At 41.2% G+C, this 118,243-nt stretch overlaps 1 protein-coding gene across 3 annotated transcripts; it reads left to right on the forward strand.

The window, feature by feature from the left end:
- Positions 1-55,542: 55,542 nt before the first annotated feature.
- Positions 55,543-117,080, forward strand: LOC139468348 (netrin-1-like). 3 transcript variants are annotated; one of them, XM_071250256.1, is made up of 7 exons: positions 55,543-57,231; positions 86,145-86,333; positions 95,090-95,239; positions 97,499-97,573; positions 100,739-100,780; positions 107,220-107,303; positions 114,677-117,080. In XM_071250256.1, exons 1-7 carry the CDS (start codon positions 56,199-56,201, stop codon positions 115,003-115,005), a joined length of 1,902 nt encoding a protein of 633 aa, XP_071106357.1. In that variant the 5' UTR covers positions 55,543-56,198; the 3' UTR covers positions 115,006-117,080. The 3 variants fall into 3 exon arrangements, with proteins under 3 accessions (XP_071106357.1, XP_071106356.1, XP_071106359.1); XM_071250255.1 differs by lacking the exon at positions 86,145-86,333 and adding an exon at positions 85,889-86,077 and having other exon boundaries at positions 55,544-57,231; XM_071250258.1 differs by lacking the exons at positions 86,145-86,333; positions 97,499-97,573 and adding an exon at positions 85,889-86,077 and having other exon boundaries at positions 55,545-57,231; positions 114,677-117,079.
- Positions 117,081-118,243: the final 1,163 nt, after the last annotated feature.

The raw sequence follows: 118,243 nt of genomic DNA on the forward strand, positions 1-118,243 counted from the left end.
TGTGCCACATATAGTTGCCCGGGTACACGACCATACATTCAAATAATCTTGCATATTTAGCAGGTGTTATCGCGGGTGCTTCAACTCAGGTGAAACGGGTATATCGTCAGCCCGACGGTTAGCTGTACCATTCATCGATGGATTTTTACCATTTTGCTTTCCCTTCCCTTTCCTGGAACGAAAACAATTATGTTTTTTTTAAAGATATGCCATCAGAATGCATCCATGACGCTTAATTAACAAAAGAAAAAGAACGTTTTGGTTCACAAATAGAACGTTTCACAATCAGGTCTTATTGAAGTTCCGAAAAAGACATTTTAGTAATTGTTAATTGGAAAAAGAATTTGGACAACAGTTTTCATATGTGTATGTAAAATATGAGTGGTAACGTTTATTTGTATCTGTTTGAAATCAGTTGGACAATTGGGTCAGATGAAGTTGGTTACAGGTCGTTTTAAAAATCCGCGGAATAATCCAATCCTAGAGCAGTCCTTTCAACACAAACATCAGTAATGGTTGCTTGTTGGTTTCAGTATCATGTTCTAAATATTGCTTCTGTATAACGTTGTTAACTTTGTTTGTTTGTTTGTTTGTGTTTAACGCCGCAAGTACTAATATTTCAGCTTTATGACGGCGGCCGTAAAATAATCGAGGCTTGACCAGACAAACCAATGATTGATAGCATGAACAATGTTGTCATGACACCGAACCTAACCACCCGATCCTTCAAGCCGTCTCTCCTTGTACAACAAGCAAGGTTTCGGGGGACATAATCTGATACGGACTCCCCATGGGTTAGATCTTTAGTGGGTATTAATGGGTATCATGTATATAATGTATATGCACACATATACAATTCATGCTATATTTATGCCAAGGATCGTAAGGACGCGGTTCTACAACAGCAAATACACAGTTACCTCCGCAACGTTTCATTCTTTGATTTAAATGCAGAAAAATGGGGTTATTGATTATGATAAAAAAAAGAAACAGCGAAAGTCAAACCATGTGTGTGTGTGTGTATGTGTGTGTGTGTGTGTGTGTGTGTGTGTGTTTGTATGTGTGAGAGAGTGAGTGAGTGTATGTGTGTGTGTGAGTGTGTGTGTTGGTGTGTTACAAAGTGTTTAAAATGACAGATTTTTTTTATAGTCATTGCTTTTTATATGCATTCTTCTCGTTCTCTGTTCATTGAATTACATTTTTTCATGTGCATTCATGCATATAATAGTTCATTACTAGTTCTATTTTACTTGTTTGTGTCTGTTGTTGTTTTTTGTTTTTTGGGTGTGTTTTTAATTATGATGTATCTCACATGGTTATAAAATGTAGATGTGTCCCTGTGATCATACTGTTCGTAAAACCGAGGAGATACAGTAGATGTACTTCGCGAACCCGACACTCGCCGGTTTATCGCGAGAACAACCGAGCATGTGATTGGTTTGTTTGACGAATCGGCCGTAAAATGTGCCAACAATTGCCCATTTGAATAGGCCATAGTAAAATATACATTTCCCATCCATTAACGGCCTTAGAACCGACTTGACAGCGTTGTGACAGCTATATTTGTATTTACCGTTTCTGTTCCATAGTTGTAAGCAGCCTAGGAATGTGCCCGTGCTCACTTATGAGGATTTGATTCAGATTTTCTCACTTACTCAGTGTCATGTCCGTATCAGGGCGAATGTGGAAAATGTGCGTGAAATGAAACGAAACTCTGTTTTGTGACAATTGTGCGTTCAGCCATGTTTCATTTGTAAACATACCAGACTGGGCGATCATATTTCTGTATATGGCAAAATCCATTGAATGTAGTCTGACATTAGTTGAACGGCTAGGATTTCTGGTATTCTTTTGATTGGTGTTTATTGGTTGCTTTTTCTTCGTTTTAAGTATGGTCATAAGTTGGGAGTTTTTACTTCGACGAGCAACATCGCCACAGGACAACAGTTATACGCCCTTGTTTATATTTGGTTGAGAAATGAGCATAACGTATGTATAAAGGTTAAAGCTGAGTATTATTTCGATATGATTTTGAATGTACACTGCATCATGGGCATATATTTCATAATTAACACATTTTAGTAAAAAATGGATCGTGAGGTTTGGATGTGTGCTTCCCGCAAATCAAAATCTCGATATATTATTATCAAGTAATTATTATTCTCATTATCAATAAAGTATATATTTTTATGTTTGTAAAATATTGCTATATAAACCGCCGGGCAGTATACACCCATGTTTGATGGTGGTTCAAAATGAAACAACAAATAGTTATTCAATAGTAATGTACATGTATTTGATACGGGTATCATAGCTGAGTTATGGACATTTTGTTTGCAGTATTACGGCGACTGTTTTCAGCCTAGTAACGTTGTGATAAAGTTTGTAAATTTAGAGTCAAATCCAATTTTCAAGTGTATACTTTCCTTGCCCTGCAGTTTAGTGAAAGACCCAAATATTGTATATGGACACGAGTAGTATTTGCGTGAACTTGTCTAATGTTTTGTCTCAATACATGTGTGATAATATTTTCAATACATTGAAGGATGGGTTCGGTATACCTAGCCCTGACACAATGAAGAGTCAGATCAGAAATCTAAAGGTGCGCAGTAGTTAGTCAGCGGCGTGATGTGTCACATCTGAACCGTCAATAATTCCTTCGTTTGATGTTAAATAAAACCAAACACCTTTTCAAATCTCTTTTCAATTGGTCAGTAATTACTTGTCGATGTTCTTAACGCGAGGCTTTGTGGTGGAGGAAGTCATCAAATAAGCGATTCCGACCGTAGGTCCCAAGAGGTCCTCAGGCTTTTGAGGAAGCAAATTGGTGATATTGGTAACTTGCATTTAACAGGCATGTGTCAGGGCCTGGCCGTGTGTCACTTATGTAAGCTCATGGATCAGGTAGCTAGGCATGTAATCTCGTTGTTGTTAACTATTCATCCTGGCAGGATCCCGGGGATTTCGTGACAGATAGATGGCGAAATGAGATATGACGTCAGGATGCGTTGTCCATTGTAGTTCCGGTGAAGCTTCTCGCGACTGCATGTATGAGTAAATGTTTCACTTTCCCCACACTATCAATCGTAATGAACATTCATTTTATAAAACGTAATTAATGACTTTTTAAAACGGTTTTAAAATATGAAACATGAAATTAAAGGTAACATTTTGACAAAACGACAAAACCAGGCAACACGTTCATGGATACTACGGCAGAAAGAGTTTACCCCAATCATACCTTTCCTTAACTACCAATATTTTCTGTATTATGGGTAACATCTGATACACAACTGGACCTGTCTGCTGAATGCGCATACTACCAGTGTGTAATGTAAGTATGAAATAAGACAACGCGTTTGTGTCCAATGCGCACACCTACATCATCATTATATAATATGAAACTTCATCACCATAGTATAAAATGAAACTTCATCATCATAGTACATAATGAAACTTTATCACCATGGTATAATAGAAATTATATCATCATGGTATAATATGAAACTTCATCATCATAGTACATAATGAAACTTTATCACCATGGTATAATAGAAATTATATCATCATGGTATAATATGAAACTTCATCATCATAGTACATAATGAAACTTTACCACCATGGTATAATAGAAATTATATCATCATGGTATAATATGAAACTTCATCATCATGGTATAATAGGAAACCTCATCATCATGGTATAATATGAAACTTCATCATCATGGTATAATAGGAAACCTCATCATCTTGGTGTCGTATGAAACGTTATCACCATTGTATAATTTGAAACTTCATCACTATGTTATAATTTGAAACTCCATCATCATTGTATAATACGAAACATCATCACCATAGTATAACATGAAACTTGATCACCATGGTATAATAGAAATTTCCTCAACATGGCATAATTTGAAACCTCATTACCATGGTGTAATATGAAACTTCGTCATCATAGTATTATATGAAACTCATGGATAGATCACGACGAAACGTGCGTCACTGCTAATCCTAAGGACGAAAAACATACATATTTGTAAAAACACAAACCTATTAACACAAGCTAACCGCCCCGTAAGGGAAAGCAATGTGTTCAACACATGTTTTGTACCCGATATAATCAACTACACACGTGGGATTAATTAATAAGCAAACGATTAAGTATTATCTGAGTGTACAGGATTACTACTGAAAAGAAGCAGGTAGCATACGCTGTCCACATGTGAGAATGTGTGTTGTAAATTATGCCCATTATGAAGAAGCACCTTGTATTGATAACAGCAGTGTAGGGTTACACTTCAATAACATCAGTTTCGTTTCATGGATAATGAAAACGTGAACGATATTACATAACATTACTGCATCATCTACAAAGCAACCATCCTAACCCCAACAACATCCACTACGACATAGCGACTACGTCAATGTCTACTGACAGCGAGTCCAGACAGGGGATATATATGCTATATGCCATCGTTATCTCTGAATAACACACACAGTTGGAAGTGTCGGTCCTAGCTGTATGGTGTTGGGAGTGCAGGGATAAATATATTTGTCCATACGTCTAGCACTGCACATAACTAGCACTGGTGAGTGTGATGGCGTTACACCTTCTGGGCATAAGAGGTGAAATGGGGTTTAACGTCGCATCCAAAATTATTGCACTTATAAAGCGACGTGCATGCACGTGTGTGTGGCTGCTTGTACTAGTCCGGACTGATGCCGATTTATAGTGCCAGCCCACGAAGATACCATGCCGCAGTTTAACATGAATACCCCACTCAGACACAGTATACTGAATCGAGCCTTCTTTTAGCCCCTTAATGCCGAGCGCCAGACAGGGTAACAACAAGTACCATATTTTAACGTCTTTTGGTATGACGCGGCCGGGGATCAAACCCCGGACCTTCCGCTCTCCGGACGGACGCTCTACCACTCTGGGCAATGGGAATGAAGCTGATTTCTAATAACAGTTTCATTGGCGGTAAACAATGAAACTGTTATTAGAAATGTTGCAACTTTTATATACCATGCTATGAATGTTAGACTCCAAACACTAAGCCTATAAATGTTAATGATGGACCAAATATTGTACCATGGGCCACTGGCCTACACATGTACATGAATAAAGAACTGAAAAAGAATTGAATTGAATGAAGCTGATTTAAGTTCCAGTGACGTCAACCACAATGGCCTTGTATTAGTTGGTGGTTGTTAATTACCTTATAATTAAAATGTAATAGGATTATTTAAATGTTATCGATTTAAACTTATTAGTTTTAAATTACAATCCGTGATGTGTATTATTTTACTGTCCAACTTTGAGGTATATAATAAACAGCATGAGAAGTTGTCTCTACAGCTACAGATGGGAGGTAACGCTTTAACCCACCGAATTACTCCTTGTCTATATATCTCTGGTCTTGATATTCAATGTAAACTACGGTTATAACGAACACGCTTATAACGAACTGACGGATATAACGAACTTACTTTTTAGTCCCGACTATTTGCTGTGGTTATGCTGTATATATGCTTATAACGAACTACGGTTATAACGAACTAAAAATAGTAGTCCCTTTGAGTTCGTTATAACCGTAGTTTACTGTACTTCATATCACCTCATTGCATCAAGCATATGGTATGAAACATAGCACTGAAATCGATTTCAATTTCTAATTTACTCAAAAGAATCGCATCAAGTAATGGCACATCGTCATGTATGATTAATAGGTACTTCAAGTATTCCATGTGAACTAGATAGTGTCCGTGTGGGTGATGCAATAAACATTCATCACTGTATCGATATGATGATTACTTCATATATGTCTGCACTTATCACTGACTGAAATACACACCCAGGGACGGGAAGGAGCTTTTAATGAACATGTTAAATATTCAACACGTGCCCCATGCTATAGTGCTAAGTGTACCCTATGTCCTAGGTGACACATTACATGAAATTGGCATCCCTTGTGCAGATAGCAATGTATTATCTGTCAAAACTGCCTGAACCCTACCCCCGGAGATTTCTATTGTCATTCCACCCTGAAAGCTGGGGGTAATGTGGTGATCATCACAGGACTAGTTTACTACTACTAGACACAGGGGCTTTGGGAATTAATGAGCGGAAAACGACTAGAGAAATACGACCCCTGGGCTTAATCAAAGATCAACTACTCTAGTGACTAAGCAAGGATTCTGACACCTATCTGAAAATAAATTGTGTGTCACAACTTTGCCAGGAATCGGTTATTGCTGCTGTGCCTTCGCAAATCCTGGGTGATGAGAGTTGTGTATAAATTAGTGCTGTGTAAAGGATGGTTTTAGTTTGAATAATTTAAGAAGGCCCTCAAGGTAGGATGTGTGAAAAAGAATAGTGTTGTTGTTGTTGTTGTTGTTGTTAGTGCTGGTACTGAAATATCTACTACTACTGCTATTTCTACTGCTGCTAATATTGCTACTACTACTACTACTGCTACTACGACTACGACTACGACTACTACTACTACAACTATTGCCCCTGCTTCTACTACTATTGCAACTGCTACTACTACTATTGTCACTACTACTACTACTCCAGTGGTCAAAGCGTTGGTTCGTCACGCCGAAGGCCCGGTTTCAATTCCCCACATGACTACAGTGTGTGCATCCCATTTCTGGAGTCCCCAAACCAGCAAATGTTTTATAATCATAATCTGAATGACTTCAGGAACGGACATTGTATACTGGTATGTACTGTCGTGGGGTAGTCTAGTGGTTAAGGCGTTCGCTGAGCATGCCGGTAAGTCGGGGTCGATTCCCACATGAGCCATTATATGAGTTTTAATTGTCATAGTGCTGTGACTGTTGTGACAGAATACATGTATTTGTATACATTCTTCTGTCACTCCCAAAACCCGTGTTTTAAGCAGATACAATGATGATATTATTTATGTAGAGTTGAGACAAGTATAAAATGGAACAATATTTTTTACTCAAACAAACACACATCCCACCCCACCCCACCCCGCCCCACCACAACCCACCACAACCCACCACAACCCAACCCAACCCAGCACACCCCATATACCAATCACCAAACTTCTCCGGGATGTCAAACGCTCGGCCTGTACTAATCATGCAAACGTGTGTATGTTCTGTCCGGGCTTGTTCGGGGAGGGGTAATGTAGCGTCATAATACTTAAAATACATAAACGAATTGTGTTAAGTGTACATCCGCTAACTCCATGTACTATCCACAATCCACCGCCACCCATCACACTCCATACCCCACACCCCTTTCTCATCTCAGCTATCGGCAGTGTTACTCTTAAGGAAATATAAAAACAACAGAAAGGCTTCATTGACAGATTGGAAACAACCATAGCACAAAAGTTCGCACAAGTTTGATTTGTTCCAATATAAATGATGCAACTGGATTATTTATTTCCATACCCTTCTATGACTTGCTTTGCTGGGAGTAACTTTGTTTGTCTTGAGAAGCATTCCGTCCTCTAACACAACTAGGCCAGTCCACAAAGCAACAATAGCAGCTAGGGGCGAACACATCGTTACTATATAATACAACATTGTGTACATCTAATTTGAGTCACCTTTGATGTGTAAAGCAATACAAATACCAATATATCCCACAATACCCCTCTTATCTGTCAGTTAATCTCGTACATTCTCGAACATCACGAGATTACACTATCTTCATTGTATGTTTAATCACCAGCTATGTAAAAATGATTATGTATACGTCTAACCTCGTCAAACCTTGCTGTTAGATGTACAGTGCTATTGAAATGTGGAAGTGAGTGCTTGTGAGATGTAGCTTTACGGGTAGATTGACAGAGCGGCTGACAGTTCGTTGTCTAGATAACAGATGTTATATGCACCCGAGATTAAAAAGATACAATTTTCAATTGTCATTCACAAAAAAATTAAATACTGAAATACCTGTTGAAGGAAAGTCTTGTGTTAGATAATATCTAAATTCTCATTACTCTTTTTGGTGTAAATATTTATTTTCTAAACACAGAAGGTTTACACTCATTTGATCATAGCATCAGTAAAATAGCCGTAAAGCAATCTTAGGAAACTGGTTGATTGGAGGGTCAAGATTGGAGGGTCAATCTTGACTTTTAGTTCTCCATTTCTATCAACAAAATTGCTATTCATCATCTTCCCTCATCCCAGTCATGGTAATAAATCACTTGTTCCTGTCAAACATCTCTCATTCTCACCTGAGAGGCAGAACGCTACAGGTAAACTGGGAGCAGAGAGGACTATACCACAACCTGTGTGGCCAGGGCTGGTAGCGGCATCTTCTCCGCGCTTGTTATCAGTTTTTAGCGGGGCGGTTTACATTGTGTCAACGTGAAAAACGGGAATCTTTGAGAGTTTGACAAAACATGGATTATAAAGGCCACGTTATTGTGCCTGGTTAGCGATAGTCCGAGAAGAGGCAGGTAAAACCTACTCCTCTCCCATACAAATCATATTCTAGGGTGGATTGCATTGAATACTACAGACCACACCTTGCTGTCCTCGAGTCGCTGGGCGGGTGACGTCCCATGTTAAAGGCCGCCTATTCTCAGTATTGTTTGCAAGAGCTTTCACCAGCTGAGTCTTTCAGTTATTTCTCTGCCGAGTTCTATGCATCGTTCTGTCGATGTTAGGGTGAACAGGGAGGCATAGAAATGTATTTCCAGGTTGTTCAAAAGTAGCCTTTGGGAGGCAGTGGGGTGTGAAAGCATTGTTGGCCATAGGGTGACTCGCTCGTGTTTGTACGTGAACCCCTTGCTTGTTTCAGAGCAAAAAAACTTCAATTTGAACCCACGATCAAAGGCAGAAAAATCAGAGGTGCAAATTGCCTTTACAAAGCGTTTCGTTGACAGCTGAATCAGAGAACCAAAGGAGGGCTGTGCTTTGCGATGTTGAAATATCCAGTCAAATGCAAGGCACTTTCAAAAGATATTCATTTTAAAAGGAGCAGAATGCCTATAGACATTTCACGCAAGTTAAACTTTCTCTGAATAAAACGATTGATGGTTCAACGCGGCAATTAAACGTGGCTTCATTGAAGCCGCGCTCCCGGTAACGCCACCTATGGGCGTCCTATATGAAAATATCATACAGTAAATCTGGGGGACGCTGTATAATATAGGCCGCAATTATTACACGTAACAATTTCACATTTGCATCGATTACTTCTTAAGCATCAAAGATATCTGCGAAGGCTGAATGCAAGACCGTTTTGTGTAGAGGTGAGATTTACAATGATCAAGATAAAGCCGTATGAGCTATGGGCTAGACCATATACATTCTCCCTCTCTCTAGCAGTCAGTGTTTAGTGTCTGTATCTTCTTTCTTCATCTCACTGGTGGAGAATAGGAAATACTTTCAAGACTTATACACCAATAAAATGTCTCCCAGGAACAATGTCGATGGAAAGCAAGCCCTAGAGGGAGGGACCTTTAGAGACCCAGCCTGCGAAACAATACACTCTCACACCTTAACATTCTATTCATCTACACGAAGTATTCGAGGTTCGAGACCACATACAGGTGACTGCGGATATCAGGGATCGTTGACATGTAGTGGTGGTTTATAGCCGTTTCTTTTCATGGTGATGTTTATAAAGATGCTGCAACCTATTGTGCCATGTAGAATGGAATTGATAAACGATCATCGGGATACAAAACCCTGAATCTGCACTTAGAATTGGTGATTTGTCTTTTTAAGTGAGATGCAATGTTGAATGTGTGGTTTGGGGAGTTGGTCATTCGTACGTGGTACATTTGACTTCAATTATATAAACTGAATGTGTTTAGCAGGGTTTTGCGTGTGTAGAAATGTGCATCCAGTACCCACAAATGTCAAAAATTGACGTAGAAAAAATATTGCATCCCGATGGACTCATTTACTATTCATTGTACCAAATTCTCGTCAAGAATATACAGTTCCTGTAATTTACGTAATTATCAAATTGTACCGTACCCTACACCACGCCATTTAATTTGCTCACTTTACAGGAGTCCCGTGAAGATTCCGGGTTAGAATTGGTCTTCAGCAACCTATGCTTGCGGCTAACGGTTTGGGTGGTCAGGCTCGCTGACTTGGTTGATTCATGTCATCGTATCCCAATTGTGTAGATTGATGCTCATGATGTCAATCACTGGATTGTTTGGTCCAGATTATTCACAGATCGCCGTCACATGGCTGAAACATTAAACAACAAACAAACTTCACAGGACGCTCCTATGTCTTGTAAGGACCCTTGAAATACATTTTGGGGGGTCTCCGAGACTCTTGGTGGTGCAGATCAAGGCAACCCCTATTTCAGGATTCTGGTTCCAGTATAATCATTTGGATACAGGTAACACGTTTGTCGATTTCGTTTCGCATAGGACTGGCACAATCGTGATAACAATTAAGCATGCCTTTTCTTAGTTTAATTATATAAGAGCCGCTATGATCCTCAGTCGGGGCTAATCTTCATCCCAGGCAATGACTTTCTAACTTTAGTCGAGACATAATCACGATGTAAATAAAAACGACACAACCCTTTCTTTATCTATAGTGAGTGAGTGAGTTGGGTTTAACGCCGCTGTAACAGAATTCCAGTTATATCGCGGCGTGTCAGCTTAATGTGGGAGGAAAGCCCGAAGTGATGCAGGTCTCAGACGTTTACCACTTCGGTGAAACCCACGAGAACGGGTATGGTGCTGACAACATAATCGGGGCGAACCAGGATTCGAACCCACAATCATAGGTTTTCCTGGCGTGCCCAAGGGACGCAACTCTGCACAGCGAATTGCGGTGCCTCAGACGACTGGGCCACCCGTGGCCCCTTTATATATCTATAAGAAATCTCTGTCACAAACACACACTCCTTTGTACGATTCCGACTATATCACGAGCATATGTTTATGAATCACTATCAAATAGTGATGATTCCAGGTGTTCGCGACAAATGTGATCTTATCCTGCCCCGTCACAAACACATGCAAAGGCACGTTCATTTTTCACCTGAAAAATCACGGGAACATGTGGTACAATTCAAAATAAGGAATTGCATCGGACATAATTTTTGTCACTGATGCGTCAGATTTGGAAATGTCCTCCATATGTCGGCCATTGAAAGCTGTAAGCAAGGTAATCAATAACTGTTCAATGTTTCGCCATACTAGTGCTAGTGTTTGGACGATTTGAATCCAGTTCGTGCTATAAAGCCAATACCTTCTACATCTACTACTTGGTCATCATACCCGTGAAAATCCGGGGAAGACTAGGTCTTCAGCAACCCATGCTTGCCGTAAAAGGCGACTATGCTTGTCGTAAGAAGCAACTAACGGAATCGGGTGGTCGGGCTCGCTGACTTGGTTGATGCATGTCATCGTATCCCAAACGCGTAGATCGATGCTCGTGATGACAATAACTGGATTGTCTCGTCCAGATTCGATTATTTACAGGGGCGGTCGGGTAGCCTAGCGGTTAAAGCGTTCGCTCGTCACGCCGAAGACCCGGGTTCGATTCCCGACAAGGGTACAATGTGTGAAGCCCATTTGTGGTGTCCAACGCCGTGATATTGCTGGAATATTGCTAAAGGCGGCGTAAAACCATACTCACTCACTCACTCACTCGATTATTTACAGACCGCTGTCATATAGCTGGAGTATTGCTGAGTGCGGCGTTAAACAACAAACAAAAAAACAAACTTCGTCACAAGAACACTCACAATAGGCACCTTCGAAAAGCCTCCGCGCATCTGCAGCGAATGCGGTCGTGATGTATGTTTAGTAACAGATTACTTAATGACAAGAACTCAAAACTAATTATTACCGTCATCATCCGCCTGTTTGACATATTCTGATATACATGAGAAACACATAGCTCAAAACACTTCTAATTTGAATATTTAAGGTGTACTGGTTTTAAATTGAGCTTAAGATAAACCATTCGATGTTCGAAATATCAATCACTTGGTTGTCGAAAATTTACAGCCCGCTGTCAAATGGCTGAGGTGGCGATAAAGAACAAAGAAACTTTTAATTACCAGTTGTAAAAAGATTGTAATGTCATCAGAGTACCTTTTCCATGTAAGTTTGCCTGTGAATAAGAGGAGATGGCTGACAAGCATGAAAAGCATGGTCAAAGTATTATCTCTTTTGATATAAATAATAAAGTGATTATTCAGTCTTAAAAAATCAAGCAGTCACTTTAGAAAAAAAATCCATCCTACTTCTCCTGACTTAAATTTAACAGACTAAACAAAGGATAAATAAGTGGTGGTCATATGTTAGCACCTGGATTCCGTTTCACAAAGTGATCGTAGCGTTAAGACCGTCTTATATGCGTGGGGGTTACGACATACGTAGCACTTGGAAAGCACAGCACATGTGAGGCTGAACTGTGTGGGAGTCTCTGGCCTGTATACAGCACACACAGATGTTCGTTATTCAATTAACTAAACCAACGTCCCAGCTCCGTGTTCAAATACTGACACAGTGTCAAGCACCTTTGACATACCTGTCACATTACATAATTATAGTATTGAACAATAGCTCTCTAACATTGGGCCAAATACTTACCACTTCTCTTGCTAAACTGTTTACATAGAAAAGTATATTTTGCCAACTGGGACGTTATTTCTAAAGGCCGCGCCTAGAACCGAGCGTCTTCATGGAACTCAGCCGACGTGTTGCCATCTTGTAGAGCACATCTAGAGAGTATTGTTACCATATCATTAAGTGCCTCACGAGGCAAACAAAGAAGGTAAAGAATAGGCCTGTGTTGTTACTGCGGGGACACTGTACATATACTTATGCCTTGTTTTCACTTTCAAACAAACACGGTCCTTTTCGGAGCAAGATGTGAATTAGCGTTAAGCAAAGGTTCCTAATTGCTTCCAGAACCATCGAGTCACATCGGGTTCGCTAACGATGTACAAGGACCGGATCCCTATTCATAGGCCACAAGGAAGAGTCAACATGGGGGACATGTAAAATATGCAGGAGGGTTAATTATAGTTGAAGCTGCAAAAGGTTTCTCTATTGTTGAAATACCATCAACACAAGACACGGTGTTTGAAGACAAAACCAATTTGTGTTGTAGTTGTTTCTGAAGGCAATCAAATTCGACTACAGTGAAACAGCGTCAATCCGAATTCCAGATAGTATCGTCCAGTTTAACAAATCCCAGATTAACACCTTTGGTAAGGAGTGCTGTAAAATGCGGGCAAAAAAGGTATACACTTGAAAATTGGATTTGGTTAAAAACGTTATCAAAACGATACAGGGCTGAAAACAGTCGCCGAAAGACTTCTAACTTTAGGCCCAAAACACAACTGTGATTCCCGTATCAAATACACCACCATTATTACCATGTGTTGTTTGTTTCATATTTAGACACCTTCATATATTTTCTTTTGCCCGGCAGAACATATATTTCGACGTTCACAACAGTTCTCTACAGGGTTCCACTATGTAGCCTAGAGATCCTAAGGTTCTGTTTCAAGTGGATCGTGGATTTCGGATATAACGATTCCAACGGTTTGGAACAACATTTCTTTGTTTGATAGGAAGTATGACACTGACATATTATTGTTATATTCAATATGGAAGTAAGTGTAAAGAATCAGCAGAAGTGTATTAACAATAGTTCACCTACAATATATTTTGTGTTCGTTTCGCCGGAATTGTCTTCACGAAACACGAAGCCTTACGAAATGCACCTAACCAATCATAGCGCGATCACTCTTGGTATGAAGAGTCAAGACTGGCCTGATCTGACAGATTGCTGGGGCCTATTCTTTAAACCTATGGCCTATTGTTTGATTAATACAGGCAACGTTGTTTTTTAAGGTTCAACCACGCCACGGTGGCAATGCCAACACGGCGGACCATAGCCATCCTTGACGTCATCCTTGATGTCATATTGACGTTTACTGGACACGGGTTTTAAGATAGAGCTCTTGAAATAACCTGACACTTTTTCGTAAACTCGCACACACAGGTAATCATGTCTACCACCAACATAGCCGACAACCTGTTCTTATTAGTATCAGACGCCAAGTCCTATGCAACCCCAAATAACAAAACAATACAAACGCTAGGTAGCATGCTGTTTCTAATAACGCTAAGCATGATTGATTATCCGGGAAATGTTCCTGTATACAATCCTTAACCCAGAACCAACAATCCATCGCCGCCACATGCTGTTCCACAGTAAACCCTTGAAGATTTCAGATGTGTTCTGTTATTTCAAGTTCATATTTTTAATTTCCTCTCACTTTGTAGTTATGTTGGAGACGGAGGAACGCTTGCTCAGATCAGCAGCCTATCGTTAGTCGTACGTCAACCCCACTGCGTGACTTACCATTGAAAACGTCACATATTTCACCTGAGAATAAGTCATCAATTATAATCGGAACAATTCTTGCATGTTTTCACGTAAGCCAAATCTCTCCGTAATGCCTTGATACCCAATCTGTGCGGTATCTTGCAGAGAGAGATCACGAATGCTCAGTCAGACTTAGGGTATCGGGGCAATATCTAGCCCAGCAGGATAACCACGGGGAGCTCGGAGTGACTTTTCACCTCCTATCAGTGTATCACTCCGCGGGGTTTCCCCGTGCCCCCGTCCTGTCAAAGAGAAGACATTACTGAGACAGTCAGTTGATTATGGATCAGACTGAGGTCTTCAATAAACACAGTCGGTGTGCAGATAAGGCTATCATAGGCGGGTTATTGGCAGACTTTATTTAACATTGACAACCGAGTTCACCATTGTTTTACACATGTCAATCCTCATTCGTCACAGCTCGTCATTTTCCGTAAACATGTAAAAACAGTCGGCTCGTTACGGAATGAGGCAACTTGTCAATCTTGATAGTACAATGAAGCCTCGGTAAACGCTCGAAAATTATCGAATTATACATAGTTCGAGACAAGCGGAATACCGATGTTAGACCATACTGTCAATTTCATTGGGACCATAAATTGAAGTTAACTGGTGATTAATGACTGTGTACCGCTGTTTGAGTGGCACTCTAACAGGGGAGACAACCCAGGTTTGCTCTGCATCTGGATCCAGGTTGTGTAAAACTGTAAAGTACAGGTGCCCCCCTTTGAAACTGACCTTTAGACTGCTCCATTTAAATAATGATATATATTTCTGTTAACCACTTTCCCGAATTGTATAACTCGGGATTTGCGTCATCCGGTAATCATTCATTTCGATAAACGAGGATAGGGCCTTATGTTTTCAACTCGATACCACCATGTTTGTGTTTGGTATTCTTAATTTTATCATTTTCAGGTGACAAATGAAAGAAATGATGCGGTTACGTTTCACGTAACAGATACGTAGTAATGCAGATATTGCAGAAGCGTCGTCAACAGCAGTCGTGGAATACGGTCGGACGAGTCTTGATGTACAGGGCTTATGGTCGTTTTGAGTCCCAAATAATGTCTGTGGTGAAACTCATCTACCGCAGTCAGTCTCTACGGGAAATTTTGGCATCGTCCGTTCACCACACTGAACACCAGGGTTCGTTTCCACTTGTGTTACAATGTGCCATTCCCATGCGTTGTATTCCCAATGGAGGCCCAGTCGTCTAAGGCGCCACGATTCGCTGTGTAGAGTTGCGTTCCTTGTGGGTTCGCCCCGATTATGTTTCTAGGTTTGTCAGCACCATACCTGTGCTCGTGGGTTTCACCGAAGTGGTAAACGTCTGAGACCTGCATCACATCGGGCTTTCCTTCCACATTAAGCTGACACGCCGTGATATAACTGGAATACTGTTAAAAAGCGGCGTTAAACTCAACTCACTCACTCACTATAGATAAAGAAAGGGTTGTGTCGCTTTTATTTACATCGTGATTATGTCTCGACTAAAGTTAGAAAGTCATTGCCTGGGATGAAGATTAGCCCCGACTGAGGATCATAGCGGCTCTTATATAATTAAACTAAGAAAAGGCATGCTTAATTGTTATCACGATTGTGCCGAAGTGGTAAACGTCTGAGACCTGCATCACATAGGGCTTTCCTTCCACATTAAGCTGACACGCCGTGATATAACTGGAATACTGTTAAAAGCGGCGTTAAACCCAACTCACTCACTCACTGTATCCCTAGTCATCACTGACACATTCCGCAAAGTGGTGGCACGTGGTCCTGTATACAGCGCACATGTCACAAATCAGGTGAAGTTAAGCAACGACGGTCGCGGAGAGTCCAACGATGGGTGACCGCGTTTCGGCAATTTGGCTCCTGAGAGTTTCTAGGGCTTCGGTCCTGCCCCACACTGAATCACATGTAACACATGTGGCGTCTCCTTGGGCAAGTGACTTTGTTCGAAATGTGCTTCTGTTCACCCAGCAGTGAATGGGTGCCCGGTAGGATGAGATGGCCATGTGGTTGTTAACCTTCTAGCACCTAACAAACAGCTTGAGTTGTATACTCCCCAGGGAGCTGAGAATGATTGTTGAGTGCACACTGATCCAGTGGCCGGGGAAATAATGCCCCTGAGTGGTATGGAAATATCCGCAATATAAATGGCCTATTATTATTTCCACTATGACATCCACTCATTCACCCTTCGAGAACAGCTTATAAATACTCAAGAAACGAAACAACTCACCGTTTAACTAGCTTCAGTTCAAATTTGAATCATATAAGGTTACCTAAAGCATCTCGTATTATTTGATTTCCGGTATCTTTTACCGATGACATGTTTATACTGTCGATCAGGCGGATTAATGAGAAGTGTTTTTAATGACAAATCGAAGGATTACCCTCTCCCCCTCCCCATAGTTGAAAATAGTTAACGGATCCGGTGGGAATACAAAAATAAATTCTATAAATTGTTCCACATTTGTGAAATGTTGGATCGGCTGATCCGGAAACCAAGTAATTAAAACTCAAAGTCAGAAACTGGCGTCGACTCTTGTTTGACCTTGGTAGAACTCTGGACCTAAACTGCTTGTTGACATGAGACCCCTGTTTGGGAAGAGATTATCAATGAAATTCAACCCTGACTATTTACAGCATTTGAATCAATCCAAGCCTTCAGACTTGAACATTTTTTTTACTTAATATTCCGAAGTCAACTTTAACAGGGTATTATTTTCTACCATATCATATTGTGATTTCAACCCTAAACCTTTTATGTCGCCGATAATAACAACCAGCTGTTGATAGAATACCAAATGACCTTGACCTCGTAATTCCAAGCATGACCTTTGACATCTTAAGCGAATCGGTTTCGACTTTAGTTTCACAGCGCCGCGGGGCGGTACCCGGATGAGCGGAAGTGGGTTATTAGAAAACAATAATCGGTTATCACGCTGAAATCGGACATAAGTCTGCGGTAATACGGTGCACAGTGGGTAGTCATGCCACTTCCGTTTATCAGAATCCCACCACCCCGTATTGTGTTTGTTTTCTAACATAACATTGACAAACGCTCAACATCGTCTCGAGGATATTATCAAAACTGATGCATCTGTAAGCGCCATGGGGTATTGATACATATATATCACGTTATGGCAAAACAACCGACCGTGTTTGCGCGACCGTTTATTGACCTGGAATCGCTTAATAGAAACAAGTATTTGCTTGGAAGAACATGTGATCAAATAAAGACCGATCAGTTTGTTTTTTTTCTCGGAGAACGGAATGTTTTAAGAAAAATGTTTGCTTTCCTTCGAAGACCGCCTCCGTGGTTTTGCGCTGGAGCGCTGCCCGGAGAGGGGAAGGTCCGGGGATGATACCAAAAGACGTTAAAAGATGGTACTTGTTGTTACCCTGTCTCGCACTCGGCATTAAGGGGTTAAAACAAGGACTGGTCGGCTCGGAGTCAGTATACTGTAGCTGAGTGGGGGATTCATGTTTAAACTGCGGCATGGTATCTCAGTGAGCTAGCACTATAAATCGGCATCAGTCCGGACTAGTACAAGCAGCCACACACATACATACGCGTGCATGCACGTCGCTATATAAGTGCAATATTCTTTGACGCGACGTTAAACCTAATTTCACCTCACTGCTTTACCTAGGCGAGAGAAACATGTTCTTGATGTACTGTGGATGTAAATATGAGTGTAAACATGATATGGAAACTCGACTGCCTGTGCCAGAAACAATATCCTGTATGCCAATATGCTGATCAGATGAAGTTCGATGCGTATCATATAGATAATAAGAGTATTTGCATTTGGTATGTTTGGTTAAACACCGATATGATGATATCAGCGTATAATACTCTGTAATAATACATTGTTAGAGTACACTTCTGAATATTAAGTAAAAACACGTTCATGTCTTAGACTGATTCAAATGTTCTTCCCAAACAGGGGTCTCATGTCAACAAGCAGGTTAGGCCCAGAGCTCTACCAAGGTGAAACACGAGTCGACGCCCCCTTCTGACTTAAAGTTTAAATGACTTGGTTTCCGGATCTTGTGATTATTCAGTGAAAATTAATAATGGCAAAGTAAAACTAGTGGTTGATAACACGAGAACGACCCACATTGTCCGTGTACGATGGCACACAAACAGCAAGTTCAATCACTGTTAGCAACTGATTCTCAATCAGGACGACTCTTGCGACAAGTTTTTTGGGACTGTTTTTATCAGTATTTATATATATATATTTTTCTACTGGGCATCATATGTATATGGTCTCACGCCAATGTATACGCTGGGATAAGACGGTGGATTACATTCGATCGTTATTCAATAACATTCATATGTTTTTGGGGGGCACGGGTGGCCCAGTCGTCTAAGGCGCCGCGATTCGCTGTGCAGAGTTGCGTCCCTAGGGCACGCCAGAAACCTATGATTGTGGGTTCGAATCCCGGTTCGCCCCGATTATGTTTCTAGGTTTGTCAGCACCATACCCGTGCTCGTGGGTTTCACCGAAGTGGTAAACGTCTAAGACCTGCATCACTTCGGACTTTCCTCCCACATTAAGCTGACACGCCGCGATATAACTGGAATACTGTTAAAAGCGGCGTTAAACCCAACTCACTCACTCACTCATATGTTTTTGGTAGCAAGCATTAGAACTTTGGTGTCGCTCGCCGTGACAATGCATATGCGGCGTAAAACTATATTCACTCCCTTATTTTGGTTAACGAAGACCTGTCATACATGAACTTAGGGTATTCTGTTAAATGAGTTATAGATATATGTACTGTTATATTGCATGCTATTTACATACAAGTAAGTATATTATAGGTTACTAGCTTGGTGTGCCGTGGAAACAAGAAAAGTTGAATGGTATATGATAGAAACAACATAAGATGAATCGCATGGGACACTCCGCAGAATTTCTTTCGAAAGATGTGCAGCACATTATGTAATTGGATATGCCACGTTTTTTTGTATTATATACATGTAGCGTTTCTTGAAAACATTTACGTTGGGGCTTATTTTGAAAGAAGTACCCACTGAAGACACGACCAATTAATACACAACAAAACTGATTTATAACGATAAGAGACACATTAATTGAGCATGCGGTGAGAGAGTTATTAACCCCGTGTTTGAAGGGTTTTCTCTAATATAAGAGGCACACATCTGATTTAGCTCATCCATCCATACATCAAAGAGCGCTTCACACTGCGTACTGAATTGGTGAAATGCTTCTGTAACAGCACCCGACTCCACCACCCCGTTCACCAGACCACCAACACCGTTACGAACATCGCCGACTGAACCATGACGAGCCGTCTCGCGTGTGGATATTTGTTGACATTATGGTGCCATTATTGCTTCCATTATGCGCTTTATCGATAATTTAGGAGTGTTCTACAACCGATCACGCCTAGCGTGTTGTGGAGGTAAATGGCAAATTACAGGGGCCCCTACCCCCGGGCTAAAGCCCCAGTTGCCCAATTGCCCGGGCTTTAAGGAATGCCGGGACAACCCCTATCGGCGTCAGATCAAGTTTCCGGATGGGGGTGGACAAAGGGATTTCGGGGGTTGTTACGATTGTGGGTATCGCCTTCAGATCATCTCCCCATGTTGGGTGCTTAAGGTGCCTATACCCCTAATTACAATCTCAACTGTCTGCAAAACACTCCAGCCTCCTATATTAGCCTAGAAGAACGACATGGCCAAATTTTATTTTATACCATAATAAAACTTTAAATCGATTAATGGCTTCAATATGCAAAGCGCTATTACAACAGACAGGATGACGTTAGTCTGTCTGCGAGTCCGACCTGGGATAACCCTAATTCAGCGTGATTTAAGTATCCTTCAACATAGGCCCACTGTCACTATAGCCTTACCGTGTGCAACATGATAACTGGCTATTAGCACAAGTGTATTTTATATCGTATTGACTTGATTAAAAGGGGGAATGGGGATATGGAATTTTAGAAGCCAGGTTGATGTAATTTATCTGTTAATTTCCGGATGTGTGACCACATCACGCTTTGGCTTTACTGATGTTGAGCTACCATCTTGGACAATAACCATATTTCACATCCCCGGTCATTGACATGTCTCCCTCTGGACGTGTTGAACCCTGCAACCCTGTTTGTTTGTTTGCTTGATGATTAATGCCGCTCTCAGCAATATTCCAGCTAAATGGCGACGGCATGTCAATAATCGATTCTGTATCTGACAATCCAGTGATTGATATTATGAGCAACGAGGACGCGCTGAGCGAGCCTGATCCCCAGATCCATTTGGTCGCCTCTTCCGATCGGCATAGGACTCAAGGGTCCAATTCTAACCCAGATCCCATACGGGATGATGATATCATAAGACTCTAGGGGCCAATTCTAACCCGGATCCCTCACGGGGAGATGGCGCCAGACCACTCTTGGGACCAATTCTAACCCAGATCCCATACGGGATGATGATATCATAAGACTCAAGGGGCCAATTCTTACCCAAATCCCTCACGGGGAGATGATGCCACAAGTGACTGAACGAATGTTGTTTTGCATGACAGTCAGCAACATTTCGGATCAATGACGTTTTTTCTGTAAATAATCAGGTCTGGACCGGGCAGTGGTTGACAGCACATATACACCACTTGGGGCATGGTGACACACAACCAGTTTAACACAACAAGATCCTCATCCGTCAGCCACTCCAACGCTTATATGGCTACCACATCTGCTCCGGAATCCCGTGATGTCGACGGGATATCAACGTAAAGGACATTGAGGAAGTCGTACAGCATCTACCTTTTTGCATGTTTTGACTTTAAAGCGACAAAACCCTTTCCATAATCATAAGAGACTCTGCTAAATCGGAGTCGACGGTGCGATTCTGACTCTATCATGATCATGTTTATGAATTTCTATCAAATAGTGATGATACCAGTGATGATAGTGATGACTAAACAACATTCTCAGTTTCCTAAAGTTTAGACAGTTCCATTCTACAGTCTTCATCCCCAAAGACTATCCAGACACGAATGGCCCAGTGGTCTGAGGCTCGACGAGATCGAAGTCGTTATAGAATCCGCTGGTGTTGGCATAGAATTTCATACTCGATTATTAATTTAATTAAGAATTGATTTCTATATTTTTTGCGTATTTGAAGGAATGCAATCTGTGGAAGTAAAGTATAGATAACAATTGGAAATCAGTGACAACGGACAGTGCAGTAATGGAACTCAAGTACCACCATTCTATTTCCAGCCAATCAGGAAACAGTACCTCTTTAATAGGCAAATAAGGAAACATCAGTGCGATCGAATTGCTTCATTATCCCTCCCTATGTCTGTCCTCTCTGTATCCCTCTCGGTGCCTGTCCTCTTTGTATCCATCCCTACGTCTGTCTTCTCTGTATCCCTCCCTGTGTCTGTCTCTTTGTATCCCTCCCCGTGTCTGTCTCTTTGTATCCCTCCCTGTGTCTGTCTCTTTGTATCCCTCCCTATTCCTCTACTCACTGTATCCCTCCCTGTGTCTGTCTTCGCTGTATCCCTCCCTGTGTCTGTCTCTTTGTATCCCTACCTGTGTCTGTCTCTTTGTATCCCTCCCTGTGTCTGTCTCTTTGTATCCCTCCCTATTCCTCTACTCACTGTATCCCTCCCCGTGTCTGTCTTCGCTGTATACCTCCCTGTGTCTGTCTCTCTGTATCCCTCCTAATTCATCAACTCACTGTACCCCTCCCCGTGTCTGTCTTATCTGTATCCCTCCCAGTGTCTATCTCTTTGTATCCCTCCCTGTGTCTGTCTCTTTGTATACCTCCCAATTCATCAACTCACTGTACCCCTCCCCGTGTCTGTCTTATGTGTATCCCTCCCTGTGTCTGTCTCTTTTTATCCCTCCCTATGTCTGTCTCTTTGTATCCCTCCCTATTCCTCTACTCACCGTATCCCTCCCTGTGTCTGTCTCTTTGTATCCCTCCCTGTGTCTGTTTTCTCTGTATCCCTCCCTGTGTCTGTCTCTCTGTACCCCTCCCTGTGTCTGTCCTCTCTGTATCCCTCCCTGTGTCTGTCTTCTCTGTATCCTTCCCTGTGTCTGTCTCTTTTTATCCCTCCTAATTCCTCTACTCACTGTATCCCTCCACGTGTCTGTCCTCTCTGTATCCCTCCCCGTGTCTGTCTTCTCTGTATCCCTCCCTGTGTCTGTCTCTTTGTATCCCTCCCTATTCCTCTACTCACTGTATCCCTCCCCGTGTCTGTCTTCTCTGTACCCCTCCCTGTGTCTGTCTCTTTGTATCCCTACCTGTGTCTGTCTCTTTGTATCCCTCCTAATTCCTCTACTCACTGTATCCCTCCCTGTGTCTGTCTCTTTGTATCCCTCCCTATTCCTCTACTCACTGTATCCCTCCCCGTGTCTGTCTCTTTGTATCCCTCCTAATTCCTCTACTCACTGTATCCCTCCCAGTGTCTGTCTTCTCTGTACCCCTCCCTGTGTCTTTCTCTTTGTATCCCTCCCTGTGTCTGTCTCTTTGTGTCCTTCCTAATTCCTCTACTCACTGTACCCCTCCCTGTGTCTGTCTTCTCTGTATCCCTCCCTGTGTCTGTCTCTTTGTATCCCTCCCTGTGTCTGTCTCTTTGTGTCCCTCCTAATTCCTCTACTCACTGTACCCCTCCCTGTGTCTGTCTTCTCTGTATCCCTCCCTGTGTCTGTCTCTTTGTATCCCTCCCTGTGTCTGTCTCTTTGTATCCCTCTCTGTGTCTGTCCTCTCTGTATCCCTCCCTGTGTCTGTCTCTTTGTATCCCTCCCTGTGTCTGTCTCTTTGTATCCCTCCCTGTATCTGTCTTCTCTGTATCCCTCCCTGTGTCTGTCTCTTTGTATCCCTCCCTGTGTCTGTCCTCTCTGTATCCCTCCCTGTGTCTGTCTCTTTGTATCCCTCCCTGTGTCTGTCTCTTTGTATCCCTCCCTGTGTCTGTCCTCTCTGTATCCCTCCCTGTGTCTGTCTCTCTGTATCCCTCCCTGTGTCTGTCTCTTTGTATCCCTCCCTGTGTCTGTCCTCTCTGTATCCCTCCCTGTGTCTTTCTCTTTGTATCCCTCCCTGTGTCTGTCTCTTTGTGTCCCTCCTAATTCCTCTACTCACTGTATCCCTCCCTGTGTCTGTCTTCTCTGTATCCCTCCCTGTGTCTGTCTCTTTGTATCCCTCCCTGTGTCTGTCTCTTTGTGTCCCTCCTAATTCCTCTACTCACTGTACCCCTCCCTGTGTCTGTCTTCTCTGTATCCCTCCCTGTGTCTGTCTTCTCTGTATCCCTCCCTGTGTCTGTCTCTTTGTATCCCTCCCTGTGTCTGTCTCTTTGTATCCCTCCCTGTGTCTGTCTCTTTGTATCCCTCTCTGTGTCTGTCCTCTCTGTATCCCTCCCTGTGTCTGTCTCTTTGTATCCCTCCCTGTGTCTGTCTCTTTGTATCCCTCCCTGTATCTGTCTTCTCTGTATCCCTCCCTGTGTCTGTCTCTTTGTATCCCTCCCTGTGTCTGTCTTCTCTGTATTCCTCCCTGTGTCTGTCTTCTCTGTATCCCTCCCTGTGTCTGTCTCTCTGTACCCCTCCCCGTGTCTGTCTTCTCTGTGTATCCCTCCCCGTGTCTGTCTTCTCTGTACCCCTCCCTGTGTCTGTCTCTTTGTATCCCTCCCTGTGTCTGTCTCTTTGTGTCCCTCCCTATTCCTCTACTCACTGTACCCCTCCCTGTGTCTGTCTTCTCTGTATCCCTCCCCGTGTCTGTCTCTTTGTATGCCTCCCTGTGTCTGTCTCTTTGTATCCCTCCCTGTGTCTGTCTCTTTGTACCCCTCCCTGTGTCTGTCTTCTCTGTATCCCTCCCTGTGTCTGTCTCTTTGTATCCCTCCCTATTCCTCTACTCACTGTATCCCTCCCCGTGTCTGTCTTCTCTGTACCCCTCCCTGTGTCTGTCTTCTCTGTATCCCTCCCTGTGTCTGTCTCTTTGTATCCCTCCTAATTCCTCTACTCACTGTATCCCGCCCCGTGTCTGTCTTCTCTGTACCCCTCCCTGTGTCTGTCTCTTTGTATCCCTCCCTGTGTCTGCCTCTTTGTATCCCTCCCTATTCCTCTACTCACTGTATCCCTCCCTGTGTCTGTCTCTTTGTATCCCTCCCTATTCCTCTACTCACTGTATCCCTCCCCGTGTCTGTCTTCTCTGTACCCCTCCCTGTGTCTGTCTCTTTGTATCCCTCCCTGTGTCTGTCTCTTTGTGTCCCTCCCTATTCCTCTACTCACTGTACCCCTCCCTGTGTCTCTCTTCTCTGTATCCCTCCCCGTGTCTGTCCTCTCTGTATCCCTCCCCGTGTCTGTCTTCTCTGTACCCCTCCCTGTGTCTGTCTCTTTGTATCCCTCCCTGTATCTGTCTCTTTGTATCCCTCCTAATTCCTCTACTCACTGTACCCCTCCCTGTGTCTGTCTTCTCTGTATCCCTCCCTGTGTCTGTCTTCTCTGTACCCCTCCCTGTGTCTGTCTCTTTGTATCCCTCCCTGTGTCTGTCTCTTTGTGTCCCTCCCTATTCCTCTACTCACTGTACCCCTCCCTGTGTCTCTCTTCTCTGTATCCCTCCCCGTGTCTGTCTCTTTGTATCCCTCCCTGTGTCCGTCTCTTTGTATCCCTCCCTGTGTCTATCTCTTTGTATCCCTCCCTGTGTCTGTCCTCTCTGTATCCCTCCCTGTGTCTGTCTTCTCTGTATCCCTCCCTGTGTCTGTCCTCTCTGTATCCCTCCCTGTGTCTGTCTCTTTGTATCCCTCCCTGTGTCTGTCTCTTTGTATCCCTCCCTGTGTCTGTCTTCTCTGTATCCCTCCCTGTGTCTGTCTTCTCTGTATCCCTCACTGTGTCTCTCTTTTTATCCCTCCCTATGTCTGTCCTCTCTGTATCCCTCCCTGTGTCTGTCCTCTCTGTATCCCTCCCTGTGTCTGTCTCTTTGTATCCCTCCCTGTGTCTGTCTCTTTGTATCCCTCCCTGTGTCTGTCTCTCTGTACCCCTCCCTGTGTCTGTCTTCTCTGTACCCCTCCCTGTGTCTGTCTCTTTGTATCCCTCCCTGTATCTGTCTCTTTGTATCCCTCCTAATTCCTCTACTCACTGTACCCCTCCCTGTGTCTGTCTTCTCTGTATCCCTCCCTGTGTCTGTCTTCTCTGTATCCCTCACTGTGTCTCTCTTTTTATCCCTCCCTATTCCTTTACTCACTGTATCCCTCCCTGTGTCTGTCCTCTCTGTATCCCTCCCCGTGTCTGTCTTCTCTGTACCCCTCCCTGTGTCTGTCTCTTTGTATCCCTCCCTGTATCTGTCTCTTTGTGTCCCTCCTAATTCCTCTACTCACTGTACCCCTCCCTGTGTCTGTCTTCTCTGTATCCCTCCCTGTGTCTGTCTCTTTGTATCCCTTCCTGTGTCTGCCTCTTTGTATCCCTCCCTATTCCTCTACTCACTGTATCCCTCCCCGTGTTTGTCTTCTCTGTATCCCTCCCTGTGTCTGTCTCTTTGTATCCCTCCCTATTCCTCTACTCACTGTATCCCTCCCCGTGTTTGTCTTCTCTGTATCCCTCCCTGTGTCTGTCTCTTTGTATCCCTCCCCGTGTCTGTCTCTTTGTATCCCTCCCTATTCCTCTACTCACTGTAACCCTCCCTGTTCCTGTACTTCCTGTGTCAAGCCCTTTGTATGTTCTCTCCGTACCCCTTTACGAAATATGATACATATGTACAGACATCAATCTTATTTTTATTGCATCCGTGAAACATACATGTGAATAAATCTCAATATGTGTTTAATTGAAACAAACAACCAAGTCTGCTATCGCCCCAACAATGGGCCCCATCATGATTTAACTTTCTTCAACCGTCCAAAATAACACGTGCTCTTACATAAACAAAGTTTTACCTACATATACAAGCACTTGTTAGCCTGGGACACCCGACAGTGACAGTTCATTGTCACATTTGCGTGCCAGTAGACGTTAGTTTCTCGCCAGGGGGCGCTATCGTCAACCTTTTACATAGGTCAGTGCAGGGGGATGGTATTCACTTTGTTTTTGTAATTGGGGTCACGGCCGTTCATGCCACTGCTTTACACTGTATATGTGTGTATGTGGTCGTCTGCGGCACAGTTGACACAATCATTACCTAACTTCAACGCTGTGCCTCTTTAGACCACCAGCCCGCCGACGTGGACTTTTACACCTTCCCAAATCCCTCCAGTCGCCATATCGGCTTCTAGGTACAAATTTACGGTCACAAAATAGCGAACAATATCCTATAATTACTAGGTGTCTTTAAGGCGCGGAAGTACAGGTTTCAAGCCAAGGGATTGCTGACAAACTAGTAGATGAAGATGTCACCCCTACCCCGTCCTCCAAGTCCCCCACAATGCGGAATGTAATTTACCACGAATCACCCACATACGATATGCCCCGATTTAATAAAAATGGGAAAAGACTGAAGCATACAATGCTGTTTACTGGGGAGCGAAATGCGTTGTTACACGCACAGCAGATCACAACGAGGCCTGCTAACCGTGCCTGTCTTGGTTTACCTTTTATATCGGTCTCAACTAACGCAGAGGGATACCCAGCAGGCGACACTATCTCACCCCGACGACAATAAATAAAGTATTTAATTTACTCTAAGTCGATCAGAGCTAAAAACCTCAGTTCGTAGAATAACGTGAAAAACGAGGGCCGAATTTGAATTCAGCTACGTGCGGAGGGATTCCTGGGTGACGCAGGTGTCACACGTGCTGACCTCTGACCTTGACCTTGTCAACCTCCCAGCAGGGGAGACCACTCTGTCAAGACAAGGGTGCTCGTGTGCGTAGGGTAAAAGGTCCTCGTGATTACAGATTGCCGCTCGCCTGTCTGACTGTTACGATGCATTGAGTACAATGTAGCCGCGAGACGCAGGAGAGGTTGAGGAGGAAAGACGATAGAGATTTCCTCAGGTTTTGTTGTACACTATTTACAAGCGCACAATGGCCAGGGAAATGGGTTTCAAGTGTTAAATATATCTCTACCTCAAAAGAAATGAATTACATGCGTTTCCCTGCCGTATGTTGCTTGGGAAGAAGCCATGTTTGAATTATCAAGATATCCAGATTAGAATTTAGAACACTGAAAAAATGTCATAGTAGCGCATCCATTAGATGCTTTACAAATGATAATTTACACGTCACAGTGAGACATAAATTAGTCACCTTCTAACGAATTGTACCGCGTTGAAATATCCTACGTGGGACTGATTCTTACTGCCGTCTAAATCAGCTATATTGTAATATTTTCATTAGTAAAAAATGAAGTGTACTGGTGCTAAGTCAGCACTCAAAGAATACTTCTATATAGTTTGTATACTTTATTTTTTATCCCCTCGGTATAAAGTTTAACAATGCAAAAATGGTAGGGGTCATGTGGTCGCAAACTCCTTTCTTACCCCAGTTTTGATTGAACCAATTAATTTTTACACAAAATTACTTAGTTATCGGTTACTTCGTACAAATTATTGCAGAAATGAGTGATGGTTAAATGGACATTCAAAATAGTTCTTTCAATTTTTAATTTAAAAATAAATAAATCAGTATACTTTCTTTTGCCTCTAAATTTAGTTTCTGTGATATAAAGTAATCAAGCAGACACTTAAATTTTTCAATTTAAGCATTTTTTCGGCAGTGAAGCCAATGAAATAAATGGTCCGGGATTATTTTCGTAAGCATTCATCTGTAACATATTGAAGTATTGTTGAAAAGAGACATTATCAAACATAATATGGTTTGCATTTCATGATAGACAAGTCGAATTAATGATAGGAAGATGCAGCAATTATTCTGTTTTTCTCTCTTAAACAACAATGTCAGTACTTTCTGAAAAACATTATTATAAAATTGTAAGAAAATGACGCATATACCCTTTTGGATTGTTTGTTGTTTTTTACAAATACTTTACAGTGAAATGCGGGTAGAAACAATTGTTATAGGCTTGAGTAACGTTCGCGTTCGTATGAATAGCAATGTAACAACACACCTCGACTAGTGTTTCGCTGGATGATAGAGTGAGCCATGAGATCTATTTAGAGATTTAAAGAAAGAAAACAAATTCAAATTGAATGTTTAAATGTGTATGCTGTCAAACACATTAGGCGTGTTCTACGTACAATATGTTTAACGTTCTGATTATCCAGAACCGTCATCTGTTTCCAGGATATATATGTTTATATTTGTTCCCCCAGTAGTCATGGCAACAGTTTCAAAGGGTGACAAGTTTTATGACCAATGATATATCGCGTACACAGTTGAAGGATTGACCAATCTATAAGACTATGTAGCCAATATCAACATTATCATTAATACCTCAATAGATGAATATATAACAGTTACTATGGTCCATACAGCAACAACAGTATCCGTGTGACTATGCATATCATACAGCGTATGCAAGGGGAGGTTTGCGAAACAGCAACCCACCAGGTCCCCTGACCATCTCGCTGGTATAGGTAATGTATGCAACGGCATGTAGCCATGTTTACTTTAAACCTAAGGCTCTAAGCTTACGATCTTGTCTCTGACATTCTCAATGAAAAGAGACAAATTACTCGGTGATTGTGAAAAGCGACATGTGAATAGATGTGCCTAGATGTGGCACAGGAAGGTGAAAAGATCTCTGATTTACAAAACTGACATAGTTGCCGGTTGTCGCCTTTGAAAACTTACACTGTCAGTGTATGAGCTTCGTGTATTATGTAGGACATACTGGCTCTGACTCGGGTGGCGTTGGTATGGTGTAAAGTATAGCGCCAACTCTATCTGTAACGACGAGACGTCGTGTGGTATGGCAGATTCTGGACGACACTTTAATATACCAAAAGAAGAGACAGCCCGGCTTGTATACTTCCCAGTAAGCTGAAAATTGATCCATTGACCGGCATTATAACGCGTAGTGTCAAACGGGTATATTTTGAAGCCCATGGGCCTCATGATTTAAAATTTGAGTCTATTTATTTTATTTTCATTTGATCTTTGTACGTGTACGATCATTTCACAAGGTTGGTTGGTTGGTTTGTTGTTTAACGCCACACTCAGCAATATTCCAGTTATATAACGGCGGTCTGTAAATAATCGAGTCTGGACCAGACAATCTAGTGATTGATATCATGAGCATCGGCCCACGCAATTGGGATCGATGACGTGCATCAACCACGTCAGCGAGTCTGACCACCCGATCCCGTCAGTCGCCTCTTACGACAAGCATAGTCGCCTTTTACGGTAAGTATGGGTTGCTGAAGACCTATTCTACCCCGGATCTTCACCATTTAAAATCTCAATTAGCAGTAAAAATGGAATTTTTAGAGCGACTGTCGACCTATTGTCTGCTTAACAATTTAAGGCACTATTCTACTCCCACCAAATGAGAAAGTTTAGTCATTTTTTATTCATTTCAAAAGTCTCAACTATTTCCATGACACATTTTAAATATAACAAATAACCATTTAAAGTCAGGGTAATATGAATTTTGAGGGAATGTCTTATTATGGTGCCATAGGTCTGTGTGTCTTATATTCAACCCTTGCAAGAGTTCACTGTTGCACAATTACAATTATATTAGAAAAATGATTCTTTTGGGGTACAATTGTACCTTAAAGAATTGTGATCCGATCAACCTTCCATACATACGGATGTTCACTCCCTATCTTTGAACGTGTTCGATTCGCCTTATGGGATTGTGTGAACATATTCATGCCACTCGCCGTGACAGGACAGTTTAACCTACAACCATCTAGTTACACAGTCGGTCCTCCGTTGTCTCGGAATCGGACCCCGGGGCATTCGGCACAGTCTTGGTAACCACTGAGGATTGGTTGGTTACACTTGTGACTGTATCTCTGTGTCATCGCGCCGAGCTTTGCCCCTCATCCTGCCGCATCCTCATCCTGCCACATCCTCATCCTGCCACTTCCTCATCCTGCCACTTTTATGACTAGTATGACTAGTCCAGTTTCGATGACAGTGACACCTCGTTAATCCGGACGGTATAGTTCTTCGTGTAATCGTTTCGGTTAGCAAATGTCCGCATTTACAAAATCATTGTTGCCTTCAATATATATATATATATATATATATATATATATATATATATATATATATATATATATATATATATATATATATATATACTCAAAAGAAAACAGACAGACTTCTAGTTGTGGTGTTCCTTAACTTCTTTTGAGTAGTATATTTAGACGTCACTAACACGTCCTGATTGCGGGGTTACCAAATCAGGGTCCAAAGTAGCCAAGTTTCACTGTTACATAGTTACAGGCCGGCGTGGTACAACACTACAACAGTGTGATTCAACATTCGCTGTGTCTGTTTGTGGTTAAACGCCGCACAATTCCAAATATATCTGTAATTAATAGATTCTGGACCAGACAATCCAGTGATTGACACCATGGCCATCGATCAAGGCAATTGGGATATGATGACATGCATCAACAAAGTCAGCGAGCCAAACCACCCGAGCACTTAAGGCATCCTCGAACGACAAGCATGGGTTGCTGAAGACCAATTCCAACCCCGAATTTCATATATATCGCGATATAACGCCTGGACTCAGGATAGCATTTAAGTATAATAAAGATTATTATAGAAATCTGAAATCACCTATAATACGGATTATTATAGAAATCTGCATTTACGTAGTGGCATCGTTGTTATTAAAGCTGCGAACTATCTCTGTAAAGTTTAACTAACTATTCGTACTATTGGCTAGAATACCATGTCAGCGATATTTTATTAGTTTACCCACAGGGGGAATTCGTTAATGAAGGCTACCAGCAACGTGAGATAAGCACTGACAGAACCCATGGTCTCCATAACATATCATTACAGACCCACAATCAGCGCTGGTGGTATTAGGGGGATGGGAGTCAGATTCCTGTAAAATTATCCAGAAATGTTTAATTGTGTTAACTCGGGGAAACTAAATACAAATATAAGCCAGTACAGTTTGTAGGTGGCATTTACCATAGCCACAATTTATTGTCGTTTTGGGCGGACAGCTGGTTCATCCTGATACCGTTCAGACACTATACCCTGCCCACTATATCCTAGGACAGCCGGGGGTTGTGGAAAGAAAATGTAAATTATGGTCGTATCGGAAGTACCCAGATGAATCCCTTGAAATACAGTAAACTACGGTTATAACGAACACGCTTATAACGAACTGACCGATATAACGAACTTATACTTTAGTCCCGGCCATTTGTTGTACATATGTTGTATATAGCCTTATACCGAACTACGGTTATAACGAACTAAAATTAGTGGTCCCTTTGAGTTCGTTATATCCGTAGTTTAATTTACTAGGTAAAATTACTAGTTTCTAGTATATAGTAGCAGGTAATACCCTAAGGATCTAAAAAATGTAATTACACCGTGCGGAAACGGTTTGCGCACACTTCGGCTTTTTTCTATTTAACTCTTTAACTTCCACGTTTTCCCATCCCTTTCTTGTCTGTATTGAGATAACTGTCCAGGATCTTCTCTTTCCGCAGATGCCATACTGTTGGGTTGGTTGGTTGGTTTGATGTTTTACGCCGCGCTCAGCAATATTCCAGCTATATGACGGCGGTCTTTAAATAGTCGAGTCTGGACCAGACAATCCAGTGATTGACATCATGAACATCGATCCACGCAATTGGGATACGATGACATGCATCAACCAAGTCAGCGGGCCTGACCACCCGATCCCTTTAGTTGCCTCTCACGACAAGCATAGTCGCTTCTTACTGCAAGCATGGACTGCTGAAGACCTATACTACTGCGGATCATCACGATTTTTTTTACGTTTAAACCCTGTTTTACAGCGTCAAGGACCCATTCCACGAATCGATCAAAGCGCTAAAACTATCGTTTTTCGTGTATTAACATAGGCTTACGATAGTCATAGCGTTCATGTCGTTGACGTAGATTTAAACGTAGATGACTGTTGATCATAGCAATAAGCTTTTGAGGTTTGCGTTGTGGCTCATTCCAAAAAAAATATCTTTGCGTTAAGACCATCGGAAATCCTTGCGTCTACATGAATTTACGGCAGTCATAGCGCTTCTGGAACGAGACCCAGTTGGTAGCAATCTGAATGCTAGAGACACTTCATGCACACACTAAAGCGTCCAGTTGAAGGCACAATGCATGATGCTGGTCATTCCGCTCAAAGCATCTGCCCACAATGTCCTGGAATGGAATTAGTGTGGAGATGTCTGTTGCTTCCAGTCACAGTTCGAGATGGGCATCCTCCACACCCCCGGGGACACAATAAACTCATCTCTTTCCAACAAGCCCCGCCCTAGGGGATACATAATAGAATGTTCTATATGAAATACTTACTTCACGATCAGAATTAGGTGTAATAAAGCAGAATCGCCGAGTCTTTTATTTCCAAAAATAAAATATATCCTCTGGATAGAATGTGGGTTACTTTGATGTGTTTTGGTGTCTGGGGTTGTGTAATAATTCACAGACAAATGAATTCTGCCGATATCAACACTACCTTGCCATCACTTTGATCCAACATGCATACTATTCTAGTGAGTGAGTTTGGTTTAACGCCGCTTTTAACAGTATTCCAGTTATATCACGGCGTGTCAGCTTAATGTGGGAGGAAAGCCCGATGTGATGCAGGTCTCAGACGTTTACCACTTCGGTGAAACTTCACTTCACCATTCAACATTGTAAAAAATAATGCTTATACATTGCATGTTAATAAATAAGAGCGACAAATATTGTCCATATTCATAACATATCTCTGGTAAAAGCAGACTCGTATATTGTTGAGTTTATAGAATAATAACTATCAAATAATGATGATAACAGGTGTTAGCGAAAAGGTGAGCGTATCCTGTCCCTCAGAAACACATGCAAAGGCAAGTCAATTGTTCATCTGAAAAGGCCATATGGTACAAGTGAAAAAAGCAATGCTTTGCCGAGGCATTGAATGTTGGTTGTAACCTTGAACAAACAACTTCTGAACACGAGTCGTATGGCGCTCTTTGAAATCCTCTTCGAAAGAGCAACTCGATTGTATCTCACAGGTATATTGTTGAGTTTATAGAATAATAACCCCCAATGCCATTATTGGGGGTATTGTACAGTTGTTGTTTGTTTGTTTGTTTGTTTAATGTTGTTTAACGCCGCACTCAGCAATAGTCCAGTTATATGACGGCGGTCTGTAAATAATCGAGTCTGGAACAGAGAATCCAGTGATTGACATCATGAGCATCGATCAAGGCAACTTGTATACGATGACGTGCATCAACCAAGTCAGCGAGCCTGACCACTGATCCCGTTAGTCGCGTCTTACAAACAAACAAACAAACAATAACTGTACAATACCCAAAATAATGGCATTAGAGTTCTTATTCTATAAACTGAACAATATACCCGTACAATGCCTTTAACAAATGTATAATCTTAACAGATATATTTAAGGAAAGATTGTAATATCAAGTTACTATTTCTGTAATGTATATATATATTAATAGACAATAAACCTGTCAGATAACACACTGTAAAGAATTATGATTTGTACTGGAAAGTCTTATTATCTATAAATATATATACACTAAACAAATAGTAAATTGATAATACAATCTTCGCTGCAATAGATCTGTTAAGATTATACACTTGTTAAAGGTATTGTACAGTAACTGTTGTCGATCTATAGGAATGGATTATCTATATAGTCAGCAATATTTGAGCAAAATTAATGCATCTTTCAGAGCAAAGTCGATGCCGAATCGAATTCCCCGTATTTTTCAGGTGAAAAATTGACTTGGTTTTGCATGTGTTTGTGACGGGTGCCACCAGTGAGGACCCGCTCACATTTTTCGTGAACACCTGGTATCATCCCTATTTGATAGTGATTCATTAACACATGCTTACGATATAGTCGGAATCGTACAGTGGACTTCTTATTTTCATGAAAAGGGTTTTGACACTTTTGAATTACTACAAATCGAATAGATTGCTGACGTTTTCCAGATTATATTCACCTGCTAAATAAAATACTAGCGCTGAATTAGAAGGCTTTAACTGAATACAGGCTGGAGCTTACAGGCTTCAGAAAGCATGGTAATAGAAATACATCTATACTATACTCTATCGACACGTCAGGGTAAAAGAAGTGATATATATATATATATATATATATATATATATATATATATATATATATATATATATATATATATATATATTATAATAACACAGTCTACCCTGGTTTGCGTTTCTTCGATTCGATATATACAGACTATAGTGATGTATACTACTAAAAACGATTAAGTATCACCCGATTCTTTCATATTACTATAGTTAATCTGTCATGCCAAAGCATCGAATGATGCTTAACATATTTTGAGGAGCATAATTGAAATATTGATCCATTCACCCAAATATAACATGAACAAGAGTCATCACAAGAGGACAGTTCCCCCGTACCCCAGCAATAGCAAAAGGCGCCGCTTCAGCACCTGGTAAATACATGCACCAAATTTGGGTGAAAAATCGGTTTTCAAGTTTTGCTAAATTTTGAACCCCCCTCGCCCAAAAGTATATATTGATTTTCAAAAATAAGTTGTCTAAGACACCAATCGGAAGTTTTCATTATTATGCGAAAGGTTGTTTAATTTTTGAAAGTTTTAAATCAAATAATATTGTAAACAAGAGTCATCAGATGATGACAAATTCCACCGGCCCCCACAATAGAAAAAGGCACCATTTCAGCCACTGGTCAATAAATGTACCAGTTTAGGATGAAAAATCTTTGCTTCGGAAACAAAATACAAACTGGCGTAAAAAGGACAGACAGACCAAAGGAATACTATGTCCCCCGCCTTATATGTCTGAGGGATAAAAATACCGAGGTTATATACTTCTGTCACGATTGTTTAAAATCAGTGAATTTGTGAAAACATGAAACTTTTTATGGACAACAACTTTATTGTACTGCCCATTCACCAGGTCAATATTCGCTTTTTATGGATAACATCATTAACAGCAAAGAACAAACTTTTTCACGTCTTCATATTCTTCGAACTTCTCAATGCCTATCAGTGCCTCAGTGCAGATGGAATTGAAAAGGTTGGTATAAAGTCCACCATAAAGTTCGCGTCTAAAAGGAGCACTAGGCTGTGGCTTCCACACCGCTGTCTGACACTGTCCGTTAGTGTTCATCATTAATGTGGATATTGACGAACACATTCCTCAAACAAGGTAAATGTCTAGCACTATACAAATACAATTTTTTGGTTGTAATAACGATATTTGCTTTTTTCTTTCATTCATTTGCTGTAGCATTGAGCAGAAACTTCTTCTAAATGTCCTCTGTGGGAGACAGACAACACAGAGTCATTGTTTTACAAGCCTTTTCGTTTGTACGCGTGTAAAAACGCCATGTGATGAGTAATGCTCAAATGAAATCATTGGTTTGTGTTACAAATCGAAATATCATAAACGGAAATCGCAGAATCCCTAGAAAATGGTTGGGACCCCGCAAAGATGTCTACTTTTCGTGATTAATTCAATACAAAGTATAATTCATATTTGTTAAACAATGTTCACGAATTACTTCCTCATCCCACCATATCGTAAACACAAACATTGGCAGTGGTATCATGCTACATCGTGTTTATAATACTGGGAGCCGACCGATCAACACGGAAAAAACAGTCAGGAAAATGCCAACAACTTCCGGCTGACGTCACTATTCGAAACAAACTAATAAGCCAGTCGATCCCGAAAGCTTCAGCCTAGTGTTCCTTTAAGTTTTTGCCCACAATAACTTGACTGTTAGCTACAATTTAGGGACACGCTAGAGAAGTATACACTCACCCTACTAAACTATCATTAACATACCATTGCTATTTGGAAATATTCTTGAAATCCAGCATCGTTCGCATTCCAAACGCTCTACTTTCTATGTCAAGTTTAACGCCAAAATTGCCTGTTTCAGGCATATGGGTAATATCGCTTCTTGTAAAGACTCCGCTTAATGCCTTCGCAAATCTTAGTACAGCTCCTCCATTGTGCAAACAACAAAACCTATGTATTATGGCGCGACATTAGGTCAGTTGTAACAACCGAGAAATTGTTGTGGTGTGCGAGGTTGTTTGCTGTTGTCACTGTCTCGTCCACCGACACGTAGAACGTCATTATGCAATTGTCCCTTCATTCACAACCCCGGGACGAGAAGAAAGCACCTGTCAAGCGAAAACCAGACTCGGCCAGTTGTTGATTCAGACTTTTGTCCACCATATCTTTGACGATGATAATTAAAATCTTCAAGTCGGGGTTGTGTGCGTAATCTTTTAACAAATCTTAAGCGAGTGCGTTCGCACACGTAGAGGGGATTAGAATGGGTACGGTTAAGAATACCCGCTCTCTCTTCTATGTAGCATGTTTGTTACAGGAGTGTCAACCACTTCTTGAAAGTGTGATAGTTTCACAACAAAGCGCCCTAGCTAACGATGTATTACGAAGACTCGAGTTGGTAAGACAGGAACAACGTCATCACCGTCATGGCGATTATCTCCCTTTGTATGTTGACAAGCGTTACGGGTGGTGTGAAACAAGACGTTTGGATACGGTGGGTATCTCGAGTCGCCAATCTATCGATTCAACAAAGGTTGACAAGAAATAGCAGTGAAGCGATCCTACTGAGTAGGAGAAAGACTTGTGTTCCTACCAAGACTGGAGCGGACAAACCTTTTGTTTTGTAGGAAAACGCCCGCGGGACAAATCCTCTTGGGGCAATTGAGTCGTAGTTGAAAGGTTCCATTCCGGTTTGAGAGGCACTGGGATAGTTGTAAGAGGGAAGTCAATTGAAGGAAGGGATCAACCTTTGTTTTATTCTCTGGCTAATCCGTCACAACAGGATGCAGGTGGTCGTGACTCGCTGGACGACATCAAGGGTTGGCAATCTGTTCTGTTCTCAGTAGTCGTCAAGAGATGGTAATGTGTGAGTGTCTGAGTGAGCGTCAAAACGGGTACTTGATCTTTAACAAACTTTAGTAATTTATGCTTTGGTTGAACATGGAAACAGCGTTGAAATATCTATTTATCAACGTTGGGCCCGGTTAGAATGCATGGAGGAAGTTAAAGGGGCACTGATCTAACGCAATTCCCCGGGACTGGTTGTTGCCTTTGTTATTGTTTTTTCCAGTGAGTACCCGGATGTAGAGCAGAAATCTAGACTAGCTCGCGACCTCTGTTGCGCCATTCGTAAGCGCATTAGTCACTTTTATGGATACCGGTAGTAATAAGAGCGTATGGTCACATTGATCAACAAAATGAAATACAGTTTTCGAGATAATAAGGAAATGTAGGTATTTTTGTGGGTAGCATCGGTAATGGTGACGAAGTTTTGATAAGTCACTTGCTTGGTAATTTTGCGATTTTCGTTTACACTATTTTGACTTGCAACACAAAGTAAATATTTCATCTGAGCATTGCTTTTTTTATAGTGTGTATATTTTTTTACTGTCAAAATGTGTAACATATTTATTAAACGTATAAATATTCAGTTATTTTACAAAGTGACTGAAAAACATTTCCATCTGTATTATTATGATAACGAATTCCAAACATTTTGATGTTTAATGTCATCACCAAGAGACTGAAAATGTTACGTTGAAAAGTACATTTCTATGTTGTTTGGCTTCTAATCCTACATAATAATCTGTTGTGATGTTTGTAGGCCCTTTTGATCGTCTTAATCAATCTGGACAGATCTTTTAGTCAAAATGACTGAAATATTTACACATTTTATAAATTGCCTGAGAGAATCACATTTTACAAATTGACGGTAATCTATACACGCTTACAAAGGAAATGACCTGTGAAAACAATGTCTATCGAGCATTGAAGAATTTCCCAACCAAGACGTAGAGAAACAAGAACGAATCGGTTCAAATGAAGGAAAACAAAATGCAAATACCATAATTACAACTTACCAAATTTATGTGTATAAATAGGCAGCTTCCTTGTTCGAGGAATGTATCCGTGAATATCCACACAAAGGAATAATGTCCCACTCATCTGCAGCTATACAAAATAACTTATTCGATGTCACGTGTCTCTGTAACTATCAAATATTCTAAAAGATATATATCGTTTCGGGATATTATAACCAGTGTTCGTTTCTCAACTGATCACTTGGATTGTTTCCAAGGGTTGGCTGAGAAAGGCCACGTGACAACTATTTTCATAACGTCCACGGTTCCTAAAACATCCACTGAGTTTGATAACAATGAGCAACCAATCAACGTATTATCAGTTAACCCTTTGAACAAAGTATGTTGTTTTTACATCGGCACTTCACGCCATGATATGAGTGTATTCCCTTTGTTTTAGTAAACCTAGACATGTAAACACTCACTTTTGACATATCCACTGTGCAAGATAACAGTGATTAATCAATCAACATATTTTCTGTTAATCCTTTGATGACTAGGAACGATCCGTTGATTTACAAAAAAAGTAAATCAAGTGATCATTCATCTCTTGCTGGGCTGCCACGTGCATATTACATAACGCACATTTCACCTCACTTCAAACCTGGATATAGATTGAATAATTACCACAGACACAATAAATGCCAAATGGGAACCTTTGTCAGGTAATCTAAGTGGTGCTACCACTAATTGTACCTGTAATAAATTCATTAACTGAGCATCAAGTGAATGACGACAAATACACAAGTGTAGGGTTATACGAGAAAACGTTGATGACAACAAGGGAGTAGTAATCGCTTCCGATGAGCTCCGCCCTTCTTTTTGTCTGTTTGTTTAGGCTGAAAAAATTAATTAACATGCGCCCTTTGTCGAATCTTTATAGATCACAGTTAACTAATCAGTGTTTATTCAAAAATGCGTAAAACAAATATTGCCTCCAGCCTCCAAGTTTATTTAGCTGTCTTTGCAGACGGTAGCCCAGTCTCTGGTCACGCTCAGTTGCGTTGCGTATCATCCGGGTACTCACAGGGGAAAAAACAATAACAAAGGCAACAACCAATCCGGGAAATGGCGTTAGATCAGTGCCCCTTTAACCCTGTAACGACCCGTTAGAATTGGTCTTCAGCAACCCATCCTTGTCATACGAGACTACTAACGGGATCAGATGCTCAAGTACGTCATCGTATCCCATTTGCGGAGATCGGTGCTCAGGATGTCAGGAACTGGATTGTCTGTCCAAGACAAATCAACAGGGGCATGTAGGTCCCGAGCGCCTGATGTATTTCTTTAGAGGGACTGAAAGGGATCGGGTGTTCAGACACGACTACCTGAATGAGTGTGTGTCATCGGACCCCGACAATTTGAAGTTTTGCTCTCAATATCAACCATTGATTTGTCTGATCCTGACACTTTTATTTGCAGGCCGCTATGAGAAACCTGGAATACTAGTGACTGCGACGTTAAACAACATACCTGTTAAACAACATTAATATGTAGTGAAATGAAAACACTGCACATTTTTTCGATCTGAAAACGTAAATACTTAGTGATCATTTTCCAATGTGGCCATGGTGTAGATGTTCTCTTGGACGTTGTGTCCTTCTGATAGCAACGTCTATGGTTTGGTTTGGTTTGTAGTTTTACGCCGCTCAGCAATATTACAGCTATATGACGGCGGTCTGTAGATAATCGAGTCTGGACCAGACAATCCAGTGATTGTCATCATGAACATCGATCCACGCAATTGGGATACGGTGACATGCATCAACCAAGTCAGCGAGCCTGACCAACCGATCCCGTTAGTCGCCTTTTAGGACAAGCATAGTCGCCTTTTACGGCAAGCATGGGTTGCTGTAGACCTATTCTACCCCGGAATCTTCACTGGTCTCAACGTCTATGTGACAACGTTGTGATGCTAAGGAATGGTGCGCAGTCCGGGAAACAATGACGACAATGGGATAAATGAGATGTTTGATGTTGTCGACGATAATGTCGACTTCGGAAATATAACGAACTTCTGTTAACTTCTGTTAACTTCAGTTAAGCTAGATTAACGTTAAGGTGAGTGATTTCATGGCCCGCTCGCTAAAGGTAACCACAGCGGCTTGTAAAATACACGAGACTCATCTCTGGCATTTCATTTATCTGTATAATGCTTAAGTTAGTAACTAGCTTTTCAAATTCAGATGGATACTTCGGTTTGTAAAATACAAGACGAGCCTTAGGTATACATATTTTGTTCCTGTAAGGGGGAGTACCGTACATCCAGTGAAGAATTTATTTATTTTTAAATTGTAAATCACGAGGCCAAATGTGTGTAGGTCTACCTCTTGTTTATATGGCCCAGACTCGATGAATTACACAGGACGCTTTCATATGGATGGAAAATTATAGCGTGCAACGCCTTTTTCTTATTCTTTTACTCACCCACTCTGCAGTTGGACAGCAGCATTGTACATTTATACCAAGCAGTGTCCGGCTACACTATATTAGAATATCGAGTCGCATTAACGATTGCCTTTTATTCTACACTGGCCAGAATGACAAGGACAATGTGTGGTATTTGCTGATTGTGGTACCCAAATGAGTGTACATCACTTAGAGTCAGAGTACTAGAACACTGTGGCTCAATAATTACTGCGCACATTTAAGTCTACACTGGACAGAATGTAAATGACAATGGGTGGTATTGCTGTTTGAGATTTTCACACCACTTAATATTTAACTACTATAATAAATATTTAAACACATATGTGACAATCAAAGCTTACGCTGACACGAATAGCAGATAACAATGGACAGCATTGCTGTTTTATCACCACATTATTGTTCCACAGTTAGTAACGGTGTACAAAGATGGAGAGACGCATCTAAGACTAACCAAGTGTTAAATGGCTTGCCCTCGGGCATTGCCTTCACGAACAGTTTGAAGCGTAATGTTGTTACGCCAACAAATTGCCATTCCCTCGAGCAATGATCTAAAACAATCACAGAGCTGTCGTGTTATAAGCCAAGAATGAAATTGTTTGCAGTGTTTAATCTTTACTGTGTCTTTGTTAGCCACTGCGCTCTGTAATTCGCGTATTCCTATCATATATCTGTGTTTGTAATTTGTTTGTCGGAGGAGAAGAAGGGATGTACATGTGTTCTGCGCGGAAATGAAACAATAGACTGTGATAAAAGATGAAGCCCACTTTTTAATTGACTGCTACTTCTATTCTGATCTGATCTATTTTACAAGCTGTTTCTACTTATTGGACAGAACAGCGAAGCTTGTATCAATTTTATCTCATAATCCTTTACAACCACTTTCAGCTTCTACGTTACACTAAATGTAGAAAAGGAGGCTTGTAAATATTTGATTCTAATGTTTATATATGTGTGTGTGTCTGTGTGCGCGTCGGCGAGTGTGTGTGTCTGTTTGCGCGTCGACGAGTGTGTGTGTGTGTGTCTGTGTGTGTGTCTGTGTGTGCGTCGGCGAGTGTGTGTGTGTGTGTGTGCGTCGGCGAGTGTGCGTGTGTGTGTGCGTCGGCATGTGTGTGTGCGTCGGCGTGTGTGTGTGTGTGTTCGGCATTACTCTCTTATTCGTATGTAACATTGTAAACTGTTGTGTGTTTATATGCGAGAATCAGAAATGAACTATTTACCTCTTTTTTATCTCTGTGTCTGCTATGAACAAGTCTCATACTCACCAAGCATATATTCCGTTCCTCTTTCTGCCATTTCACTTCATTTATATTCCATGGAGAATTATATCTCGGTGGATGATATCAAGCCCAATTGGTACATATATTCTGATATTACAGTTCCTTTGATGTTGAACCTTAAATGTACCACCTAAAGAGTAGGTGTTGAAGCACACCACGCCATACATCACCCAACTCAATGACCAGTGTCAGATTCACAGGATCACTAAACACTGTCGTTTAGTTTGTCTCGTAACTTCTCTAACAGGAAATCTAAACAACGATCGAAAGGAATTATTTTCAGTTTACTAAAAGCCTCCAGCATTTCTATTAGCCCTGAAAAGGCGGGGCTGTCACCCAGCTGTCATCCAGCCTTGTTTACAAGAAAATAGCCAGGTTTATGGCCAAGTGGTTTGGAAAGTAGTCATCTTCGTGGAAGACCCTGTGAGGTAATTAGTAGCCAGAGACAGTCGCTGATTGAAAAAAGAGGCCCACAATGGCTGCGAGGGGAGAACGATTGATCGCAACAAGACTGAAGCTACCTTGCTTGGCTGTTTAACGAGAATAATTACTTTCTGGGGTTAAGGACCATATACTTGGCGTTCTTTCAGATGGTTATGTTCTTCGGTGTAACTGGCCGATCAGAGAGTGATCTATCATGGAAAGCAGTGTTTAAAGGTTTAGCTGCTGGTTATCCGTCTGCATTCCCACAAAGTCTTGACCAACAAAGTCCAGTCTTGACCTCAGTCGTAGCAGTGATCGTTTATCTCTTTGTAATGAAAGTATCGTGTAGGAAAGATCACTCTGAGCATTTTATCAATATAAAAGTAGTTTCTGTCATATAAGATGCCGTTCTATCGCTGACGGTGTGTGTCAGTGTGTTTGTACTTCAGTACATCAGTGGCACTACCATCTGTCTCAAACGATTTATTGGTCGGTGATTGGTTGGCTACGCACTACCAAAGCTAATCTTTATAGGTTATGTTTCTGAAAATGCTTTTAAAAATAATTAACATATTTTAAAGCATTTTAGGAAGTATTTAATATCGTTATGTAGGGAACAATCTTTCTGCATTTTAGGAAGTATTTAATGTCGTTATGTAGGGAACAATCTTTATGTATTTTAGGAAGTATTCAATGTCATTATATAGTAAACTATTTTTATCATTAAATTTATTTTTGGGGAACACAGTTTATAGAAAGTAGTTCACACAAAAATCAATGCACGTATATTTATTATCATACTCCTCTTAAATTATTATGAAGAATAATGCGCGTTCTATGAAAGTATCATTCCTGAAATAATACCATCAAAACAGAATATTTCTTTTCTTACATATCAATAATCGTTAAATGTACTAACTGCATTAGTACTGAAATAATTTTCATGATGAAATGGTAAAAATAGAAACCGTTATGTATTCCCATCCGTTTCGAGCCTCAGTTTAAATATTTGCTAATGATGTGAGATCAAATATTGTTGTTGGAACAAAAACACTTTGGTCATTTATGACAAATAAGACGTCATGGTTTGGAAATAATTCCTTCGACACAAAGCCAGAAATTGTCTCTTATTATCAACTGACAGGGATCGACCCCTGGAACAGAGCGACATGGTGCTCTTTGAAGTGTTTACTTTTGCCCATTGTCGTTGAAATCGCCAGCTTCCAATGAGGCGAGGTGGAGATTAATATTAGCTCTATTCCTCAATACACCAGTATTCATTCCCAGCCAGGAGATTAGCCTTAGGCGGAAACATCATCTTGTTCGCTGTGTCGTCTGCCTGTGTTTCACATTGTCGTCTGCTCGGTCATTCTTTTCCCGATTTCCATGGATTTCGCGGCAAATCGACCACAGAAAATCGCGATCACACAGATGGGGGACCTTGAGGCCAAATACTATGATAGACTCTCCAAAGAAGAAAATGTCTTGTGCCTAATACTAGAACTCTCACAACATCGTTATGGCGATTTGCGATAATGGACAACTGTAGCAAAAATCAATTTAAGAAAGCGATGGTTGGGCTCAATTGGCAGGGGTAAAGAGCTCTTCCAGCTCCAGGAACCGTCATCCACCTCAGACGCTGCCTAAGGCCAACTCCGATTTGCATTTCTCCAATATAATGTGGTAGAAATGTGTCTGAGATGCTTGTTACTACACCCTGAGTGCAAGGGCATCTACTGGAGTAAAGGCTCCCGAGGCACGGGATCAAAGAACAGGTTTGTGGCTGGGGGTGCTTCCATACCCCCGTCACCCTAGTCTCCGTAGCGCGTCCTGTGGCGCGACAGATCAATTGGGGCCGGGGTCACTGCCTCGAATGATGGGCCAAGGTACTAATTATGGATCAGGTTTCATCAAAGATATGGCAATTTCCAGAAATCTAATAGAAACTCCAACGGTATAATTGGGATTTGTAACCTCTTTTCGTGTTTGGTGTGAAACAATCTATTAATATCTGTGTAAATAAATTGTGAGCTTTTAAAGAAGGATTGATGTAATTTGCCAAACCTAACTATTTACATAATATGAAGTCATGCTAAAGCAAATAAAGTTTGTCAAGTAAATAGCGGTCTATCCAGTTCAAAGCACGTGGCCCGATGTCAGATTGCATGGTGGAAATTGATCTTAGGGTTATTATTCCCTAAAGGATTTGGTCGCTCCAGACAGTACGTACTTTACTTCTGTAACAGGTGATACTAGAGAAAAGAGAGAAATGCAAATTAATAAGATGTTAAACCTTCTCTTTTAAATATAAAACGTCAATGTCAGAGAATCCTCTCGCTTATCCGATGAAACAGATTCCAGTGAGTGTCACAGGCAAAATAGCGGGATGCTATGTGAATGGGTCACAGAAAAGAAGTGATGACACCAGGTGTTCGCGAAAAGGTCCTTAAAACACTTTGTTTGAGCACACAAACTTTAGTTTGTACAGTACGACATTGAATCGCCTCTGATAATTTGTAAGTTGATCCTGTCATGCAATAAAGGTAATGTGTACACCGTCAACGGGTTAATTAATTATCATTACATGTAATTCAGAAAATTCAAAACATCCTTTGAAACTTCCCCATTCACTACTTTGGAGTGATCGGCTTAAAAAATTCAACTTCCACACATTTACTTTATCAATTCTGATTAAGTTTCTACGAACATGTTTGATTAGAATGAAAAGGATATCTTACTTTGCTGGCTTCGTGTTCTTGTCATCATCCCACGCACGTAGTTCCGACCAGCACTGTTGGCGAGGTGCAAAGTTTATATATTCCTTAGTCAATTAAAACCTGAATTCCACAGCCTAAGCAGAGTAAATTCATTCCAGGTTAGTGCACTTCGTCCACACTTATGTAGGCTACTGTGATTCTACCTACAGTCTTAATTAATGCCCGCCAGGTGGAAGTGAACGTAAATCTTCTCCAGTAGAACATATCCAATGGGCTTCTTTCCTTCTATCGCTCTCCTCGAAAAGAAATGTTTGAGATTTGATCTTGCAGTAGGAGGTACAAAGTACCTGATATATTTGGGGGTATTAATTATTTATATTTTCATATTGTGATACCAATAAGGAGATTTATGTTTACATATATATTTAAAAGAATGTATTTTAATGAAGGTCCTTTCTAACCAAGTGACCTTGGTGTGGTATTTTCAATGTCCTCACAGCAAAGGTCATGAATCTGATCTGTAAGGCCATAAGTCACTGATATTTGGAGGTTTCTCTTTTTTGATAAAGCTATAAAATTAGTAAAACAGGTGAAGGTTCGTGGTGTCCATTGGGGGTTATCATATTTCTCATTTTTCTGTCTGTATCACACTTTTGCAGCACACAATGTGGTAACTTGAAGCTCTCTGGACTTTCCCGTAATATTTAGCTTCTGTGTGATATAACTGAATTAACGTTCAAAGTGGTGTTCAGACAAACTCACACTTATTTTGGTTGTAATTCATTTGTCTGCTTTATTCTTTGTCCGTGGGGGTACGATGCCAGTGATGGAGCAAGGACAAGAGCGGTCAAGATACGAACCCACCATGTCCAGACTAGACGCTATCATGTTCATTCTGATCCTAGACCTTGAATCCTCAGGAGGAACTCTTGGTATTTTGCTCCGACATATTAGTTTGAATCTATCGAAAATGTTTTTCATTATTGAGTAAACATTGTTCAAATATAAATGATCATTTCCCCTCGATAAGATAATTGTTATGACACAACCCAAGCCCTTTTTCGTCAACATGTACAGATGGGTATGAGTTAACATTAACCCTATACAGCTTGACCTTTCAATAATCAGTATTAGTCAATACAAGTCCAGCTCAGTGAGAGATATTTGAATTTCAGGGTAAAGCTATCCTTGGTTACAGGACTGCCTAGTGTGGGTGCGCTATCGGTTCAGATAGTTCCAGGTGTAGGTTCATGCTACCACCTCTTAGGGGTATTTATGTGAATTCTAGAAAGAACCAGTTTATTCTGGAATATCATTTTCAGTCTGCCTCAATGACACTATGTGGTAGTAAGAAAATACATAATCTTAATAAAGTATTTGCTTTTTCTTGTCAAGTGTTTTACGTCTTTACGTGAACAAAACACAATTGGCAATTCCACTAATGACAATATCATCTGTTTCAGGTCATGCTATGAAATAAAATGTCTCACTCAAACAAGGATGGCAACGGTATGAGGATCTACACTGAAAGGATTATGTATTCTTCTGAAAGGGTTTTAATCAAAGGAAATGAATTTATGAATGTCAACTTCCTTGTTATGAGGAACACAACGTTTCGGAATATATACTTACTTTTTCATCAGGTGAATAAATGTTATGAGGCAGAGAACATATATATGTACCTGTACGAACAACAAACGTAATAAGATAACAAAGGTGAAAACTCAACAAGGGAAGTCAACAGATAATTTGTCACCCCTCATAGCGTTCATTCACCTGATGAAGGAGAAAGTATATACTCCGAAACGTTGTGTTCCTCACAAAACGAAGTTGACATCCATTGATTCTCTTCCTTATGTGTATCGGGGGCACGGGTGGCCCAGTCGTCTAAGGCGCCGCGATTCGCTGTGCAGAGTTGCGTCCCTTGGGCACGCCAGAAACCTATGATTGTGGGTTCGAATCCCGGTTCGCCCCGATTATGTTTCTAGGTTTGTCAGCACCATACCCGTACTCGTGGGTTTCACCGAAGTGGTAAACGTCGGAGACCTGCATCACTTCGGACTTTCCTCCTACATTAAGCTGACACGGCGCGATATAACTGGAATACTGTTAAAAGCGGCGTTAAACCCAACTCACTCACTCCTTATGTGTATCACTTGGGTTTTAAAACTGCATATTATCTTCAATGAAAATGTTTCAAACATATTTCCAGTCATCTCATCTTTTTACTACTCGTTGCTTAAACGGGGAACTGAAATTAGTTGGAAGCTCCTATGAACACTGCGCAAATAGGTTCTGAATATCCTTTTTCTATTGTCATGAATGGGTTTGTATTGTTGGTTTACATCAAACAAACCTTTGTATGACACAAACGTTCAAACATCACAACTTTTTTATTTGAAATATTGTTCATCAGACATATTGAAGTAGTGTGTTATATGTGTTTTCTGTTATCCATTCATATTATTATCACCGCTATTTTGCATTTTACGCCTAATAGAATCTGATTCATGGGAGAATCGAGACTGGTTATTCTCTGGCGCTGACGTTATGATTTTCTATGGTTATTTTGCCATAAGAGTGTGAATATTTCAACAGAGAAATAACGACCTGATGTAAATATTTCCCCTTATTCCTGCCACACATGTTGGCGGATAGAACTCTAGCCACTGCGGAAGGAAGGAAGTAAAGAGACAACATGTCCTCATCTGTGCCTGCGTCTACATTGTTCTCAACATAAAAAACATTCCAAACGTTTAATCTACCTCGACTTGACTTTCAATATATGTTACTGGTCTTACTCTTTCTCCAACCAAGGTATATGCATGCTAGCTTCTGACAACTGTTTCTACAAAACAAAGTGGACTGCTATAACAGGACAAATACAGGAATTATCTCTTGAATGTTGTTTCCAACAAACCACAGCATATAAAAAGGTAAAATAAACCTTGCATCATTTTTCAAGAAAAAACACGTTAACTGCTGTTAGAACACATGTACATGCATCAGCTTTAGGACTTTAACCGCCGTAAGAAACAAATATACATGTGTCACCGTTTGAATATAGTTTCGAGAAAACACAGTTCCATATGCTATAATGGACGATAAAACATAGCCAACGGTTATATATTAAAACAACTTACCTCTTTTGAATATGTGTGTTATGGTTACCCATATCAATTGTTGCCAATATAAAAACTGCTTCCTTTTGAACGCGGTTTCTATAAAATCATTAGAATACAAAACTTTTAAATGCGGTTTCTTCAAGATTTAAGCGCAAAATTTGATTCCATAATCATAACAAGTATATGTTAAAAGTAGAGTGGATTGAACGAATCGGACTGTATCATAAGCATGTGTTTATGAATCACTGTCAAATAGTGATAATACCAGGTGTTCGCGAGCGTGTCCTGCACCACCGGTGACACAAACACATGCAAAGGCAAGTCACTTGTTCACCCGAGGAAACATATGAACATATGGTACAAATCAAAATAGGGAATTCATCGCGCATCATTTTTGCCACTGATGCGTCCTCCATATGTTTTGAAAGTTTTACTAAGACATTGAATGGCGTAACCCTGTTCAAAAAACTTTTTGAGCAAGAGCCAAAGTTAACTGCTATATAAGAAAATAAATACATCTTTTAAAGTAATTGCTACAAAGCTAAGCTAGTAGCAATTGCAAACACAATGTTCAATCTGTTGGATGTGGTATCTTCAAAACCACCCTTCTTGGTGAGCGTAGTGTCTTTGCAATGTGGTAGGGTAAATAAGCAATATAAAAAGAACAAAAAACAAAATGCCATATCCAAGTTACATATTTAATGATTCATAACGTGTTGTTTCGTTTTACACATTTCCTTCCAAATGAATGTCCGATGTCAATCTCAATAGGGATGTAAACACAAAGAGAAGCAAAAACCTACAAACATTCGGCTATCTTCCGTTATATCCGCAATATATCTACATGGCCATGTCATACGGGCTGGCTGTAAATAACATCTACAATGCAGGATTGCATCATTCATTCTTCTTTTTTATGTAACAACTCTACTCTGGTGTATGCAAGCCAGCTAGGAAGTGGAGATCACCCGGATGTAGAGGAACGTGTTTTCAGTACATGTTTTGCTAATAATTCCCACATGTTTGAAGAACAGAATGCGTACCGTGTAAGAGGGGCAGATGCTGGTAAATGAAGATTGCCCAAATGTGAGAATCGCTTCTTTCTTTCGAGTAATAGGATGCATGATTTGCAAACATTCATGAGCTGAGAGGCTTCAGAATTGGGTCTGAAACACATAACGAGGTCTTTAATTATTGGACTAAACAGGTGGGACCCCTAGCTCCCTACAGCTCAAGCTATCCTCCCTCTCATAGATATAACTTCGAGGACACCTTGTTGAATGTTTTTTACCATTCCAAAAATGAGCCTTGATGCTTATGTACAGAAAACCTTTTTGTTTTGTTGCAAATTAAATTTCGAAATGTGTGCTTAGTTATTGAATGTTTTTTAACGTAAGTTAAAGGTTTGAAATGAGTGCATGAGTTATAACTTCAAAGCTAGCTTCTTCACGTACGAAACATATGCACTTTAATGTTAAACGTCAGTACACCACCTCAACACTTTGGAAAGTGTACCAAAGGTACTAAGAGCTCGCGACTCATGATTATAGTTTTGTTTGCAAACTGGAAATTCTACTGGGTTCAATGCACATTTAAACAGTGGGTGAGTAAGTGAATGAGTTGAACATTAACACCCCTTTGAACAGTTACAATACGTTGTTTCAGATTAAGTTTACAGGAGATTCGAACGTCGTGAACAGTTACAATACGTTGTTTCAGATTAAGTTTACAGGAGATTCGAACGTCGTGAACATTTACAATACGTTGTTTCAGATTAAATTTATAGGATATTCGAACGTCGTGACGTAGATCGTATGCGTGTTCCACAATGCCTACAAGGACGGGTATATTGCTCACAAACCTAGAACCGCAATCAGGATTCGAAACCACGATGAGTACAACCAAACGATAGAACAACTGCACAACGAAATGTGGCGCTTTAACCACCAGGCACCATCAGACACCATCGGGCACCATCAGACACCACCAGGCACCATCAGACACCATCAGACACCATCAGGCATCATCAGACACCACCAGACACCATCAGGCATCATCAGACACCATTAGACCAGACACCCTCAGGCATCATCAGACACCATTAGGCACCATCAGCCACCATCAGACCAGACACCCTCAGGCATCATAAGACACCATTAGGCACCATCAGCCACCATCAGACCAGACACCCTCAGGCATCATCAGACACCATTAGGCACCATCAGCCACCATCAGACCAGACACCCTCAGGCATCATCACACACTATTAGTCACCATCAGACACCATCAGGCATCATCAGACACCATTAGGCACCATCAGACACCATCGGGCACCATCAGGCACCATCAGGCATCATCAGACACCACCAGACACCATCAGGCATCATCAGACACCATTAGACCAGACACCCTCAGGCATCATCAGACACCATTAGGCACCATCAGCCACCATCAGACCAGACACCCTCAGGCATCATAAGACACCATTAGGCACCATCAGCCACCATCAGACCAGACACCCTCAGGCATCATCAGACACCATTAGGCACCATCAGCCACCATCAGACCAGACACCCTCAGGCATCATCACACACTATTAGTCACCATCAGACACCATCAGGCATCATCAGACACCATTAGGCACCATCAGACACCATCGGGCACCATCAGGCACCATCAGGCACCATCAGACACCACCAGGCACCATCAGACACCATCAGACACCCTCAGACACCCTCAGGCATCATCAGACACCATTAGGCACCACGAGGCACCATCAGACTCCATCAGACACCATCAGGCACCATCAGGCGCCTGGAAACGTGAGCACACCATGTCGTATTTTATTTAAACATATTTTATTGTCCAAAAAGACAAAGGGACTGGGCACAAGTGCACCACTTAATGCCGCATTTTCTCTGTCGTCTTGTGAATGGTACTATAGCTCTCCGTAGTGCTGATTAGATTTGGGTTTTTTAACGAAATTCGTCTTGTCACGATATTTTTTAATTGTGTTTTTTTATAAGATGCGTTATCCCCCAATATGGTGATTGGCTGTTTTATTCATTTGTATAGACAGTTATCGCGATAGATAAATCTTTGAAATGATACGAACATGATGTATTAGGTTTCAAAGCTCATGATGTAGTGACGAGGCTTGTAGTCACACAACCACAAGTTCACTCTGACACAGAAAATCCTGTGGGGTTCATTGCATTAATAAGTCTGATGAAAATCTCACTCCTTTTCACCCTAAACACTTAACAGATGGGAAAACATATTATGTAAAATTACCCCAAACACCGTAAAACACCACACACATACTCCCGAACGCTTTTATATATACCCAGTCTTCAGTCCGCGGATATTCTGAAAACCATATATCTAATGTTCCTGATTAATTTATCTTTTATATCATGTAATTAACTCCACTAAGAGAACTGTAGCAGCCGCTCACTTCAGGCGCGTGTATCGTATCAATCTTAATTTGCAAACCTTAAGATTGTGGTCTTAATTTGATAAAAGTAATGTCGCGGAAAACTAACCGCAACCATATCTATTTCATTTACACACACATACATATACAAAGATGAGTTGTATAATTTACTTAACCGGTTTCACGAATGTGATTTTGAAGAGGCAATATTTCAACAACGGACTATATTGAAAGCGCTAGCCAATTAAAAACTGTGTTCAATCTTACTCCACTTATCTAATTATTACTATATCTATATCTATATATATCTATATATCTATATATATCTATATATATCTATCTATCTAGATATATATATATATATATATATATATATATATATATATATATATATATATATATATATATATATATATATATATATATCGTTTGGCACTATATTAACATTGGTTTACACATCCGCCGAATGCTATATGATATGTATAGAATTGATCAATTAAACGTTTCGTCTAGCCACGAAGAGTTCATTTAAATATGTCATGTATTTAGTACCCCACGTGTTTCTCCAATCTTCTGAATGAGGGTGGCATTGTGGTGGGCATTCGTCACCACTCGCCCGTTTCCGTAACTTGTCCCGGAATAACACGAGGTGGTCACGAATAAACACTGTAACATTTCATTTTCACACAAAGTCAATCAAGAAGTAAAACAGGGCTGTTTGTTGTCACCGCTATTGTTGTCTAAGCGCTAAGAGCATGCTTAAGCATGGAGTACAGCGCCATGTAAATGGACTATTATTATTATTATTATTATTATCATTATTATTCAGCTTGTTCTTTAATGACCTGATAATGAAGATAAGTTTCATGTGATGAAGGGTGGGTGTGGACAGCGAATCTATTAACATTTTATCTCATGAAGACGACATAGTTCTACTGGCGCTACTGGAGAGGAGCTCAACCTACTTATAGCTATTGTCAACACATGGAGCCTTAAGAATAATATGAATATAAACTGTGATAAAACGAAAAAAATACATTTCAGAACACCATCAAAAGCAAAAACAAACTTTAAATTAAAATATAGAGATGTCATCACAGAAACAGCTATACATACCTCGGACTTCTAATGAACGAGGACTTGAACCATCAAACCATGGCAAAATCGGTCACTGAGTCCGTAAGAAGAGCATTGGGTGGCATGCCTCTGAATGTTTTTAGAAAACTATATGATGGTGTGGTAGGTGTTTGGATACGGAGCTTATACATGCGGGACCACAACATATTCCTGCGTTAACGCGGTGCATCACTGAGCATCAGATTTTGTCTTGGAGTAGGAAAATATTACCAAATATGGCAATAAATGGAGAGACATGGTGGACACACCCAATAATTAGACAGTGACTCGGCGTATCTCGGCACTGGGTAGGATTAACTAACATGAATAAGCGAGGATTAAACAGGAGACTACAGATAAGGAAGAACATGTTTTAATTTCAGTTGCATCGACGATGAAATGCATGTTTTATTGTCATATCCTTTATGTACGCATATTAGTGATAAACTTATACAATCATGTGTTCTATTATCACCAAATTTTATTCTTATGACTTTAAAAAAAAGATGTGCTATATTTTTACAAACCCAGATCTCACCTTTTATTTTGTATCCTCACCAGCTATTTTTTTTATGAATATGAACTTTGTTTTTATTATGTATGTATATGTTTTCATTAGTAGTATGTCATAATCTCTGTGCGATTAGCATGATCAACCTGTAAATATAGATATTTTAGAAACTTTATATTATATATCTGTTGTATCATGAGCGAGACGTTTATACAATGATCAGACTGTATGTCTGTAACGTTTACAGTCAGATCGACATTATTAACAAGATCAACCAGGGTGTTATATCGTCTGAGCTTTACACACTATCATTGCTACTCTCAAAATGACACTGTAAAGGAATGAACCATAACTTTGACACCGACGTAATTCATATGTTATACATGTTCCACGATAAAATATCCAGTTAAAACATGTATATAATGTTCCATTTCACATCTATCGGAAAACACATTTAAAATACGTATAAAACCGAATACCCATTTTCTGTACATTTGTAAATAAAAAATACTATACGATTGGCATAAACTAAAAAAACAAATCATTAATCACTGTCAGATTTCAAACACTGCCTGGGTGGTTTACAAAGTATATATAAACAACAAAGAATACAAATATAACCGCATCTAAAACCAATTCATTAACACTCGAGACATAACTAGTTTTCAGTTCTGGAAAATTAGATCCACACACCCAATCTGCTACAGATTTACAATACAAACTCTTATAGCTAAAATCCACCCCTTCTCTCAGTCACCACAGAAGTCAATTCACTTCCACAGTATCGCTCCGCATTGATAGCCATGTCTGTCCCCACGACTCAAAGCTCGGAGTGATTTAAAGGCTTTGATAAACCAGGTGGCAATCTACAAGTCTGTATTGCCGATACCCAATACCCGACTAACACTTCAAGTATTCCTACGCTTTGTCGTCTATTTCTTATCTCACACTCTTATCGGATTGTAAGATAAGTGTAAACATATTTTCACGCTTGTAGTGACCCTAGAGGCGCGATACGGACGCGAGGTGTGGAGCCTTCTCTGCAGGTGTTAGTTGGACAAATACACCGGCGGGTCTGTCACTTTCAAAGTGTAAAAGTATTGGAAACACGGCCCAGTACTAGTATAAACACCTATAGAAATGAGATGGCTTCTTGCACCTGGTAGGGGTGAAATAATAGTGAATAAACGGCTATTAGTTAAACATCTAACAATATGTATGTAGATGCAGCTATCAGATGGAAGCCGGCGTTATGGGTGATTGGATTTGTATGAGGCAACGGCTTTGCTCTTAGCCAGTCGGGGGAGAAATGTATTTCAGCGATATGCGCCAAGAAGAGTGGAAATTGCGATAACATTGAAATTTTATATCCCCTGAGAGGAAAATGTTCATGTATCGCGGAGGCTTATCCCCTATATTCCTGTTTCAGGGGTTAGCGTGTTTTGAAGATGCTGTGTTCCGCTCCGCGAGATATCTCTATAAATACCAGAAGCACGGATGGAAACAGTTGAAGTGTATTCAAGCTCTGTTTGTTTTAGTTACGGTCAAAGATATCCCAGCTGCTCTGGAGATCTGCGCGTTAAATTTCACAGGTAACCGACTAATTTTTCACCCAGTTGCAAGCTACCTGGAAGTGTAAACATTGGACGATATAGATCTGTATTCACTTGAGACTTGTAGTATTTCGCTGTGGGTTTGTCACAGCGTGTGAAATCGGGAGGGGGACGAGCTGTTGTGGGTCAAGCTTCGGGTGGAGTCTCAAGACGTGGGTCGGGGGGTTTGGAAGGGGTGGGCGTCGGTGGGGTGGGGTGTGTGTGTCAATCACATAGCTATCAACCTTGAGCTGTCGGTTACACTGTAATCTGAACCAGCGCACAAGATACCCCATTCGACAACCACTATCAAATCTCATTTCGGATTAAAACACACCGTGCGGACCCATCACATTTCTTTCGACATGTTAGTCAATGGTTGGTAAAAGAATGAAGGCCCAGCGGTGAATGGACCCTAGTAATTAGACTTGAATGACACACAGCTTGAATAGTAGGGGGCGGAGCCAATGTGTGGCCTAGCTGTAGGGCCAACCCCCTGTTCTCCGCATACAGCTACCCAGGATCAAGGTATAGTCAGTGAGTCGTGCCAATCACTGCGCTCTTCCTCGTTCATACAGCCACAAATTAATAGAGTATCGGTCGAGGCATTTGGCTACTACGCGCCGAAGCGGTGAACACCTATATACGACTATCTATCACCACGTTAGACTACGGGCGTGAAGGTCCAGCCTCCGAGAATTACGATCGAGCTTTGAAATAATCAACAGTGTCACAGTGTCTGAGGCCACAACATCGCATAGAGCGCGTGGGGATCACAGTTTAGCCGACTCACGCGCGTGGTGTCAGATCCTTCGGCGCTTGTGTCGGTGGCATTATTTCTCTCTCCCCCGTCGGTGTAGGAAGGGTTGACACGTGCCCCCTCAATGTAGAGCTGAGGGAGAGAACATCACAAGGATACGATCACTGACCGCGTTGGGGTTGATACAAGTAACTCCCGCCCAATGTGAACCGGGGCATTGCCGTAACAGAGGCACCGCAGGAAGAGTGGAAGGAACAGTCGAGGATTATAGCAGCTCTGGGATTCTTAACCGAGCCAAACAGGGATACGGTGAATGCTCTACACGACTAACTCTCCCGATCGTGGAGCGAGAGTGGGATTTTGTTTGTGAAACACAACCCTGGTGTACCAAACACCATGCGTGTGTACATTAGGACTTGTCGTAGCACTTGGCTACTCCGGGTACACTTACTGTTAATATTCTACCTGGGGTACGTGTGTTCGGCTGGTTATATCAAAATGTTTGCGGGTCAACAAACGCCACCTGATCCTTGCTATGATGAGAATGAGAAGCCCAAGAGGTGCGTTCCAGACTTTGAGAATGCTGCTTTTAGTAAAGAAGTGGTAGCGTCGAGTACCTGTGGTTCTCCGCCGAGCAGGTACTGCAAGTCCACAACGGACAACGATGCTAAGGTTATCAGGAACTGTTTTATTTGTGACGCGAATCACCTCAAACGCAGACACCCGCCGTCATACCTGACGGACCTCAATAACCCCAACAACCTCACCTGCTGGATGTCCGAGCCGTTTGTCCAGTACCCTCAGAATGTCACGTTAAACTTGTCCTTGCACAAAAAATACGAGCTCACGTACATCAGCTTACAGTTCTGCTCTGCCCGGCCGGATTCAATGGCAATCTTTAAGAGTATGGACTATGGTAAAACATGGATACCTTTTCAGTACTACTCCAGCGACTGCAAAAAGATGTACAGCAAAGATGCCGTTGCTGTCGTCACCAAAGCTAACGAACAGAAAGCTTTGTGCACGGAGGCCTACAGCAACATCGATCCCCTGGGCGGGGCCAGGGTGGGGTTCAGTACCCTTGAGGGACGACCATCGGCTCTGGATTTCGACAACAGCCCCGTTCTTCAGGACTGGGTAACCGCCACGGATATTATGATTGTGTTTAATAAATTAAATACCTACGGTGATGAAGCGAAGGATGACGAAGGGGCAAGGGAGAGTTACTACTACGCTCTGAGCGACTTCGCCGTCGGTGGCCGTTGCAAATGTAACGGTCATGCTTCTCAATGCATTCCAAATCGCGATGGGAGATTGGCCTGTGACTGCAAACATAACACTGCTGGGTATGACTGTGAGAAGTGTAAGCCATTCCATTACGACCGCCCATGGGCCCGGGCCACCCCGGGGGAGACTAATGAGTGTGTTGGTAAGTTCAATATTAATACTTTGTTTTCATCTAACCTTTTTGGTAGTGACTACACGCACATGAACCATTTATTAAAACTAAACATAGCTGAGCGTATTTATGAAAAACGGAGCACATGTAACGATATGTTTATTTGTATGAATGAATGCCCACAAACTTAGCGTTACTAGTTGTTTATATGTAAACATAAAAAATATATGAATAAATAAATATATATAAATATATAAACATGTATATTAAAATAGATATGAGTAAAAATAAATACGGTAAATAAAATAGTTTTAACCAGGGTGTGCATAAGTGTCTTGTGTAAAGCGAGCTTATCACTTAAAAAAAATAGGCGAAGGAAATTAGAATATAAACAAAACCTAACTTGAATTCAGATCATCTTATCAAGTGATAAATATAAATAAACAAAACGGCCCTGCTCTGACTATTTCCATTTGAATACGTCATACTTCCAATGTAAAGGAAGGGCGTTTGAAGAAAAACCTCTAAAAAAAATCTCCAAAAATGAAGCATTTTCATATTTAATGATATCGAGAACCTTGTATTCTCTCTATATTACGCCATAGTCATATATTAATCAAATGTTTGACGTGGGGTTTTATATAACAGCGATAATATATGAGAAAAAGCGTACAGAATTTGTGTTACATACGGAACTAGAACATAAGTTATTAAGTCGGTTTTACTGCGAAAATGTAGATAGGTTCTCGGATGTCTCAGCGCACAACTTTCCGATAACACCTGTTTTCGGCTTCTCGCGTTTCTAACACATAAATCTTTCACGGGACGTGTTTCACTGGAACGAGTTGTGTCTTCAAGTTTTTAACCCATACAATGTGCTCATGTATAGTGTACAAAATCATGAAATCACAATGACAGTTTTTTTTAAAAACTGCGTCTACATTTTCAGAATTTGACTAGTTCGTTTCAGGATTTTGATGTATTGAGCGACATGTATATGTATATTTTGTGAGCTGGAACTGACGTTAAGAGAATCAATGTCGACTGGCACTTTGACCCGATGGCGAACTATGAAGCACGTGGTACTGACATCATTATGAGAGTGTTAATGTTGTTTTTTTCTGGAAGAAAGTCTTATATTCATTTTTCGGGGAGGGTTTGCTCTATATCGCATTCTTTCGCCATTTGCAGAAATAATTCTGAATGGGTATACCACGTTGCTATTGTCGAATCTCCTCCACGACAGCTTAGAAAGAGATTCCAGTCATAAACCGTTTGAAATGGGACCATTTGAACTATTAACCAAGTTGCAAGGTTTACGTATTCCGAAGCTTAGGTATTTACTGTCTTAAAAATGCACTAAAACACAAGTTTCCGCAAACAATGGAAAGTTTGATGGCGGCGATGCACGTGTTGTTTAGAGCGAGCTCCAGGCTTCCCGTATCAGCATCTGCTTCGCCAGTAACCCGCACATCTGCTCGGGGAGCCACATGCATACACAAAGTGTAAATTTTAACAAGCAAACATTTCATATTTTTTGTACCGGAAACAGCAAAGGCCCTTGGAGGCCAGAGGATGACTTGTATTGCATTAAGGAAACGTGACCCCACCCTCATCCACTACACCCCACCCCCACCCCCTCACACACACACACCTTTCTCTTACCCTCACTCCGTGTTCACTTACTCACTGCACCTAAAGTTTCTATAATCTCAACATTTGAATCTCCAAGTGTTAGATATATATTTATCATTGAATCACTAAATGTTAGGTGTATGTTTATCATTACAAGATCTAAGCAATCATGTCTTCCTAATTTGTCAGTTAGGCGGGGTTATGTTTAATCGTTTAACTGTAAACATATAAATGGAAGTTATTATCATCGTGATTAATTTGAAATCCTAATAAGAAAATAATTTTATTACTGCAATAAACCAGAGTTTGTAACATAAGCTGGGTGAACACATTCCCCCTGAGATACTGATGCCAATATTTCAATACGCCAAACTAATTACACGGATTATGTCACCCATCTTTCTCACATTACCCCCACCCACAGCTAATACCCGCACCCCCAACCCTGACCCTTGTAACGATCTTGCTACTGTACCGTGATAGAATCACACGTGCGTGATAAGCTCCCCCGGGACAGAATATCATGTGGTGACGTGAATGTCATTCATTGACCCCCGTGCGCTGTGCCCGGGGGTCGGGGGAGTGTCACAGCTGGGGTGGGGATCAGTGCAGGAAGGGGTCGGGGTTGGTACCCAGGGGGTTAGGAAGGTGTGATCTGGGGCTTGATAATATGTAAATTAAAGACAGTTTAAGAATGTAATGTCAACGTGATGGGATTTTAATCTCTGAAACACATGTGAAATTAATTCGCCTTCAGCTCAAGAAAACGACGGGAGAGTAATTTATCTTTTAATTATTTGGATAAAAGATTGCCTCTAAATTATTTCGACAAATATTAAATGCTAAATGATTTCTTATTTTTTATGTCCCCCTGTTTTTGCAATAGATTTAACTTTAAATCGAATTGAAATGACAGTTAAACTAGTGTTATGTTAAACAGAATAAAATAAATTTCACAACGTGTTTTTGAGCAAACACACATTTGTTTTTATCGAATATTCAAAATCCTCGATGCACAGCCTTTATTTACAATCAGATGAATGTTGGTTTTTTTGTCAAATGAAGGTACGGAAGTCAAGGGAACAAAGATGAAAGTTCACATGTCACCTATGATGTCATGAAAATGGTTTTAAGTTGTTTACAGTTACAAAGGTGGGGCGTAAACAATACAACAAATAAAGTTATTTGGCTGTCATGAAATTTAGCCCGAGGTTACACACAACGGGGCCAAAAAAGTTTGTAACTAACACCCCTACTTCCACAGTTTAAACACTGTGAACAATTTGTACGAATTTTAGCGACATTAGAGCATATCATGTCCCCACCACTCGAGACCGCACGAGGTTTATAACAGATTAACCGGATACCGGGCGTAATTTGAGTGTGTGATCATTATAATCCCGCATAAACGTTGTAACTCCGAGAGGCGAGAGTGGATGGCCCCGTCATACACTGGTGTTATTTTATTAATGGCCATCTTGTATTTCCTATCAACACTGCTAGGGTATGCACATGCTCGTTTGCTATGCTAGATTATCAGCGGAGGTGTTAAGTTCACGGCTCCAACCTTAGCAATTCGCCATCATTACTCGTATCTGGCGCGGGTGCGACAAGGGCTCGTCGCTTGCCGAGTGAACAGGCGATAAAACTGCGCGGAGGTGAAAGTAGCGAGTGTGTCTCAAGCTAAAACAAACAGGGCTGTCTGATGGACTAATTTGTTAAACACGGGGAATTAAATAATCAGCTGTGACAGCTGGCTAGTTTAGCAATCGCTGAAATGGCGACCTAAGTTTCCTCGCGGCGAGATAATCGCCTTGTGGTTGATGCGGTCATTCGGAAGATTCTATCGACTTTCGCGGATTTGTTCACTTTGAAAATTATGCGATTCTTCCGCCGGTTTCCCAGCTGTTAAATCACACATTCACGGGAAGCAATCACATGTTACAGATAGCAAAGTTTATTCAGAAACTAGTCATGTGCAGTAATTGATTTTAGAAAATTAAGTCTTTCAATAGACTCCGATTTGTTGATGTTAAGCCAAATGAGAAATGTCTGCATTGTCATAGTATTGAATGCTGTGGATGGACATTGGATTGCGTTGACAGGCTTCACAGATGGGGCGGACAAAACTCTTCACCGAAGACGGATGAAAATAAATAGAGGATAGACAAAGTAATTAGAGTTCTGTTAAATCACCACGTTTCCAGTTCCGAGACCGGGATTATCCTTGATTTAATTCTACAATTACGTAATAGTCATGCGTGTAATTATAGCCCTACTTGGCGATTACCAAGTTTCAGAATTGTCTGCATTAAGTTCGACTCAAGCATAATTACTTCACTTCAATGAAGCGGATTTGACTTAATTACGCAAGGTATTGACAAATGTTTAATATCGCGATCTGTTTAATTTACTTCCAAATTGAATAATTGAAAAATAAAAAAATACTTTTTAATATTTCCCATCATGTAAATCATGAATTTATCAAATAATCGCAACAACTACAATACAATGTCGATACATGTATTTATTCGAATCTTCGTATTTATTGGTCAAATAACCCTAACCATGAATAATACTATATATTATGATATACTTTATTAGTGTTAATGTCGATACGAATTATGTGCGAAATTAAAACTTTGATGAATAAGTAGCTAAAGCGCTTATAATTCTTGATTTAAACTCCGAGCAGAGTAGGAAGGAATACACGCGTTTAAAACTGTACATTTTGGAACTAAAAACAAATCGGCAAATGATTGTGAGTAGAAATACCCTATTCCTCGGTTATATAATATCATCCCTACCATACCAGACCATACACGTGCGTATTAACTGTCACAAGTGAGTTTTCCTTCAATCTAATTTGTTGGGGGAAAAAGTCAGAAAAAGGTAGGTTTCTGTTACGTTTTGCCGAGGGAGTTTTCTGTTTTGTGCATTCCACGTGAAGCCGGCGTATCACCCGCCACAGAAATCACTCTTGTTCGTTAAACTTGAGAAGAAAGATAACGAAAAGCAAGCAAGTCTATGTCGTAACAATGCAGGGAGCGAAATCCGAGATCTTCGATAGTTGGTGGACTTTCTCCCATTGCCCCGGAACAAATGCCTTTCCCCAGACCCAGGGAGACCCCCGCCCCCCTAGGAAGGGTGGGGATTCAGAGTGTGACCCTCGTGACCCCTCCTTCCCATCCCTGCTTATTTGTCTTTCGTAATATCTGAACCATTTTGTCAACAATGCGGGACTAATTTAGCAAACAGTGTACAGAGATTCTCCGTGAGTTACAGTGAAGGTCATTATTCTATTAAAGGAATGCTACGGAAATTGTATCAATTTTACTCCTGTTAAAGAGATTCAAGCAAATGGTAAAATAGATTTTTAACGCATTTTATACATCTTACATGTATTAAAATGATTTCTTCACATTTAGAACTGTTCAAAAGCAAGTGTTTACGCTGAGATAGTTTTAAGCTTTCGATTCCTTCAAAATAAAACGTTTCAAGGAAGTGTTTACGCTAAGATAGTTTTAAGATAGTTTTAAGCTTTCCAATAAAACGTTTCTTCAAGGCAGAAAAAATCAGTTTGTTCAGGGAAACACATATCTAGTGCATAAAACACGTGAGAACGTACTGAATAACATGTAAAAACTATATTATGTTTCTTAGCTTATCCTCCACGTCCCAAGGAACGGCTTGGCCTCACAGGTCCAATACAAGTCCGTTCAAAATGTTTTACTATACAAACTCCATCATTTACTTCTTCTAATACCTTTGATGGCTATTTTGAGAATGTTTCTTTTAATGGGCGTAGTATAAAATACTCAACCGTTCAGTCCTTCTAGTTCATAGCGTTCGAGGACCAGCGGCAAACCAAAAACACAACGCAGAACGAAATGTCTCGCTTTTGTAACTGTCGTATAATGAGTTCAAATGACTTTAGGAAGTCGGTTTCCTTCCTCAATGCGTAGTAATACTCTTATGATTTCACATTTCACACCCAACGTTTATTCCATAGCATATAAATCCACATGCCTTGTTGTCGGTATTTATTTAAACCGCAAGTACTCTTAATGTAACTCTGCGATTTTGGAGGATGTATAAAACATACCTTTAAGTTTTTGCATTCCTTCAAAAGTTAGGTTAGGTGTTAGTGTAAACATATACACTATGGAGTCGTGTACTCTTTAACCTGGGATTAACTATCTGTAAAGATTATGTGTTTGCGGGTAAACTATACACGTAGATAACATCTTTCACCAGTATATGGCGACCGTATTTTGTGTCTTGTACAGCGTGGCAGTAACATTCGTGTCCGTCATACAGTTTTTGTTTGTTGAAAATTTATCATTCGGATAAATTTACAATTAAAGACATTCTTAGCGGGCTCCCCATTTTTTATTTGCACAGAAGGGTTATATGCGGACGAGAGCCGTGAAAACAGAATCCAAATACAGTTATTTAGCTTAGCTCTTTCTAAACACCAATGGCTCAGGTCGTACCAGGGATATTAGCAAAGTTCAAGACAGATTTTTGTAGTATGGAAGTCAAAACGGAAACTTGAATGTTCCGTGTATTTTCCCCTCTTGTTCGGCCATCGCCGTACTTTTTCACACAACCACGACAATCCCCGATAATTTGCACCTGGATGTCGGAAACTGCCGAAAACACTTACGGGAAAAACCGATGTGGGCGGATTACAACCCAAACTCTCCCAACAAATATCTATACTTGCGGTGTAATTCAATTAATTCCCGTGCCTGAAAAGAACGCTTTAGTCGTTACTGGCACCGGGGGATGCTTAGATTTTTAAACACGTTTTCGACACATTCTTCAAATGTACTGACAATTGAATGCACACACCATAACATAGTTTAAATGGTCTCAGAGAAAACCTAATATCCATGTCCTGTTGGTAGCTATAAGGAAGTGCCTTAGTTCCTAGCTTAACATTTAATTATTTTTTTAACTCTAACAACAACGATATCACAATATAATAGATACATATAAACGTCAACGCCAGAGAGTAACCAGTCTCGATTATTAACCGAAACAGATTCCATTGGTCGTAAAAGGCAAAACACTCGTAAAAAAATCAGTGATGACACCAGGTGTTCGCGAAAAGAGTAAGCATGCCCTGTCCTATCGGTAGCAGTCAGGACATTCCTTATCCTTGCATACAGCATTCAGACATAGTAGTACCATGCGATACACCGTCCCTTTCTGGTTTTGTTTTCCGGGCTTCAGTGGAATTAGAAAGTTTAGTTCGCTGTACTCGTTTGAATTATGCAGTAATTTCAGTGATTAATAGAATTTCGCGTTCATTCAAACACCAGTGTGAATATGACGTTGGTTAGATATGCCTATCTCTTTATTAAAACTTTTTTTCGAGCATGACTTGCTTACGTTTGAAAGTGAAAACTCAGTTATGGCAGTGCCTGCATTGTTGGTGTCTGCTTGTGTTTGGTATGCAAGTGTGTCCCATTGAAGAATTGTATAGAAAAGACGTCAACATATATTGTACACTGACTACTATAGCATGAACCGTTGAAACCAATATCGGTACGTGCCACCATTACATACGTTATGAAGACTGGGTTCAGTCTGTTGGTGCTTTATAGTAGGCCCTCAGCGTGTGTTGCTGCAGGGAGTCTTTGCGTTTCATCAGGATAATGGGGAAATTAATACTGATATAACATAAACTCTGGATCAGCGCCTGCTACAAATAGGTTCTGACTGGTTTCGTTAGTTTACAACGATGCGGGAATCCTGATGGCACGATAGCAGCTTCCACTCGCGTCACAGGTTGAGAATATTTGTGTAACTTTTAATAAATCTAATATCTTATTTATTTTAGCCGTTCAGAAATGACTTTCCCTCAGCACCCAAACCTATTACGACGCGAACAATTCAAGATTAGAGATTTATGACAAAAACTCTTGACCCCATAAGAAGAAAACAGTATGGTGTAGCACAGCATTGCGTTCAGGTGTTTAAGTAGACAGTATACGCCCCTTGAAAACTATCTTAATAAATCTTGCTCTCTTGATACGTCTGTACCGACAGACATGGGAATTGCCTTAACCCCGTCTCCCTCTACACACAGGTTACAGGTCTACTCGGAACCAGGCACGAAACGGCTTTGAACTTCACTCGGTAGCGTTAGATTTGGCTGCAACATTCGTTGGGCCAGTGTTTACCTGGAGGACAATCCCGACTCAATCTTAGCTTGTTGTGATAGGGAAGAGTTATATGGCTTTCAATTCTGTCAAATCAGTATACTTTCTAGGGGGGATTTGGCCGTGTGTTGGCCACATTGCCGTGCTTTATCACCTACAGCGTATCGCTAGGATAAATACCCTGTTGACAACAGCGGACTTGATGTAACGACATTGCGTTACGAACTACGCGCATGCGGGGAGAGGAAAACACGTGGCAAATGGTTGCTGTTTGGACGACACTGATCGTTATATGGGTGAATGTTGTGAGTTCAATACCTCGCGTCTTTTAGCATTTACCCAGTCATACAACGATGAGACAAGTTTTGAATCTCTCATTTACCGCGTGGAAAGCTTCTAAATGGTTGTCTTACAAAGTTACAAGAACTGTGTGTGTGTGTGTGTGTGTGTGTGTGTGTGTTGTGTGTGTGTGTGTGTGTGTGCTTGTAACTTAAATAGATGAATATTTTGTAAGGCAACCATATATATATATATGTGTGTGTGTGTGTGTGTGTGTGTGTGTGTGTGTGTGTGTGTGTGTATATTTGTGTGTGTTCTCGTAACTTAAATAGATGAATATTTTGTAAGGCAACCATGAAGGAAATGTGATTAATGGTTACCGTGTCATGATTCCAAGGTAAAATATATCTGGGTTCTCATCATTGTTAAAATTGAAACGATGGTTGGCAAAACATGTTACATTACGCGGCGTACCGTACACGTTACCCGCCCGAGACAATTTGACCCATATGACATGATATCGCTATACATGGTCAGGGCGCAAGGATGCTCGGTCACAGCCCCGACAATGAATGGATTAACTTTTAGCTTTAAGCGTGTGCTAATCACTGTTGCACCCTACGGGGGATATGTCCCACCCCCATATACCCGGGTATTATATCCACAGGACCAATTGATATTCGATTAAGGGTTCAAATGTTGAAATAAAAAGGTCACGTGAACGAAAAGGATAGGAAACTCGGAGATGAATACCCCATCACAAAAGAGGAACGCCATTTGCAATTTTATGTCATCGTATTTAAGTTGGGTCGAAAAGATGTCCCTTTGATGCTTCGCTACGTAAGTCCATCGCCGAGATCCGATTCAAGCGAACTATTCAACGGCCTCGCTGTTCTCCGGGGCTTATAATTAACTGTGGAATCAAGTCTGTTTACTATAAAGAGAAATTATCAACTATGCCATCTGGTTGTACATGGAGCTAAATCAGTAAAGCGTGTAGTTTCGCACCTTGATGCTGGCGGCAGATTCCACGGCTTGTGAGGCTAGGCGATAACATCTCGATCCGCCTTTAAAACTAGTATCACTTTTACATCTCGCCCGCTCGTGAAGATAGCTCTCCAAATATACTGTTACGATTAGCGCTAGTTACATATCGACCGTCTGTCGTGTCGGCGGTACGTGTACACTGTTTCATCTCTGCTTCTTATAGATAGGAAAATACATCATTAACAGAATTGGCACCACATGCCTGTAAATGGTCAATTCTGGAGATAAATGCAAAAATGACCAGATTGACGCTAACTTCTCTGCTGTAGGTGTACGTAGCCGCCGTGGGGATGAGAGGGTACGTATGCTCCGTGATAGAACATAAATCTGTTAGACGCTCTTATCGCAGGCTATATCTGCGAATAACCAGTGGTGCAGAAAAGAGCAGATTACCATAAAATGTTGGCGTTTGTTCATTGACTGGCAAAACAGACTTGCTGCGGCTTCTGTTAGGAATCAATTGAGCTCTCTGTGTTGGGGCTTATAATAACATAACCACCTCGGAGGTTGTAACAGATTCAATTGATCGGATGTTCGTGACCCTATCTTCTCACGATTTAAGTGTATCCCGTAAGTGCCACACATCTAGATATGTCGGAGTCTGGTGATACAGCATGTAGCTGCTTCGTGTAAAATTCTGTTAGGAATCTTGTTTTGGAATTGAAGTACGTTTGCAGTTTGTGTGTCTCTATGTATAGAAGACTTTTTAAAATGCATTTCGTTTTGGGAAGTTATTTGTTTGTTGTTTAACGCCGCACTCGGCAATATTCCAGCTCTGTGACGACGGTCTGTAAATAACCGAGTCTGGACCAGACAATCCAGTGATTGACATCATGAGCATCGATCTACTCAATTGGGATACGATGGCATGCATAAACCAAGTCAGCGAGCCTGACCACCCGATCTCGTTAGTCGCCTCTTTCAACAAGCATAGTCGCCTTTTACAGCAAGCATGGGTTGCTAAAGACCTATTCTACCTCGGATCTTCACAGGTCGTTTTGACATGTTAAATTCTATGGGGCATATACGTGTATAAAAAGAAGTTGGAACAACGTTTTTCAATAACAAATATATACCACTCATATATTCCTATATATCTAAGTTTAAGTAAGGTCAAGAATGCCGTAATTAGCCTTGTCAGATATATCATTGACCCCTAGCGGGACATTAATGGACAACATTATGCAACTCTAACCTCTTATCTCAATGTGCAGAATATTTCGATTCACTGTACTGTAGAAGACGGAGAGGGATTCAAGCTTCTTGTCACACTCTCCTTCATTCACGCGCCGGTATATGTTGCATTAGCACCGAGAGTGGAACTATTGTCATCACCAAGAGCAGTAAATATGTTGACATCAATGTACAAGAGCATATATCCGCGATGCATGTATTCGTGGCATGTTCCCTGTGGGCTTTATCTTGACAACACACGTTTCCTCCAAGACTCTCTGCGTGGCACTTTATACTTCCATATGCTGCGTTTACACACTTCTCATGTTTGTTTCCGCGCATTCTTCAGTGATAAAGTGCAGTATGTTCCTCTATACAGACTTATCACCATAGTGATGACATGGCATGTGCATTGAAAGTGTTGATGTTATGAACCGAGAATGTAATGTATTCTCGGGTCTGTTTTTGTCTGTTTGCGCTTTCCCCTCCTGTTTTTAACAGAGTATCAACAATGGAACCTTTCCATTACAAACCCTCCTTCGTACGGACCATGACGGTTTTGCCACAGAAACATAACAGTGTTGTTTAGTCCGCTGATGGAGCCTCTGTTCATTGGAATGTACGGCGTACCGAGTTTAGCATTCAGAACAAACATGCCTCGGATTTCTCCGTGGGTTTCCCGCTGGTTTCCTTGCGGGTTTCCTGCGTGTTAGGCTAATCCTGTAGTGTGAACGTCTACGCGGCACGCTAACATTCCAGGTTCGAACCCGACCATGAGTACATTTTGAGAAGCCACGTTCCTCATGTCTTAAAAATTATGCCGTGATTATAATACTTGGTTTGTCAGCGTAAACATTTCCTTCAGAGACCATCTCAGTATGTGGCCTCTGTACCCATACCAGATCTTCACATCGAGATGATGAAGCACGTTACTGTTAAGACTTATGCGTTTAAATATGTTATGAAACCAGCTACAACAAATTTTGAATGATTTGGTTTAATGCCTCTGGTCTAATTATCGTTTTATTATATCATAAAACCAGTTACAACAAATTTTGAATGATTTGGTTTCATGCCCCTGATCTAATTATCGTTTTATTATATCATAAAACCAGCTACAACAAATTTTGAATGATTTGGTTTCATGCCCCTGATCTAATTATCGTTATATCATATCATAAAACCAGCTACACCAAATTTTGAATGATTTGGTTTCATCCCTCTGAGCTAAGTTTTAATGAAAAGTTTATTTTCGTTTAGATCTTAAAGTAAACCAAAATTTAGATGCTGCTTTCATTGCCTCCTCTAGAAGTCTTTGAAATGTATCCCGTTCTCTCTCTATATTAACCAAGGCTGACTCTGTGGACCTTCTTTCGGTTCTATACCGATCAGTGACATTAACAAACAACATTTCCCAACTTTTACCACCTGGCTATGTCATATTTTTCCAAGCACACAAGCCACATGTATTGCTCTCAAAAGATTATGGCTTCAGTGTATCAGGAACAACTTTCAGGCGTTTTTCTCTTGTTTCTGCAGCAATATTGCCGTATAGATGTAGATTGTGTCTACCTTATGTGTGTATCTCACCCAGTCGCTACTTTAACGATGACAAGACAAGTTAGAACACCCAAATGATACGGAGATAGGAAAGCTTTAAACCCGGAAATGTTCTTTCTCAAGCATCCAGCCATCGCTAAAGCTGGTTGTGGGTCACGAGGGACAACACTAGAACGCGGAACGCACGTGCGGTGATGGTATCGCGGCGGCGCCCCCGCAACATATACATAACATTGACGCACATCCTGAAGTACAGATAATAAGCAACACAAATATCAGTATTATGCTTATAACGAAGGGCCAGAATCCCCAGGAGGATGCAGTGGGATTTGGCCCACCTTGTATTTCGGCAGTGTAGGAACCATCAAAGGCAATTCCTGTCTCCAGGTTGAATCACCCCCAAACGTTATCTGGACTGGCACCGCGTCAAAGAGGGTAACGTCATTTGTAAAGTTAAAAATTGGGAGAAAGCCAGGGTTTAATTCAATTGGTGCAATTTTCTTGTGCCGTTTTATATTGTGTTTATTGTATCTGTCTGGTATGGAGGTCTTGGTGCTGAACTTAATCTTTTCCGTCCGTTTTGAGGACAGTGAGTGAGTGAAACAGGTTTAGGTTGCAGCGAGCAACATCATTCTATGTCATGGACGTCTGTACATGACCGAGGCTGAGTGAGTAACCAGTGGTTGATAATATGAGAAATTATCCGAGATAAGTAGATTCTGAAACATTGCCTTGTAGTGTGTCTCTGAACAACTGATTCAACTCCAACATGGGTGCAAAGCGACAAGTCGTTTTTCCTGGTAGAACCGATGGTCTTGAATAATACAAGGAGCGCCGTAAAACCATACTCACTCTCTGAACTGTCACTGATTACATTCTATCGGACCCGTGAAGATCCGGGGTAGAATAGGTCTTCAGCAACCCATGCTTGCTGTAAAAGCCGACTATGCTTGTTGTAAGAGGCGACTCACGGGATCAGGTGGTCAGGCTCGCTGACTTGGTTGATGCATGCCACCGTATCCTAATTGCGTGGATCGATGCTCCTGCTGTCCATGACTGGATTGTCTGGTCCAGACTTGATTATTTACAGACCGTCGTCATATAGCTGGAATAGTGCTGAGTGCGGCGTTAAACAACAAACAAACCAACCAACCAACCAACATTCTGTTGAACATATCTGTGCTTCAGCTCATACCAACTGAATGTTATCTTGTTTAACATGACGGGCGATGATACAATGATACTGATGACGACCTTTCAAGTGGCGGTTTGACAAATAACGTCAGTTATGGTCTTAGTGTTGTTCAATTTGATAGTAATGCATATGTTATCTGGCGAGACAGAATCCAGAAAGGCAGAATAGTGATGAATATTATATGAATCGCTCACTGAAAATCATTGATGACACCAGTTGTTCACGAAAAGGGTAAGCATGTCATGCGTGAAACGAAGTAAATTTTAATTGATTCATTGCAGTTCATTCAGCTGGGCTTAACGTTTCATTCATATTTGAATAAGCTCAACTCATTCTGGGTTTTTTTCTCGGAATTCTTTCACTATCACACAGAACCACGGGGAAAAGATAACTTTTTATTTTGCAAACATCACACCCCTCTAACTTCACCTTTTGATCTTCTATGGCAGTTTTATCTCGAGTGGAGTGATACGTTGTGTCACGTGATTCATCGCATCAATGTCTCCCATGGAGATCAGAACTATTGCTGCTGTTGAAAGAAATGCATGTGTTTGTATTTCTAACGCAATAAAAAACAAAGGGCAGATAATCAGTTTTCGGTGTGAAAAATCCCTCTTGGTTATCTCCATGCAATACAGATGTTCCCAAGCATTTGTTTATTTTTGTTCGTTTTTAAAAAAAGTCACGTCTTAAACTAACAGTTCGTAACCATATGTTTTCCTGAGCTTATTATTTTGACTCCACATGAAACGACTGCAAACTGAAATTATGATAATGATTAAAGATGTTATCCGAACTATATATCGTCTTTTCTCAGCTTCATAAGACGTTAATTAAATGTAAAACAATATTTCACATGTCCAAGGATGATAAATTATAGGCCAGCAAGGAAAATATATGTGTACATATCTATAATAAAACAGTTCATATGGTCTAGCCGACCATGCTTCCTCAGCTAGATGTACATGTATATATACAATTGGAATCAAGTGTTGTAGAGCCACCTTTTCAATATAACCGTCCACGTATAGCGTTAGCCGTCCCTAGTCTTGTGACGTTCTTCTCATTAAGTGGTTACTTAGGGTAGTTAATTATTTTTGTATCGGTGTTTACTTTGAGGTAATACCTTTATTAATGGCGAAATACTATGGGTCACCAACTTGTTAATGAAATATTAGTGTGGTAAGGTATACTATCTTGTCAGTAGTTCCATCCCCAGCCCCAATATGCTACTCGACCCGTGAAGATCCGGGGTAGAATAGATCTTCAGCAACCCATACTTGGCCTAAGAGGCGACTAACGGGATCGGGTGGTCAGGCTCGCTGACTTGGTTGATGCATGTCATCGTTCCCAATTGCGTGGATCGACGCTCATGATGTCAGTCGCTGGATTTTCTGGTCCAGACTCGATTATTTACACAGACCGCCGTCATATAGCTGGAATATTGCTGAGTGCGGCGTTAAACAACCAACCAACCAACCAATATGCCACTCAACGATGGCTCATACACTATCCAAACATTATATACTAATGCACATGTAAATTCTCCCTATCTGTACATAACACATGGGAAATCCACCATCTGAAGAAATTTTTTTTCAAGATGAAGTACCCGAAAGTGTCTATGGAAATGTATCTATGTTCACGTATGACACCTGTATCATCCGCATCTTCGCACATTTGCTACATCTTATCGCTGCTGGTTTACCCATTGACTGGCTCGCACACATTCTACAAACGCCCGACATGTTGTCAGTTTCAGCAGTAGGCCTCATTAAAACCCCTTGTTCCTTACTTATTCCATCTCCGAGTGTGTAGGGAGGTTCAGGAACAGCCCATCAGAGACATATTGGCAAGCCAAGCCATCACAACAAGCGGCTCATTGCCCATGCGTGTGCTAATGTTGACATGTCTTACGCTCTTATCTGGTTTCTGTGTTTGGTTTTACCTAATATTTCTATTATTCTATCCACACGTTGTTTTTAGATGTCAAGCACTGTTGTTTTGTGATGTCAAGTTTGATGAGGTCATCGCACCGTCACCTGAATTGTGTACCTGGTAACACAACCATTATTTACTCGGTGGTTTTCTGGTCCAAAATGGTAGCATTTTTGATGTTTAGAATGTTTTCAAATTCGCATTGAGTTTTGTCTATGTTTTCCTTGATTCACGCTGAATAACTGCATGTTTTTGTAAGGTATTTCATGTTGCCTTTCCTTTGTGTAATAATTCTAACACGAAAATATGTCTATGCGTTTATGTATAGGGGCGGTGGGGTAGTCTAGTGGTTAAAGCGTTCGCTTGTCACGTCGAAGATCCGGGTTCGATTCCCGGTTGATCTGGGTACAATGTGTGAAGCCCGCCGTGATATTGCTGTAATATTGTTAAAAGCGGCGTAAAACCATACTCACTCACATTTACGTACACGTCATATCACCCAAACTCCATGGTTACTGATTGTAATAGCGTATTCACCAGACATAGCTTTATTCTGAAAGCATGTCTAGAAGGAAGTGAAGAATAAGTGCTTCGGTAGCATTAAAGGGACTCACTTTGAACTTTTACAGCTGATTCGTTTTAGTTGAGGATTGTTAAGAGACTGTTCTGCGGCCTGGTTCGCACGACCAGTAAAGATGTTGTGTTAAGTGCCACGTGTGACACCGAGACAATGTCTTTGTGTAACTTATACAATCATTAACTGTTAGATTGCTGTACATCATAACAGTTGACAAACAAACAAAGTAGTGTTGAATGACTTAAGCCAAAGCAAGGACTGCAAATGTATCCATATACTAATCTCTCTTTAATGTCACCAAGCATGGTTTCCGTTCCGAATGACACATTAGAACCTTCTCCACACATCTAGGAGCACCAACAGGTGTTTGACACAATATTGTGTTTTCCTATTACTGGTGGGGCTGTAAACATCTCATGGGTTTGCTCAAAATTCACAATCTTCATAATGAGGGATGATTTACTTCACTGAAGAGCTGAGATGTGCAGTTAATGGAAAGTGGTATGAGAACGAGAAAAAGGTGCACCCTTTTGAAAGTTTTCGGATTTATAGGAATGGGAGTACAGTAAACTACGGTTATAACGAACTCAAAGGGACTAGGAATTCTAGTTCGTTATAACCGTAGTTCGTTATAAGCATATATACAACATAACTACAGCAAATAGTCGGGACCCAAAAAATAAGTTCGTTATATCCGTCAGTTCGTTATAAGCGTGTTCGTTATAACCGTAGTTTACTGTACACTGAAAAAGTGCCCCGAGACGCAGATACCCCATCGATGGTTGAGCAATTATTTGCCCAATTTATTTCGGTCATTAATAACGTCAAGAAGCTGATACTGTAAATCCAGTAAACGTTGTCAACGGGATGATACCATGGATTCTGAGACTGTTTATCAAGAAACGAATCTATCGTGCCTGGCTTGTCGACCTCGGGATCCACATCATACACAATTGTGTTAGATCGGAATTCCAATTGCAGTCAGAATCTGACACGGGCTGACCCACGCATGCAAGTACATTCATTAACCAGCTTCAGCAACGCAAATTATTTGATAAAATTCCCATTCTGATTTATGGAACATATTTCGAGAGCAAACGCTTTATGTTTGTAAAAAGAGCAACGCTCTTGTATGAATGACACAGGGCAGAGGTGGTATTATCCGAGAGGAAGTGAAAATCCTGGATTTAAGACGGCTCATGTTGCGTTATATTTGTATATGAGATTGGAGAAGGACCAACGCATGGTATGAATGGAGGCTGTTCAGTTTAAAATTCGTAGGAAATGAGGTATTAATCAAAGATGAAGCTTGAAATAGGAGATAGGTTTTCTTGACGACTTGTTCTCAGTAATCTGCCCCACCCAACACTGTACCTAGACATGGGTTTGAACGCAGGACGAACCTCGGGTCGTATTGGACAAATACTCCAAGTGTGTCGTTTGACACCACGATTATTTCCTGGGCTTCTTTCTAGTTGTATGAAGACGCGACAGACACGTGAACGAGAGAGAGTTATTTTTAACAATGTTTATTCAAGAGTCCGATACACGGCCCCAAAAGTTGTCTTTCATTGAAAGGTAAGCTGAGACCAGGATTGACGGCTGATGAACTTGTCCCCGTGTCTTCCAACCGAGGGAGCATCTCTGGCGGAGGCTAACTCCACACACGAAGACTCTACACTGTCGCGACAGCTCATAAACCAACCAACATACACGACAGCCCCCAAACATGCTGCGCCAAAAACTGACAACAAACACAAATGATTAAATTCCGGCAATAAACCTGTATCAAATGTTGGCTAGGGACCGTCGGGCACCAATAGGAGCTGTCAGGGACCCGCTGACAACCCACTGTGATGCTACACAGTGTTTGTAGAAACCTCAATGAGGCCGACAAGAAGCAGTCTCAAATTTTACTTATATCCTGACAAATGGATGGTCCATCATTTTATTTATGAAGAGGGATATACGGCGATGTTTCAAGGTGAAAGGGGTCAAGTCCCCCGTCTCCCCTGTGAGATATTGTCCCGAGTAGATTTGGGTTTCTTCAGATTCTTGAAGAGAATGTGTCTTTGTCCAAGTGACCGTGTCGCTGCCACTGTGGCAATAATAGAACCTGCCACTTGTACCTTTCAAGACAAACCAACTGAGAAGTTGTATAAGCGTCTAAAGTCAGCCCTATTATTTGGAGTCTGGGCATCTACATTGAGATATGAGTATAACATTGTTACAAATTGGTGGCAAAACGGCTCCCCAAACGGTTATACAAAGTCATTCAACAGTGGGGAGCGTTGAGAATTTCGCACCCGAATCTCATGTCGAGTCTAGGAGCTGGCCAATTATCCGGATGGTGACATAGATGAATGGCCAATTCCTCCGAGTATGTCTTCAATTCAGCCAATACAATAGTCATCATGGAGAAGTAAACGCTTAAATGAGATTTGCTTATAGGAGCTCAACTAGATTTCTGAGCCTTGCCTTCGTTTCGGTTGTAGGACAAAGGGGGAGATACCATGCGTGTCGTTTATAGAAGGTAGTTCTTGATGACTGCTTTATAACAAACCTTTGAAGACAGTGTGTCTGTATCTGATGTTAGTTTGCTGTGTATCAAATCATGTTTATGTATGTCAATATGCGTCATGGTGTTTAAACGATTGACGGCGATCTATCTGCTCTATAATGTAGAAACCTGCCAATAAGTCATAATGTGTCTCACCAGGATGAAGCTACGACCCGTTAAGCTTTTACCACATGGGTAATTGATCACAATGTTCTCTGACTCAATGATTGTTCACTGGCGTCGACGATTTGTGTTGTATGTTATGCACATTTGACGTATGTCAACCTCTCTTAATATTGATACCTTATTGGAATTGATACACTAAATGAAGTCCTATCGTTGAGACCCCCGTGGTGGAAATGAAAGGGAAGAAAAGTTAATGACAGCAATTACCAACATGAAGATAACTCAAGACACAACTAGTCAGGAAAATGGAAAATGCTAAAATCTTACAATCTTGCTTAAAAATGTTTAATTAGGGTTGCAACATTCAAGGCATCAGAAAAGTTTTCAAAACGTTTCATGGTAGACATGTGGAGAATCTTAACCTGTTTGTTCAGGTGAACAATTGACTTACCTTTGTATGTGTTTGTGATATTTTTTTATAATGATAAAGGAAAGGGCTTTTGACGCTTCGATGTACATCATAGTTTTCAAACCCAAGTCTTCTTTCAAACAATTCCAACATTGTTTGGATATAAACGTGTTTTTGTCATCTGCTCTTTCTGTTACTGTTAATGCATTTTAATAATATAATCAAGCAACGTGTATAAATTATGTATATTTGACATATACATAATAGACAAGAGTATATATGCATGTTCATATCTTTGAATGTCATTCAAAATTGGTTTGACCCAGATCAGCGGATTATGCAGTGCCACTTTACGCAGATATGTACGTGCATAGCTTTCTCCATCTGACAAGCAGTAGGGAGACGTGATTGAATTTAAGACTGTGTTTCACAACAGCACACATGTAACCTTACGTGAAACATATTATCAACATTGATTTAAATTTATGCATGAACATATTCCATCCAGGTGTGGTGGCAAAGAATTTAGAGTATGTATTTTTTTTGCAAAATCTGACCTAGTTTGAAATCAATTGATTTTAGAACATGTGAAACATGTGATACCGAAAGTGAAATGTTTGTATTAATATATAGGTACATTTGTTATCGTTCATTTATGTTGGGAAGCATTGCATGTGGTGTTCGTTATAGATCTGCTCGGAAAAGAGACATGATTAGTGTTTGAAGATAATTGTAATATAATTTGACAGTAACGAAAATAAGCATATTTTCTGATGCATTTAGTTAGCATCACAGTGTTGTTGACTTTGAAAGCATTAACCCTTAATAAAAGCCGAAAGGTTAGCTCATCTAAACTTAGACCAGAACTGTATCTTTAGCATATTTGTGCACTTATAGTTAGAAAGAGCCATTAACTTGATACTTCAACACAAGGTTAGAATTATGGAATTTCTTCAGAGTGAAATATGATTCCAGGGTTGTCCTTTTACATTATCTTCATCTGTTTAAAACGTTCTGCAAATCTATATTTCATGTTGTTAAAACAAAACACTGACTTTGCATGAGAGTAAATGGTTAAATCGACAATGACATTTTAATATGAGTGAGAAAGTGAAATAATTGTGTTTTACGACGCTTATAAAATCATTTTTAAATATCACGTCGGGGACAACCAGAATGGGTTTCTCCCATTGTCCTGGGGAATCTTATGTGGGGAATCGAATCTGGGTTCGATTCCCTTCACGTGTACAGTGTGTTGTTCCTTAAAAGTAATATGAAGTTGTATTCAAAGTGTGAAAGTCTCAGTTTTATGTAAGTATCTTATTCATATTTTGTCATCCATCAAGATGTTATAATTGTCTTATAGGGTTCACTATGACGTACAGCGGAACGCCCTCACAATCATGCGTAACAAATAGACTTGTATTCATTCATAGGAGCAAGAGCGTTGTGTTTGAATCTAGTCCTGTGTCAGATGAGTTGTTTATGGGATTTGCTTCGTGCTTTGATTAAGTGAAGAAAAATACCACCTCCTGCCCACACGATTGTAATGACGACTCCAGTCACTGCGTTGGATGATGGCTTTCTTTTGCAGTAAAATAATCAATCCTTTGAAGATTCGGAAGATTCGGTTGTTTCGTATGAATCGTATGTAGGACCTAAGGGGAATGTATATTGATATCTCATTCATGGCTTTGATTAAAATACAAATTGGACAACCATGGATGTTTGAGCTGTGTGTTTATCAAACTATAATTTGCTGTTTCAGGCGCCTTTTACCAAAAGTCACATGTTTGTCAATTACTGAAAAAAACATTCGGAGCATTTGAGAGCTTTGTCTACAAAAAAGAATTCTCACTATTGTTTGATAACATTGCTAACTACTCCTGAAATATGAGAAAGTAACACGCAATATATAAACAAAGATGTGTTACATGAACAGATGCCTGTGATATCTCGCCTTGACTTGCATCAGATAAACGCTTGCTATGCTTAGAGTCGAATGACAACTCGGAAGCTCTTCAACGGATTGCATCTTTTTTATGGAGGTCAATGCCAACATTTTCTCTAACAGATTGAAGACTCTTTCTTTCTTATCTTCAAAAGTAAAAGCATCCGCAAAAAACTGAAAAGAGCTATGCGCTAAATTGATAGGGGAAGACAGTCTGAGAGAGTTTAACAGAAATCAAGGATATCAGTTAAGGCAAGTGCGTTTTCCGTTGTTTAGAAAAGATACACCTTCCATATACAAGTTGCTTACCTGTACAGCAAGGGGGCTTGTTTTGTAACGTTTCACCCGTGCAGTCTGCAAGGTTTATTAACCATTAACACATATGTACAGCTACCAAAGTCAACAAGCAGGTGGAATTTGATTGCTCTTTCAATTTGTTCTTGAAAGGAAACCATGTTATCGTTGGCGGACGTATAGTTAGGTTTCTTTTTCTCTCACAAAAACAATAAGCTATCTGTAATGATAGTTATTCTGGTCGTGGGTGGAAGGCAATCTAGAATAATCAACACTTTGGAATAACCTGGGATCGGTGACAGTTACCAAAGGCTTCCGTGTTACTTTCAGAGGAATCATCACTACCTTGTCAGCTGATACCAGCCAATTGTTAGAGCTACCAGGATCTGTAAACTTACCCATCTTCACGTTGTGGGTTGTTGGTCTGTCTTCAGACAGCTTTCATCTGACACTGGGTTGTTCGAGGGCTGTGTGTGGATTATTTATGAACGTGATAATCTGCCTTTCATTGGCCATTGTGTTTTTTGGAGAGGTTGAAATATGATGAAGCGATGCATGTTGAATCCCTGATTGATGAATGTGTTATTGATCAGGGAACTGGTGGATGTATGCCAGTGACCGTTTGATGTATTCAAGGGTGGGTGATGGTTGATAATGTTTGTTTATTATGATAATAGTAGCTGTATAGCTTGATGGGATGGAATGATACAATGAGAAATGTGTTTGATGGATAGGGGAATAACTGATTATGCATTTGGATTTAGGTAAATTGGAACACGGGCACAAGTAGATTCTCACGCCGATGAAAAGGTTAGTGAGCTATGTGAGTTAGCATGTATGTGGCCTTAGGTGTGGAAGATTTATTATTATAACCATGTCAAGACAAGACGGAAACCGATGTGACCAGGCTATGTCCATTATGTGACTTCCGCCGGAAGGATAACATCGGTTATAAACTACCGGACAAAAGAAAGTTTACCCTGGAAACTTAGATTTGACTTAACAATAGCAAACGTTATGAAACCATTTCTAGGCTGGGAACAGGTCACCGAAACACTGAAGAAAGTTTACCCTGGAAACTTAGATTTGACTGAACAATAGCAAACGTTATCAACACATTTCTAGGCTGGAAACAATCTACGAAGTACTGCAACCTAGAGGTCCAAAACACACCTATAATACCCGTGTCAAATAAATATAATTGAAGTACTGGAGATCACAAGTCATAACTTTATCCCCGAGTAAAGATAATTGCTACAAATCATAAATAACCACATTCTGACAATGACAACATAGAGGAGTTTGGAGTTCGTTTGGAGTTCGTTACAAATGTTATGTTTATTGGATGAAATGTTAGTTACAAGTGTGGGATCGCTGACATTTTTTATAAGGACGTGTAAAGCATCACGTTCTCCCTGTGATCCCCACCATCGTTCGGTCCAAGTAACCAAGGTGCACGGCTCGAAAGCGCCCCGATGGTGTAAGCGTTGTTGCAGAAGCTGTGCGATCTGTGTGTGATGTGTATATCACACATCGCAAAGCCAACCTGTCTGCTGTCAGATCGCAGCCAAGTCATCAGGTAGTACAGCAATATTCTTAGTTTGGCAGTGGTTACCACTGTCTGTCGAGTATCTAGCCAACTCTTATTATCTTTCAAACGTGCCCCGCGTTGCGAAAACAAGCATGTCATAAACATCTCCGTGTTATTTTATCATTAACGCAACATCGCTAAGGTCCAGTGTAATATCTTAGGTGGTAGAACCATGTATCGACGTCTTTAATATATACATACTGGACCACACACCTGAGTAAGTCTCATCCGTCCGCTGCCCCAGTATACAATCTGCACGTTCCTTGCCGCAGACCTGCTTCCGTAGTCTTGTGTTTGTGTTTCTCTCTGTAAACAGAGGCGCCTATCTTGTTACATAGGTAATATTTAGTACCCTAATAAAATGCCTCCAGTCTAAATATATGTTTCTTGAATAAACACTTATGCAACAGTTCATTGAAAAGTGTGTTCTTTACGAATGTGGTTTTGAAATTTCAACGTGTCCTTTTTTTGTTGGTGGAACGACTAACATCTCTTTGAAGGGTGTTCTACCCTCAGCACCGTCCACAAATGGTAGGATATCAGTCATCAATATCCATATATCAACGGGGATGGGAAAACACGTTTCTGACGAATAAATGATAATTGACGGTTTCATAGCTTTTGTATAGGAAGCTCCCAGGTCTGGTGTGTCTACGCTATGTTATAATTATGCCAGAGTGTATCATAGGGGGCCATAAGGAGGACTTGTGTTCCTCTCGTTCCTTTGATTTCAGAGCCAGTCCCGTGGTAAGGCCACGTTAAGGTACTCATGGGAGAATACTTATTTGATTTGAATGGCGATCCTCGGGGTTCCATTCCCGCTGAGAACTGTTCACTCATTGAAAAGACAGGTTTGATATGACGCTTTGCTTTGACAGACTTATGAGCTTTACATGACGAAAGATGAAACAATAAGGGGCCGCGAGTTAACCGCGATGTCTTCTTTATTTGCCCATAAGCATCGATGTTACGAGAGGTGGTGAAATGAGCCTTTTCTCGAGGCGTGGAGTGGTCTTTTATCTTGGAAGACAATCGTTTTAGTTCTCCGTAGCTCAAACTGTTAATGTGTTAATACATGTTCAATCCCATCGCCTCTATAAAGGGTCTTGGCCCATGCCATCAATTAGACATCGCTTTAGGGTCAGTGCGTGCTTTGAGATGGTAATTAGAAAGAAATACTTGAATTTTACGAGCATTGCTGAAATATACACGTGTGAGATTGTGCGGCTGTGGTGTGTTAGTCAGTCAATTTAGAAATACTGTAAATGCAATGTCACAACCTGGTCCCCCACATGAGGTCATGAATAGCCATTACTGATAACGCTGTAACTGAACCATTCAAGGAGAACGTTAAACGAAGGCACTGACGGAATACAATTTAACACGTGGGGTAATGTGCTGGGCTGGTGGTACGAGTAAAATGACTAGTAAAAATACAAGTAGGCTGCTGAGAATCCGTTATGAAACGTTTTTAGTGAGTGATGGGGTTGGGTTTAATGCCGCTTAGAACATTATTTCAGTTTGCTTCATGGCATGTCTAATTAGTATGTATGGAAAGGTGATAATTGGTCTCTTACCACTCTGGTGAAACCAGTTAGCACAGGTGAAACCAACGAGCACACGTGAAACCCACGAGCACAGGTGAAACAAACGAGCACACGTGAAACCCACGAGCACAGGTGAAACCAACGAGAAATGTATGGTGCTGAGAAGCCTGGAATCATAATCAGGGATAATCTTGGATTCGAACCCATGATCATAGGATCCTAGTCCGCCTACGGGAGACAACTCTGCACAGCAAAATGCGGCACTACAGACGACGATTGATTTCCCTCGTGGCCCTAGACATGTATTTTTTAAGGTTCTCGTACAAACAAACAAACGTAAATACTAAGTGGCACATAGTGTTCATATTGCAATATTCCACATGGTGAAGGCTAAAAATAAGCATAAGATACTCACCCAATTCGAAAAATGTGTATTTTCAGTTATTTTTATGCTCATTTAGCGTTAATGTGATTGTGGTTGTGAAGATGCTGTCTTCCGTTTCTGTTTAAAACTGTGGGGTACATGATCAACTATCCCACTTTTTGAGGAAGTAAAAGCAACAACAAAAAAACATTTCCATAATCATAACAAATCTCTACTAAAAGCAGAAACCATATCTTATGCACGTGTTTATGAATCACTAAAGTTATAATGTCATGCACTGCTACGTTTTTTACTTTTGACATGATCAAATACAGAGCAATGACTAAACTGGTTGAAAAAAGTAGTATCGCATCAGACCTGACCTTTGTTGGTTAACCTTTTGAAAACATGTCTAAATATACAACCGATTTCTTTTCCATCAAATCAGAACATATCAATCTAAAGCCTTTGCACCAGAACGCTTTAAACAGGCTCAAAGATACACCTATCTGTTTCAAGGGAACTATACATAAGTAAATGGTAAGTAAATGTACATATGTCAAATATATCAGTCACACCCGTGTATTAAAGACGGTGGGAATCCATGTAACTCAATGTTTAATGTCGCATTGGTACGCCACAATACCTTTATATATGCTGCTATAAAGGGGTGTACCTTTCAATACCCGCATATGTACATACCCATATAGTTGACAGTGTTCAGTAGACATTATGTAACTTTTTATGAACACTGTAATAAAGTTAAACTGTCGTGTTTAGCTTGCCCCCGTGACACTGCTTATGCATAAACGACGGCATGTGACAATGCACGTGCGTAACTGGGTTAGAGGAATTCTGGCCTGGTCTGTCAAGCATTCCAAAATAATTCAATATGTTTGTATGAATCCTGGTCTCGCCAATGCTTTATGGGTGCTTATTCATATTGGATATGTGTCGGAGTGGCAATTGAATAGCAGTATTACACTCTACATTGACATTTTAAACTCCAAACGTCTGCTTTTCACAGAACGAGAATAAACGGTTGAATATATTTGACACCGTTTGTTAATTCGTCTACCGCAATTCTGGTTCACAATGGTCGTTTTTGTCCATTTTCAGACAGACTTATTGCTGCTTATTGCGTGGAAATTATTCGATCGAATACCGGGAGCCATTTCTCACAAAATGACAATTAAACAATTTGTTAACTGTCTCCTTGATTCATCACAGCTCTCGTTTCATTGATCAGTGTTCATAAAGCATGGGGTCCCTCGCTGGCATTTTACGAGAGAGATTGATGAGAGTTGGTCCTATGCTTGTACGAGCCATGGGTGTTATATACACCGCGGTGGCCATTATATTGACAAAACAATTATTTCACTCTGGGAAAATATATAACATTTTCACCCTTCGTCCTCTCATTCCAGCTGTCACTTTAATGTTGTTGTATACTGTATGAAGTTAAATAGAATTGTACAAAGGAAAATCCATAATTTGAATAAAACGTTTGCTTCAAATGTATGTACTGATTGCTTAATGATTGCTTTGATTGATATTTTCAATTCATCAAGTTGCATCAAAGGTTTGATAATGAGAAATCAAAATAGTAAGCACATTGTAGGCGTAGGGAAAGTGTTCAAGCTCATTGTGATATGATTAACTACTTAGTAGAACGTCATCATATGTGAGCACTAATCGCCTTGAATCAATGTACTAAATCAACTATTTCAGTGTAACCTGCGCCAATTTAGGTGTTGATCGCTTAAACATAAATAGTATGTTATATGAAGGCGGATTTGGTTCAATCAAAGTAGCACCATTTGATTACGTGTCGTAATGATGCTGAACTAGGTTTGGTGAAGTGACTTAAAAAGAGAGGAAACATCAGAGTGTTTGTATTGATCTGCTAGGTACATGACCATGTAAGAATTGTTTGGTGATGTCTCAGTTAAAAAACTAAAGATTGTGAATAAAAAACTGACAAAACCCTTTCCATAATCATAATAATAAAAGCGACACAGCCTTTCCATATTCACAACAAATATCTGCTAGATCCTGATATAGTCGGAATCGTACAACCGATTCTGCTTTATGCAGAGACTTCCATTGGATGTGGAATTTGTCGCTTTATTCTATTCAGAGGAATACCATTCATTATTCATGGTCATTGGTATTACCTCACTAACGCGTGTATTTACCAGGTGACTAATTTTTTTCTATCTAAACCTTTACCATCTAGTAAACATCACTATTAAATTACACATTTAAAATACCAAGTGGAATGTTTGCATAGAATGAATTGCTAAGCATTTACAAGTATAATTATCATTGGTGATATGCCTAATCCACTTTCCAAACTTAAATGTTTTCAGAAATTATTTCCTTTATGATGCATTACGTTTCTGTACTGAGTCGACCCTTTTGTTTATTAATGTAGTGTTTTGTAAAATAACCATAAACAATTACTGTTTACATGCTCTATAAGCTCCACGTGTATTTATCTTCAATCTCCGTTTTTTAATATTAACAACATAAAAAGAAATAAATATAACATAATCTTATAAACCATCTCCATCGAAGATTGGTTTCAAGGTTCACTCGGTTCATGTTCAGTCACAAAAAGCCTGCCAGGTATCTCAATGTGCTCACTTGTAATTCTACATTTTTCTTTCGTTTTCAGTGTTCTATTATTTTTCATATATTGATATGATAATGTATATATTGATGTGTTTGTTCGTCTTATGTATATTTTTCAGTTTCTTTTTCATCCAATCAATCCTTCCTGCTCATTCTTTCTGTTACCATTCCAACTATAATTCTCAAAATAGTGTTAAAGACCAGCCGATTCATTCATATTATTATAGCTAATAATGACATGACAGATAAACTATAGTAATGTAAAAGAATCGGGTGGTCTTACATTCTTTGGAGGAGTATACATCATTTGCACAGGAGAAACATAACCACTTTGTATTAAGTAGAGGATGTTGGAGCACAATTAGTATAACATTTCCTGTAGTCATATTTTCACACATTATATTTCAGGTACCGATATGTGATACTGTATGAAAACTTTAACATGTCAATGATAGTGATGTATAATGTATATCACCATTGTTCATGCCACAGTGTCAATGTACCCTCTCTGGGTTTCGGTGTTGAATAGGTCAGCAGTCCTTGTCCTTGTCGTACATTACGACTCAATGGATTGGATGATCAGGGTCGGTGATGTGGCCAGTTTATCATCGTACCGGCGTGGGACATTGCTCATTATATCAGTCTCTGGTTTGTCCTGTCTGGACTCTATTATATATAGTCCGCCGTTATATAGCTGGAACATTGCTGAATGTGGCGTTCAACAATAAGCAAAATGATACCTTGTGATACAGTGTGAAAGAAGTTGCTCTTCGCCCTCTTTAACATCATATCACCTCAGCTGACACTCAAGTAGTTGAGTCTGTCACAAATGGTAGTATATCTGTGTTCTCAAATGTTCGTTTTTCATTTACAAAAAGGATTAATGAAAACGAGAAAGCCCTTTCCATAATCACAAGGATGTTAAAAAGGTAAATTGTCATGCAAACGGTATATCTCAACATGTCGGGACTTTATTGTTACAGTACCAATTGTGATACCACCACGCGAAAAAAACTTAACTTTAAGTCGCTCTATGTACAATTTCCTTCAAATAACATTAAATTAATATTCAACCTTACACAGTCTGTATATCCCAGTAAAAGATTGTTAATATCATTGCAATTAAAAGCCTCAATGAAATGACCATTTAAAATACATTTCGAAAATGCTTCAAAAACATTTTGCTCCTTTCCACTGTTCTTTAAATAGAATAACCTGTATGCCATTGGCCTTGTCTACAGAAGCATGATAACGCTATAAAACACCCGACATATTAAAAGAACATTTAGATAGGGCATTCGTAAATGATGTACTTCAGGAATACGGATATCCTTGAAGATGGAAGTGCAGTTCCGAAAATCTTGAAGCAGACAGTTGCTTTGCAATGTCTTGCATAAACAGTGAAGACGTTCCCCATACATATGAGATTTACAAAGTAATAACGCCATGTTCCGAGAGTTAATATGTATAATAATGCACGGTTGTCTAAACCGATGTTATGACATAAGGAATGTGTTTACGGCAAACGCAAAGCCATGGATTCAGACGCATTTGAGAACACAGAACCCATCTCTGTAGATGTCACATCATATTTCTTCATCACACTCTACATCTCTTTCCGTCTATTTCAGCCTGTAATTGTAACCTCCACGCTAGACAATGTCGCTTCAATATGGAATTATACCAATTATCTGGCTACAAAAGTGGGGGAGTCTGTCTTCGGTGCAGACACAACACCGCTGGTCGAAATTGCAATTACTGCAAAGAGGGTTACTATCGCGATAGAACCAAACCGATGACCCATAGGAAGGCTTGTAAAGGTAGGAGGTGCTTCCTTTTCCCTTCATTTTTCAGTTGAGTTTATTTTTGGTTTATTTTGTTTTCCAGCCTGCAATTGTAATTTGCATGCACGACGATGTCGCTTCAATAGAGAGCTGTATATGCTGTCTGGGCTATTGAGTGGTGGGGTATGCCTGGGCTGTAAGCACCACACAGCCGGACGCCACTGTCACTATTGTAAACAAGGATACTACAGGGATAGTTCCCGACACATCACAGACCGTAGGGCCTGCAAAGGTAGGGCTGGCCAGTCTTCGACAAGGGTGGGTGCATGGGCCATGGAGTGCACGCTGTTACCGTAGCTGACGTAGATTAGGTAGTTGAAATATTAGATGGCGGTATGACCACAGAAGGTGAAGGTCGTGAAGAAATGTAACCATGCACGTTTTCTAGTTAGCCTTTTTTATTTCTTTGTGTCAATGGCATGTTTATTGCTGTAGAAGTAGTCTATGATAGCATTTTTACGTCATCAGTGGTAGAAACATAAGGACTGCATGAATGTGTAGTGTTTTTATACCCGTTTACGTTTCATTAGAGTAGAACAATTATCACAGGAGTGGATACACGATTAGCAGAAACATGGCCTGGTCGCCGTATACATCATCAGGAGGGAAGTGCAGTCATTGTGTGTCTACCACGTCATGCGATAAAGACGACCCAACGTTGATACTGACGGTGTCACCACGAACATCTTACCCCTTCATCTACATGCATGACACAAGGGCATAACACAATGCTGTAGTGTGTAGTGCTTGCACAATGCAGTTGTAGTTTACGAGTATATCACATAACACAGCCATGACTGCATCACATATTTCCAGGAGCACTCACAGATATCCCATAATCCCTCACCCATAATGACGGTCACATACATCACGAACTGAGCTACATATACATAGATATTGCACTATGGTATATAGATATGTGCTTACATGGATATAAATCGGGTTTCAGCTTTCTTCATGTCAGTAATGCAAATATAAATCTCAGGAATGTGTTCGCATTGTTAGAGATATGTGGGCTTGTAGATTGCGCCTACCAAGGAGTGCGTCGTTGTAGTTAATCGCACAAGCACATACTAATTTGGGCAACCATTTTAAAAAAATATTTTTGTCATGGATATTTATCATTGCATAATATTTAGTTAACCAAACAAAAATGGACTTCTGTGTATCAAAGCCTAGTATGGCTGAGGTCTTTTCATATGGTGACTTAATACGTACATATCATTTGTAAATAAAACTTTGTATCTGAGAATACGTTATATAAGAACATGTTGATATTAAGTATGGGTTCAAATTCCTAAGCCATACAGCTCTTATGATGGTAATGTATATGTCGAAAAGCCGAAGTTTTGAATGATATATTATTTAGAATGCAGCCGTATTGTTGCCTTTTATAGCTTGAAATTGCAACATACACTATTGGAGATCTCTCCACATGAGTGGAAATACACCATGGAACCTCGCTACACATGAATGAAAACGCTTGTATATAGGAGCACATTTTGACAATAGGATGTTAAATACCTGTACAGTGGAACATATCAAGACTTGAACAAACATCAACAGTGTCTGAAACCGTCAGCTATTTTCTTGCACATCAAAGGTTATATGGAGCACATCACCCCCTATCGAAAAGCAGTACAATACACATGCACGTCGGAGCCTGAAATTTAATATTGAGTGCATGAAAATCAAGGATTAACGGTAAAAGGTGTGCAGGACAACCCACAATCACCGAGGAATATAAAACTGGGAATCTTTCAAAGGCGTCTCCCGCATGGTGATGGGTAGAGCGTGTATCTCATAGAAAGATCTCTTTCAAAGAAGATATTATTAAACATGCAAGATCGGATAAATAAGACGGAGCGGTTTTACATGCTCTGGCTACGGAGCGGTGATAAGGCGGTGTAACTGAACAGAGGCAAGGATCAAGGCTTGTTACGGGTGACGGAACGAGGGGAACCAAACCCCCGTGGATTAAAGCCACTGAATGAACCGTCTAACCCTGCAAGGCTCTGCTTGGTCGAAGTGTATACATGCATAAGCATTTATGAAGGAAGGAAATATTTCAGGACTCCCGAGTAATTGATCTGAATCAGCAAGAAATGGGTTTGGATTTGTGTACTGTGATGAACCGTTTTGATTCTGAAAATGATATTTGAGTTGATAGGGAAGACGTTCACTGTCTGACTTTTTCTAACTGAGGCATACGTTTATGTGTATTCCTACTTGGTAAATAAACCTTTCGATGGAGGATTTTACAATTTATCCTTGCTACAAAGTTGGTTCTTTCATTTGAACGTTGAAATAGGAATAAAAGTTGGTAATTAGTTTCATTTTTTTAAATGGAAAACGACACAAAACTATTTTGTTTGTGGTGTGTAATGAAAAATTACATTAATAATACCACTGTGAACTGGGCCCTATGTGTACAGTGCTATCTGATGCAATGTCATGTGTTTTGAGTATCTGGTACACAACCCACAGAAAACAATGGATTCTAGAACGAGGTCAGACGGATCATGTGACTTTAATTCCCCGTGTTACCTGACCTATAACACAGGGGGCGCTTTGCCGCTGTCATGGCGCACCTATCTCCCAATCAAGTGCTTACCCCGTTTGGGGGAGATATCAAAGAAAAATACAATCAAATCTCCTCACACAAATCAACGAAACGAGCAATTCACATCGGAGTCGCCATTCTCAAGGACAACATATAATCTACCATATGCCCGTGTCACGTGGACGGTTATGAATAAGAAAAGACGAAAACATTGAACACCTCAAAATGTTTTGGAGACCACCATCCCTGACATCCATGCCAGTTTTCCCCCAACAGGTGTGTGTCTTGCCTCAGTTTACTGCTGTTATGGTACAGATACGCCACACATATTTTTAAACGACACTTCAGAAGAAATTCCTACAAGAGGAAGATTGGGCTACAAGGTGGCCAGCATGCATCTCCCTGCCACTGGAGTTTTGTGGGTTGAAGTCACTCTGCCTTCTACCACACGTGAGAAAGGGTCCACAGATACGCCACACATATTTTTAAACGACACTTCAGAAGAAATTCCTACAAGAGGAAGATTGGGCTACAAGGTGGCCAGCATGCATGTCCTGGCCACTGGAGTTTTGTGGGTTGAAATCACTCTGCCTTCTACCACACGTGAGAAAGGGTCCACAGATACGCCACACATATTTTTAAACGACACTTCAGAAGAAATTCCTACAAGAGGAAGATTGGGCTACAAGGTGGCCAGCATGCATCTCCTGGCCACTGGAGTTTTGTGGGTTGAAGTCACTCTGCCTTCTACCACACGTGAGAAAGGGTCCACCCGTATCACTTACCCTAGGTTTATCCACGACGTTGATCGCTTTTCAATTATGTGGGAGCCTCATCCTTTAGGCTATTCTCCTCGGTTAATTCGAATATAAACAAGACTTATCATGTGATCGGGGGCAATATATTACCAAAGCATTGTACTGTGTAGATCAAACATGTCCAAAACCATTAAAGTTGATACGTCTGGGGAATTTTAACAGTATAAGTTATTGGGAATACGTAAAACAATGAAAATGTAGACCAAAGCATGCCAAGCCCGTCGGTTTTAAGTACACTTAAGTAGGGTTTATTTGGGGGTATTATATCCTGTTGTGCATGTTTATGACTCCTTCGCTATAAATGTTTTACATACACATATGTTTCAAGTGTACAATGGGTTTTTTAGGTTTGTAACCGCCTGTAATAAACTGTAAATAAGAAGGAAGGAATTCTCCTTGAAGTACTCCCTGCCAGAATATGGATACTCTAAATCAAGCTAAGGGTCTTCATCTCAACTGCGCCTTTTTCCTATCACTTACTAATGTTTCCCGCATTGTGCGATTGATAAAAGGAACAAGTGTACGTTTATACAGAGGTCAGTCTGGTGGACGCTCCCTATCTGGAGAGTATTTGTCCCAGGAGTCGAGACATGCACGTGTACAGTGGCAGCTTGTGTGTTATAGAACCAATGTGCAATTTGTGAAGTATCACGTCAGACTGATCAGACATCCCCGCCAGACACTAGGTCCCCTACAGACTACACGATACTGTCTTTGTTTCTGTCGGTTCTCGTACCTTCGAGGTAGTCGTAGCCTTTAGCACCCCCCTTCTTCCAACCCACGTATCAGATGATACGTTTCTCAAAGCCACCGCCGCTCTGTACTTGACCCCAGCAATTTCGGGGTCTGTAATCTTGTAGTTAAGTTTGTAGTAAAGTGCAAAGTGTTTGTAAATGGCGCCCAAGGTGCTGCCCCCTGTGGATTACTACCTGTCAGACGAACACATATTACATCATTTATTCACGATTATTCTAATATGATGGAAATCCTCAGTTCACGTTTCGGGGAGGCATCCAGAGTTGTAGGCAACGTTGTGCATTCTTTGTTCTGGGGTTATGGCTTTTTGCAGCTGATCTAGACATGGGCATCCTTAGATTATCTCATTGTCCTAGAATGGTTTCCGACAGTTTAGATATTGTATGATATACCAACACTTAGATTTTTATGCAAATAGTGTGAATGGCGGTTTTTACCGGTAGGGCAGGACATAGATTTTCACTGATCCCTATTATTTTCATCACTATTTTGCCTTTTACGTCCAATGGAATTTGTTTCGACAGATAATCGAGACTGGTTATTATCTGGCGTTGACGTTATACTATTCATATCGAACCCTCTGACGTTAGTCCAGTGGTCTAAGGCATCGATGGTTTGAATCCTAGATTCGGCCGACTATGATCCTTGGTCATGGTATCATACCTACATGGTATGGTACGTTTGGGGTTTCACAGAAGGGGTCATTGTTGGTTTATTACATGGCATACTCTCGTACACTCATACACTCATTTACTCATATACTCATTCACACATACACACATATACTCATTCACACATACACTCATACACATATTCACATATACACAAATACACAAATACACATATACACTCATTTACTCATACACTCATTCACACATACACACATATACTCATACACACATACACTCATACACATATTCACACATACACAAATACACGTATACACTCATATACTCATTTACTCATACACACATACACACATACACATATACACACATACACTCATTCACTCATATACACATACACTGATACACATATATACACATACACTCATATACACACGTACACTCAAACACACATACACATATACACACATACACATATACACTCATATACACACATACTCTCATACTCCCATACACTCATTCACTCATACACACATACACTCATACACATATACACACATACACACACACTCTAACACACATACACTCAAACACACATACACACGTAAACACATACATGCATACACACATACACTCATACACATATACACACATACACGCATAGAAACATACACGAAATTCAGCAATCATTTGTTTAATACTTCAAATATTTATTCCGCCATATCCAACCAATGACTCAGTGTAGGCTTTGCAATTTTTTCAACATTCTTCAAATATTTCATGTGACTATATTACAGTTCCCAGTCATTGGACTCAGTGTAGAATTTACCCAAAAAAATCAAGATACTTCAAATTCTTTGACACCACGGAAGGGCAGTTCGTCCACATCCAATATAGTGGCATAAACACATATAAGTCAAATGCCACATGCTTTCACAGTCCGACAAATCGTTAAATTCAAACCTATTCTCGTCAGGGCGTTCCAAGCTTATCATACGCCAATGACGTAAGGGATTTTATAGTATACGTGTCCAATACTGGCGACATACATACATCACTTATAAACAAGATACCTCATAATAAAACATGACACTGAAATGATGCATGCCAGTTAGACGCTGCTGTTATTGCTGTCCCATAAGATGCAGCATGCACTTGAAAAGAGGGGTCATCCACAGCAAAAGTTGGCAGCATTTTTTGGTACAGGACCAAATATACCATTTCATAGACGCTGATCCCCTTCAAGTGGTGCTCCCGAGATACTGTTAACAATACAGGCGACAAAGAGAGCAAATGGCTTGACGGATAGGAAGCAATTTGGGACAAGTACCGACGTTTTATTACTTCAGCCATTCTCTTCAAATGATCGTCTTTCGACCTCAATGTCATTTATCCGTAAATTGAACAACATTCCTCGAAACGATAACTGTGAAATCAACCAACTAAATCTCCAGACGAAGGACAGGGGCCTCTCAAAATGGCAGACTATAGTCAGCCTCGTTTTGACATCGATCAACCTAAGTGACCAATCCTGACCTAGCTTCGTCGGGGGTCATGACCGTGATCTACGACATGGACGTGCAATCACGGAATCTATCCATCACGAGCTACACTGCCTCGACCACACTAGACCGCCAAAGCATCCCACTATTTCATTACTGAAGTTGCATCATTTTGCAGTGTGTCCGCCACTTTAAGGAGCAATCTGCCAAGTCTCAATTCCACAGAGTAAAGAGTGTACGTTCGGTTCAAGGACCAAATGGCGCAGTTCCAAGTTTGAAAAGCTTCTAATGAACATGGGCAATTCAGCACCTCCCTGCACAGTGCCACAAGAGTCGACATGAAGTGGTTCGCGTGAAACCAGGACAAACCAGAACATATCAAGACCCCAAAATGAACAATTTCCTATGCTATCAAAACTATCAAACGGTTTTCAAGTAAAAGCGATAAAGATATTATTCCCCGCAATGAGAGGGTGTTTCCAGGGTGAGAAATGCGTCAATGAGTAAGATAGAGTGTTGGGAAGTTATTTCCTAAGCGTTTCGTTAACACGTAATTTTGTAGAATGATATTTTATCTCCCGTGCTCCCTAGAAGCCAAATCGTGAACTAGCAACAGAAGGGAAGGGGTTAAAAACACTTGTGTGTGTAATGATGCACAATGAAATCGCGCAAATCTCCTCTAGCAGGTTGTGATTACTGGCGTTATTGATTTTGACAAACACAAAAACTCATTCTTTAAAAACAAAATAACAACTTGTAACTCAATTTGTTCTTGAAAACGCTTATTAATGAAACAGAAGAAACATTTTATTATTTTATTGCTCTGCTCACCATTTCAATGTTGGATATTGTATATTTCAATTCCCGTTGTTATTATTATTATTATTATTATTATTATTATTATTATTATACAGATTAATATAAATAAATACAGTAAAGAGGGTTTGGATGATCCTGGTTAGGCCCCTAAACGCAGCACAGACAGCGAATGGGACTTCTCCCAGAAAGCGCTGCCGAATCAAACCCACCGAGAACATTTCGGAGAATGTGAAGACTCCCCAACAGCATTATCCAGATTGTCAGAAGGGCTGTATTCCTGGCAGCAAACCCGGGTACCCTCCCAATGTCAGTCAACAGAATTGGAGGTATTAAACCTAAGGCACCGAGAACAATGGGGAACCGCATATTTGCAATGTTTTCCCCAATCTTGTCAATCTCATTAGTGTCAAAAGGGACAGAAAACTCAATGATATAAATGATTTCATTGAATTTATCAAAAAGGACAAGATCAGGTTTGTTGGCCTGGGTAGGTCCGAGGCTGTATACGGGCCTATTCCAACAAATTGTGTATTTTTCATTTTCTATGACGCCCTCTACATATTCTGGGTCGTACCATAGATGGACCTGTGTGTCAAAACTACAAGCATGGCGAAGACGGTAATAAAAGGTTCGAGACACACCATCATGTCGCTTAAGATACTATGTTTGTGCCAGTGCTGGGCATCCACTAACAATATATTGGACAGTCTCATTAAATGTATTGCATAATCTACATTTAATGCAAAATCACACAATGACGGTCTCGAGTGGGAAGTGACTGGTCCTGAGCAGCAAACGGAAAGCCTCCTGTTTCACTTTTCAGGCCAGCTGACTTCATCCAAGCGATGGACCCTGCAGGCTTGGTGTTCTTCTCAACACACTGCACATAAACTCGATGCAATGGTCGTTCAGATAGCCTCTTCTTGAAAAAATGAGTCTGGGCCGATTTGATATGACACTTCGCTGGGTTGACATTATCATTATTATTATGTCGTGGTAAAATACGTGCATGCTTCAACAATATATATAAAAGCATTCTTTGCATTGAATGTCCAATACACGCTAAGGGAGATCAGCTAAAAATTCTTTTGTATAAAGACGCACCAGTATCGTCATCGGTTATGTCACGGAGAAGGAAATTTATGGTTCCAGACAGGACCCATCCACTGTAGTACCTAACAGTGAGAAATATTACACTTGCAGTCCCGGTGATGAAGACATTAATTGGCAGGTCTGTCCCCTTTTATTCGCCTCCTCATTAGTTGCAGGAGGTTCTTGTATCCGAGGTGATAAAGCTACACTCCAAACCAATAAACACAAATGGCGGACAGGGGGTTCCTTAGAATAGCCCCTGCTTATCTGCGTCAGGCTAGAGTGTTGACAGACAGCACCATATCTTATACCGAAGCAAAATGGTTGGCACCGGCACCATTGGTGCTAGAGTCTGCGAGTTATGAGAGTCTCAGACCCGCCAGGATGCAACAGGTGGTGCTGGAATAAGGGTGAACACTGATTGTTCAGGTGGATGCCACTTGCGATGAATCTGTAGATGAGTCTTGTATGTTCCGCCGTGTCTGTAAATAAACATTGCCCATTGAACAACTATTTTGGATACATCTATCTCTGCGCCGCGGAAACGTTTGTTGTAGATTATAACGGAAGAATATGCATGTAATATCCATATGTAATCTTTATCGTACACTATCTATCTTTCTCCTAACTGGATGAATAATGTAAACCATAGCTGCTACGAATGTAAAACTTAAGAAGTAAAAGATAAATGCAGGTGATCAGAATATAATCGAAATCTGCAATGTATTCACGGAAATAATTAGGCACATTAAACTAATTTATCGATTCTGATGATTGATTTCCGCATTGAATAGCTATTTATTTTATTTCAGCATGTGATTGTCATCCGGTTGGGGCACTGGGGAAGACGTGTAACCAAACCACGGGTCAATGCCCCTGCAAAGATGGCGTCATTGGGCTAACCTGCAACAGGTGCGCGAAGGGGTACCAACAGAGCAAGTCTCATATCGCTCCCTGTATCAGTAAGTACACCGTTCTGTTTTTTGCAGGTTTGTTAGTCAACACAAAGCACAGCGTCGACACAAACATCTCTAATTGGTTCCAAATGTGGAACAAGTACAAAAACTATTCTTGTGATACACGTCATGTTTCTTTTTGAAAATTCTTTATTTTTGTCTTATTTGGTGTGTTGAGAATTGTGTACTTTCGTGTTGAGAAATGAATGTCCAACATATGATTATATGTTTTCATGGTTTCATCTTCCAGTGTCTTTGTAAATATTTGATGATGAAATATCGATCGTAGACGTGAAAATGTTATGGTTTTGCCGAGTTGAAATATTAGTGAAATTTGATAGACCGTGGTTTGCAACACTTCACTGAGATGAGCAACGGTGTACGTGCTCGGCCCTCTGCTGGTGATATCATGGGTTCAACTCGGCAGTGCACCATGGGGGCCGGGAGCCATAGGTCATATTGCATTACAATTCGTGTGGGGGTAGTCTCTTGTAACCGAGAAACACGGGGAATATAGCCTTTTTGATATGTCAATATATCCAGTGCTGCCATGTTGAGGGGTTTTTCTCAAGCCATCTTGTCATGATGGCGTGTTAGGTAATAGGATTTCTTTCTCATATAGGTTTCATTTTATGAATTCAAGGATATATTTGTTCACCTCCAAACACACGTGCTAGACGACACAGACTAAAGTGTCGAACATTGCTGTTTAGAGCGGTGCTCGTTCGCCTTGATGGGATCGGTGGTTCGAATCCAAGATTTGTCACGATCATGATCCTGGTTTGTCAGTGCCAACATACGCGCGTGGGTTTCACTTTAGTGGTTATCGTCTACGACCTGCACGCCTTTTCTCCCACTCGTGATCTGTTGTATGTATTGGGTAAAACAGTGTTAAACACAACTCACTCATTATTACAAATACCACGCGTTGTGCAAAAATTTACATCTTGTCAGGATCAAGTTGATGTCTTCCTGGAGTTTGTTGGTTGGTCTGTTTTTTAACGCTGCACTCAGCAATATTTCAGCTAAATGACGGTGGTCTGTAAATTATCGAGTCTGGACCAGACAATCCAGTGATTAATATCATGAGCATCGATCCACGCTATTGGGATCGATCATCCTTAAGATGAGAGTAGTTGATAGCACTAGCAAACGATGGTTCATCTGTTTATCAATTAGGTTATGCAGGTAGTTTTACCATTATAGATATACGAGGTTTGAACCATGCAACATATGTTAGAAGGCCCCTGCATATAGGAATAACTATTACTCGTTGTTCATTTCCGTAAGCAAAATGTTGGGAATGGTTCAACGACTTTACCTGAAACTAAACCCGAACGTTCAGTTGCTGCCTGTTCCACAAAGCGGTCTTGGTGGTACGGCTATCGTAAGCCTATGTTAAAGTATGGGAGTTACGATCACCTTAACGCTAAGATCGCTTTTTGGAACGGGCCGCAGGTAGTAACGTGTATGCTTAGATTAGAAGTGTTCACTGACACAACGAAATACTTCCCGCAAATGTAATTTAGAGCTGTGACTATTTAGTACTGTGTAGTTCCATCATTAACTGGTATGTTTCGCCCTGCGTAGATCAGTCTCCCTGCTGTGTGTGTTGTAGAGTCCCCCGTCAGTATACTCATCCTGTAAGGCGAATGTCCCAACCATCTCCTCACTATTGGACCATAGATCAGACGAGCTGGCCTGCCGATAAATATAGCTTCCCATGCATACATTCTTCATAGAATCATTTCAGAACGTTATTACTCAGTGTTGACTGGCTTCATCCACAAGAAACAATATAGCATAGATAGGTCTGATATTTTTCTGGTTCAGCACAGGAGGTTTAAAGGGAAATATGTACGGATCTGATTGTTCTTATAATGTCATTGGTCTTTGAGGTTCACGGAGGAGTACAAGTAATCAGTTCATGTCGGAGATAGTTAGGTTTGGGATTGGTATTGAATTATTTGACCAAGCTCCGTATCAGAACTTCTCCAATTCAGAGAAGCCCGTGAAAGAGTACATTAATCAAGATGAAGAAATCGGGACGTTGTTGACTGAAGCGATGACGTTTATGGGAGCAGCTCCTCTTATTGCACAACCAGAGTAGCATATATTCCCAGAACAGTAAGAGAGAATTTGGTTGGAACCTTTCCCATCACATTGCAGCAGATAGTGGGAGTCTGCAAGTCATCGTTTTGCAACATTTGGGACAAGGGGGAGATAATCCGAGCAGATTGTGTTGACCACGGATGTTTGTTTCAGGAATGAAGAGAGTGGCCAATTCTACAATTAGAGAAGAAGGTTTCATTCCCAGTCGAGGCTCGAAAGACAAAGAAAGTAATGCCGCATGTACATCAAGGCATGATAAAAGGATTAATTAGAAATAAATCATTAGTGTTTTAGGTCAATTGTTATGCAAATTAACCAACTTAAACGGCATGCATGAGTTGCCTCTGTTCAGATGGGTCTTACCGAAGGTTTTCATGTTCTTCCTTTAAGATATGTCGGCTCTTCTATTCGGCTTCATTCTCTTCTAAATGCATGGTATTTTAGCAAAGGAAAAAGGTGGAATACCTATTTTATATCTTCAGCGATTGACAAAAATACTCCATGATCAGTGGTGGAAGATGTGAACAATGCAGATAAAATCCACCCAAGGCGTCTGAATCTGTCTAAGTATTCGCAAAGCTGATAACGGCTTAAATTCCACCAATACCAGTACCCCATCATGGACGTCTCGACACTTTAAGTGAATTAGGGGCGGTCGGGTAAGCTAGTGGTTTAAGCGTTCGCCCGTCACGCCGAAAACCCGGGTTCGATTACCGTTATGGGTACAATATGTGAAGCCCATTTTCTGGTGTCCCCCGCCGTGATATTGCAGGAATATTGCTAAAAAAGGCGTGAAACGATACTCACTCACACTCACTAATCAGTGCATTGCTTTGGCTTCTCGCATTTGGAAAGGAATATTCTTTCTCCATTGTTCTGAAAGCATTAATCTTGACAGTGATGGTTCAGGTGTTGTTGTGCTTGATTCCTTATATCGCCAGTTGTCTTCAACTATTATGACCTTTCCACAAATGCATTTACTTCATATCATTTGTCATTATGACCGACATGGACCATGGTCAGAGAATCGTGAATTATCTCCCTTGGTCTTATGACATTTATGTGGGCGCTGTTAACATATTTGAACACACCAAGATAAAGTTCTTTTGAAACGACATTCTTATATTTAATGTACATGTTACAACTTCTGTATGGTATGCCCACTGCCCAATTTCGGGAGCGTATTTCGTAAATGCCGCTCTCTTCCTTATTTTGTAGGGCTGTTAATGTCTTCAATACGTCACTAAATATTTTCTTCGAAATCCTTTGTACTACATACCTTTCCGCCCAGCTGAAGTATCTACCTATAGTCGGATATGGCATAGGGCACATGCCCCTTACACGCGAGGATGAACCAGCAATAATGGATTGACTTCTCTAATGTGTATTAAGTGTGTGTATCATTCTCTTCCACAGCTAACTATATTTCTGTGCATGGTTTGAGAACGTATGGACATTTTTAAATAATTTTAGATTGCATGTTACAAAACGAAAAGACAGGCCGATTTCTTACCTCTGTGCATGTTTATTCGTCTCTAAGCAGGACGTAATGGTAATATGTGTCATCACTAACGGATATGACAATGTGCATGTGAAAACAGAACCTTGGGCGAAACGACATATTGACCTATGTTAGGTAGGACCCGATTGTTGCATGTGGTATATGTAACAAAGATATAATCTTAAATAATAAATGTCAACACTAAAATGTCAATTTGACTTCAGTGTAAAATTTATATTCACTAATGATCTACAAGACACCTGTCAGGCCCACCGAGTGCGAGTTTAGCGAACAATATAAGGAAGCCACATAAAGTGCCCTGCAAGGAAAGAATTAATTGAAAGTAAAGTCGCGAACACGTTGGAAAAATGGAGGAGTATTTTCTTACACAGTGCTATTTCATAAGGTGACAATTGTATTGATACATATTTCTAGCAATAACAAATCTTTGGGAATTATGCCAACACGCCAGGATTGTCCAGGACAATGCCTGCCCCCAGGGTAGAAAAGAGACGAAATCTAACGGAGCACTGTTCAAACATTCGCCGACGCTATACCACTAAGACTGTTTGGTTATGCCTTCATTGTTGTGTACCTGTAGGAAATTGAAAAGCGTTAAGTGAAGCGGGAGGGTTGCAAAGGTATAGGACGTTGATGTGAGTGTTAGAGAGTGGAAACACTTGGTCTCATCTACGTTCGTTGGTTACCCTACCTCAGAGGTTTCGAAGTTGCTGGGTTGAGAATAATCATAGGCTTGAGAAGGCACTCTCATAAGAACCTCATAACCTTATTTTAACTAGCTCATCCGTCATAAAACTTCATAACCTAAGATGTAATAACAGGTTTAACCTTATTGAAGTGCATTGCTTTATTGTGCTGTCATTGACACATCATAATATCTTGCCTCTGTGTCCTGCTCCATCGTATCCTAGACCTAAGGATGCGCTGTTGATGGTCTGTGGGGTTCATACATAGACGCCGCCGATTGAATTAAATCCATCTTTCATCCACTCTCTTACTATTGATATCATTGCTTTACTGTCGTATTCTTCAACCCAGTGTTTTGAAGTAGAGATTCGTAGGGTCCGTAAACATTACCATCAAATAAGATGAAATGACAATGTGGTCTCTTGATGCCCATTCCGTTTGTGGAATGAGGAGATAGAATCTCACTTTTCATCTCTGTTTGGCCTGAGATCCAGTTAACTGAGACATAATATGCTCAAGAGGGTGTGATAGGATTGTAAATAGGGCGAAGATGTTAGAAACATTATGGGTTCCGGTAAACAGCATCTGTGATTCAGCTAGACCGGACATCAACGAACCCTGAATAGGTTTTGTGAATATTGCTATGATTTAACTATTAGAGACATCTGAAACGTCACATTAGTCTGTTTTTCTTTCATTAATCTATTTCTTCATCATTCGTAATGTACTCTTAAAATATGATTGTTCATTTAATATAGTTTTTCATTTAGGTATTTATTTATTCATTCATTTCGGTTTATTTATTTAAACTGAGATGGTTCGTTGGAGCCTGTGATTTATACTTGTAACACTGGGAAATACGCACTACCACTGCATATTTTACAGCATGTCTCTACTTATGCATCTGATTTGAATCACTAATTTGGTTAATTAATCAGTGATATGACTGTTTAATATTTTACATTATTTAACAGGACCACAGCATCCAGGAAGCACTGTTTCTGTTCTTCTGTAAGATAGGTTAAGATTAAATGACAGCAAGTTCGCCAGTGCACCAATGTGAAACTACTTATTGCACCTATACAACTAGGTGATTACCGCGGCACAGTCCAAGATAGGTGCGGTGAACGACTTGCTTCCAAACATCAGATTCCAAAGAACAACAGTTTGTTCTTCTGTTTCAGAAATTCCAAAGCCAACAACAACATCAAAGCCGAAAAAGACGGGTAGGTTTTCATTTAACACTTATTTTTGAATCTCAAGTATCCGTTGGATGAGACAGAAACTCATACATCAATCTTTTTGTGCGTTTGGTTTTTGACTGAATGCTTTTTCTTTTAAGTTTTAACGCTTACGACTAAACTTACGACGCACCCCGTCGCTTGATCGTTTTTGTGAATATATACCTCCTCTACTCTCTGGCAGGCTAACGATAAAATGTCAGAAATGTTCATCACAGTCAGACAGAACGAGGCGGATATGCAGCAATAACACGTCAAAAGGATGGTCTTTGAATCGTGTAAATGTTTAAGATAGACTCGTGCTCCATGATAAAAGTTTAAGAATCTAAAAACCACAAGTTAATCCCTAATCAAACTCCTCATAAATGAACCCGATACGCGTGAATAGGAAGGGATAGGCAGTAGCAGAATGAAGCTTAAGCTCCGGGTCCCCCACTAGATTCACAAACAGGTCCTTTGAGGATCGGGAACTTTGGATACCTTGTGAAGGAGGCTTGAATCGTGGTGTCCGACTGGACAAACATTTCTTGCCGGTCACTGTTTCCCTGCACAAAGATAAGGGACAAAGGACATGTCACGGATGGCGAGAGGTGCTATTACCATCAACCAAAGTCTTCAACACAAGGCGCGTTTCCTCGTAAATTGTTCCCAGGTAGCCATTCAACGACCCACAAAGAGAGACAAGTACCCGTTACACGATAGCGAAAACCTTCCAGGAAAGCTTCACTTTGCTACTTCAAACCTGTTGCTGAATTTGGTCCTTGATCTTGTCACACAACCGTAGTTTAACGGCCGAACAATTTGTCTGAATTCACAAAATGTTGGAGTTAACATGTTTAAAAATTGATGAAGATAATAATGAAGATAAATTGTACAGCATATTCTTTTAACGAGTGAGGGAACACATGATGTCAATTCAGTAGTAAACGTTAAAGTTGTTTATTGATTTCGAAATATCTAATAAGAGCCCAAGGCCACAGACTTTGACCCTGGTATTATATGAGCACCTTCTTATCCCGAACCTGCTTTAGGTACACAATGAACCACAGGCCTTCGAGTTAACGAGGCTCCATTGTTGTTCAGTGGCGTTGGACTTTAAATTGAAACCCAAATTGTTTCGCTGAAACATAATACATCATAATGTAAAGCAAAAAACATGTTCAAATTACCTTTTTGTTTGGATGTAATGTGGTATAGCGATATAACGATTTAACATGATTTAAACCCCAAATACGACCGACCGTACATTTACAGTCTTATTGAAGGATTATACACATCGGAATATTGCCATGCGGCCTTCTTTTCGTATTCCAGAGGAAGCAGATGTTGCGTCAATCTCTCCACAATGTCAGACATTCTTTACTCAATGGGAATAATTGTCGCTCCAAGGATCTCATTCATGTCCTTTTTCCACCAGAAATATCAGCCGAAACTATTTTTCCCCTTAGCCATCAGATCCTTGATCTTGCCTTCTTTCAACAGAACTAGGAGAATTACGATTTCTTTGGCTTTACATTCTTTTGCGTTTTTTGTCATATGTCAACCTTTGACTGGCATGTAGCCCTGTTGTCAGGGTTCACGAACCACGTCTGAATCCCCCCACCAAGACGATCTCTGATGAGAGAACTTTAGAACTCACAGTTTTCTATTCAAACCCATCAAAATAATACAAATATTCAATATTTGCTGCACATAAAAGTGATAAGAACGTGTTTGTTCTCAAATATCTTTCTGAAAAAAGGCATATTGAAGTCGATATCTTAAGACGTCTGGTTCATACTTCATAAAGCCATAAATCATGGTCTATATAGTTCTAAAATGTCAGACCCGTTAAGATCCGGGGTAGAATAGGTCTTCAGCAATCCATGCTTGCCATCAAAGGCGACCATGCTTGTCGTAAGAGGCGACAAACGGGATCGGGTACTCAGGCTCGCAGACATGATTGATGTATGTCATCGTATCGATCGATGCTCATGATGTCAATCACTGGATTGTCTGGTCCAGACTCGACCACCGTCATATAGCTGGACCATTGCTGAGTGCGGCGTTAAACAACAAACAAATCTAAAATGTTTATCACAGTGTCATGATTGTCAGTTTGCCATTTGCATCTTCGAATCTGCAAATCTGCCTTATTTATTGCTGAGGCCTAATATCCCTTTTTTTGTAAAACAAAGCTCCTGGCGACGCGAAACATTTACTTACTCATTTCAACAGAGGATGGTTAAGTTAACCTCTGTAAATCCTATGATTACTGTCTGCGACGCAAACCCGCTGTCTTGCCTCCCTTTCTTGACTGCGTCATATACCATGTCCACCATTACCTCTCAGATCCGGAGAAGAATAGGTCTTCAGCAACCCATGCTTGCCGTAAAAGGTGACTATGCTTTTCGTAAGAGGCGACTAACGGGATCGGGTGGTCAGGCTCGCTGACTTGGTTGATGCATGTCATCGTATCCCAAGTGCGTAGATCGATGTTAATGATGTCTATCAATGGATTGTCTGGCCCAGACTCGATTATTTACAGACTGATATCATACAGCTGGAATATTACTGAGTGTGGCGTTAAACAACAAACAAACATTGGCCTAAAGTTACCAACAGTCATCCCATTTTCATTCGTTCTCTAGCACGTGATTGATGAGGGAAGGTGGGGTAGCCTAGGGGTAAAAACGTTCGCTCGTCACGCCGAAGGCCCGGGTCCGATTCCCCACATGGGAACAATGTGTGAAGCCCATTTCTGGTGTCGCCCGCCGTGATGGTGCAGGGGTATTGCCAAAGGCGGGGTAAAACAATACTCACTCGCGTAATTGCTGACTACAGCATTTAACAATTTTCACTCACATCTGAAGTGACATAAAGTTTACACTTTGCTAAAATCTAAACAGTCATCTAACTCTCATGGAGATACCGACTATTTTTACTTTATCCATAACTCATAAATTGATTACAAGGAACTACACTCGCATCAAGCCGTTTGGCTACATTCAGGAGGCTGGCGACGTAATCTGCCAATTTACTAACTAACTTGGGGGCACGGGTGGCCCAGTCGTCTAAAGCGATTCGCTGTGGAGAGTGGCGTCCCTTGGGCACGGCAGAAACCTATGATGGTGGGTTCGAGTCCCGGTTCGCCCCGATCATATTTCTAGGTTTGTCAGCACCACTCCCGTGCTCGTGGGTTTCACCCGAAATGGTAAACGTCTGAGACCTGCATCGGGCTTTCCTCCCACATTAAGCTGACACGCCGCGATATAACTGGAATACTGTCAAAAGCGCGTTTCAACCCAACTCACTCACTCACTTTATAAACGTGTCGTCCACCGAGTGGCCCTACCTGTAACGTGCTCCCCTAAATGTCACGTCCCGATTTCACACATAATAAAACAAGAAATTGAGCTTATAGGCATTGTAAGAGGCGTCGGGGTGTGTACAAAGTTTATGGTCACTGTGCATGACCGGCCGGATAACATCGCCCCACATCAACTTGACAGATTGAAATCGTTCAGGACGTTATGGGGGTCGCTGCTCGCGTGAAACGTGATGGTATCGATAGGGTGGACTCCTTGTAGGTTCCGAGACCCACCGCGCTAAACCCGATCGGTACTTTGACGGTGCTGGGGAAAGTCCTGATTTTGAAAGGAAAGCCATTTCCGGAGATAGGTGTTGAAGAGAATCTGCGCATCGGTTGTCTGTTGGGATAATGTGTTTTAGTGGAGAAACTGCTTTCGTCTCCCCACATTGACAGAACACATTTAACTCGGGTCTGATAAACGTGAAGCAGACAACGGGGATTATTTGTCCGTGGTTGAACCCACCCGACGGGGATCTACTGTCGGCAACGTGGGCACAGGGACTGCCTTGGCAAGATGTTGACATATAGGCAAGAACGAATTTATCACAGAGGGTAAAGCGCGTATAAGACGGCTGTGCAAGGAGGATACCGTATATTACATAGCAACGTGTGATTGGGTACAGTAGGGTACAGTAGAAGAAATAGACATGTGTAACAGGAATTGTCCGGTATCTGTCAGTGGTTCAATTGAATGTTATTCGAAGTTCGGCTTAATCGAATTGGTAGGTGAGGTGAAATGGGGTTTTCGCGTCCAAGATTATTGCACTTATATAGCGAGGTGTACTAGTGCGGACTGATGCCGATTTGATAGTGCTTGGCCATTGAGACACCATGCCGCAGTTTAAAATAATACCCCACTCAGACACAGAAAACAGACTCCGTTGTTTTAGCTTAGTCCCTAAATACCGAGCGCCGGAGAGGGTATCGACAAGTACCATCTATAACATCTTTTGGTATGACGCGGCCGGGGATCGAACCCCGGACCTTCCGCTCTCCGGGCGGACGCTCTACCACTAGACCACGGAAGCGGTCAACCGAATTGTTAAACCAACCGCCGTGTTTGTACATTACGCAGACCTACGATGAAGTACGAACATGAGAAAATTAAGAAGGGTAATAAATTTAAACTAAATGTGCCCTTCATCGCAACGTCTTTTGAAAATCTCATACTTCACAGGCCCCTCCCTAAATCTTAGCTTTACGCATATGGTAAGTTTTATGTAGCATTACGGAAGTCCTAAGATCCTCTTAAAGTCATCTCAACGCTACAGTTGTCAATTCTCATTAGACAAGATACACTTCAACTCTACGAAAGGTATTTTTAATGCGCACATACGCAACTGGGTGCTATATTTCTATTACGACGGAAAACACGATAGTTTAAATGAAACCCTGACCACAGAACGTGGTGAAATATGCCATTGTACGCCTGACACTCAAATTGTACACACATCGTCAAGATAACCCCATGCGTTAATTCTAAAGCAACATTACCTTTCCCGTAATTCAATCACAAATACGATTTCAAATATTTTGAAATAACAACTTGTGGGTTGTCCCAGTGCGGCCGCCTCCACCAATGAGAACACGGGGAAAGAACTGTTTCAACACATGTGCGTAACCCTTCGCTAGTTACAGAAAGGCTAATCCAAGGTGGATTGGGGGACCGCACGAACGCCGGTTATATCACGTGCGGAGGAGATCAAAAGATCACTTTGGTAGCACCTGGTTCGGACACAGCACGAGAAACACAATTAACAGACCTGCGCGGTGTACACGCTCGCTGAACAAAAGCCCGAGTACCAGCAAACTATGCGTGTTATGCGCGACGTTTTTAACGCTCAAGTTCACAGTAGGCAGTGATTTGAAAGTTTTGAAGTTGAATTAACACTTCGGGAATATTTCGCTTTGTCTGTGATCGTATCATGCTCTCAGTGCGCTTACAGAACCATGAGGGAAGTTACAATCTTTGTTTAAAATATCCAACAACGTCAATACACGGCCCGTTTGCGTTGACTTAGGTAATGCCTTTGCCTGAAGACGAGTTACCCGGGGCGCACTTGATTCCGTCATGACGTTTAGACTTCTGTAAACCACTTTCTTTGAATTTTAGATTGGAAGACCGATTTAGGGATAATTATGACGCATTCTAGACCTATGTAACCCAATTGACGTAAACTACATGTTTTTCTTGCAAACCCTATGGTATTACAGCATTTTTTAATTCACCTTGACGTCTTCAAGGTATGTTGTGGGTGTTCGTCCGTCGTCCGCCCGTTCTCCGTTAGCGCCAAACTTAAATATCTATTACCTTTTCAAATTGCATGTTCTACACATCTCTAGCTTCAACGAAGTAAACTTTTCAATTTCTGATTAAATATTTACCTGACACCTTCCCCACCAGGTAAAGCCAACAGTTAATACTCTTTGGTGGCCTTTTGTGAACGTTTAAGATCGCCATAGTTTAAAATGACAATCACCACAGGAAATCATTATATATCTATGTGTATTTACATAATTTATGAAATATTATATGAGAAAACACATAATCCAATGCTGGAATCACTTTTGATTTGTATGAATATATCAAGAAGTGCCATCCCGTCATTTAAATGCAAAACAATTGAATTTCATTAAACTGCATTAAAAATTGAAATGGTAAATTTGAAATGGTAAAATTGTATGAAAGGTAAGGTAAGGACATACTACCTGTAACATGAGTAGCATGCAAATTGTGTTACCTTTAAAACATGACATTATAAAGATTTGTCTTCAACACTGCTGAATACTGTTAACGGCAGTGTTAAACATTCCCATATCCAGTTTGCTAAACTAGTATATTGGGCATTATGTCTTTTAGGTAAAATAACTAATTTGGCACGTCCTCACACCTTAATTATTATTCTGAATAAAGGTGAGCTCCAGGACCTGTGGTAACTTGTAAGAAAATTTAAATTCAGTTCCGACCTTACCGCTTGTCTTTCATACATTTGTTAGATACTATTTACGTTAAATGTTTCAAAGTAAGTATTTTGTATGAGTTTTTATGTTGGTTGTATTATTACATTTCAGTAAATAAACAATCGTCCGAATGCCGGAAATGCAAGAAAAGAAGTCGAAGACTCAACATGAAAAAATTCTGTCGTCGGGATTTCGGTGAGTACATTTACCTCCCACGGTAGTATAACGTCCTATTATCACTGATCACTTTGAAGTGTGTTGAACAATATGCCACCATTTATGTCACATGATAGGGGGGATAACTCTAACCTGAATTAAATCCTAATTTAAACTGGGAAATCCCTAAATGTGCGGACTTATCTCGGGCTTTGTGTGTAGGTGTGTTCACCTACCTTATGAAATCTGTTTTGACGGAAATCATCCATTTTCTCGTCTCTGGAATATGATATGTCAACAGATATATCGATAGTTGTATATTTATGCTGAGATTATATCTCCGTGTCGTGTTTGCCCCGTCAGGTCGAGCGAACCAGGATCCTTGGTCACCCACCCTGAACGCTCTTATTAGATGTTTGCTCTGGTGAACATAGGATATATATACTGGGGTGGGTCTAGGTTCTGATGCGTGGGTCGTGATGGTGGGGTGGGGGTTCTGCTGCGTGGGTCGGTGGCGTTGGGAGGCGTGGTGGTGGGGTGGGGTTCTGTTGCGTGGGTCGTGGTGGTAGTCGGGGTTTGATGCGCGGATCGTGGTGATGGGGTGGTGTTCTGTCGCGTGTGTCGGTGGGGTGGGGAGGCGTGGTGGTGGGGTGGGGTTCTGATGCGTGGGTCGTGGTGGTGGGGTGGTGTTCTGATGCGTGGGTCGTGGTGGTGGGATGGTGTTCTGGTGCGTGGGTCGGTGGGGTGTGGAGGCGTGGTGGTGGGGTGGGGTTCTGTTGTGTGGGTCGTGGTGGTAGTCGGGGTTCTGATGCGTGGGTCCTGGTTGTGGGATGGTGTTCTGTTGCGTGGGTCGGTGGGGTGGGGTGGTGTTCTGATGCGTGGGACGTGGTGCTGGGATGGGATTCTGTTGCGATGGTCGGTGGGATGGGGAATCGTGGGGTAGCGTTCTGTGGCGGTGGTCGGTGGGGTAGGGAGTCTTGGTGGTGGGGTGGGGTTCTGTTGCGTGTGTCGATGGGGTGGGGAGTCGTTGGGTGAGGTTCTGTTGCGTGGGTCGTGGTTGTGGGATGGTGTTCTGTTGCGTGGGTCGTGGTTGTGGGGTGGTGTTCTGTTGCGTGGGTCGTGGTTGTGGGGTGGTGTTCTGTTACGTGGGTTTGTGGGTTTGGGGAGTCGTTGGGTGAGGTTCTGTTGCGTGGGTCGTGGTTGTGGGGTGTTGTTCTGTTGCGTGGGTCGTGGTTGTCGGGTGGTGTTCTGTTGCGTGGGTCGTGGTTGTGGGGTGGTGTTCTGTTGCGTGGGTTTGTGGGGTGGGGAGTCATACTGGTACGGACTGGCAATTAAAACAAAGCTTTCAAAACGTTTTTGATTGACATATGGAGTACATTTCCAAATATGACGCACCAGTGACCAGAATGATGTCAGATGCATTTCCCTGCTTTGAATTTGACCACGTGTTCCCGTGTTGACTAAGATTAACAATTGACCTGCCTTCGCATGTGTTTGTGACGGGTGTCACCGGTGGGGCAGGATACGCTCACCTTGTAGCGAACACCTGGTATCATCACAATTTGATAGTGATTCATTAACACATAAGACATGATATAGTCGGAATTTACAAAAGATTCTGCTTCTAGCAGGGATTTCTAATGATAATATATAGTAACGGTTTTGTCGCATAAACAGCAAACATTCCATTATTTTCATCAGCTCATATCATCGTCGCCACAGTTGCTACTCTACAACTGAGGGCGTATTTCAACATTGCCGGAGTAGTAATGGGCGTGCAGGAGGTAGGTGTTAGCAGACGACATAAAAAAATGGGCGGGAAACAAAGGTTTAATCTCCAGAAGATCTGTGTGCTGTGTCTGGTATCAGTATTCAGCAAACACCCTTCAAGATGTCGTCGCCAATTGAATCTGTCAATGTTTGAAACTCATAGACAGTGGAATAATCCTTTGCCGCTTACATCAATCTCTGATATCACTATTAGTCAAAACAGTTGTTGATATCTCGTATGGCGGCCTAATCTGACCTGACAACGTCTGTGCGTCTGCCTCCGGTTTGTGTGTTTTCACGCCTTTCGTATCACCCAAAGCAGGCAAAGACGGGATAAATAGCTGGCTCTTCCAACTAGGATTAGGCCTGTCATAACAGGGTTTCATCTCGCCTACTGCTTGTGGGGAAGCGATGTTGAAGTTGTTAATTGTTCAACAAAATTGTCAGGCTGTACTTCAATGGTCACTGTCAGATCGCATTAGCTGCCTCGCTGGGTTATCGTCTTGTGCATGCATGAGTGTGCCTCCACCGGCTATCTGTCTACCTTTAGGTATCAGAGTGTGCCTCCGCCGGCTACCTGTCTACCTGTAGGTATCAGAGCGTCCCCGAACAGCTGTCTACCTATAGGTATCAGAGTGTGCCTCCACCGGCTACCTGTCTACCTGTGGGTATCAGAGTGTGCCTCCGCCGGCTATCTGTCTACCTGTAGGTATCAGAGTGTGCCTCCACCGGCTACCTGTCTACCTGTAGGTATCAGAGTGTGCCCAAACAGCTGTCTACCTGTTGGTATCAGAATGTGCCTCCACCGGCTATCTGTCTACCTGTAGGTATCAGAGTGTGCCTCCGCCGGCTATCTGTCTACCTGTAGGTATCAGAGTGTGCCTCCACCGGCTATCTGTCTACCTGTAGGTATCAGAGTGTACCTCCACCGATATCTGTCTACCTGTAGGTATCAGAGTGTGCCTCCGCCGGCTATCTGTCTACCTGTAGGTATCAGAGTGTGCCTCCACCGATATCTGTCTACCTGTAGGTATCAGAGTGTGCCTCCACCGGCTATCTGTCTACCTGTAGGTATCAGAGTGTGCCTCCACCGATATCTGTCTACCTGTAGGTATCAGAGTGTGCCTCCGCCGGCTATCTGTCTACCTGTAGGTATCAGAGTGTGCCTCCACCGATATCTGTCTACCTGTAGGTATCAGAGTGTGCCTCCACCGGCTATCTGTCTACCTGTAGGTATCAGAGTGTGCCTCCGCCGGCTATCTGTCTACCTGTAGGTATCAGAGTGTGCCTCCAACGGCTACCTGTCTACCTGTGGGTATCAGAGTGTGCCTCCAACGGCTACCTGTCTACCTGTGGGTATCAGAGTGTGCCTCCACCGGCTATCTGTCTACCTGTGGGTATCAGAGTGTGCCTCCACCGGCTATCTGTCTACCTGTGGGTATCAGAGTGTGCCACCACCGGCTATCTGTCTACCTGTAGGTATCAGAGTGTGCCTCCACCGGCTATCTGTCTACCTGTAGGTATCAGAGTGTGCCTCCGCTGGCTATCTGTCTACCTGTAGGTATCAGAGTGTGCCTCCACCGGCTATCTGTCTACCTGTGGGTATCAGAGTGTGCCTCCACCGGCTATCTGTCTACCTGTAGGTATCAGAGTGTGCCTCCACCGGCTATCTGTCTACCTGTAGGTATCAGAGTGTGCCTCCACCGGCTACCTGTCTACCTGTAGGTATCAGAGTGTGCCTCCACCGGCTATCTGTCTACCTGTGGGTATCAGAGTGTGCCTCCACCGGCTATCTGTCTACCTGTAGGTATCAGAGTGTGCCTCCACCGGCTATCTGTCTACCTGTAGGTATCAGAGTGTGCCTCCACCGGCTATCTGTCTACCTGTAGGTATCAGAGTGTGCCCGAACAGCTACCTGTCTACCTGTAGGTATCAGAGTGTGCCTCCGTCGGCTATCTGTCTACCTGTAGGTATCAGAGCGTGCCTCCACTGGCTATCTGTCTACCTGTAGGTATCAGAGCGTGCCTCCACCGGCTATCTGTCTACCTGTAGGTATCAGAGCGTGCCTCCACCGGCTATCTGTCTACCTGTAGGTATCAGAGTGTGCCTCCACCGGCTATCTGTCTACCTGTAGGTATCAGAGCGTGCCTCCACCGGCTATCTGTCTACCTGTAGGTATCAGAGTGTGCCTCCACCGCCTATCCGTCTACCTGTTGGTATCAGAATGTGCCTCCACCGGCTCTCTGTCTACCTGTAGGTATCAGAGTGTGCCTCCACCGGCTATCTGTCTACCTGTAGGTATCAGAGTGTGCCTCCACCGGCTATCTGTCTACCTGTAGGTATCAGAGTGTGCCTCCACCGGCTATCTGTCTACCTGTAGGTATCAGAGTGTGCCTCCACCGGCTATCTGTCTACCTGTAGGTATCAGAGTGTGCCTCCACCGGCTATCTGTCTACCTGTGGGTATCAGAGTGTGCCTCCACCGGCTAACTGTCTACCTGTAGGTATCAGAGTGTGCCTCCACCGGCTCTCTGTCTACCTGTAGGTATCAGAGTGAACCAGCTATCTATCTACCTGTAGGCACCAGAGTGAACCAGCTATCTGTCTACCTGTAGGCACCGTAGTGAACCAGCTATCTTTCTACCTGTAGGCACCAGAGTGTACCGGCTATCTATCTACCTGTAGGTACCAGAGTGAACCAGCTATCTATCTACCTGTAGGCACCAGAGTGTACCGGCTATCTATCTACCTGTAGGTACCAGAGTGAACCAGCTATCTATCTACCTGTAGGCACCAGAGTGTACCGGCTATCTATCTACCTGTAGGTACCAGAGTGAACCAGCTATCTATCTACCTGTAGGCACCAGAGTGTACCAAATATCTGTCTACCTGTAGGCACCAGAGTGTGCTGGAATATTGGTTCCTGCAGAATACGCATATGTATTTGAGGATGGCGTTTCAAAGTAAGGCCATGCTTTAGGCTTAACTGAGCCGTCGATAATACTGCAAAACCAATAATCTCCTTGGGGAGAGTTCCATACTGAAGTCAGCAATGTACCGGAGACATACGGAGAGACGCTGTCGAGAACGTAAACACTCAGCTATATCGCCCTGTACGCTCTGATGGGTCAGGTTCTGTTCAATATTGATGCCAGTAACACTCACTTCTATCATATTGCAACAATCTACCAGTCCGTGGTCCTTTAATTCTTCAGTATCATCAACATATCTTGATAACTACCCAATGAGTCATTGTTCACGATCTTCTGTTATTTTAATTCTACAACGCGCTGGCGTCATTGCAATAGATGTCACTGGCCTGCCTGCTATGTAACACTTCAGCTCCAGTTGTTGACTTGATACAACCGAATTCTTATTCCACAGTGCCAGCCCTGTCCTTTCAGACACGATTAGTCGATTCTTCGGCATTTCTGATACATGGATCCAGGCTTGTGATGCTGGATCTGTACATGTAGGAGAACTGTGCCAAGCATTCACAACATTGTTTTCAGACCTTGTTCTCATATAGTGCTCTTTGGATCTGAAAGGATGTTGCTACCGACATTGCTGCTATTACACTGTCGTGATCCCATTCTTTCTGGCTGTCTTATATGGGGATTTCAGTGCATATAACTTGGATCAAACATTGACTCTACCTCTTTCTGCCCTTTGCTTGGGTAACGCCGTATCGAGCAACACCTATCCCTTGGTGTCACATTGGTTCCAGAACTCAACGTGTCGATCCATTCCAACCCCTTGCAATCACATTGGTTCCAGAGCAACTATTTTACATCGTATTCCAAAATATTTTGACATCCTTTGACCTCCCTTACTCTCCCTTCTTCACCAGAAGCCCCCAACCATCCCGTCCCTCGCGTTCTTACCCAGCACACCCTCGATACGCACCCAACACGTCAATTGTCCCCTTTATCCAAGGGGCTAAAGTCAAGCAACAGGCATAACATCAAGGACACTCCTCCACGGAACAACGGAGTCGAACCTCCCTTACCACCAACCCCACCCACACCTCGACCTCTCCCCCACCCACACCTCGACCTCCCCCCACACGCCTCGACCTCTCCCCCACCCACACCTCGACCTCCCCCACCCACACCTCGACCTGTCCCCCACCCACACCTCGGCCTCTCCCCCACCCACACCTCGACCTCCCCCCCAACACGCCTCGACCCCTCCCCCAAACACCTAATCCTCGCAGCCTTTCGCCATTCATTACGTTGTAGTGTTATTCATACCAGACACAATCCTGCCACATCTCTCAGAACCTGCATCCAATGAAGTGTTGCTAAATCTTGAGAGTGGTAATAAGTGTACCTTATGAAAGCGAAACAGAAGAGGCAAAATAATTCCGGGTCTTAACCACGTGCACATGAGAATTCCGCGTGGGGGAGACACAAATACGGTTGAGGTTTCCCCACCAGAAGGTTAGGCCTGTTTCCACCGCCCTTTCAAACATTCGGGGAGGAAGCAAGATAGAAACATGTTTGTAACCAGACCCGGATTCCCAAACATTATTATCATGTTGTACAAGATTGATTGTTTATTGACAATAGGTTACAAGAATTATAACATAAAACAGGCATACTGGGCGTTTGCGCGACATATGTGTTCTCAGCTACGACTAATTATAGAGGATATAAGATAGAGAATGGAATGCTGTTTTGTCATGCAGAATGGGTTTAGGGCTGCAAGATAACCTCAACAACCATTTTCTTTGAGTGTCACTGTGTAGCAATTTGGCCCAATGCCTTGATATGTAGCGGTACTCACAACTTGGTCTGAATAGATTTATGGGCGTCTTAATAGACTTGTAGTTTTTCTACAAATCGCATGTCAATGTGTAATATTAAGTCTATTGTTTCTGATCTGGGGGCACGGGTGGCCCAGTCATCTAAGTCATCTGTGCATCGCCCATATGTTTCTAGGTTTGTCAGCACCATACCCGTGCTCGTGGGTTCCACAAAAGTGGTAAATGTCAGAGACCTGCATGACTTCGGGTTTTCCTCCCACGTTAAGCTTACAAGCCGTGATATAACTGGAATAAACCCAACTACCTCACTCACTCTCTCTGATCTGGTTGATTCTTTTGAGGATATGTGTGTCTTATGTCGCTTAATTTGTGCTTTAAGTCGCAAACTAATGTATTCAAATAATTTTATGGATATGGTTAAAACACTTGATGAACTGATCACTTCCAAGCTTTTAAGTAATGCTCCATAAAAACCCATTTAAGTCGCAAAAACGTTTGACCAAGTCGTATATACAAGTTTGTAGACAGGTGCTGTAACGATCTGTCTTTCAAAATAATGGCTGAAAACTAGACACTGTGATTTTGGGGTAGTCCCCACACTGCGGTTTCGGCTGCAGTGAATGGGTACCCGGTAGGATTACGTAACGTAACTTCACTCCTCAGGGAGTTCAGAATTACATTTGAGAGCACATCGATCCAGGTAATAATGTAGCGTTTTAAGCCTGCTCAATAGATGGGATTGGCGCATTATAAATATTCACATTATTTAGTGTTTCCCGAACCTTAAAATGATTCGGTTTCATTGTAATTGATACAATACATATTGAACGGCCGTGCAGAGCTAATTTTCTTATAAATGGGTTTGTCTTTTGCAGCCATCCAGGCACAGGTCCTGTCACGTGAAAAGGTCGATGATTGGGTCAAATTTACTATCAACGTCGTCAGTTTCTACAAGCGAAGCCAAGGGGAGAGAACTCGCCGTGGAGAAACCTACTTGTGGGTCCCAAAGGACGATCTTAAATGCAAATGTCCGAAGATCCGCTTGAGTCGTCGTTACTTGATTGTAGGGAAGTTGAGGAGGGACGACAACCGCACTGGCTACGTTGTGGATCGTAAAAGCATCGTGATCCGTTGGAAGGACAAGTGGCAGAAGAGGTTGAGAAGATTTGCCAAACACGAGCGACGCGGAAAGTGCCGAAAGTGAAGTCGGAAATAGTGCCGACTTGAATATACCTCGTTTTAACAAACACAAGAATAAAGATCAAGAGATTACAGTACAACGATGAATAGGATGTGATATTTGTTTATCTCAATTGACGGAAATACACAGGGAATATGATATTATGGTTCAGAACGGAAATGACGTCATTTCTGTGTAGGTAGATATGATGAGAATCGGATATGACCGCCACAATGCTGCATTGTGGGTATAGCTGAGGCAGTAGTGGAGATCGACTCGTGTAGATAGCTTGTTGATTTCTTCATCACAAGATTCATTCAAACTGATCAACGAATCAATATCTGATCAGTGTCACAGAGGACATTGATTGACAGGAACTGATCGTACTATGAACTGACATGAACAAGGAAAACCAAGTATGAACCATGCTGGTATTTCTACATATCTGTGGTCTATAGCAGTGACGTCATTATGACATATGACATGACGTGGACATGTGTGATGACGTCATCAATAAAGTGCTCTGGAAGCACACGGAGGCTATCAAGGTAACTGGACATTTGAGAGTTACCACCCTTGTTTTCGACTGACCATATTTTATTGAGAGACGATATGCCAGGTGACTGGAGCGGAGAGCGTAGTAACCGAAGACATGGTTTCTCAACCACTTTACCTCTAAACACTGAGGAGGATCATGAGCACTTTTGATGGTGTTGTGAAATTAAATTTATGAATTTAGCGAGCCAATAGTCACGTGATTGTATATTTCTGTTGATTTGACTGGACCGCGAAGCTCGCTGCGAGGCATCCAAGTACGCCGAATCACCGGCCTACATCTCTATTGCCTATGTACATTGCGTATTTGAGGACTATATTTTGTGGATATGTTTAAATATTAATAATATATATATATATATCATGTTGACCTATAGATCTGGTAGATGTGATTGCATAATTTGTCATTGTTCTTTTAGACTTGTTCATGTTCTAGATCATGAAACTGCCACATTAAATCCATTGTCCATTTCAGTCATGTTTTGACATTTGACGTGTTGAAATGTCATACATCGCCAGCTGATAATTTATTCACGCGTCAAGAGATGAAATGTTATTTTATCATGCAAGTAAAATGAAAATTGGAGGTCAACCTGAAATATTTATGTCAGTATAAATATGCCTCATACGATTTATCTCCCTTGTGTAGATAGCCCATGGAATGCCACCGGAAACACTTCGCATTTTCTTACAAAATCAATGCCCCGTTTGTTAAAACAAGTAACAGCCTACACATTTCCCTGCGGAAATGTCAGTATGATTATAAATACTTTTATGTGAAATTGTAAAAATGAACGTTGATTGGTATTAGGATTTCATTTTTAACATTTTAGACTTTCATATCAAGCTGTTACACATCAAATCACGCATCGGAAACTCTGTTTACAGTATGATATTATCCTTTAGATGACACCTGTCCCCGGATGTAAAGAGAAGTCATCTTCGTGTTATCTTTGTATGTTAAAGTGCTGTACCCAAATCACATATACAGACATATAACAAAATTATTGAACTTCGGCCATTTCCGTCAAAGTAACGGAAACGGTCGAAGTGTTCCGAATGAAGAATGGCGAAGTCTTCCGACGATGTACATCTTCCCAATGAGGTGTATGTATTGTGCATCATATTAGTCCTAATAATGGCTCGACATAAGTAAATTTCATCGAGTAGCATATTAGATACATTTCCAGACAATTTATTCTGCCACTTCCCTTTTCTGTAAAGATTTACGATGTCGAAAGAATTTGTGTAAATCTATCTGAGCTCGTTTGCATAGTGTCTATAAATGTTGGTAAGAGCTGAAGTATTGAATATTTTACAGTGTACATTCATATTTTTGTAGATTAGGCCGTAGGCCTGTGAAAGTGTATATTTTAATTTAACTAACCTATTGTCATTTTTCACCCACTCTGTGAAGTAGCGTTGAATCAAGTAGACCTCAGTCTGTTGAATCAAGTAGACTTCAGTCTGTTGAATCAAGTAGACCTCAGTCTGTATTCCCCAAGAATAAAGTCAGTATCTCCTACGGTGGGTCAACTAGTCTTCAATTATCTTGCACAAAGATATCTCTCGATGTCACGGAGTGACACGGGTTTTAACCGACACACGGCCTCCGCACACAGATGTAATCACGGCGTATGCTCCGCATTTGTCTGCTGCTTGAAACAGATAAGTTTAAAATGCCATCCTATTGCTTAAAAAGATAATTACTCTGCCTTGGGCAATATTCGCTAAAAGATAACACTGCTTGCTTTCAGGTAGTAGAATACGGGTATTTTAAGAATACATTTATTTCCCATTTAACATCTCATCGTAGTTATGATGCTCACCAAACACTATTGTATATTATCGGTATAAATGATCTATTATCGGAATTAATTTGGTTAAAGACTTTATGATTTTAACGTTAGGAACTTTTATTGTGGGGGTCGGTGGAATGCGTTTTGTGTGCGTGTGTTAATTTCAAGAGCGCCCAACCGGATTCGAATCCCGACATGGGTACGATGTGTGAAGCCCCTTTCTGGTGTCCCCCGCCGTGCTAGAATATTGCTAAAAGCGGCGTAAAACCAAACTCACTCACTCACTCACTCACTTTAGCAAATCACGTATATCTGTTCGCGAAATTTGGAACAAAATAAGTGCCTACATGAGGTGAGAAAGGTTATCGTATTCAAAAACGATTTCCTCAGCACAATTCAGAGTCATTTAGCAGGATCCTTAGTTTGTTTGTTTGTTGTTTAACGCCGCACTCAGCAATAGTCCAGCTATATGACGGCGGTCTGTAAATAATCGAGTCTGGACCGTACAATCCTCTGATTGACATCATGAGCATCGATCCACGCAAATGGAATACGATGACATGCATCAACCAAGTCAGCGAGTCTAACCACCTGATCCCGTTAGCCGCCTCTGACAAGCATAGTCGACTTTTGCGGCAAGCATGGGTTGTTGAAGACCTGTTCTACCCTAGTCGTCTAAGGCGCCGCAATTCGCTGTGCAGAGTTGCGTCCCTTGGGCACGCCAGAATCCTATGATTGTGGGTTCGAATCCCGGATCGCCCCGATTATGTTTCTAGGTTTGTCAGCACCATACCCGTGCTCGTGGGTTTCACCGAAGTGGTAATCGTCTGAAACCTGCATCACTTCGGGCTTTCCGCCCACATTAAGTTGAAACGCCGCGATATAACTGGAATACTGTTAAAAGGGGC

Source organism: Haliotis cracherodii, unplaced genomic scaffold, assembly GCF_022045235.1.
Source record: "Haliotis cracherodii isolate W230 unplaced genomic scaffold, xgHalCrac1.p SCAF_2, whole genome shotgun sequence".
NCBI classification, from domain to species: Eukaryota; Metazoa; Mollusca; class Gastropoda; order Lepetellida; family Haliotidae; genus Haliotis; species Haliotis cracherodii.

Coding starts and splice junctions, on each gene's coding strand:
- LOC139468348 (XM_071250256.1), top strand. CDS start 56,199: ATGCGTGTGTACATTAGGACTTGTCGTAGCACTTGGCTACTCCGGGTA. Junction 57,232..86,144: donor GGAGACTAATGAGTGTGTTG/GTAAGTTCAATA, acceptor TTTGTTTTCCAG/CCTGCAATTGTAATTTGCAT. Junction 100,781..107,219: donor ATCAAAGCCGAAAAAGACGG/GTAGGTTTTCAT, acceptor ATTACATTTCAG/TAAATAAACAATCGTCCGAA.